Raw genomic sequence first — 127,011 nt, 5'->3', positions numbered from 1 at the left:
GTCTCTAGTGGGTTGGTGTCTCCAGGGGGGCGTGTGTCCAGTGGGTCGGTGTCTCCACTGGGTCGGTGTCTTTAGTGGGTCGGTGTCTCCAGTGGGTCAGTGTCTCCAGTGGGTCGGTGTCTCCACTGGGTTGTGTCTCCAGTGGGTCGGTGTCTCCAGTGGGTTGGCGTTGCTAGTGGGTCGGTGTCTCCAGTGGGTCACTTCCACTGGAGCTTCTGTAGAACATGTGGAACGTATCCTGGTCACATGTTGATCCATAATGTTTAAAGTTGAAGTTTCTAACTTTATTATCAGTGAGTGTCTTAACATTAACGATGAGTTCAATGACTGTTGGATAAATGATCCCAGTTTCCCAGAAGGAGCTGAGTGTTATCAGTGTTTACAACATCATCTAATACAGTCTGAGGTGGATGAGTGTTCCAGGGTTGGAGGAGGTCGCTGATGTTCTACCACAAACAGATGTGTGCTCTCATACATGATGTGAACAGTTCACACACTGAACATATGAGTGATGGGTCAGATCTGTGATGTTCATGGACACTAAGGTCAAACATTAAGGACAAATTAATCCAAGACCGCAGAAATAGTCACATTTTTAATGGGAGGAGTAGTAATTACACACAGTCGAGATAATAAATCTATAATATTTGTGTATAATGAATAGAATCATTTGTTGTGCAGTTACTCTTTAACCCCTAAACCTACAGAAGCCCAGAGGTGGAGCCTGTGGTAGACTGGAGGCACCCGGCCCACAGACACAAGAGAGTTGAAATTCGATTTGAAGATTACCCTTTTTCAAACATCGTCCTAATTAAATAATTAGACTTTGGTATAAAATCGATTAATCATGCAGCCCTAATAAAAAGTAATTCACGGGAGCAAAAAGACCAACTAAATGTAGTGACACTTTCGTCAACAAAGAAAACTAGATGAATAGGTTGGCCAGAGACGAGATCCAGTCAGAAGAAAGAGGGAGGGGGAGAGTTGAAACGACATCCATTCGATAGGAGGAAGAGGCGGGATAACTTGAGAACAAGACCCGGTTGGAAGGCGGAGGAGGCTGCACCAGTCGAGAAGAGCTCCAATCAGATCTCAACTTTATGAACGACGCAGAAGGCGCTAACATTTATTTGGATTGAACCACTGGCAGAGTGTGTGGCCAGTAAAACTGCATATGGGAACCCAAAAATGTTGCCGCTTGGGAGAAAGAGAAGAGCAGATATATGGGGACATTTGACTTTTGATATTCAGGCCAACCAGACGCATATTATGTGATTATTCTCAGTATTATTCAGTGGTATTTACTGCAGTTGTCAAGGCTTAGAATGTGTTTTCAGTTCTATTCCATTTTTCTTGATACCAAGTTCAAACCCCTGGTGACGTTATATGTGACATCCTTTGAAATATTTTTGACAGTTTGAGCCATTGAAGTAGTTTCAGGTGAGCACTATTTATAGTTCAAGTGGTTGATTATATACCAGTGACACTGCTGCTTTTACACTTTTCCATTTCATGGAGAATGCCATTTGCAGTTTGTTCTGATTAATGCACATCTTAGCCGGGGACAGTAGGACTCTGCTTCTCACTGTTTTTCTGTTGTAACTGATATGCCCTTTCATGAAACCTGTGACAAATAAAGATACATTTGTGTTTGAAAGAACATCAGTGAAATGTATGTGTACTGCACATTCAAACCTTAATGCCATTCTATAATACTTGCGTATTATACATATTATATGTTCCATTTAATCCATAAACAATCACTGGCAACCAAAAGCATCTACTGATCCAAAATGTTTAATAACTCTTGATCCACTAATCCTATCAATCCATGTAAACAATTGGTGTAAAATGCAGTTTGTCATCTTTTCATGGTCATCAGATATGACCCATTCGGACGTTCAGAGGCTCCGTAGTTACCGTGGAAACACCATCGTCATCTTCTACAACACTGATTCATTCACCAGTAAAACCCATGGAATTGGATCAGTTACAGTGGATGGCGACACTTGATTTATGTTCAGTTATATTCAGTTACTTTTTCTTCAGTTTTCTCTGTTTTGATAGAATAACCGTTGAATTTACTCATTAACAGCTAAATTAAATCATCACCTGTCTATCGTGTCAGGGTCAGGGTCTTGGTTACAGTTACAGTTGGTCCAGTCCATTCCAAATCATTGTATACAGTATGATATTTACTCTGGTGTTTGTGTGTGTGTGTGTGTGTGTGTGTGTGTGTGTGTGTGTGTGTGTGTGTGTGAGAGTGTGTGTGAGAGGACTGTCCATGAGTCTCTTCATCATTTTGACTGAAGCTCTGTCAGAGTTCTGTAGACTGAACTGGACCTGAATGGTCCCGGTCTGAGCCGTGGTCTGTTGTGCCCACATCCAGGACATGTCTGGTTGTGTGTTGTTGTTCTGGTCTGTCTCTGGTCTTATCTGGGATGTGTTGTTGTGATGTTTCCAGGCTGAAGCTCATTAGTATAAAAGCACATTCCCCTGCTTTGACCCTTGGCTACGTCTTCATCCATCTCGTGTCTGTCAGGAATTAGTCAGTACCCTCCCCACAGCAGCAGATTGATTTACCGCCCACAACGCATGTCATTAGCAGCGGCAGCAGTTATGAAAACAATCACATAAGATTTACAGGGATTTAGTAGCATCTGGATGTGGAAATGGAAAATAAACTAGAGTCACATCAACATAAGAATGGTGGTGTGAGTTGTTAATTCCTACAGGGTTAGGCTGAGGTTAGAGTTTGGGGTTAGGGTTTGGGGTTAGGGTTATGGATTAGGGTTTGGGTTAGGCTGCCTACATAGTCAACATGTGCGATGCATGCAAGCGACATGTGCAACGCATTTCCTTTCATAGTCAACACATTGAACACAAGTGAGCTGGGCGATGCGTAAAATGCAATACATCGCTCACGCAGTCGGGGGTAGCTCTGAGTCAGGTACAGTCCGGGTGTCAAACCGGGTGGGGGGGTTGGGTTGGGGGTAGGTTGAGGTTTGGGTAAGGGGTTAGGGTTCGGTTAGGTTGGGGTTTGGGTTAGGGGTTAGGGTTGGCGTCTGTTAAATTCTGATGTCACCATCTGATTTTAAAACATATTCCTTCTTTCAGTTGCGTTCTCACTGGTTGGACGTGAGTAATACCTGGTGTTACTGTCTCTGTGGAAACCTCCTGTCCCTCCTTGTCCTCTTGACAGAACTTGTTCAGCTGTTGTTGCGTAAACTCAACATTTTAGAATTAAAGAACTCATTGTTCTTCATACTGGCAGAACCGTCCAATTGTCATGACGACATGTTTTCATGTTGTAAGTGCTGAATCCATGCACCATGTCGTCATCCATGTCTCGTTTCTACATGTATGTTAAACATGTTGAAACACTCATTAAAGACAATATATGATCCATCAGTCAGACATGATAAATGTGTGATTTACAATCCTTCAGTTCAGTTCAGAGGCTGAATAACTGTTCAACAGCTCATTGAAGTCAAAGTAAATAATCAATAAATGTGAACCTGAACATAAAATTAACCATAGAAAGTATAAATATAGTAAAATAAAAAAAAGGGCAATATTTTAAAATACAAAAGTGTAAAATAAATGTTCTCATCTTTTGAGTCATAACTTTTATTCTCAGTTTTACAAGTTTAGAAAACATCCTATTGACGCAGGTTTATCTTTAATTTAAAACTAATATGATCAAAATGGTAAAAACTTTATACAGTTTGATAAAGGCTGAATATGTTGAACCATCTCAGTGATTGTCCTCTAACCCGTCGGTCAACGCTGATTCACTGTCTAATGAAAATTAAAGCCTTTCATTATCGATGGCAAATGGCCACTGACTGTAGGTCCAGTCTGAAGATTTCCTGGGTTCTGGATCGGGTCCAGCTCAGTTCTGGCTCTTGGCCACAGTCAGCAGGTCTTTGAGACAAAGAACCCACAAATAGAGTCTGAGCGGGTGGACGTCTGTCCTCCAACATGAACCTACATGGACACAGATGGACCATAGAACCTCATGACGATGGAATAATAATAATAATAATAATAATAATAATAATAATAATAATAATAATAATAATAATAATAACACATGGAAATAGGAAAGAGAAAAAGGAAAAACTAAACAAACATACGTCCAGGGGTAGTTTATATCAGGTAGGAGTAGATAACTGAAAATACAGTCCTTTAATCAAATTTAAATCAAATCAAATTTAAACAGCATCACATCATAACTAAAGTTATCTGATGACCCTTTCCAGATAGAGCTGGAATAAACCAGACTGTTAAACCAACTGACAGACACCAACAGAATCCTCCAGGAGTAAACACTTGGTGACAGTGGAAGGAAAAATTACTTACTTAATTACTTAATTAAAAATTAATTAGGTAGAAACCTGGAGTAGACCCTGACTCTGGAGGATGGACCACCGACATGAGCAGATGAGGGGTTAAAGGGGGGGATGATGTCCAGGATGATGTCCAGTATGATGTCCAGGATAATGTCCAGGATGATGTCCAGGATAATGTAGATCCAGTTATGGTTTTATTTGTTCAGTCTATTAACTCTAATCTCAACTGATACTGGATTTCACTCTGATCCAGCGTCCACAGTTGAGTGTCATTGGTTCACTTCAGAAGGATTTGATGAACATGAGAATTAGTTCTGGTTCTAATTCTATTTTTAGTTTTAGTTCTAGTTCTTTTTCTAGTTCTAGTTCTGGTTCTTGTTCTTCTTCTTCTTTTAGTTCTTAGTCTAGTTCTAGATCTTGTTCTAGTTCTAGTTCTGGTTCTGGTTCTGGTTCTAGCTCTGGTTCTAGTTCTAGTTCTGATTCTGGTTCTAGTTCTAGTTCTGATTCTGGTTCTCGCTCTGGTTCTAGTTCTGGTTCTGGTTCTAGTTCTTCTAGTTCTAGTTCTAGTTCTGTATCTCATTCTAATTCTAGTTCTAGTTCTATATCTCTTTCTAGTTCTAGTTGTGGTTCTGGTTCTAGTTCTAGTTCTAGTTCTGATTCTAGTTCTTCTGGTTTTATTTCTGCTTCTAGGTCTAGTTCTGGTTCTAGTTCTTCTGGTTTTATTTCTGTTTCTAGGTCTAGTTCTGGTTCTACTTCTTCTAGTGTTATTTATGCTTCTAGGTCTACTTCCAGTTCTAGTTCTTTACAGTGGGGTCAGGGTCAGGGTTAGATGGATGGATGTTTGGTCCAGAGTTGGATGGTTGCATTAGGTCTCGTTTGTATCATTAATGATCATCTGATTATTGTGAGTTTACTGAAGTGTTTCCACTGATTTTTCGATGAACTGAGAAGGCACAACTTCAGAGTTGAAATCCATTTTCTGTCTCCATCAAACATTCTGTTTGTGATGATGCATCTGAAGTGCTGTTGTTCTGCTCTGTCACATGTTCAGACCTCTTAGTGGACTCAGAAATTATCCCAGTCTGTAACGAAATCCATTCTCTCAAGAAGTGAATCAACACTGACCAGATATGTATGTCACAGCTAGGACAGAATCACTGCATTTCATTATCTCTGTTTCCATTCATGCGTATTAAACAGCTGGTTGAATTCATCCAATCACAGTGTGAGGCTGTAATTTAAAGGTCTGCAGAAGAAGATTAAGGAGATGCTGACTGAAGAAACGGACTTCATTTGTGTCAAAATGATTATAAATAAATGCCCTGTTTGTGAGCAGTTTGTTATTAACCACAATAAAACAGTCAGTTTTATTTCTTCTGTTTCATAGATTCACAGGAGAACTGGTTTAATTCTACTCACTAATACAAACAGAATGAGCCCATTAATGGACGGATGGGGACACACTGACCAGGACAGGGACACTCAGAGGTTTGTCTGTGGATTTCATCCTATCTGGGGTTTGTCTGTGGACATTGTCTCATTTGTGGACATTGTCCCGTCTGTGGTTCTGTCTTTTCCTCAGTATAAACTGCTCAGACTCTGGTTCCTTTAATGCGATGGACGGGGCTGAGCTCCACCACAGCAGGAATACGCTGAGCGTTGCACTTCTACTCTCAGGCAGCAGGGATTTACTGATATTATGGGGACATAAATCTGTGGACGCAGTCCCTCAGGGGACAGAATGTGTGTCCTCCTGAATTAAATCATCCAGGACCGGACTGGTTTAAGGATAGGGTTGGTTATGGTTAAGGTTTGGGTGAGGATCATGATAAGGATGTAACGTCTACTCAACCAATGAAAGCTCAGGGAGAGAGAGAGAGAGAGAGAGAGAGAGGGAGGGAGAGAGAGAGATAAACAAGGGGGGGGGGGGGGTGAGGCAGGTGGGGAGGTAGAGGGAGAGGCATGCAGTCTGGAGGAGGAGGACGACGGTGTGTGCATGTGCCTCCGGTCCTCCATCGGTCCGGCAGATCGCCTCCACACCCCCCCCTCCCCTTCCCTCCCACGCCGTTGGTACATGTCGTCTACTCAGGAGGAGGATGTTGAAGTTCCGTGTGGACAGGAGAGTCAGGTAAGGAGGAAGTAACACAGGGGAGAGGATGAAGAGGAGGATGAGGAGGGTGAGGATGAGGAAGGTGACGGGGGGTGACGGGGGGGCAGGTGTCCAGGATCCTGGAGGTCAGTGAGGACTGCATTGCAGTGCCAGTAGGAGAAGCATGAGCCCTGTGTTTGTGAGCTGCTGTAGTAACACAGCATGGGGATGGGTGCTGGTGGTGGGGTGGGGGTGGAGTTTGTGTCAATGACACAGTGTGATGTTGGTGTTGAGGCTGGAGCAGGATTTCACTGATGTTTCAGTGGGATTGGGTGGACGTGGATGATCTGAGTGTCATTCAGTGAGACTGAACTGAAACAAGAAACACTGCTGTTCGGAATGTTCTAGCTCTACATTGGTCTCATGTTTTGCTGATGTTCAGATCCAGAAAAAAGAGTCATATTGTCGAATAAGAAGTCACTCATTGCTTCTCGTTACTCTACTTTAATGTCGTAAAAAGCAGGCTTGGTCACCGGTTTTAGATGATGGACCTATGTAAATTCTAACTGTTCTGAGGGTTTGGGTTAGGGTTTATTAGTCCAACACTGGTAGGGGGTTAGGATTTATTAGGGTTGGGGTTGGGATTAGGGTTAGAGTTGCGATTGGGGTTGACGTTGGGGTTTGGATTGAGATTATGGTTTGGGTTGGGGTTAGGGTTGAGATTAGGGTTGGGTTAGGGTTGGGATTGGGGTTGGGATTGGGGTTTAGGTTGGGGTTGGGATTGGGATTAGGTTTGAGATTGGGGTTTGGGATTAGAGTTAGGGTTTATTTGCCAAACACTGACGGAGCTAAGGGTCAGGGCTGTAACACACTCATCTTCACTGCGTCTCCATGTAATCATTCATCCAGAAGATGATGATGTTATGTGGACACAAACCCATCAGATCATTAATGACAATATTTATGTGATGTAACAGACTGAATGTAGAGATGAACCCTGCCTGAGCAGAGGATAAGGAGGATGAAGGTGATTGGTCTTTGTTGTCATGATGTTCAGACAAATTCATCACATTCGGCAGTTTGTTCAGGACCCGTTGACTTCCAGACATACATTTAACTCCATGGGTGGAACTTAAAACATAAATTTTGTAGTCACTGTTCAACACCTGAAGTCATATTTTTCTTGCTTTTTTTAGACCTTCTTGGGTCCCCCCTCTTGCATGTCCTCCAGCACATACATGTGCATCAGCCAACAGCTGCCTCTATGTAGGTTTGTAGGTTATGAAGTCTCACAGGTACCAGACATATGGTTCAGGAACAACATAAATGGACAAATGAAATCTGACCTGTTTTCTGTATCCATGTGGACAGAAGGACGAACCCATGTTTTCAGATGCAAACACATTCGTCTGTCATGAAGTTGAGCTGGTGGTTTTATGACATTAGATCAGTGAATTTATGAGTTAGGAGAGGCTATGAAAGAACCAGAGGAAGCATAAGGATTCACCCATCTTCCAACATGGGTTAGGGTAAGGGTTAGGAGTAAGAAATAGGGTTTGGGTTAGGGTTAAGTTTAGAGGGTTAGGGTTAGGAATAGGGTTAGGAATTGGGTTGGAGTTAGGGTTAAGGGTTAGGGTTAGAGGATAGGGTTGGGGTTAGGGTTAGGGTTAGACAGTATAAGGATTCAACCGTCCTCCGACATGGGTGTAGGTTATAGTCAACATTCACACGACAAAGCAGGCATGGACCTGGAATGAACCATCTGTGAAACTACCAGGGTTGGAAAAGTCCCTGAAACTGTGTTTTTAGTTTCAGTGGCATTGGTTTGGCCTGGTGGTCATGTGACCATCCTGTGTCCAGTCAGAGGCCAGTGATAACAGCAGTACCCTAACGCTAACCCTAACCTAACGCGAACCCTACCCTAACCCTAACTCAAACCTAACCCTATTCCTAACCCTAACCCTAACCCGTCACTCTAATTTACCCCAACCCTAACCCTCTAACTCTAATCCTAACCCACTAACCCTCTAACCCTGACTCTAACCCATAACCCCCCTAACCCCTAACACTCTAACACTCTAACCCTAACTCTTACCCTAACTCTAACCCTAACCCCAACCCCCTAACCCTAATTAACTCTAACCCTCTAACCCTAACCCTATAATTCTAACCCTATAACCCTAACCAGGACGTTGAACCAGCCTGTGTCTAATGATAACCTGCTCGTTCCAGAGGTTGAACCTACACCAATCACGCTGCAGCAAGTGTGTGTTTGAATGTGTGTATATATAGCAGACACTGAGTCCAATACCACATATGACACACATGCACTCATGCATATACACTGTACTGAGCCCTGATTAGTCCACAGTTCAGAGGAGGGAATTGCCTGAGGATTCAGGGTGCTGTGAGGAAGACGAGTGATGATGAAGAGCTGATGCAGATACTGCAGTGCTGCTGATCTCTGATCAGCTGATTCACAGCTGAGTCTGTGAAGTACATACAGTGTCCAATCCTGGTCCTTGAGAGCTACTATCCTGCATGTTTTAGAGGTTTTCCTTTCCAACACAACTGACAGTCGTTATCAGGCTTCTGCAGAGCTTGATGATAGGCTTATCATTTGAATCAGGTGTGTTGAAAGAGGAATACATCTAAAACATGCAGGATTGTAGCTCTCAAGGATCAGGATTGGACACCCCTGCAGTACACGGTGATGCACCACATATAGTACATCCATCTGTCAAACGGAGTACACAGAGTACACAGTACACAGAGTACAGTTTAATACTCACACTGGGAACGTATGTAGAACCAAGGTCATAGATCTGCAATCATTACTCTAGTAAAAGTACACATGTCTCATACGTCTGTAAAATAGTACTGTGGTAAAAGTCTTCTTTTACTCAAGTAAACACAGAATCACTGCAAGATACTCAAAGAATAAAGGTATCGAGTATTTCTGTACGTCTAGGTGTTCCTGTTTAATACTAGGTGTTCCTGTGTAATAATAATAATAATAATGATAATAATAATAATAATAATGATAATAATAATAAGACTTGGTTCTTGTTTCTTTTATGTGATGAAAATAAATAGTTTTTTAATTGACCTTTAAAGCACTGAAACTAGAGTAACGAGCCTGTTTTGTAAGAAATAGAAAGGACACACACATAGCTTTACAATGTCCAGTTGTCAGAAAAATAACTCCAGTAAAGTGCAGTTACTTGAAAAATACTGTAATGAAATATTTGCACTTGTTGACCTCCTGTCTGTGGATCCCAGTGTCTGTGATCTGTGCAGTTCACGTCTATGTTCTGAGCCGACACAGCCCAGCGTTAGCATGAAGCAGCAGAAAACCCACAGGAAACACCAACCATGTGACCTACAGATGCTGTTGTTTGGCTTTTACTTGGACACTTGTAATCGAAGAAAAGTCTATTTTATTCCAACATGTGGGTGGAATCATTCACATTAGAACTTTATATTTAGTGTAGGGTCCCAGTGTCACACCGAGGCTTATTCCTTATTAATTTAACACTGTGAACCTATCTTTATTATTTATACACTGTGGGGGTGGAGCCTATCCCGGCCTGTAACTGAACACCTGTAACTAATCCCCTGTAACTGGACACCTGTAACTAATCCCCTGTAACTGGACACCTGTAACTAATCCTCTGTAACTGGACACCTGTAACTAATCCCCTGTAACTGGACATCTGTAACTAATCACCTGTTAAACAGTGTTGCATTTGTTCTGACTCTGGTTCATGTTTTTTGTCTCATGTCTTACAGTCAACATGACGACAGTGGACTAGCTGGACACACAACAAGACAGATCCAGCTGGACGAGCCAACGCCAATACACACCTGTCTACAGTAAGTCCAACACACTTGTCCAACATGCACCTGTCCAACACACCTGTCCAACATGCACCTGTCCAACACACCTGTCCAACATGCACCTGTCCAACACACCTGTCCAACATGCACCTGTCCAACACACCTGTCCAACATGCACTTGTCCAACTCACTTGTCCAACATGCACCTGTCCAACTCACTTGTCCAACACAAGTAAATGCATAAATCAAACCAATTAACTGTATTTAGATGGAAACAGGCTGTTTTCATTTCTCTCATTAGCTGAATATTACACACTTTTTAGTAAATCAAAAAATCAGTTGAGAATAGTTGAACTTCAGCTGTGAAGTCATGAAAGTCTTAAATTCTTTCATAACCTTATAGTACATTGATTCTGCTGTTCCAAAGTTCACTCTCCATGAAGATACGGTCTGTGTAATTTAATCAGCAGCTTTAGAGACATGATGAACGTCTAAATCCACAGTTCTACTTTCCTTCACAGCCACTGTGATCTGGAGATGAACGGGAAGGTGAACACGACCGCCGACAAGATCAACCACAAAAGTACCAACATGGTGTCGGACCTGTCGCCAGAAGGCCAGCCTTACACCAGGGTGAGCACCACTAAGCGAGCGTCACGCCACTTCAATCTTCAGATATTTACGATGACGAAAATAAGTACATGTACTTATTTAACCCCACATGTGTCAGCTGTTTTTGTTCATGTAGAATTAATTGCAGGATTTCTTCATTAAATCACAGCTGATGTAATGGTTCTTCCCAAAGGTGGACTTGTATCAGAGGCTGTTTATTAAACCTTCGTCTTGGGTTTCTTCTTTCTTCTTTTTTTACTTCTGCAGATTTCTCGGACTCCCAGAAAAGCAGCAACGTTTGGTAAACGTTCCAACTCCATGCGCAGGAATCCCAAAGCAGAGGTGACGAAACAGGGATGGCTGTACAAACAGGTGAGATCTGTGTTACCTGGCAACAGGATGTAGACCTTCATCCAACACCTGACACCCACTTCCTGTGGTCAATCCAAACATCCACATCAACCCCAACCACGGTGCACTTCAGTCACGGTTCAGACCTTTGGACTAATTATAAATACATCATAACCTCTTCATGTCCATGTCCATACTGTCCTCCTACTACCTGAGGATGAATTGTGTTTCTGTTGAATATGGAATCATTCTGAGGACAACAGAGAGAAGACGCTGTGGATAGAATGAACCTACAGGGGACTCACAATCTATGACTTGACTGAATAAGTAGATGTCAACTTAGAGCATGGGACCTCAACTCAGAGGGTAGGACATCAACTCAGAGGGTAGGACATCAACTTAGAGGGTAGGACGTCAACTCAGAGGGTAGGACGTCAACTCAGAGGGTAGGGTGTCAACTCAGAGCGTAGGATGTCAACTCAGAGGGTAAGACATCAACTCAGAGGGTAGGACGTCAACTCAGAGGGTAGGATGATGATGATGATGATGATGTTCTTTGTGTTCCTCCAGGCCAGCAGTGGAGTAAAACAATGGAACAAGAGATGGTTCGTCCTCAGCGACAGATGTCTGTTCTACTACAAAGGTTAGTTCTGTTTCTCTTCTTTTTTGATGGATCTCTTTACGATCCATCAAAATCCTCATGAGATCCTGTGGATCTACTGTAGATAAACGGCTGTGTGTCAGTAACTAGTTAATCTGGTTATTCGTGAAACAAACTGACCTTGTGTATTAATGATACATCCAACTACGTCATTCATCATTTAATAAACCAGTAAATCCAGCTGAATGGTTTCCAGATGGTGGAGGATCGTCCTGTTCCGTGTCCATGATCCGTGTCTATGATCCATGTCCATGTTCCGTGTCTATGATCCGCATCTGAAAAATGTTCAAAAACAACATAAAGACTACAGATTGAATGTTTTCTGGGTCTATACATGAAGGAGACATAATGTATAAATACCTGGAAATATTTCTCAGTGTTTCTCATATTTGTCCTAAGTCAAATGACAGACGAAGCCATTTCTATGACCTAAATCCTAAATAAACCGATCTGTGGGTTTGTAGACACATTAATACTGTCCTGGTTTTGCTCCAGTTTGTGTAATACATATGCAGAAACACATCCTCATCTGCTCAAGTATTTGATGAAAAAAACGTCAAAATAATGAGTGTGTGATGGTTTATTTCCATCCTGGGTTTAACAAATAGCACCTTCATGTTCTCTGATGGTAACTGATCAATGACTCGGATCATTATTATCAAATACAGGTCGTCATCAAAACGCCACTCGTACCAACAAATTTACTGTGAATATTTCATAGAAATGTTTATGGAGGATAATCTGACTCCAGATCTGTTGTAGGAAACGTGTCATTCTTTTTTTTCCTAAATTATTGTGCCTTTCATGAGTTTGGAGCAGTAGTTTTTAAAACTCTATGCTCGTCATAATGTGATTGGATGGAAACACGGACGGTTCCACGGACCTGTTTTAGCACACGCGGTGACAGGTCTTTTAAAGCTGTGGCACCACGTCTATGGAATGACCTGCCTCTACACCTACGGTCCATGGACTCTGTAGAGAGCTTTAAGAAACACCTCAAAACCCTCCTGTTCAAAAAGGCTTTTTAGTCTCCCACCTGACCCAGGACCACCACAGACTGATTACACTCTATGTATTCATCATAACGTACTCCATGTGTCATCCCCCCCCCCCCCCCGTCTCTCTATATCTCTATCGCTCTCTCTTTTCTCCTCCTTTACTCTCTCTCTCTCTCTTTAACCCCAACTGGTCAAGGCAGACAGCCATCCTTCAGGAGTCTGGGTCTGCTCGAGGTTTCTGCTCGTTAAAGGGAAGTTTTTCCTCGCCACTGTCACCAATCACAAGTGTTTGCTCCTGAAGGATTCTGTTGGGTCTCTGTAAACTTAATTTGATTCTGATTTGAATTGATAAAGCACTTTGTGACTCTGTCTGTGAAAAGTGCTCTATAAATAAAATTTACTTTACTTTACTTACTAGACAAACAAACAAACAAACAAACAAACACAGGTTCATTCTAGGGAATCTCAGGGCACGTCATGATATGCGATACATGGCTCACGATCATGATAATATCTCGATATGGCGATACTGCGATTATCGATTATTGCTCTTAATAACCTACGATATATCCATGTGTTTATAAGGGTGAAACAAAAACAAACAAAAATAAATACATTTCATAGTTTATATTTTGTACAAACAACAATAGTGCAATAACAATGACACTGTTTTAGGTCAACAGAACTGGAAACAGGTTTTTTTTAGGTGTCTGACAAACAGTGAGACTATTTTAAACTCATTCAGTAAACACCTTGTCATTTTGTGATTATTATGTAGAATTATACACTTTGTTTTTCCTTAAAGAACTAAACAGGTGTTTAGTATCATGGTTGGTTCGGGTTAGGGTTAGAGTTAGGCTAACAGCAGGTTCCACCAATCAAAGACCTAATCATTATCAATGCTGTAGGTCACCGTCATATCTACTGATGGTTCTCCATCCTTCAGCCATGTTCAGTATCCGTTCTGCAGATTTCCAGTGTGAGTTCACCGACTCATCAGAGAATTCCAGATTAATGGGTCACTGAGCTAACTTTGGCTGCAGCCATCTTGATGTCACCATGGCAACACTGGCCACAGTCCTGACCTACTCACCAGTGAACTCTGAAACTGAAACCTCAAGGACCTGCAGCGGAATGTGGTTTTAATAACTGAGCAATGGTTCTCAGTGGGTTCCTTCTGGTTCTCAGAGGGTTCCTTCTGTTTCTCAGTGAGTTTCTTCTCATTCTCAGTGGGTTCCTTCTGGTTCTCAGTGGGTTTCTTCTGGATCTCAGCAGGTTCCATCTGGTTCTCAATAGGTTGCTTTTGGTTCACTGTAGGTTCCTTCTGGTTCTCAGTGAGTTTCTTCTCATTTTCAGTGAGTTTCTTCTCATTCTCAGTGGGTTCCTTCTGGGTGTCAGTGAGTTTCTTCTCATTCTCAGTGTGTTCCTTCTGGTTCTCAGTGGGTTCCTTCTGGATCTCAGCGGGTTCCTTCTGGTTCTCAGTGTGTTCCTTGTGGTTCTTGGTGGGTTCCTTGTGGTTCTCAGTGGGTTTCTTGTCATTCTTAGGTTCCTTCTGGTTCTAAGTTGGTTCCCTCTGGTTCTCTGTGGGTTCCTTAGATCATTAACCTGTCCTAGTGTGAATTCTAGTTGACAGGTATGAGGGCGTTGATGTTCAAGTTATGTGGGTTTAACTGTTAAAGACATGGACGTAAACAAGAGTTTAGTGGATTTGAACAAAATGTTCTGGTTTAATGGTCTGGTTTTTGATTAGTTTAATGGTTCTGATTGTGTATGTCACTGGGCTTTGATCCAAACATCATCTGAAAGAGGACAAATGCTGCTCCATCTGTGGTAAATATGGACAAACTGGATCAAACAGAGTCAGAACAACAACAAGATGAACAGGAAACAGTTAAGGACATCATCCAATACACAGATATTATAAAACCACAAACAGACACAGAAAAGCATCAGAGTGTAGCTGTGGTTTGATAAATACTGGAGTAGATTCACATACTGATCCACAATGAAAAGGTTTGGAATTCTGGAGACCAGGTTCAAGTCTGAACCTGGTTTCTATGGTACCGAATTATGGAGTAATGAGGATCTACAGAGGGCGGGGTTTGGACATTGTAAGAACATGTTCCTATTGTAAATAAATGGAGCCTGTTTTTAACAGATTTTCTTTGGAGAAGAACCACGATGTTCTAAAATGTCCTGCTGATCATAATAGAATAAAAGTCCACTGGACATCAGTCTGATGTCATGTATGTGCAGGTCATGGGGTCAGTGACCAGTTATTATTCATGTTTATCCTCCATAAAGCCTTCAAGATCCCAGCACAGGAAAACAGAAGTAAAGTCAACGACATCCACAGGACAGAAGACCAGATGACCGGCTCTACTGGTCATCTGTCCACCGTTCACACCCATCTTTGTCCATGTCTTTATGTAGACAAGGACATAAATAATCCATTTGAAGGTAATACTGGTTACAACAGGGACCTGGGAGTGCTGTCCTTTACTTTTTCTGAGCGCTGGGTGATCTGGTCTTTATTCAGGACACGTCCAGCTGTGGTCAAACCAGTGAGGCAGCGATGGATGCAGGAATGTGTGACAGTGCACTTTAGTTTTTACCGCTGCCATTGCTATGCCAGTGACGACCGAAGGCCAAAAAATGGGCACAAGGGGAGGAGGAGACACAGGACTTTTGTTTTGTGAGCTGCTGTGACTGCTCGAAGGCACAGCCCAGGCTTTTATTAGAGTCAGTTTAGAAAAATCAGCCCAGATTTATTCACATACTTCAGCCTCGAACAGTAGACAGTCAAAGTCAAAGTCCCCTCAGCTCCCATGGACATTAGTGTCTTTAATATTGAATTTAATTTTATTATGAGGTGGCTGTGCAGAGGGATGATCAGTCAGATTCATATTCAACAGGTTCATTATTCTGCCTCTTGTCAGATTGTGTCTTAATTTCAGCTTGAAGTCACAATTATAACAAACTGCTAAAAGGATCCATAAATATTTAAGATGTGAAAATCATCAAACTCATCCAAAGCAGAGCATTAAACCAATCAGAAACCAGGCCATTAGACCAATCAGAAACCAGACCAGTTGACCAGTCAGAAACCAGAACCATGAAACCAATCAGAAACCAGAACCATGAAACCAATCAGAAACCAGACCATTAGACCAATCAGAAACCAGACCATTAGACCAATCAGAAACCACAACAATTAGACCTATCAGAAACCAGAACAATTAGACCAATCAAAAACCAGACCATTAGACCAATCAGAGACCAGAATCATTAAACCAATCAGAAACCAGACCGTTAGACAATCAGAAACCAGACCATCACACAATCAGAAACCAGAACCATTAAGCCAAACAGAAACCAGACCATTAGACCAATCAGAAACCAGACCATTAGACCAATCAGAAACCAGACCATTAAACCAATCAGAAACCAGACCATTAAACCAATCAGAAACCAGAGGATTAAACCAATGACAAATGCTTAATAGTGGAAGTCATGGACAGATGAATGGACAGTGTAAATAGTCAATGGTTTTGACCGTGTTAGAGTCTAGTTGTAAAAGGATGTAAAATTCTTCTGGACTTTGAACAGTCCCTTCAGACTGAACACACCTCCATCTCTGCACCAACATTAACATGTTATCAACGATATATTAATGACCAGTAAACACTCAGACCAACGCTAACATACATGTGTCCAGTAGATGGCGCTAGGTGGAAGGTTTGTGTGTTCTTTTTAACCCTTTAATGGACAACATGTATGTGTGAGATGAACTTGCATGTTCATGTGTTCTTCCAGGTGTTCATCCAGGTAAATACTGGAATTAATAACTAATTATGAAGCTTTACCACAAAGATGTCCCTGATTGGTCAGTTTGTGAGCATCTACATCCTGATTGGCTGTTGCCCCTCAGCTTTTGGTTTAACATCCTCATCCTCAGTTAATACACAATAAACCGCACAATTAAACATCTGGAACATTCATGCACATGAATTTCAGGTTAGTCATATGTATAGTACCTTTCACATAGATTATTATTGCATAGTTTTAACCTGATTATTTATATTTTATTACATATTTAACTCTTAATAATAATATGTTCTTCTTCTTCCTTTTCTTCTTCTTCTTATTAGACCATATTTCCATTATGATTGTATTTACCCCATACTCTCTTCTAATTATATTTTTTTATTGCGAAGATGTTGGTTTTTATTTCCTTCTGGACCTTTTATTTGTATAAATTACATTGAACTCTTTTTGTATTTTAAATGCACTATATGAATAAGCTTGCAGAAATGCATATGATAAAGGCTATATCATATATAATTTATATAATGTATAACAGATCTGGGGGAAAACAGAATTAATACATGCAGTAGTTAATATATCTATTAAATAATTCAACCATGATATTATTGAGTGTTTTCAGTGAACAGACACGTTCATACATCACTCATCACTTTCATAAATTAACTGTATATTATCTGACCTGAGATGAGTCTGTGGGCGCTGTGTGTCGGTGGGTTAAAATTAAGCCTCTCTGTGACGGTGTGTTTTCACTGTTCTTATTAATATTAATATAAGTATTATTATCATTATTATTTTTAGTAGTATTGGTACTGTTGTTATATATTTGTATTAGTAGTATTAGTAGTATTAGGTATTAGTAGTTTTGATAGTGTTAGTAATATTAATTGTATTGGTAGTGTTGTTATATAGTAGTATTTGTATTATTATTAGTATCAGGTGTTTTTAGTAGTTTTTATGGTATGAGTATTAGTAGTTTTGGTAGTATTAGTAGCGTTATTATATATTAGTATTATTAGTAGTTTTGGTAGTATTAGTTGTATTGGTAGTGTTGTTATTTAGTAGTAGTCGTAGTAGTAGTAGTATTAGGTATTTTTAGTCGTTTTTATAGTACTAGTATTAGTATCTTTTTAGTGGTATTGGTATTAGTAGTCTTGATAGTATTAGTAGCGTTATTATATATCAATATTATCAGCAGTATTAGAAGTTTTGGTAGTAGTAGTTGTATTGGTAGTGTTGTTATATAGTAGTAGTAGTAGTAGTAGTAGTAGTAGTAGTAGTAGTAGGTATTTTTAGTAGTTTTTATAGTACTAGTATTAGTATTTTTTAGTGGTATTGGTAGTATTAGTATTAGTAGTTTTGGTAGTGTTAGTAGCGTTACTATATATTAGTATTTATTAGTAGTATTAGTAGTTTTGGTAGTATTAGTTTTATTGGTAGTGTTATTATATAGTAGTAGTAGTAGTAGTAGTAGTAGTAGTATTAGGTATTTTTAGTAGTTTTTATAGTACTAGTATTAGTATTTTTTAGTGGTATTGGTAGTATTAGTATTAGTAGTTTTGGTAGTATTAGTAGTGTTATTATATATCAGTATTATTAGTAGTATTAGTAGTTTTGGTAGTAATAGTTGTATTGGTAGCGTTGTTATATAGTAGTAGTAGTAGTAGTAGTAGTAGTAGTAGTAGTAGTAGTAGTAGTAGTAGGTATTTTTTAGTAATTTTTATAGTACTAATATTAGTATTTTTGTAGTGGTATTGGTTTTATTAGTCTTAGTAGTATTGGTAGTATTAGTGTTAGTAGTTTCGGTAGTATTAGTAGCGTTATTATATATCAGTATTATTAGTAGTATTAGTTGTATTGGTAGCGTTGTTATATAGTAGTAGTAGTAGTAGTAGGTATTTTTAGTAGTTTTTATAGTACTAGTATTAGTATTTTTGTAGTGGTATTGGTTGTATTAGTCTTAGTAGTATTGGTAGTATTAGTGTTAGTAGTTTCGGTAGTATTTGTAGCGTTATTATATATCAGTATTATTAGTAGTATTAGTAGTTTTGGTAGTGTTAGTTGTATTGGTAGCGTTGTTATATAGTAGTAGTAGTAGTAGGTATTTTTAGTAGTTTTTATAGTACTAGTATTTTTGTAGTGGTATTGGTTATATTAGTATTAGTATTATTGGTAGTATTGTTATATAGGACGATGTATGTCCGTGGGTTAAATTAACCCTCTCTGTGACGTGTGTTTTATGGTTCCGGTCTAAAAATACATCGGTGTGTAAATAATGGATGCGCGCGGGGACCCGAGGCAGCGCGCGCGCCTGTCCCGGTCCGGTTCAGGTGCTTGACCCCAGGTACGGGTCTGGATCCGGACCATTATAATGGTTGTTGTTGTGGGTCACGTGGTGGGGCGGGCCCAGCAGCGCATTGTGTGACTGCGGAGGACCCTCCCCCTCCTTCGGATGCCCGTGCCCCCTCCCTCTCAGCTCCTTTGCCCCGGTTCTCTCCGGATCTCACGCCCACTCTTTAAGCTCGTGCGTCGGCGGCGGATCCACTCACTGTCCGCTGCGTCCGGGAGACAGCAGGTACGTACGGAGCCGAAGAGGCGCGGATCCCTTTTCGATCTGCTCAATATTTCATCCGTCCTTCCATTCCTCGGCTCCTATTCATAGTGTTTGCGCGTGCGCTTGTTCATTGTGCGCGAGCCATTAGCGCCGCTCATGCGCGGAGCCTAATGGAAGTCTATTCGTGGATCTGTCACGGAGGGCGCACCGACGGCCCCGTTAGACTCTGGGCTTTTATCCTGCAGGTGGACTCATCCGGTCTGCGCGCGGACCCGGGTCTTGAATGACTGTGTGCGTTTGTGTTTGTTCCAGATGAGAAGGAGGACGCGGTGTTGGGAAGTTTACCTCTGCTCAGCTTCAGGGTCGGATCAGTGGAGCCCACGGACAACGTCACCCGCAAGTTTGCGTTTAAGGTCAGTCCCGTCCGGAGCACCTGGAGACCAGGTCCAGGTCCAGGGTTAACTGGGTTTGGGTTAACTGCTGGGGTGCTGGTGTCAGTGACTGCTGATGACTTTAGTCTAATACACAATCCTTTACTGTTTTAGGAAACACATGCACACATACTGTTACTGCACTGTGCACATATCTGTCCTTAATTTGAGTATTTATGTGATGACTTTTTGCTTTTACTCTGCACATATTACCACGAATATCTGTTATTTTTACACCTCAAGGCTTTAGTTTTAAGGTGTTTCTTTGGAAATATTCCATGTTTTTATTTGGCATCATTGCACAACTTAACAAGATGATAAATATCACACAACACACCGACACAACAAGACAGAAATGATGAGAAAAAAACTGAGCAAACATGTAAAAGATATGACATGATGAGACAGACTGGACAGTGGAATAACATCATCATAATGCTCGTTTTTTCTGACATTAAAACGGATTTTCAGAGAAATCATCAAACTCTTCATGTGCTTTAAAGATTTCATTTCTGACATTTTTGGTTTGAGGACATTGGTTTCCTTATAAAGCATCGACTCAAGAGGAACAGAGTGACATATTCCAATATATGAGCTGTTTGTACTGATCAGTGAAGTTCCAGAGTGGACGACATGTTTCTGAAGATAATCTAACCCTTGAACAGTCATCCTAATGCAATGTTTGTGCTGATTGCAAAAGCTGGGTTTGTGATGTTGGAGCCTTTGTTGGTTGTAGTGTTAGTTAGCTGGATGTTTGTGGGTTGGAGCCTTTGTTGGTTGGATGGTTGTGGTTGGAGTGTTCATTGGTTGGATGGTTGTGGTTGGAGCATTCGTTGGTTGAATGGTTGTGATTGGAGCATTTGTTGGTTGGATGGTTGTGGGTTGGAGCGTTTGTTGGTTGAATGGTTGTGATTGAAGCGTTTGTTGGTTGGATGGTTGTGATTGAAGCGTTTGTTGGTTGGATGGTTGTGGTTGGAGTCTTTGTTGGTTGGATGGTTGTGGCTGAAGCGTTTGTTGGTTGGATGGTTGTGGTTGGAGTCTTTGTTGGTTGGATGGTTGTGGTTGGAGCTTTTGTTGGTTGGATAGTTGTAGTTGGAGCGTTCATTGGTTGGATGGTTGTTGTTGGAGCCTTTGTTGGTTGGATGGTTGTGGTTGGAGCGTTCATTGGTTGGATGGTTGTGGTTTGGAGCCTTTGTTGGTTGGATGGTTGTGGGTTAGAGCCTTTGTTGGTTAGATAGTTGTGGGTTGGAGCGTTCATTGGTTGGATGGTTGTGGGTTGGAGCGTTCGTTGGTTGGATGGTTGTGGTTGGAGCATTCGTTGGTTGGATGGTTGTGGTTGGAACATTCGTTGGTTGGATGGTTGTGGTTGGAGTCTTTGTTGTTTGGATGGTTGTGGTTTGGAGTGTTTGTGGGTTGGATGATTGTGGTTGGAGTGTTGGTTGGTTGGATGGTTGTGGTTGGAGCGTTCATTGGTTGGATGGTTGTGGTTGGAGTCTTTGTTGGTTGGATGGTTGTTGTTGGAGCCTTTGTAGGTTGGATGGTTGTGGTTGGAGTGTTCGTTGGTTGGATGGTTGTGGTTGGAGCTGTTGTTGGTTGGATGGTTGTGGTTGGAGCTGTTGTTGGTTGGATGGTTGTGGTTGGAGCGTTGGTTGGTTGGATGGTTGTGGTTGGATGGTTGTGGTTGGAGCATTCGTTGGTTGGATGGTTGTGGTTGGAGGGTTTGTTGGTTGGATGGTAGTGGTTTGGTGGAGGGTGTTGATTGCTTTGGTCCTGGATGATCGATAGAAGCTGATTTAACGGCTGAGTCACATGATGTTATTTATGAGGACTGAAGTTCCAGACCCTCTGGGTCTCATCAGACTGGAAACATCCTGGGTCTGAAGGGGATTTTACTCAGAAATATCACCGTGGAGATACTGGAGCTAAACACAGACTGAATTTACACAACACTACTGATACTCTTGTCGAGAGAAGCTGTTTATAAAAGCATTCATCACCATATATTTGAAGTATTTCTGCTCTGTAGTTTTGTCTGTCTGTCATTTGGTTCTATTTAAAGCAGTTTTGCATAAAAATAAATAAAGAATTTTTAGTATAACTTGAAATCTGTTAATATGGTTAAAATCTTTGCACATTATTTGGCATTGACTCCTCTCTGGTTAAATCTGTGTCAGTGTTAGAAACATTTTTTAATTTCTAAAAAAAAAAAGGGCTTTCTTCAGATGAAATGATTTTAAGACTCATTCTTCAAATACAAAGTCTCTTGTACTTATAGCAGTATTTAAGTTCATTTCCAACCCTTTTGGTTCAGTTTTATCTGTTGGATGTTGGATTTTAATGTAGATGATGTGACATGAATCACAGTGACTTAATAGAGCAGGTGTTATGTCCTCAGTTCTGACCCTGTCACATATGTATTGCAGTATTTATTCAGTGCAGTTCCCTGTGTATGGGAGGTGATGACGGTGGTGAGCAGATGAAGGCTGTGTTTCCATCCTGATGACTCTAACATTCAGGGATAAACGGCTCCAGAATTACAGAGCTGAATAAAGATGATACCAGGATCACCTCAAATAACTTAACTGACTGACAATTTGCTGAGTAAAGCTTTATGTAAGTGGGAGTTCGCCTGGTTTCTCTTGGCCTCAGCCTTGCAGTGACAGCTCCGTTATCTGCTCTCAGTGCAGTCACTGTTTGTCATTATCGTTTTTAGGACATCCAGTTCTCTGTGGGCTCTCCATGTTCACTCTAAGCTCCAGTGCAAAGTGCAAAGCATGTACTCAGTGTGTACACAAACTCAGGTGGAGGTCTTCCACAAACACCTGCAGCAGCCGATCACTGAGCAAATATACCCAGAGTACCTTTGGCCACTCACCTGGACATCAGCTGACTCTGACTGGACTCCAACAACTGGACATTCTAGTCCCACCAGGGACCCGTTCAGATCTACACTGATCACAGTTGTTGACTCACACCGAAGGCCTTGACTAAAACTAAACACCTGGACTAAAACCAAACACCTGGACTAAAACCAAACACCTGAACTAAAACCAAACACCTGGACTAAAACCAAACATCTGGACTAAAACCAAACACCTGAACTAAAACCAAACATCTGGACTAAAACCAAACACCTGAACTAAAACCAAACATCTGGACTAAAACCAAACACCAGGACTAAAACCAAACACCTGGACTAAAACCAAACACCTGGACTAAAACCAAACACCTGAACTAAAACCAAAACATCTGGACTAAAACCAAACACCTGGACTAAAACCAAACACCTGGACTAAAACAAAACACCTGGACTAAAACCAATTACTTAGACTAAAACCAAATACTTGGACCAAAACCAAATACTTGGACTAAAACCAAACAACTGGACTAAAAGCAAACACCTGGACTAAAACAAAACACCTGGACTAAAACCAATTACTTAGACTAAAACCAAACACTTGGACCAAAACCAAATACTTGGACTAAAACCAAACAACTGGACTAAAACCAAACATCTTAAAATCTGATGAAAATCTGCTTTCATTCGTATGTTTTAATGGTTGACTGAGACAAAAAGAGTTAGGAATTTATCTGTAAATGAACATCATTGACACTGATAAATTCATTAAAGGTTGTGGTTACATGGAGCCAGTTTTCCCATCATAAATCTGGTTCTTTGGTTTGTTTGTAGAAGACCACTGATTTCCATCAGTCCATCCATTAGTAAGAAGTTCTTTGTGTCAACGAGCAGCGTTCGGACTGTTGGATGTCTTAACACATTAGTGACATGAAGGTTGTTTGTTTGATGAAAACTGTTCAGACTTGACTTGTCATGTCTGTTTCTACTCACAACAATGACCACTATGTAAATAGGAGACATTTAAGTTGAGGACATAAGTCTGAAACTGTAGGTAGAGGTCCTGGTGGTCCTCAGTTGAGTTGAGGTTCAGCATGTGTCCCTGTCCTGTCCTGTCCTGGTCTGTCCTGTATCCTAGTCTGTCCTTTGTCCTGATCTGTTGTATGTCCTCTGTCCTGGTCTGTTCTGTATCCTCTGTACCCTGTCCTCTGTCGTCTGTACTGTCCACCTCCGTCCTCACGTGTCAGGTGTTTGTTTTCCAACATCATCGTGTCTGAACATCTTAAAGATGTTTGATAAGACTACGACAGGGTTGTTGGACACTGTCTCAACAGGGGGTGGATGAGTCACACATGGAGGCCTGAGGACATATTTATGTCCTTTATGACGGTGCAGCTGAATGTGTTTTCTGAAGAAGTATGGGTGGAGAAGCTGCTTTGAGTCTGGATTTGTGCGGATGTTGTCGGTCATGGCTTCGGTATGTGGTTGTACAGACAGGTTGGCTCGCTCTCAGGTCACATGACACGTATCGGCGTCTGGTTCAAGTGGACCCAGGAGAGGGAGGTCCCTCAGGAGGGGGAGGACCCTCAGGGCCTGAAGGTGGAGCTGAGTCTGAGGTCCTGTCCCAGCATGCTCCACTCAGAGTCTGGCGTCTGGAGAATCCTGTCCGACGGGTTCTGTTGACACCCAGTGTCATTTCAGAATGACCATCATCGGAGACACCACAAGAACCAACGGCTTTGAATCAACACGTGTATGATGGTGCTACATCTTATGTGTCACCACGGTCACCTGGTCGTATACGAATCTCTTTTCTGTCCAGCGTTGTCACTGTTTTGCTGATTTGTTTTGACTGGAAAATTATGATTCGTCTCAATGGAAACACTGGAATATTTCAGATGTCAGAGCAGGAATCATCTCTAAAAGCTTTAAATTGTTTAATTCAGTCAAAGTTTTCATTACCTTAGGCTTCTGTTGGTAGACATTTTGCATTTCAGATTCTATCTTTGTTTAAATGAATAAAAGACAGATGGCCTTAAAATAATTACACTATTTAATGAAACTTTTATTATGAAATTATCTTTAAATGTATGATTGAATGAATCTGAATTGACTATAAATCTGTCCTGATCTATAATCTTCATCTGCTGGACTGATAAAAGTGACATGTCAGCACACAGAATATCAGCTGACACATCAGGAACATGAACATGGATCTACTGTTCAGAACCAGGACTCACCGAGGGGAAGACCTGGTCAAACATGATCAATAACCATATTAATGATTAGTAAAGATCAGTCATAGATAGAGAACAGTTCTCAGTCCAGGTCCATGTCAACAAACTGCACGAACTGAAACACATTTTGACCTGATGTCTGCTACTGCGGATCATCTGAAACTGAGTCCCAGGGAGTTCAAGGGTTCTAATGTGGACTCGTGGACGCCTTCAAGCCTGGTCTCCCTCCAGACTCCACAGTTAAACATTACTTAATGTGTCAACAGTACAAAGAATAGAAAAACGGGGCAAAAGTATTGTATTGAAACCAGATGGCAGAGGGTGAGGACATCCTGTTGGGTTTAGGGTTTGGACGTCCTGTTGGGTTTAGGGTTTGGACGTCCTGTTGGGTTTAGGGTTTGGACGTCCTGTTGGGTTTAGGGTTTGGACGTCCTGTTGGGTTTAGGGTTTGGACGTCCTGTTGGGTTTAGGGTTAGGACGTCCTGTTGGGTTTAGGGTTTGGATGTCCTGTTGGGTTTAGGGTTTGGATGTCCTGTTGGGTTTAGGGTTTGGACATCCTGTTGGTTAGCGGGGTTGGAGGGATAGGCTTACTCAAGTTATTCTTGTCCAGGATGTGGAGGGTTAGGGTTGGAGGGTTAGGATTAGGTTTGATTTAGGGTTGGAGGGTTAGAGTTAGGGTTAGGATTAGGGTTAGGTTAGATTTAGGGTTAGCGGGTTAGAGGGTTAGGGTCAGGGTTAGGGTCAGGGTTAGTCAGGTTGCTCTTGTCCAGGATGTGGAGGCCTCCGTGTGTACTCGGTGTTGTGTGTCTTGTGTTGTTTGTGTGCAGATCAGGTGGAGAGTTGTTGAAACCTGTTGTACCTGCAGCTTCACTGAGTCTGTAAAGGCTGGAGGCGTGGCCTCACCACAACACAATGTGTAAGAGGAGAAACGTCCAAGTGAACATTCAGTTATGTCTGTAAACCATACAGAAACATCCATGTTCATGGTTCATTTTACAGCCTGAGGGCACACATTCAGGTTATATAAGGACGACACCGGCTTCATACGATCACAATATGAAGTCGTATTAAACACGGTGACATTACAGACCGTTGGCAGAGTTTTTAATGTCCTCAAACCACAGCTTTAACACCAAACACACTGTCCTCATTACAGCAGGTAAATGATTAAACAGCTCCTTAGGTTGTGTTTGTGAGTCACAGTTATAGTGTTACAGCTGGGTGTGTTGTATCGTGTGTGTGTGTGTGTGTGTGTGTGTGTGTGTGTCAGTGCCTCGCCCTCAGCCTATCCCTCCCTGAACTCAGTGGTTCAACATAACTCTGAGTCGACCTCCTCCAGGGTTGAACTGGCGGAGGAACGCCCACCACAGTCCACCACTTCCTGTCACGTGACCAAACAGCACAAGCATTCAGTAATCCAGTACCGGGTCTGGGACCTGGTCCTAGTCCAGCACCTGGGCCTCTAGATGGTCCAAAACCTGGTCCACTTTTAGGTGCAGTAGATTAGACCCCACCCCACAGGCTGAGCGTTCTGATTGGATAATATTCTGTGGTGAAAGTCAAACCCTGGTCTCCGTCCAGGTTTTAAAACATGGTCTGAACATGTTGGTTTCAGATTGACACTCTTCTCACACAGGTCTCATCAGCTGCAGAGGAACCTGAATGTTCTTATGTGGTTCCGTGTGTAGAATGGCTACGACCCACAATAGAACATTCGAGGAACCTTCAGCCGCTTTCATGCATCCTGGTTGTACTTGTTGAAACTGAAGTCATTGAGGGTTATGTGTAGCTGTTCTTACTGGTTTATATCTGTGATCACGGCGCCGTGGGGTGAAATAAATATGATCAGGATACAACGCTTTACCACAAGCCTTCCTTAAGTCTAAAACAACAGAGTTTATCAGAAATGAAAGTCTGAACATGTGAATCCTGTGGATGGAGACAGTGTTTGGATGGTGATTAGATACTAATACTGCTAATAAATCAATAATGATCAATTATTTGGACCATACGTCAATATGTTTAGTTCATGTCTGTATTCTAGTCCAACCCTAGGTGTTTGTGATGGACATGTCATGTTTTTCTTGGTGTTTTGAGTCTGTTTTTTTTTTTTTTTTTGTCTTCCCTGTTTTTTTTTTTTTTTTTTGTCTTTTTTTTGTCTTCCCTGTTTTTTTGTTGTTTGTTTTGTTTTGTTTTTTTGTCTTCCCTGTTTGTTTTTTGTCTTTTTTTGGTCTTCCCTGTTTTTTTGTTTGTTTTGTTTTGTTTTCCCTGTTTTATTTTGTTTTTGTGTCTTTGTTTTGGACGTTCCGTGGCGTTGACTGTGGACAGTGTGTGGACAGCGTATGGACAGTGGTGAACAAGGACGTCCTCTGCATTTCAATAGGTCCAGCTGATCCTGAATGGAAGCATTGACTTGTGTCCCGGAGCCTGGACGTGGACGGTGGACTAACACAGTCTTTCTCTGTCCTTCACACACTCACTGTACACACTTAGAAAGCACAGTTTATTCTGAGATGACAGCAACTGTGGTTTCTTTGGTAACGTGTATACATGGTGTGTGACATCAGCAGCTTCATGTTCCTATAAAACCAGGTCACGATGGGTCAGATTCACAAGTCTGAAACAATGGATTAAAGATCTGAAGAAACAGTGGATGATGATCTGTCACTGACACGACACAGATGCAGAAATAGAACCACTATATTTAGAACTTCTATTTAGAACTCTGGAGGACTGTTAAAGAACTGAGCCTTACCGACCTTAATCAATAAACACCTGAATGGGACTCAGAGTTTGAACTGAATGTGTAAAGTGTGTGGTAGTGTTAATGTGTGTGTGTGTGTGTGTGTGTGTAAAGTGTGTGTGTGTAAAGTGTGTGTTAGGGTGTAATGTGTGTGTTAGTGTTAAGGTGTAAAGTGTGTTAGTGCTAGGGTGTAAAGTGTGTGTGTTAGTGTTAATGTGTGTGTTAGTGTTCAGGTGTGAAGTGTGTGTGTATTAGTGTGTAAAGTGTGTGTTCTGCTGATGCGTCCACTCACATCCTGGTGTTGTGTTCGAGGCCTGTTGTCGTATAAAGGACACTGATGTAAACCAATCCCACATCCCCTGGGGTGATGGAACCATGACAGTGTATCACACAAACATACATGGACACACACACGCTCACACACACAAACACATATGGACACACACAAACACATGGACACACACAAACACATAGACACACACACACGGACACACAGACACACATAGACACACACATGGACACACACAAACACACACATGGACACACATGGAAACGCACACTCAAGCACACGTGGACATGGAGCCGTTTGGTGTTTCCACTCCTCCTGTCAGAATCACAGCATATGAACATGAACCAGCGCCGTCTCCTTCGTCTGCATCTGTGAGTGTCAACACCTGAATAAAGGAACAAAAGAAGGACAATGAATGAAGGAGCCACACACTCATCCCTTAGCCCCGCCTCTGTTGCTAGGTTACTGCTGCTGTTACTATACAGCCCTTTCAGCCAATGGCATCACATTAGCTGGCTGGAGGTGTGGCCTCGCTTTGCTCCACCGTGGAAGGAAGTGGCTCTGACTTATCAATGACATCACTTCCTGCTAATGTCTTAAAGCAGTATGCCCCCCGCCCCCCCCATCATCATCATTATCATCATCATCATCATCATCATCATCATCAGGTGAACACAGCAGATACAATGACTTCAAGTAGGTCTGAAAGAACAGACGATACGACCAGAAACAGCAACATGACATCCGGTCCAGCTGTGAAACCAGGACTGGGACCAGACCAGGACTGGGTCCAGGACCATGACCAGGTCCAGATTAATTCTTTCCTGAACTGGATGTTGGTTGTGCATCAGTGAAACAGCCATGGCTTTAATGTGGTTTATGGGTCTGATGTGGATTCAGACTGTCAGTATGAAATCCATTCAGTTCATATATGATTCAAACAGATAATCACATTAAACTGGTATTAAAGTCCTTTAGTTTACATATGATTAAATCAGATAATCACATTAAACTGCTGTTAAAGTCATTCAGTTTACATATGATTAAAACATAGATAATAACATTAAACTGTTGTTAAAGTCATTAAGATCATATATGATTAAAACAGATATATTCACATCAGACTGGTGCTGAAGTCATTCAGGTGATGTGAATGAGCTGAACATGTTTCATCTTCAGGTTCAGACTCAGTGAGTCTGTTTGACCTCTTTGTCTGTGCTGCCCTCTGGTGGAGAACCAGGAGGAGAACTTTTTAGATAACAGGCCAACATGACCTTTTCACATCCTCTTCCTAAATATTTACCCAAGAAAATGGATCTTTTTTCAGGTTAGGGTTTTCCAGACATCATAATGTCTCAGTTTTGTCTTAATGTGACATTGGACTGAAGTTGATGTTCATTATTTTCCGTTAATTGTTTGATTTGACCTTAGAATGGTTTAACAATCTGCAGGGTATATTAGGGGTTCTGTTGTTTGAACTTTGATATTTTTCTGGACTTTGTCACTTGTACAGACTCATTCCTTCTATTTTTACCACAGTATCTGTTTTTACACCAGTACTTGAACTTCTACTGCAGTAAAGGGTGGACTTTTACCCCCTGTGGGTTTTCATCAACTTTTAACATCTGTCAGTAAAAGTTACAAAGCATATGATGGTATGTCATGTTTTTAAAGAAACCATTCACAGTAAAGAGTCCACTCAGAGTCTAATGTGGTGACCTTTGACCTTTACTGTCCACCCCACCCCACCCCCTACCCCCCCGGTCTACCCTGTGAGGTCCTCCAGCCCTGCAGTCACCTAGACCACAGCAGGTACAGAACTGATGTTTATACTGCAGCTGCATCATCTTATGTGGACTCATGCATGAGCTGATTTGGACTGGAGCATGTGGGTGTCTGACATGTTGTGTTGCGTTGTGTTGTGTTGCATTGTGTTGTGTTGTGTTCTGTTGTGTTGTGTTGTGTGATGTCGGGCTGGACTGCATGCCAGTCGTGCTGAAGCATGGATCATGTCATGTTGTTATGTCCAGATATGTTCTCAGTCAATGTGTGAGCATGAAACATTCAGTATCTTCACATGCATCATATTTCACAGTAAAGTCAATTTTGTGCTTCTTCAGTGCATGGAACAAGAAACAGCTGAGGCCTGATGGTGATGGTGATGCTGATGCTGATGTTGATGATGCTGATGGTGTTGACGTGGTATCTGTGTCTCCTGTGCTGTAGGTCTGGTGGGCAGAGGACCAGGACCAGGACCACCTGGGTGGTGACGGGGAGCTGAAGGCTGCTGTTGTGTTTTGCCTGCAGGCGGAACACGCCGGAACCAGGACCTACTACTTCAGCACCGACAGCCATGAGGAGCAGGACCAGTGGATCCGAGCCATGAGTGACGCCGCCCAGGTCATCGTCAACACAGAACAAAGGTGACATTCAGACCTGAACCGGTGCCGTCGGCCGTCTGGGACCGACGTCACCATTGAAACCGCCCCATGGTGAATCGGGGACAATAGAAGCAAAATGAACCTTTTAGACTGAACCATGTGTCATATTTAGAGAACATGTGTCAGTTCATTCCTTAGTTCTGATTAGTTCATGAGCAGAATGTTTAGGGTTAAATATGTGGGGTTTGTCTTTGAATTGATTCTTATTACGCCGTTGACTTTATTTCCTGGTGATGACACTGGTTTAATGGTGGATTCAAGGGAAGAGACATGTGTTGTTGTCTAATTATCATTATTATTTGAACATGTGGGGATGGAAACCCCAGCTCCACCTGCTCCAGCTGCTCCAGCTGCCCCGTGTTTATATCATATTTACATCTTTTCACAGACTGAGTTCAGAAACCAACGGCGCCACATCGGATCTGAACCAGGCCATGGTTACCACGGCACCGGACCCACCAACACAAACACACCCTGACGTTGGTGGTGACCTGCCCGCCCCACCCAAGTTCAATGGGGTGGACACGCCCACGCCCTCCATGCCACGCTCCGCCCAAGACGACATGAATAAGAGCGGGAGGCGAGGAGATGGTGGAGGTGAAGGTGGGGGCGAAGACGAAGGGGGGGGGCCCAGTTCTGGAAGCACAGTTCACTCAAATCACCACCCCAACGGCTGGGACCACTACGGCCCCGCCCACACCATACCCCGAAATGGTAAAGTCCCTCTATCCAGGACTCAGAGCGGACGTTACACCCCTCAGGGGCATCCGGAGGGAGGGGTCGGCCCCCCGTCCGACCCCAGGGAGCAGCTGGAGAATGTGGTTCTGAGGAGGGGCTTCGTACCCAGGACGGCCCCTGAGAGGGTGGCCCAGAGGAAGAGCTCCATGGCCCAGCTGCAGCAGTGGGTCAACCAGCGCCGGGGGATGGCGTCCCAGGAAGACCTGAACAGGTAGGTCAGACCCAGTCTACCAGACCCAGTCCACCACACCCGGGGGGTGGGGGGGTTTGGAGTCCTAAAGTCCAGACTGACTGTTGCGTCTCCATGGTTACCTGTCTTCCAGCCCATCTCGCTACTACTCGGTGAACAGGGGGGTCTCTGCTGACTACTACAGTTACCCCGGCGGCCCCCAGTACGTGGATGAGTACCCTCTGTACCCCCCGGGGGTCCGACCCGACAGCATATGCTCCGTTTCTGCTGTGGGAGGATACGACCGCCGCTGGACCGTCGAAGAGAAGCGCCGCTCACTGAGGGACGGCCCCCCCCATCTGTTCGGACCCCCCATGCCCAGGGATTCGTGGGGGCCCCAGTACTACGGGGGGATGGAGACATCCATGAGGCGTCTGTCCATCCAGCCTCGCTCCAGGTCCGTCCCCAGGTCGCCGTCTTCGTCGTCCGGGGGCCCCTACTCACCACTACCCCCCAACTACGTATCGCCAGCACGGTCGCCGTCGGCGCGCTTCGACCGTTATGGCGCCAGGATCCGGGACGACGTGATCTACGCCGACCCGTCTGTCTACGGCCTGAGACGGTCTCTCAGCTCCCCAAAGGTGAGTAACTGAGCATGTGCAGATCCAGGTCAACCAATCAGAGCAGACGTCTGTTGAAAATGACGGCGGTGACGATTATGTTCAATTAGGCAAAATATGGGAATAAAAGTATGTGATATGTATGTGAAAATCACTAAACTTTCAGATGAACATTTATAGATTCATGTTGGTTTAATCAGCCTGAGTTTAAGTCTGAAACTAAGACTCAATTCATTATTCAACCTTTAGCTGTGTCTGAAGTTATAAACTGAGAACAATTTCACAATTTATTGCTTTACATGTCAAATTAAAGTGTCATAATGTGATATAAGATGTGTCCTGTTTATTAGTGTTTGTTAATCCAGTAAATTTCAATTAGTTCAAGGGTTAATGTCCTGTAACAATGCGTCTCCAGCTGGTTTTGTGTGACACATGTTGTGTTTTCATGTTGTTTCCATATTCATCCAACTCCACTCTAACAACCTGACCTCATTCTTACCTCCATTCTTGCCTTGCTTCCCTCTTTCTTTCCCTCTGTTTTTCCTTCCTTCCTTCCTTCCTTCCTTCCTTCCTTCCTTCCGTCCCTCCTTCCTTTCTTCCCTCCCTCCCTCCCTCCCTCCCTCCCTCCCTCCTTCCTTCCTTCCTTCCTTCCTTCCTTCTTTCCTTCCTTCCCTCCTTCCTTCCTTCCTTCCTTCCTTCAGTATGACTACCCTGGCGATAGGAGGTCCCTAAGCCAAGGACTGTACCACTACAACTACCCCGTCTCCCCCTCCATCCACAGTAAAATGGTATGTGCTGCAGTGACACCAGTTTCTTCCAGTACTTTGACTGGTAGACGTCCATCTGTCCACTGTCCGTCTGTCCTCTCTGACCTCCACTTCCTTCTGTTTGTGTCCTAAACGTGTCGACTATGGGCTGAAGTGCATGGAGGATGGATGTAGATGCTAAAGAAACAGCAGAACACAAATGTTAAAGTCCAAACTAAAGCCACAGTAGAAGGTGAACAGCTGAGACCATCTGTCCATGTGTCCATCTGTACATCTGGCCCTCTGTCCATCTATAACCCATTAATCCTCCATCTTTAACAGACTGACATGGAGGAGAAATAGAGGCTTCAGAGGTTCACTGTGTCACTTACTGCCATCTAGTGGTGAAGATGCAGGCTGATCTCAGGATCAGCTGATTAAGGCTCATATTGGTATCATCATATCAGACATCTGTCCACAGATTAGTTTATATTAACAGTTTGTTTGAATCTGTAGAGAATGTAATGAAGGGCTGAAGGAAAACAGGAACTATTTTACATCTATAAGCAGGATTTCTAAATAAAGAAACAGAAAGTAACTTCTGTATCAAGATTTTACAGTAGATGTAATTAGATTAGATTAGATTAGATTAGATTAGATTAGATTAGATTAGATCGAACTTTATTGAACTTTATTACTTTTTAGTGTAACCCTAAAATCAGAGGTTATTTGTTTCTTTTGCCCATTTGGGTGTTTTTAAGAGGATTTAACTGTAACTGGTCCAGAGTCAGTTAATCCACCTCCACTCCATGAACCTATTCCCTCTGGACATAAAAACTTAATCTGACTTAATGAACTGTTAACCCCATATGAACTGGAAATGTTTACACATGTTTTTCATGTGCAATATAGGATTAAAATGTGAACTTTTATTAAAATCACAAATTTAAAACCATCCAAAGGTCAGTGAGATGTTCGAGTGTCCATCCAAACACCAGCAAAAGTGATTTTATTGTTTTACAACCTGGAAGTAAATGTTCATACACAGTCAGAACCAAATCTGTTCTCCATGGTGACAGCATCTGAGGCTCCTGGGTAATGTAGTATTTAGGATTCTGAGAGATAGATCCATTTATTAAAGCATTCTGGGTCTTTAAATGTGCTTTTTCTTTCCAGTAAATCAATCCTTTGTGTTAGTTTAATTAATTTAATTCAGGATTCTGTTCTTTGTTTTTGTTAATTCCGTGGTCTTGGAATGAATTCTAATCAGATGTTAAAATTATTTTAGTGAGAACAGTTCATCACAAGACTCAAATGAACTTAAAGCTGCAAGCAGCATTGGTCGACAGCTCGGCTCCACTCACATCTCTCCATTCCAGCTCCAGCCCCCACCCTTTCATGTCCCTCCTCCTTTCATCCCTCCAGAACACCAGCCCCCCTCTGCTGAAACCACCATCACCTTTAATGAGGCTTTTATTTTGAAAAACCCTACTCTGTGTGTGCGTGTGTGTGTGTGTGTGTGTGTGTGTGTGTGTGTGTGTGTCTGAGAGAGAATCAGTTTGAATTAATTGAAACTGTACAAAAAGCTGAGCGTTTGATTGTAAAATGAAGAAAAGTTTTGTATACTTGCTTCTCAGCATTATATATAAGGCTTTTATTTTGAAAATCCCTACTGTGTGTGTGTGTGTGTGTGTGTGTGTGTGTGTCTGTCTGTCTGAGAGAGAGAATCAGTTTAACTTACTTTACACTATATAAACAGTTAGACATGCCATCAAAGGGAATAGCTATTGAAATCCATGATTTCATGTTTTCTTTATAGGTCTTTCATTGAAATCAATCGTAATTGGTCTGTGAATGTTACCTTCACTGTAATGATATCTCTTACTGCCATGGATTAGTGTACTAGCAAGGACTTCACTCTACCGGTGATGTATCATAGATAGTGCCTTAACTTTGCCAAGGTCTAAGGAGGATTAATAGGTATTAAAAATATAGCTAGACAACAGGTAAGGCATTGTTCAGCCTACAACTGTCACTCATGGTGTAAATTACTGAAAATAAAATTAAAAAGTCAATAAACATCATCCTACACACAATTAACCCTGAGACACAATAACTCAGCTGAACCCCCGCAAATAAAACAGAACATAACCAAGCAAAATGTTACATAAAACCCAAGCCTCTTCAGTCTAAGTTGGAGTGAGAGGATTTCAGCCAATCAGCTATCAGCATTCTGTTCCTGTCTGTGTCTGTGAGTTTGTAACATGGCTCCTTATGGTGCAGACGTGTGTCTGTGTTAAATTCAGTGAGAAACCACCTCTCAAACAAACTGCTATTAATCCATAACCGTACATCCTATTTCAACAATTCTTGCACATGAGGCTTGTGGAGAGTCTTGTGAATGTATTAATATATAATATGTGGACCAGTGATTGTGTGAACGTGGAGTTAGTCAAACATGTTAGTGAGGGAAATTTAACATGGGAGTGAATGAGGGAAAAATCGGCACTTTGTGTACTTCAACATCTGTCGACCAGAAAAGAAACGTTTTAAGATTAAAATGTTAATAGAGTTTGAAAGAAATGACTTTTTCCTACGTTTTGCTGTATAAATTGTTGCTGAAACCCCAGAAATGGGAGAGTTATGAAGAGTTGTTTCTAGATTTTCTAACATAAAACCAAAGCGTCTTCATTACAGTGAGAACATTGCAGCCAATCAGCTGTCAGCACTCTGTTCCCCACTGCCCAGTGGAGCAATACAGAGGTCCATTGAGAAAACCATGATTTTTAACATAATTTGGCTACGGTTTGCACAGTTTTGGTGACAAAGCACACCAACTAACCTGTTTTTGATGAGAAATTTGCGGTCTTTTGATCAGCATGATTTTTTAAAATGTGGGATAAAGTGTTTGGGCTGTGGAGTCCCCTGTTGGCACTGTCCAGACTGTCTTCTTCATTCACTGGTGTTAGAAGACAAAGAAGGAGGGACATAGGCTTGGCAACTTTCAGGGCTTATAACAAAAAAACTAAGACACTTATGACGAAGTTGAAAATAGCTTTTTTTTGACAAGGGTTCACTCAAACTTTTGGTGATATTTAGAAGCCAGTATGACAACCGCCCTCAGACTAGATGTTTTTTGAAGAATCAGAGTTTTTGGGCACCCACTTTGCTTTGAAAGGCAAATTGCTAAGGTCCTGTTGGAGTTAACTCAGAGGTGTCAGTATATGATTTCTAGGGCTCAATGAGACAAAATTCAGCCTTCATTTCATGTGTCTACAACATTCCTCCTGGCTGCTAGGGCTGTTTTCGTGTACCTGAGTGGTGCTAGAGAGCACATTTTGGTACCTAAGGGATTCATTTTTATATTTTATCAAATTTTTCACCAGACGTGACATGCATGCCAAATTTGGTGAGTTTTTGAGCGTGTTTAGGGGGTCAAATTCCAGTTGAAAGTGGAGGCGGAAAAATATAAAAACTCCCTCATAAAAAGTCCCTCATAATAATGGACACAGAATTAAGTGCATGTTTCTGTTGTTCTCATGTTCCGTTACTGAGCAGATGTCGGGTTTGTGTTAGCTTTGATGTGCAGATAAAGTGTCTGAATGTCTTCTGTCTGTCTTCTGTCTGTCCTCTGTGTCTGTCTTCTGTCCGTCCTCTGTGTCTGTCCTCTGTCTCTGCTGTTGCTTGCCTCAGGAGGACATTTTAGATCTTCAACTCCAGCGCAATCTGGACTACCTAGACCAGCAGGTAGGAGGACACATGTCCATAGACAGCATTATGTCCATTACGTGTCCAAACGTCCCATATTCCAGACTCCAGTAGATGAACACGTCCATGTAGTCAAAGTAGAGACACAGATTCCCCGTTTGGACTGTAGTCCTCTGTAGGACATTTGTAGACAACTAAAACTCATATTAATGTTATTATCAACATTATTAACAATAATAATTAACAATAATTAACATGAAGACAAATAAAGGGTTAAAACTTCAGGCTGAAAATAAGGAACAGTCGTCTGTTTTAGCTTTTACAACATTTATTCATTCATTCATGTGTGGGAGGAAATGCACGTCTTCATCTGAAGAAAAGAACTGTAGCTTTAACTGAACTCATTTAATTTATACCAAATGAAGAAGGTTCATTCTGTCTTGAGTTTTTTGTGAGTTTTCATCTTTTTTTTTCCTTTGAACTTTAACCTTATCTATGTGTGACCTGATGCTTTGACTGACATCTCCTTCTGTTGTTTTTTAATTTTTATCTATTATTGTTTACTGGACAAATCCATCAGACAGATAATCACTACTTGTCTTTAAATACGCTCACATTAAAGTATTGAGCGTGTTTTTAAAGTTTTAGTAAAGTTCCAAAGTTTGTGTTCAGTAAATGGAATAAAAGTGGTACTGATGTTGACCTGTTTCCGCCTCCGTCTATGGATGTCCATGGATGTTTTGTGGTTGGTTCAATTCTTGTATTCTGGGTTCTGGTTCTTGTTCTGGGTCTGTAACATGAGCTGAATCCTCAGGTGTTCAAGGGAAGTCACCTGATCGGCACCGTGACCCGAATGATGGAGCGCTCCTCCTCAGCAGCCAAACTCTGTGTCCAAGTAAGGACGCCGTGGGCCCCGGGAGGTGGGCGTGGCCTGGCAGCGCCCACCCTGACTGGCGCTGCTGTGGGCCCGGGGAGGCGGGCGTGGCCGGTGTGTCAGTGTGTCTGGCGCGATTTGTCCTCATCTGCATGTCCATGTGTTGGTGTAGACACACGTTGGTCCAGCCTGTGTTTGTGTAGAAACATGGAGGGGAAAACCCAAATGTGTTGATGCATGTTTACATCATGTCCCTCGAACCCATGGAAATGAAACATCAAACATACAAAATTCAGCCTCAAACAGTGATCAATGTTTACATTCATTTAAAGTGGAAAAATAAAAACTCACATGAAAAAAATTAATTAGTTGCAGAATTTTCTGTAATTAATCAAATAATTTATCAATAGATTGATTGCATTTAATCACATTTTTCTAGTTGAGACTGAAGCTTGTAACGGATATTTAATTTATCAAAATCATGAAGTTACAAATGTATGTTTCAATTCAAAGACTGTTTTAATAACTTTCTTTGACACATTTACATATTTTTACATTTAATTAATTACATTCATTACATTTTAATGTATATGCATTTTATGACCTCATTGAGATGAAACACAGTATATTCACAAAATATGATTTATAGCTGAAAAAACACATGGTAGTATGTAGAATTGCACAAACGGCCCATAATGCACCACTCTGACTCCGCCTCTGAGGACCAGATGAGACGGTAGATTAACATCATCCAGGTCATGGTTCAGCCCAGACCCGATGACACGTTGGATTTATGTCCAGAACATGTGGGTTTATACAGTCTGCATGCAGGACCGGGACCGGGACCAGGACTCAGACCACATCCTCCCTGAACCCGGGTTCTGGTTTGTTTTGGCCGCAGAATGTGTGCAATCATTTTCCCATTGATCTCATGTTACACACTGCAGATTCATCAGCTGTATGTGTATGTGGCTGTGACGCTGTTATTGGTTCCAGACGCCGCTGTTAAGACTCATCATGAATGCCATAGGCCGCTGTCACGGTCACAGAGGTCGTCTGTAGGTCGTGTCCAGGGGTCAGAGTTCACACCAGTGTCATTAAATACAGCCTTAATTATTTATCACTGCTAACTGACTGTGATTTATTTCATGTGTTTTTTGATTCTGACACATGAAACTCAGTGTCTTCAGTTTGACGTGACGGTGTGAACACGTCCACTCATGTCCGTGGTCTGTGTCTTTCATCTGTCTCATGTGGTCCACTCATGTTTGTGGTCTGTGTCTTTCATCCATCTCCTGTGGTCCACTACAAACACATCAACACTCTCAAATCAGTCACCTTTTTCAACACACACTGCCCATGTTGGCAGAGGGTCTGAAATCTGAACGACTTCCATCCAGAAACAGAGTCAATGTTGGTTTTTACTCTTTGATGGATGGTAACCATGGAAACCATGTGGACTAGGGCAGCAAGTAACGATCATTTTAATAATTTATTAAGCTGTCGATTATTTTAATAACTAATGGATTCATCAGATAAACACAAAAGGCTCAATTCTCAAATATCGGTATTTAACCAAAGCAATATAGGCTGCAGACAAGTCACTACTGATTACATCCCCACAATGGCTTCAGGTATAGTTAGTGAGCACTAGCCCGCTACCTAGACTTGTTATGGCTAGAGACTAGCAAGATATAGTCTTCAACCAGCTCTGGTAGGTAACTTTAGTCTGGTGGCTTGATAAACGGAGATGAATGAAAACATTATGATCGGGGTGCAGTTTGTTGGGGGAAGGGTCAATCCCCCGTCTGGTATTTACATCCCTACTTCTGCTGAATGAATTTCATCCTCAGGGGCAACCCCATCAATGATTAAAAGCCAAGTGAAATAACAGACAGGTTGTGACTGAGTTTTCTTATACCTATAGCCTACTTTGCTGGCACTGACTTTCACCTAAACTGAACTGTTGGCAGTGTTAGAATTTGTGAACATCCCCATGCACATAAATACATTGTATAATAATGGCTGCTTTTGCTGCACTAAACCCCTCCAAGTGCATGGTGTTTCAGGATGACAAACTTGTCACCATTCAAAAAACTCTTGCTGCTGAGGTATCAGACATCCCTTTGCTTCTGAAAGAGTTTTGAGAATATAAATGCCACGTAGTCCAAGGAGACAATCTCCACAAAGTGTTTTCTTCTGTCTCCATGCTCCTTGTGTCAACAACAGAGTGCAAACGTGGATTTAGTGCCATGAATCACATCCTCACTGATGAGCGCTACAGAATGAACGTGTCCACACTGAACAGCCTTCTCTTTGTCGCTGTTAATGGGTCAGATGTGTGTTTGTTACCTGCTCAGAAGTTCCCTTCTTTTATGTGGATAAACGAAGGGCAAAACACTGCACATGACACGCCAACAGGAAAGCTGAAAAGGCCAAATGAAGTCCGACATCAGAGCAAACTGTTAATTTAGTTTAATTAACTGAATTATTTTGACATGATGTAAAATCTTAATCGATTAGGTTTTACGTTAAGTTTTACAGTCTGAGTTGCCCGTTGTCCATAAATCCTCTACCATGTTCACATGATCGGCCCTTATTCATGGTCCTGAAACTTAATTACGCCATCTCCCATATCACAGGTGTGGCGGTCACAGAAAATTAAATGTTTCATGTATTTTTAGTTTGCATTAAAGATGACTGTTCAACTGTTCGACATGTAATTGGGCCTACCGTTAACTTAAAAAAGAATGAGGCCTGTTGACTGCTTGTTTTTTCATGATAAAAGAAAACAAACCCCATCCCCCTCTAGTTTTTTGACAAATCGCACCCTGGTTATAATTATGACAATAGTATCTAACTAGCTAGTGGGCTAAAGTAATCACGACACGTAGGCTATCTTTAGCTAAGTTTATGTTCCCAGTGGCCAAGGCAGCCCTGTTTGCCCAAAATGTAGTGTGCCATGGGATTTTGGCCATTTTTTTCTCCATATTCAAGTTTTGTTACATTAACAGCACACTACATTTCGGGCAAACGGGGCTACTAACATAATGTAAACCTAGCTTTAAAAATGTGGCCTGGCATCCAAATCCTCAGCCGTGCTGCTCTATGTTTCCCTCTGTTACACTACACAGCGTGCGGGCATGCTTCAATACTAACGTGCTCAAGACCCAACGAATCGACTGCCAAATTCGTTGCCAACTTTTTTAAGAATCGATTTGGATTAATTTAAATGATTCATTGTTGCAGCACTAATGTGGACACTTTGTGTTTCCACAGGTGCCTCCGTTCCATGACGTCTACAGCAGAGAGTTACACCCGACGCTGAAGCTCAACGAGATTGAAACCAGCGTAAGAATCTGTCTGTCCACACCAGTCTGTCTGTCCACACCTGTCTGTCTGTCCACACCTGTCTGTCTGTTTACACCTGTCTGTCCACACCTGTCTGTCTGTCCACTTCAGTCTCACTAATGTTGACAGTAATATTGTACATAATCACAGATGATGTCACTGAAATGTTCATGGTCCTATTCTCAAATGGTTTGTCTTCTCTGTCCTCTGTCTGTCCTCCATCTGTCCTCCTGATCCTGAACAGAAACTCCTGGGTCGTCTCTGTGAGCAGAACCGAATCCTGAAGGACCATGAGGCTGTCGTTCACAGGCTGAGAATGGACAAGGTAGGACAAGGACATTCCTGATGATGTCCCATTGGTTCTGGATTTAGACTCATGTCGTTAGTGTTGATTTACCTTCATGTCATTGAAAAGGTTGTCTTATATCTGTGATAGGGCTGCACGATTTTGGCAAAAAAAAAAATCCCGATTTTTTCCTCTAAAAACTCGATTTTCGATTTTGATTTCGATTTTTGGGTAAAACTACAAAAGACAACAGAAGTCAGCATGTCGTTTTCGTGAGCAGCCCACAATGCAAGGCGCTGCTCTGACCTCAAATCTGTGATGGTATCACGTGATGAACCCCCAGAAGTTTATTTTTTCTTAATTAAATCTTTATTGAATGAAATAGAGTATACAAACAATGTATGCAACAAGAAAATAACATAAGTTTGCCAGGGGGAATACACTATAATACAATGTCCAAATCAGAGCAAATACTTATGTTTTTTATAGCCTTTTTGTTTCCAGATTTATCTAACAGCTTTAAATAAAGTTCAACATCTTTCAAAAATAAATAATATTTGTTTTTGTGTTACAGAACTTACATTTGTGAATGAAAAATTTAGCAAGGAAGAGGACTAAATTAATTATTTAATATATATATATATATATATATATACATATATATATATATATATATATATATATATATATATATGTATGTGTGTGTATGTTGTTGTTTTTTTTTTAAATTTTATTTATTTATTTATTTTTTTCCTGGGTATCTGGGCCCACAGAAGTGATACCAATGTAAGTCAGTGACAGGCATCAGTCGTGCGTGCGTGGACCAGGTTAATATGAGTGATCCACATGTGGTTCTATTTAAACTGAGGGATCCGTGCGTGGAATAGACTGACCCAGGACACGCTGGAGGGATTCTATCCTGGAGCGGGTGGATGTGTGTGGGCACAGGGCTGTGTGGGCTCCTCTGCTGAGGCTGATGACCCCGAGACCCGGATCGGAAGAAGACAGTACGGTACGGATCCGGGACAACGGAAGATGAGTGATCCGCATGCAGTTCTATTTCAGTTGCGGGATCCGTGCGTGAAGCCACGGCTTACATTGGTATAAGTACTGCGGGCTCATGAACACATTTAAAGTCCGGCCATTGCACGGAGTTCTGTGACAGACCGCTGTCACTGATAGGAGGAGGAGCCTACGGGAGCCCGCAAGCGCACGGCCCGCAGGCACGAGAGAGATGAAATCGATTTTACGATTTCCCTTTTTTAAAAATCGTCCTAATTAAAAAATCCGATTTCGATTTAAAATCGATTAATCGTGCAGCCCTAATCTGTGATATTTAATAAGTCGTTAGTTTACCCTAACACTGTCACAAATCCCAGCATTGGTTGGACAGTGTCCTCACTGTAGGGGAACATTTATGAGATTAAACATTTATGAGATTTATCAGCTGTTTCACAGATTCATCATTACAACAAATGATGACATTTAAGCAGTTTGATCCTGATGTAAAGTTAACTGTATGAGATCAGCCTACGTCATGAAATTGGCATAAAATGTAATGTGAATGTGTTCTCATCTGTAGTCTTGAGTACAAACCTGCTTCATTTTCTGACCGTTTACCTGAAGCCATGTGGACTCAGAATGAAAGGTCATTTTAACCACCCTCCTTCGTTCCTGCTGTACCCAGGACAGCCTAGAGGAGGCGCTGGTGGCCACACATCAGGAGATGGAGCTGTACCTTAACCAGCCTCTGGCCATGGAAAAGCTGCAGTTCAAGAAGGAGACCCTGCAGAACCAACTCATCAACATTAGAGGGGAGCTGTCACAGGCCTCCAGTGTAAGAGCACATTTACAAAAACAGTACTGAGCATGAATGGAACCAGAACAGAACACATGTCTAGGTCAAGGCAGATGGCCATCCTTCAGGAGTCTGGGTCTGCTCGAGGTTTCTGCCTGTTAAAGGGAAGTTTTTCCTCCCCACTGTCACCAGTCACAAGTGTTTGCTCCTGGAGGATTCTGTTGGGTTTCTGTAAATTGGCTTAGAGTCTGGTTTTGACCAACTCTATATGTAAAGTGTCATGAGATAACTTTTGTTATGATTTGGTGCTATATAAATAAAATTTGATGTGGTTTGATTTTGATAATTTGACGTCTCAAGCATCTGAACTCGATCACTGTGTTCACATGTGAAACTACTTTCCCTCAGGCTTTAACCACGACTCGAATGGAGTTTGAGGCATTGGAGGATGAGGCCAACGCCATCCATGGAGACCTCTGGGAGCAGCTCAATGCAGGAGGACAGGTACCGGCATCACATATGTGGATGGACCTGGTCCTCAGGGGACACCATGACAGGGCTCTACTACCTGATCTACTAGCTGATTCATTTATTTTTACAGCTGTCATGACCTGATTTTACATGATGAAATTGCCATAAAGATCATACACTGAACATGCACAGCACAGCAGCTTTTTACCAGATGATCCACAAAACCAACAGTAAAAGACATGATAACCTACATCAGTTGGAATCAACATTGATCCTTTAACTCACCCATTAACCAGCAGTAATGGACATTAACTAGTCAATGGTGAAACTGGATGCATTTACATTCACACAGAACCAGTTAATCCAACACTACTGCAGTAGTTCACTTCCATCCAGTTGGTGCTGTATGGTGTGTTAATACACTAAAGACAAATTCAACCCTGTTTGCTTCATCTAAAGCAGTGATGTTCAGACACAGGGTCACGCAGGGTCAAAGGTCAGCCTATATGTAGGAGGCCATGGCATTTCTGGATAATCTATAAACGAAAGCTGTTTTCCTTACATGTGCTGCTCTGATTTTCTGCAGAGTGAACTGGTTCGAAGGCACATCCAGAAGGAGTTCTGGAGAGTCCAGGACGTGTTGGAGGGACTCCATAAAAACAACTCATCTCGAGGCACCGACACAGCCAAGCACCGAGGTACCAGAAGCCTGCAGGTGGAGCCGGTCACATGACGCACCACCGTCCTGCCTGTTCTAACCCTTCTATGTCTATGTCTTCCAGTGGCCAGTGGCGCTTCAGGCTCTTTTAGCACCAATAGTCCAGCCAGTCCCCTAAGCTCAGTCAGCCTCACCAGTCCACTCAGCCCCTTCTCCCCAGTGCCCGGCTCCCAGGCCTCCCCTACTAAGCAGGGTCCTGAGGTAAGCACCGCTAACACCCCACCCACCCCAAAACCCAGCATCAGCCCCAGCGCAGACTCCAGAACCATCCCTGAAATGTGTAGAAAATCTAGCCCTAAACCACGTCCCAGGTCGTGTGTAGTTCCTCAATCTAAAACCGAGCCCAAGCTTCGATCTAGACCTAGAAGTTACAGGGAGCCCGACACCATCCTGCATGTAGACCACATGACCCAGGAGGACTCCGGTCCTACCACCTCAGTAGACAACTGTAGGGAGTACTTGGGTAGATTAGACCCTGTGATAGAGGAAACAGACCCAAGTACCAACTACAGGACAGACCCAAACCTAGAACATCACAGAACTCCACATAAAACCTCTTCAGCCACTTTTAGCCAGTCCACATACACCAGCCAGCACACGGTCCAACCCCAGTCCCACCTTCAGAACTGGGTAACCTCAAGTGTGTGCAGCCACGAGGTAAAGGTTGGTCTCAGAAAAGACGTTTATCCAGACTCCCATCCACCCAGCACATCAGCGATTCCCCACCACTGTATCAGAGCCCTGCTCAGCAGACGCTTATCTATGCCCGAATCCAAGATCCTGCTTCTTCAGGACCATCAGACCAACATGGTATCATTACACTATGGTCCAGATAGTTCCCCCTCCCCAGCCCTCTGTGTTCAGAGTCACAGTTCTGAGGTTCATCACCATCGGCGGCTAGCTTCGCCCCCATCACATCGCACCAGAGCCGCCATCAGACCTCTAACTTACCCCAACAATAGAGAGGAACTGGACCTAGACCCAGTCCTGTGTTCCTTTAACCACACTAGAACAGTCAGGGGGGGCTTAAATAAGGTGTTCATGCAGACCCATCTTTAAAACAGGGCTTTAAAGGTTCAGGCTGTGACATTTGGTGGCATCTACTGGTGAAGATAGAGACAGCGTTTGTTTTTGTTCATCTTTGGGGTTTTTTAGTTTATGGATTTTTAACTCTGGTCCACACCTTATCACTAGATGTCAAAAGAGGAAGAACCTAATTCTGAGCTGCTATAGAAACATGTTGGACATGCTCTGAGGTAACGGTGCCTCCACACCTGCAGATAGATCCTCCTAAATCTGATACCCTGGACCTTTAAAGCTCTACCACACTTTACCTGTTATCCACAAACATCAAACCGGTGAGCTTTGTAAACCTTAAGCTCATTAAACCACCAAACATGCATATCCAGTTCTCTGGGTTCTACCTGAGTTTTCCAAAGGCAGACATAGTTATCTATCTATCTCTCTAATATCAGGGGTGTCCAATCCTGGTCCTCAAGAGCTACTGTCTCGCATGTTTTAGATGTATCCCTCTTCCAACACACCTGATTCAAATAATAAGCCTATCATCAAGCTCTGCAGAAGCCTGATAATGATCATCAGGTGTGCTGGAAACATCTAAAACATGCAGGATACTAGATCGAGGACCAGGATTGGACACCCCTGCTCTACATATGTATAGGTATAAGTGGACAGGCTCTGTGATGGGAGGTGGATCCTAATGGTGTTGGAGTGGAATGTTGGGTCTAATGATGAAAGAACTCCTTTGGTCTTAATGCCACAGATACAGGCCGGCTCCTTAACGTCCTCCTGGGAGTTTAGCATGTTTTACGTTCCTGCCTGATCTACATGTGTGGAAATGCCACCTCCTGTCACCAGCTGGATTCTGGGATCTAAATGTCACATATTGAACCATGTAGCGAGTTTGGAAAATTGACTAATGTCAAGTGCAGAGTAATTTTGCCTTTGTGTTTTTTCTAGATACATTTTATTTCAACAGTCATGACAGGAAATGGTCTTCTACACATGTGTAGACCAGGTGAGGTGTCTGGTCCAGATGGTTTGGTGCCAGTGGCATCCAGACCCATTCTGCAGACGTTCTCATGCTTGCACTGTTGCTGTGCATTTGCGTGGCTTGTTTTCAGTCCTGATGCTCCTCACTTTCTTCCTCCTGCTGCTCTACCCTCTTATGTTTCCTATGTTTCCTTTCCTTCCTTCCTCCCTCCCTCCTCCCTTACTGTGACTTAGGAGAGCGTTCCCCCCAGGCCCCCCCTCCCTAAGTCCTACTATCCCTTGGAGCCCTCCCCCACCTTCCCTCCCTCCGTGCCCCCCCCCTCCCTTTGACAGCACCGCCTGGCTGCGCAGCTTGGCCTTCGGTGACGGTTACATTGACGGTGAAGATTCTCTCCTCAGACAGGTATTTAGGTGTTTGTGTCCACCATCGTTCTTAACTCTTGAGCTACTACTGCCCCCTCATGTTCATTTCTGTTTCCACTTTTCCATATGTGCCTCCATATCAGTATCTGACCTTCCACATCCCTTGTACCTGACGCTGCTGCTCCTGCTATTATCGACCCTCTGCCAATAAAAGTCTGTACTTGGACCTTAGTTCGGTGGTGGGAGTGTGGTCTGGAGAAGCACTCAGTGTCCAATCAGGGGATGTGGAGTTGTGTCAGTCTGGAAGGTTGTTGTCTTTGCAGTCTGAGTCTGTCCATAACAGGAAGTGGTACAGTGGGCGTCGACCTCCTGGAAACAAGTGACGCTGAACCTGGGAACGGCACTGAGTTAATCAACAGCACAAATTAGCATGAGTCTGAAATCCAGGATCTGCTTCTACAGCTGATCTAACAATGGCCAGATGTACGAACCCAGACACAGAGACTGACTAACACCTAACTAGGGGGTGTGGTTACACCTGTCAGTTGTAATCTGAGATTTATATAGCAGTGTAGACCAATGAGAGGCAGTAGAAGGACAAGGTTTCTATGGTAGAACTGGGGGTGTCAGTTGATAAATTATCTCTGTATAAGAGTCTGTAAAGGGACATCTGGAAATGATTCTGGACTTATTAGATACTCTCCTCTCCAAACAAACACTGAAATAATCGCATCTTTCTAAGGCTAACTTTGTGTTGACAGTATTTTTACACCAAAAGTGTGTGATGTGCTGCAGATGTAAATCTGATCCTTGTTCTCAAATCATCCAAATTCTGTTAATATGGAGAGTCAAAGTAAAGCTGATGTAACAATCAGAGCATGTTGAGAGTTCAGGTCCAGGTTCAGACATTCACTGTGTCTACAAACCTTCTCCAACCACCAGGTACAAGGTGCTGCCAGTGTTTCATACATAATGCCATGAGTTCATGCCAGATGTGTTCATACATTTTAGGCTGATGTTCAACAAGAAATAAGATGAGCTGTTTGTTTTGCAGACTGTGAGCGATGTGCAGGACCAGGTCCAGGACAGACAGTCCGCCATGAATAAAGGTAAAACCGAAGCTCATGTGATGGTTTTCATGTGACGGCTGCTGCTACTGATCCTTTGTCAATGGATCACAGTCCAGTAATTAACTGTTGGGTGGTGGGATTACACTAGTGTCATTAACTCAACTGACTTTTAACCCATAATCCTGTTCAGGATTAGAGGATTATAATGGCCTTTGAAGGCTGGCTCTATTCATAATCAGACTGACATCCATCTGACAACACATGCAAACAACATTAACTCTGGGAACCCACTCCCTTTACTTATGTTTTTAATGCTAATCTGCGTATCCCCAGTTGGCATCGTTCCCCCCAGGACGAAGTCACCCACTGACGAATCCGGTGGCAGCGTGGCTGGAGTTTCCCGCCATCGAGCACAGAATGGGATATCTCGGGTATGTCAATCTAAAACCTGCCATTAAACCAAGAAAAAAAAACATACCTTCAATGAACGTGTCATCATGACTTATCAGAGGGTCAGACAGTGTTTTATCAGGTCGTTTTTATGTAGTTATTTATCCATTGACTTGAATCTGTAACAGTGTAAAAATGAAGTCCTTCAGTACTCAAGTTGTAAAAAAAAAAAAAAAATCAAGGGGAATGGTTGATTTGATTATATTTGGACAGATAATTTGTGCTAATGACAGCAAAGAGGGTGGGAGACTCAACTAACATTATCTATTTTGCTGAGCAGCCTGGTCTCCTATTTAGACCTCCCACTCAGAGAAAAGTCTTTTTACACGCAGCAGTTTATAAAAAGCAAGATAATGAGAAGCTTAGGCCCAGTTAGCCACTCACAACGCAAAATGCGAGACAAAAGACCAATGAGCTTTCCTTCTCATAGTGAGCAGCTAGAGCTATAGAATACTGTTATTAAAGGGCTCTGTATGCCGCCTGTCAATCAGTTTTACCTGAATACACCCGAACAGGAAAACTGAGATTTTCCAAAATTTCCACTTTGGCCAGAGTTTTCAGAAACCTTCATTTTCAGTGGGTGTGGCCATCGTTGTCGTGTAAACGATGGGTGCAAATGCAGAGAAAAATCTTTTTACCAGATAACCGGCTACATGTACACAGCCACCTAAATGCCAAGCCTAATTTAACGTTACATCAATGCTAATGAAGTTGTTGGCTAGCTAATGTTAGTTAACAAGACAGAAAATGTAAGCTCTAAATGTAAATGTTAGCTGTCTTGTTATATCATGAGATTCTCCCTTTGGCTTTGACTGTCATAGGCTAATAAAAGTAATGACTGAGATTCCTGACCCTTGACTTACCTGGAACATTATTCTTTGTCCTCCTGGTCGCTTGGCCATGGTGCTGAAACTGCACCTGCACACGCTGGTATGATGCTTACTGACACTGATCAAAGAATAATAATAATAAAATAAGAAATCCTGTTGTGTCATTGCATGTGTGCGTGTCCTCTCACCCTCAGTGTTTTAATTATTATGCACAAAACTCCTTAAATGTAGAAATAGCGGTAAAACCACATTCACTGATAAAATGACATAAGGGATGAAAGGGGGTATGACAGTTTTAGAAGGGGGATGATTTAGACCACAGGTGTCAAACATGTGGCCCGGGGGCCAAATCCGGCCTGCCAAAGGGTCCAGTCTGGCCCTTGGGATGAATTTATGAAATGCAAAAATTACACTAAGATGTTAACAATCATTTTAGTTCAGGTTCCACATTCAGACCAATTCAATCTCCAGTGGGTCAGACCAGTAAAGTTCTATCATAATAACCTATAAATACCCACAACTCCAAATTTTTCTCTTTGTAAATGTAAATGTTTTCATGTATTTACACTAAAACAAAGTGTAATTTTGCAGAAATATCTGAATAACCTGAACAAATATGAACAACCTGAAATGTCTGAAGAGAAGTAAGTGCAATTTTAACAATATTCTGCCTGATACTAAAGATTTTGTGTATTTGTAGATCCACTGTGATCTGTATTTTATAATGTACATGCGTAAATGACAAACTGAGGCAGAATATTGTTAAAATCACACATTTTTTTTCAGTTTGTTCATATTATTCACATTTTTTGACAGGATAGTTTGTAGATGCAAACATTTTCATCATGTAATTTTACTTTTTTCACTCTGAAACAGAGAAAAGTTTGGAGTTGACATTATTTGCATATTATTATATTATAATTTTACTGGTGTGGCCCCTGGACTAAAATGAGTTTGACACCCCTGATTTAGACCATTTATATTTCAGGAGGGATGGGATTCCCCCTCAACTCAAGCATTGGTCATAGGACAGAACAGCAGAGACCAGCCCGTCCACCTGACTGGTTCATCTGACAGATTGAGGACCATGATTGGTTAATACAGCAGTTAATTACCTGTTTAATAAAAACAAACTGACCAAATGATGATTTGGATACAAATGTACCTGATCACATGTTTCTAAAAAGTCCAAAATCACGTGTAAAACATGTACTGAACATTGACTCTGTGGTTTGATGAGCTATACCACAACCAGCCCCCAGGGGGAGACAGATGTTTTGGCTTCACATGCCCAGTGTTATCTTTGGGATTTCAGGTATGTATGTGAAGATGTCAAAGTCAATGAATCATGTTGAGGTCCTGCCAAAATGTCTGCTGTTGTTGGATGTGAACAGATGTTATTTTGCAATAATAGTAATTATTATTAATATTACTGAAACACTTACCAGATCATTTCAATGTAATGACTGTGTGGGAGTAAACCACACTTCAAACTCTTATAGAATCTGCTCTAGTAAAATGCACGCATTTCACTCCTATATTCTTTTATTTGTTAGTAACACAGTCTTAATACTGATGTCATAAAACTGCAACAGGTATTTTTAGTCCTAAGAAAACTGCTCAGAAAAAGGATGTAACAGTATGTTCAGTGTCTTGATAAATAAATTGTCATAAATTTGCCAGTTTGTGTTCAGGTCAGTGTCTTCGTATCAAAGGCAGAGATCCAGACGACCTGATCTGAGTTCAGTTTGTGTTGTCATTCCTCTGCTGTAGGAGCGTCCAAAGAGCGCTGTGTTTCCTGCCGAGGTGAAGTCGAAGATGAGCATCGAGGAGCAAAACGACCGAATCCGACGCAACCAGAGCAGCTCTGTCAGAGAAAAGAGGCGGAGCCTAAACCTGTCAGGGGGCCAGTCTCCGGCCAACTACAAAGTGGTAAGAGCATGTGATGACACTTGAAAGACAAGGATTTACAACATGACATTGGAGCAGAAGAAGGTTTTAGAATCCAGGTCCAGATTCACACTATAATTCACAAAAAAGTTTTATTTAGTCTCAACTACAAACTAAGTTCAGGAGACGTGTTGCATAACTTTGACATTATTTAACATCATCTAATATGGTACAGATAATGATGAAGATCATGACGACGAGGATGATCTTTCAAGTGGTCAGTTCTTTTCCCTTTAGCTGAATTTTTGAGTAGAGGATTGTGGGAACTCTGAGGACCCATGGATCCAGGATCAGTCCTGGATGTGGTCCTCTAACGATCGTCATCATCATCATCATTCAGTTTATGTCACATCCTGTCATAGTTTAATGGAATCTGAGTAGAGAATAAGCATCACCCTGTATCCGTTTCAGTGCTTATTTTCCTGCTCTGTGTTTATAAATTTTATCTTTTATATATTATATTTTATTATTATAAACATTATATTTATAGTTTGTGTAATATTTATAATTATAAATTCTAATTATCTCTCATCTATAATGAAGAAAATTTCAAGGTTTGATGATCAGACGTACTGATGAGGACCACAGTGTCCTCCTCCTCCATGTTCTATCGTTGTCCTGAACTTCACCTTCTGATCTTTCACATGAACTCAGTGATTGAGTCTCAGTGTTTGGTGTATTTTTGTGTGTTTTTTGTGTAGGTGCGTCGGCGACTCACAGCTCATGAGATTGACATTAAAGACTTGGAGGCAGCGGTTCGAGGCCAAGGCCTGGAGTCTCCTCGTGAAGAAATCGCTCGCCTCCGCCGGCTTCAGGTAGAACCAGAACACTACGATGTGGACATCAGCAGAGAGGTGAGACCTGTTCATCTACGCCTTTAAGATCCATGTGGGTCCAACCGACCTTCCATACAATGATCCAAAACCAGAATAGGAACCAGAACAGGCCTAGCTCCTCAATGTTCACATGAACATGTTAGATTAGATGACAGATCAGTTTACAGCTTCAGTGGTGTTCATGTGTATGACGTTTGTAGATGTGGACCCATGTTTCATTAATGTTGTGTCTGTTTTAGCTGATGGCTCCTGACAAGGTTCTGATCCCAGAGCGTTACCTGGATGAGGAGGATAAGTGTCCTCTGAGTCCAGAAGAACAGAAGGAGAAGCAGAAGAAACTGGAGCGCATCAAGACCCTCATCGCCAAATCAAAGTAGGTGTTTTTGGCCCATCACAGGGTCATTCATGTTCTGTTTTTTTTACTTAGAGGCCGCATCCACATTCTTCAGCCTCGAGTCAAATGTTCAAATGGGTCAAATGATTGCTGACCCCCCTCCCCACACACACACACACACACACACACACACATACACACACACACACACAGATACACACACCCCAGGATAATGTGGGCTTTGGTTTAACCTCCTAAGACCCAGCTATGGGTTTTCTGTCCACGTTTGGGGACAAGAGTTTCACAGCTTTATACAAAAAAAAAAAAAAAAAAAAAAAAACTGTCCACCCCAAAGGACATTCCATAAATTTTTTTTAAAAATGCACCTGAAAAAACTTTTGCATCATGATGTTTCCAGTATAGGCAATTATTTAATTAAAAAAAGCCAAAATGTGTACTTTCCTGGGTCTCAGGAGGTTAAACGACCTTTGCAGCCAAGTCTAGATTTATGAGTTTAGGAAGAGCACCTGAATGCACCAGGGCCTTCTGAGGTGCACCTGAATGCACCAGTAATATTAAACTTGTCACTGTTCTGACTCGTCTCCAGTTTGGTCTGAGCTGCAGCACTGTTTGGTAACTGATCCATATGTAACCCTAACCCTAACCGATGATTTGGTGAAAACTAGATATAGTATTTTTGAGTTGTTTTTCATAGCTACCTAAGGAAATGTACAGATTAGGGTTGGAGTTAACCCTTATGAAATGTGTTTGGTACTCACTCATATGAAGGACATCAGTGTCGTCACAGACACTGGACCGTTTAACGACAGTGTGTACGATGGTGGACTTTTCTCTAGGCTGACATTGTGATTGGATGATTGTGTAGATCTAAAGTCCTCCTTCTTCATGTCAGTCTACAGAACGTGGTCCCGGTCCTGGATGGCCCGGTGGAGGGAGGGGCTCCCGTCACCTCCCAGCAGCAGCTGCAAGAGCAGGAGAAGCGGATCGAGATCTCCTGCGCCCTCGCAGCCGAGGCGTCGCGGCGTAGTCGTTTACTGTCTGGTGAGGATTTCCTCCGAAAGACTGCACCTCATGTGCCTCCATCACTGACTGACCCCAACCCTCACTGTTAACATACACCAACCCCACATTTACCCCACATTTACCCCACATTTACCCAACATTAACCCAACATTAACCCAACGTCAACCCAACGTTAACCCCAGCATTAACTCGACATTAACCCCAAATTAACCTAACATTACCCCCAGCATTAACCCCACATTAACACTAACCCTGCACCTCATGTACCTCCATCACCGACTGACCCCAACCCTCACTGTTAACGTACACCAACCCCACATTAACCACACATTAACCCCAGCGTTAATTCGTCATTTACCTGACATTAACCTGAACCTAACCTGAACATTTCTGCACATATCTTCAGGTCTAATGTTATCGTTAGATATAAAATGGTTAAACTAATTCTGACATATTTCCTCTTGGATCAGGCTTTAGTTTGGTTCCTAGTTCATAATGTTACTGAAAACCAGAACATTTGTGAGTCAGTGAAAGGATGGTAAGACAGGTGCACTTATATTTCAGACTACATCCAGTGTGTCTTACCTCTACATGAACAGATGTGAGTGGATGTTCCAGAATAAATCATATGAAATGGTCACTTTTGCCACTGAGGGGTTTGAACTAACCTTAACCCTAACCCTTAGAGTCAGGGTCAGAGTTAAGGTTAAGATTAGGGTTAGGGTTAGGGTAAGGGTCAAGGTTAGACCAGAGAAAAGGACTTCCATAGTCCTCATCTCAGGTTTCAGGACGTTGTTCCCTTCATACTCAACAGTCATGAACCACTTCAGTTGTGACTCAGATCAGTTACCCATACTCTACATTTCATTTTTCAACATTTGACATGTGATTCTCTGTTTATTTTACAGTTGTATTTACTTACAGCAAAGAAAACTCTTTAGTTTGTGTTGAGTGATTCCTGACTCCATTTTCTCTCACATTTAAAGCAGGACTGGGTAATATGACAATCAGCAGTTTTGATAATTATCAGAGTAAATGTCTAATCATTATTATTTGATACTTAAAGGCTGGTTTGTGATGTTTATCTGTGTTTTAACTCAGGCTTCATGGTCTAAAGGAAGACCAGTCACAATGATCAGAATCATAAAATGTTATTTATTCAATTCATCGACAACTATCTTGATGTCTAGTAAATGTCTTTTAGGAGGAAATTTAACACTCTCTTATTTTATCTTCTTAAATGTGAGTATTTTCTGGCTCTGTGGTCCTCTGGGACAGTAAACTGGACAGTTGGACATTTCACAGACCAGACAACTAACCTAGAAAACACCTGACACATCAACGGGATGAGCACTGCTGTAGCCAAAGGTCCAGGACCTCAGCTTCACTAAGAATCCAGTGCTTTACTGAAGTTGTAATACCACTGACAGCCAATAGATTCCGCTCCATAAAAACACCCATAGACTTACATTGAAGTTCTGTCATTGTGTTTTCATTGGTTTTCTGGAGTCGGACTGTCACAGCTTTTGTTCATAGATCCAAATGCATTTAAAACATAAATAACGGGGTTCGGGTTACTTTAGGCTAACACTAACCGTTTTACTGTCAGGAGGATAGCGTTAGCATGACCCGTTGCAGATGACTCCACCCCTCGGATCACCACGCCTTTTGTCCAAATATGCTAATATTTAACAAAAATAGGATAAAACAGCATAACATTGAATTATTTTTGCACAGTTGAAGTAAATAATACTTATGTTCTGATGGCCCAGCCCTGGTTCTACTTCCTCATGTGTCACTAACCTGATGTAAGGTTTAGTTTTGGTGACAACAGACGTATGTTGGTGTTGTGGTCAGATAAGCTCCTCCTCCTCCTCACTGTTCTTCTCCTTTCGATTGGCTCACTCCTTGTCTTGCTTTTCCATCTTCCCTTTCTCCACTCCTCCTGTCTCCCTCCATCACATTCCAGCTCAGTGCGCCCCCAGCCCCCCCACCTCCCCGACCAGCCTGGCCCCTCCCCCTTCCTCTGCTGACTTCCCCAACTCCGCCCACATCATGAAGGTGTGAGTCTGACAGGTGAGTCACCGTCTTTGTCTCCCCGCCTGTTGGCTCGACCTCAGGATGCCACTTAACCTCATTAGGAGATAAGATCCTGTCATTACAGGCCCGTCCAATCACAGACCAGACATTCAACACAATGACACCCTATACACGCTATATGTACACCCTATACACTCAATACACTCTATATATACACCCTATATGTACACCCTATACACTCAAAACACTCTATATATACACCCCATACACTCTATATCTACACCCTATACACCATACGCACCCTATGCACGCAGTACATTCTATATATACACTTATACACCCCATACACACTATACACTCTATATATACACCCTATACCCCATACACTCTATATTTACACCCTGTAAAGCATACACACCCTTTTGCACTCAGTACACTCTATATATACACTCTATACACTCTATATGTACACCCTATACACCATACACCATATATATATATATATATATATATATATATATGTACACCCTGTACATTCAATACACTTATATTTACACCCCATTCATACTATTCACTCTATATATATACGCTCTATACACTCTATAAATATAACCCATACACACTTTACACACTATACATTCTATTTATACACCGTTTACACTCAAAACACTCTATATATACACCCCATACACACTTTACACTCTATATGTACACCATACACACATTCTGCACTATATATATACCCTGTGTACTCAGTTTAACCAGTACATCCATAGATGAACTGGTGACACTTGCAGAGTCACACGTTAGTAGATGAAACAGACTGTGGTAAAAGTAGAAGAAATGGTTGAACTTATCAACTTTACATTATTTTCTTCTTACTTTGTCTTATGCTGCTTTTGTATCTCTTGTGGTATGTTTTTTTCTTGCTTGTTGTGTGATTTTCACCGATGGATTCACCAAGGGATCAACTTTTCTATGAGTTATTGTTTCCTCCATTTGGATTCAATTTTTTCTGATGCAGAATAATTATACATACTGTACATACATAAAAACTGGATGCATGAGCCTTAAGTAAAGATATCTGTTACAATGTAAAGAGTGAGCATTGGTGTGTAAAGTCAGTGGTTAAGGAGCTGATACCTGCAGGAGTCGTTCCAGTTACTTCCAATCTGAAACCCTAACTCTGAAAACATCCTGTTTCAGGCACATCTGTCAGAAGTAATGCAAGACAACATGATGAAACTGACAATGTGGAATGACTGATTCTTGTCTCTTTGTGCTTCTTTTGTAGCTCAAGCTCTGGCTGCCGTCAAGTTTGACGGAGCATCTTTTTGAGGATTTACAAATTGGGCGTGGCTCCAGACAGATGACGTTTATTTCCTATGGCACTTGAACTGACTGAAGCCTGCAGAGCTGTCAAAGGAGGTTCTGTGGAGGTAAGAGGTCATTTACAACTGAAGACAAACCTACAACCATCCTTCCAGATTCACCAGGCCGGCAGCACCAAGGACCGATCCCGGGACTGTCCAGTGACACCTGCCCAATGGCACCAAGGACCGACCAACATCACCGACCCCGGGACTGTCCAATGACACCGGCCCAACGGCACCAAGGACCGACCCACATCTACCAGCTTCAAGTTGTGAAATTCTATAAGTTTAGCTCAGGATAAATTCTACAAAGTAGACATTACTGATGAACTACACAAACATCGAAAGCCAATGAACTGAGGTTTGATGTTGATCTGATCACAAGGAACAAACACACAAGGTCAACACAGAAGAAGAGGAAAAGCTGCAGAGATTCAATGACCGTCACTGATGCTGAACTAGTCCAGATGCTGATCTAAACTGGCAGACCACCACCTCCTGACGTCCATGTGAGCCGTGGACGTGGGGCGGCAGCTGCCTTTGTCCACATTAACGCATACACTTACACTACAGACAAGAATGAAGCCTCAACCGTTTGTAAAAGGCAGAGGGTTCTCCTGGTTTCACTGTGATGCCTCGTCCTCCGTTCCATTACCTCGTTTCACTTTCACTCATATGCAAACATCACCGGCTCATATTCAGAGCATCATCACCTGTAGTTGTGGTGGCTCTACTGCTGTGTTCACACCAAAAACCGCTAAGACCAGTCTTCACCTGGTGTAATGTGAATATGACGGATCAGGTGGTTCTGTAGTGTTTCAGCCAATAGAACCTGCCCTGGTTCTTAGTGAAGTCCAAATGTTCCATCAGATGATCAGAACCTGTCGGGTCAGGCTGTGGGACCAGACCTGATGGGTTTTTGTTCAGTAGATCAGAGTCCACATGGCCCAGGTGATGGTAAAGGTCAGGGACATTTGTAAAATGTTCTGAGATACGGAGTCGTTTGTGTTTTGTCCTGTTTACGTCGCAGTTAGACATTAGACCACGATCCCTGTGTTTGGACAAAGAAGTCAGTACGTTCAGAAAGATGCTGTGAAATGAAATTAACCACAGCTGCAAAATGAGTCTGATTAAATCCAGGATTCGTTCTGGTCTCATTAGTTTTATTGGATCTTATGTGTGTTCTGATCCATCTGAAGAAGAATCTTTATTTGTCAGTGGGGTTCACAATGAAATGGACCTTCTGCATTTAACCCATCACTAGAACACGCAGGGGGTGCCTTGCTTGGGGGCACATCAGCCAACAGCTCCACCAGTCTGGGGAATCGAACCGGCAACCCTTTGGTCACAAGCCAACTCTCCAGCCGTCTTGGGCTTTGATTTACAGATGTGATGGATTGGACTTTTTACTGTTTATTGAACACATTTATTTAGATGCATCCACAGTGTATCACTGTAAGAAGATCTGTCCATCCTGCGTTTATATCTTAATATCTGACAAAAGGTTCGACAGAATGATGTAAAATGGTCCAAACATTCACTCAGACTCATAGATGAACTGAACTGACTTTTTGGGCCATAGGTTGTTGTGGCCCACCTTGACCATGGTTGTTGATGAAAGGTTCGTTTCATAGGCAGATGATGATTCCAAGGTCACAGATGGACCTGACGGACACAAATGGACCTGATGGACACAGACGGACCTGATGGATCTAGTGGTTCTTGTTTCCTGACAGACAGCTCAACTGTCATTACACTAACACGACCATGAACTGACTATTACATGTTTCTCTGGTGACGTTCAGAGTTTCTAGATGGTGTTGCGATATGTCACCACCCAGTGTCACCACAGACTCACTCATGTGCATGTCATGGGGCCACATGTTGGTGTCTTTTTGCATCTTTGCATTGATGATGATGATGATGAGTTTGATGGTTTTTGGTGTGAACACAGTCGACATGGTATCGATCTGACAGAAACTACCATGAGCCTCCAGCTGATACCGGCCTGCTGAGGTCGGGTCCATTGTCTATATGTGTGTCCAGTCTGCATGAAGTGGTTTTACAGGAAGTGACAGAGCTTGTCCCAGTGTTAATGAGTCTGTATTAAATACTGACATTAGCTGATACAAAGAAGAACGTTAGCATCTGAAGTTAATGTGTTTGTGACTGAGAGCAGGTCTGAGGGACTCTGCAGTCTGGGTCTGGTTCTAGTCTTCTACATGTAGCTCCATCAGGACCCCAGAGAAGGAGCCAGGTCCAGGATGTTGGATATATGTACATAAACAGATGCTGTATGTGGAAAGTGAACGTATGTGAAGTGACCTTACCAGTGTGATTCTGATGCAGTCAGTTATTAGAGGAACTATTTACTAGAAGAGATGGACATGTTACATATCCCTTGGTTTCATCTCCAATGCAGTGCCATACATCTGAAATCTGTCTTTTATATGTTGTGATGAATGGACATTTACATATGATTTAAAGAAGCTTAAATTAGGAAGAAATGCACTGATTACTATTATTATTCCTCTTTGGATTTTAATTCTTATAAATCTGCACAGACATTATCACATTTATGAATGAATCTAGAGTTACAAAAAGCTACATTGAAACTGGACTGAATTTCTGTGAATTTCATATATTTATAGAGGGTTTACAGTGACATCACTTTCCCACTGGAAAACACCCTGGAAGTCAGAACTGAGTTGAAACACAAGCAGTGACGTGGACGAAGATCAGAACCAGAGATCTACCTGAGCTACGACAGGAGCTAATTATCACATGACATAATTATCATATGAGAGTTAATTATCACTGACTGATCACCAGTGTTGGGGATGTTACTTTTAAAGAGTAACTTTTGCTCATTACAAGTTACTTCTTTAAAAAGTAATCTGTTACTTTACTTAGTTGCCCTCTATGGAAAGTAACTTTTTACATTACTTGTTACTTTTACATTACTTTTATGTTGCTGGACTTTGGGCAGAACCACATATCTTTTCCTAAATATGTAGGGCTACATAGAGTTCTACTATGGAGGACATAACAGGTATTTCTTTTGTGCTCTTTGTTTTAAAAAATGCCACAAACAGAGCATTTGACAAGACAACATTGGACTATTCTAGGCTTCAACACCACCACTAAGCCCTGTCAAACAAAATGAAATAACAATGCCTCCATACATCTTATGGGCATATAGGTGAACACAAAATACATAAGGGCTTGTCCAACTCTTGTTTAGTTACCTGATGAAACGAGGTGAAATGAGAGCTTTTGACTATAGCACAGGCGCAGGTGTTTCATTACCGGATGACTACCGGATGTTTACATAGAAAAGAATGCATTTGCGCATCCCCGATGGTTGTCCCTAAGTCAAGTAACGTTGTGTGCAATTGAAAAAGTAACTACGTTTCGATACCAAATTTTCAGTAGTGACGCGTTACACTGCTTTTTGTCTGAAAAAAGTAGTTACGTTATTGCAACGCATTACTTCGTAACTCGTTACACACAATACTGCTGATCACCAAGGAAACACATGTAGCAAAACGTCAAATCATGTAAGTCTTAGTTGAACATTTTCTACAAATGGTTTGAACAATAGATGAAACACATACAGCCACTTATTTTAACTACAACTAAAACAATACTAATAGCAATTTTAGCATCAATATCAAGTTAATGGTTCAAACTATATGTCATTAAAACTGTCATGAGCTGAATTTGTAAATGACTGGAAACATTTTAATCAGTGGTTAAAGTACACTCACAGTCAATGAAAATTTTGAGACCATATTTTTTTTACATAATTTTTATTTTGAAACCCTCAACTGGAATTTTTTCATATGAATCATTTGTTTAGGATGTTGGCATACAGAAACAGAAATCTAAAATTTCAAGAATAATTTCAAAACAAAAAACTTAACTAAAGAAAATGGCACCTGCCAAACACAAAGTCACAACAGTAGCGGTCCTGGTCAGGAGTTGTCACTCTCTGTTGCCCTGGATGCGGTCTATCGTCAGCAGAGCCTGTCGTGTTGTGGCGTTCAACCAGGTTTCTGATTGTGGGTTGGGAACAGCCCATACATAGGCCTGGCTATATCACTGTAGCGCAAACCGGCCTCCACCATACCCAGTGCCCAGAATCGTCGTTCGCGTGATAGACGTGGCATGATGCTGTTCACTGGACTGACAATGGTGGCCTTTTTTGGGCCTTTATATAGGCCTTCAAAACCAATTCTCAAATTGTGCAGATACCCACTGAATATTGCTCAGTGTGTATTTGGTCCACTTTTGCAGAGACCAACCCATGTGCAATGAACCGTGACAACATGACAATTCATCATTATCTCAACTACCTGAGCACTAAGTCGTTAATAAATCCACAATGAATAATTACAACCCCCCTACAAGTAGAAATATGCATACATTTCAACCTCAACATTTCTATTGACTGTCAGTATAGAATGAATGAATGTGAGCTAAACACTGTCAGACACATTAGCTACTAAATGTGTTTGGCGTTAGCCATTAGCTGTTTGTGTAACCACAGCTAGTACAAACTACAGAACATTTTAAGGTAATATTTAAATGAAGTTTGGGGTGGAACAAACACATGGAGATCATCTACAACCAACCCAACCAAAGGTATTTGGCTGTTAGCTGTTAGCCGTTAGCCTACACTAACAGCTGCACTAGGCTGTATTTTTGTGTTGAACTGACAGGATTCCAGCTGCGTAACACACCATGCAGGTGTTTGTCCAGTCGCTCAGACACTGGTTTCACACATTTCGTCTTTCTGTTTAACTGAAGCTGGTGCTGATTTGTTTTTCTGCTTCTCACTGACTTCATGGTGATTTCTGGTGATGTTTATTCATGTTTATTCCCTCTATAATATTCTTAAACTACAGTAATTAAAACATTTTCCTTAAAGGTCATGTTTTACAGTAAAACTGATCCAAATTCACAAATCAGTGTCGCCCCCTATTGTGCATTAACCTTCACCGTCGTGTCGGTTTCACCTTTTCACGTAAGTGTTCAAGTGTTTGTACAAGTGGATTTACAGAACATAGACTCAAATACACAACTGTGTGTGTGACAGAAAATAAAGCAAATGGATTTTTATGAAGACAGCAGTTAAAGGCTCTCACTAAGCAAAAACAAAACAAGGATTTAAGAGAATACTTCTATTTTTTCTTCGTTTCAGATTTTTTAGAAAGGGACTGAGTTCAACAGAGGCGGCACATATTTTTTTAGATGCATGAATATTCAATGACAATTGACAGGTTCAATTTTTACACTCAAATTGCACCATGTTTTGCATTTTTCACAAACAAAACTCTTTATTTTATTGCTCTTGAGGATTGTTTGAAGGAGCAGAACATAGATATTTTTGGATTAATTGGAATCTGACATGTTGAGAAACGACAGCCAAAACAGGATGTTCATATTTAATACTAGATGTAGCATTTGTGGCTAATGAGAATAGAGTATATACATTATATACATTGGTAAGTGTATATAATATTTTTGATTTCAGTTACAGTATATCCTACTATCACATGTAATCATCGCTACTGGGAAAAAATAGACAAACTGCTTGAACTATGCAAATGATAAAAAAGAGATGACTAATGCGCTTGCTTTCAGAAAACCTGCAATAAAGTGAATGTATCCAAATAATCCTGTGTTTCTCTAGATGCTTCTGGATTCATCGCAGTATTTTGTAAAACATGTCTGGCTGTTTGGAATGATGAAATATTTACTGCTGATACTTTATTCCACTTGTTGATGAATTTCACTGCCAAAAATACTGAGATTTCCTGTCAGCTTGTTACCGATAGTCTTTGTTATATCCAAGTGTTTGTCGCCATCAATAAAGTGCAAAAACTAACCCAGAGTCGCTTCTTTCACATACACAGTTAAAGGGATTTGGACAGTCGGGTTTTGACATAAAACTGTGATGTTCTGCAAAGTGGTTAAAAGTCAGACAAAACAACCAACACAAGCAGACTCAAGACAGTTTACATGAGTTTAATCCAATGTCAAAATAACAGGACTGTGGTCCAGGACTCAACATGTCAACGCCGCTGAGGGTGGGAGTGGGGTGCTCTCCACAGCAGAGGCCCCACACACACACACACACACACACACACACACACACACTCCCCAGTACTGTAGGTCTCACTGCACTTCATATTGGAGTTTGTTTTGGATCTTGGCTGTGATTTTCACTTAAAACCTTAAAAACTTTCTCAGTTCTATTTATCTTCAGGTTTTCTTTACCTCTTCAAAGGTTCAGGGTTTAACCTGAAATCAACACTGGAATAAATGTAGAAGAAACACTGACTTACAAATGTTTTTAATTCAAGGAAAGAGAAAAGACATGAAGGAAGAATTCAACTCAAAATAAAAGAAAATTGAATAAATGGAAAAAGAAACACGTGGTGCTACGCACAACAAACCCTGTCCCTCCTACGTATTGTAGCTTATTTTGGCATTGATGCAGCTGATGTCATCATGTCTATGCATGTGCTGATGTCAGCATAGACACAGACAAATTTCGGGCATTATAAGTATGTGACCCATGGGGAACCACGGGTTTTAGATGTGGTAGTTTTTATGCTAGGGAGCAGACGTTTGGGAAAAAATGTGAGTCTATATTTTCTAAGTAGTGACATAAAAATTGTTTGGTAAACCATTCTTTAAAATGTAAACAACAATCAATACACAGTATGAATACCCAGGGGCACCTGCAGAGTGTGTGTGTGTGTGTGTCACTCACTCAGTATGCACAGGCCATATGGCTGGAAGCACTAATATTAATACCAATATGCTCTGAGACCTTCCAGTATTATGATATAAAAACGGGGATTAATTTTTTTTTTTTTTTTTTTTTTTTTAATTCATTGAAAAAATGTAATTTTGACCTATTTTTCCCAAAATGTCACAACATCTATTCTGGCTTACTGGCAATCTATAAGCCCAATGTGGTATGAATTCAACCAGTAATTTTGCTGCTGGAGTTAACAAACAAACAAACCAAACCAAACCAAACCAAAACAATACCCCTTGCCTCCCCTTTGGAGGGGCAGGGTAACAAAGAACAATGGGGAGGAGGAAGAAAGACAGAAACTGACGTGTTTCAGTGTCGTCTGTACGTGACCCTATAGAATCAGGGGTCAGAGTTCACCTGGTTAATGTTCAGCTCCAACACTGATGACATCAGCGCACAAAGGTCACAACCACACAACAGACCAAAGGAAGCAGCGACGGCATCAGCTTCAGCTTCAGCTTCAGCATGGCGGCCATCACAGAGTTCCAGAGTAAGTCTGTGCTGTCAGATTGTTCTGAAAACCTTCCATTTTCCAGTGTTTTATTGGATGGACCTGGACATGAGTCCATGTAACTAGTGGTAACTGGTAGTAGTGTAATTAGTAGTATTTCATAGTACTACTAATGTCCTACAGTATATTAACTGCAGGACATTAGTAGTACTTCATAGTACTATTCTACTCCCTGTGGAGGGAAATTCTTTCAGTCATTGAACATTAACTCTCTGTGTGTGACAGTAGTATTAGTATCGGCTGAAGGTTCACATCATTAAAAGCCTCGGATTATTAACCCTAATGCACCGTCATGCATTAAATCAGGTGGTTTTCAGTCTAAACCTGAACCTGACCGGACAGTGTGAACCAGTTCACTACAGAGTCCCTGAAGGTCCAAACCTTGGATTAGACCTGGACCAGGTGGTTTACTCTGAACCAGGTCAAGGTCTAGGTCTTTAATCCTCCTGTGGGCCATTAGTTGATAACGTCTGTGACCTTTGACCTCTGACCTACTGCCCGTTTGCTCTGTTGTTCTGCTGGAGGAGTTTGAGGACGTTTGTGAAATCCCAGTTTGAGTCTAAAGGGAGGAGTGTTTTCCTTCCACTGAAGAAGGTGTGGCTCTGATCCATGTGTGTGTTTGTTTCCAGAGGTGGGCATCGGCCTGATGGGCTTCGGCCTGTTTTTCCTGGTCTTCGGGGTGCTGTTCTACTTTGACTCGGTCCTTCTGGCCTTTGGGAATGTGAGCAATGAAACATTCACGTCCAACTGGATCATAGGACGCTGAAGGACAAAGCAGCTGTTTTAGCTTCAGCTGTGAAGTCCATGTCCCTGAGTCTTCTGATTGTCCTGTGGGACGCCAGAGACCATCCGTCCAGATGTGGGTCCATTCGACCCTTTACAGAATCATCAGACTCTGATCTTTCATCTGACCTGGGTTTGTTGTAGATCCTGTTTCTGTCTGGACTGGCGTTCATCATCGGCTTCAGGAGGACGGCCCACTTCTTCTTCCAGAGACATAAGTTTCGTGGTTCGTTGTTCTTCCTGGGGGGCGTGGCGCTGGTGCTGTGTCGATGGCCCATTATCGGGATGTTAGTGGAAAGTTACGGATTTGTGCTTTTATTCAGGTGAGTGAATTAAAACAGTTTCTGTGTCTTCGTTCAACCTTAGGGTTGGAAGAAACACAGGGGTTAGGAACAAACACAGGAGTTAGGGTTAGGGCACTGGTTTCCAACCTTTTTTGGCTTGTGACCCCATTTTAACATCACAAATTTCTGGTGACCCCAGAACGGAGACATTTTTTTGCTAAAATTAATTTGTTTTTGATCATGTAATAGTTTGCTATACTATGTTGCAAATAAATGTTAATTTTAGATGACATTTAGTCTATATAATGTATATTATTATGGACGAAGGCAGAAAAGCCAGGTGTAGATTACTGCACAAAGTGAGAATTTTATTTTCCTTAGTCAGGATATATACAATCAGTCCAGCTTGTATTTACAAGGCTGACAATTAATACTGAACAAACAATAACTCAAACTATGAATTATGAAAGAGCTGCAGCATCTGAAACCGACCACAATGAACATTTGAAAGATAAACAGTACCACAGTGGTTCAGTTTCAGCTTCAGAGTTTGTCATGTCTTTTATGTATTGGGATTGTCTCTGTCAACTCAACATATATTTTTTATTAGTAAGTTTTTCTTAATTTTTATCAATTACTAGAAATTTCAGGTGACCCCATTTGAATTCCAGGCGACCCAACGTGGGGTCCCAACCCCAAGGTTGAAAAACACTGGGTTAGGGACAAACACAGGGGTTAGTGTTAGGAAAAAGACTGCGTATTTAAAGTGTGAAAAGTGAGTGTAGTTCAATCTGAGCTGAATTTTCATGTGGTACATGTTCATTTAATCTACTTTATTCTGTTATTCTACTTTATTCACACATCAGTGAATGTTTTAACTTCACATCAGCATCGTGCCCTGATGGACTGACATCTACAGTCAGCTGCTTTAGATTTAGTTCAGTTTGTTATTGTTTTGGTTCTATCTGTTTTATCCTCTAACCCTAACCCTGTTCTTAACCTTAACCCCGGGGGCGCCTCTAGCAATTGTGGGCCCCATGAAAGGTTAATGTTGTGGGTCCTTCATAAAACAAAAGTATCTGTAAATTTGTTGGGGGGGGTCCATAAGTGCCATAACTGGCGTGAAACTGGAAGTGAAACTTAACTTTGGACACCCGCCTCCCGGGTTCTATGCCTCTCTTTTACTCCGGAGAGTAAACAAAATGTTCACAACTTCTGACCTATATCCACTGGGCCCCCTGGGAATGCTGGGCCCCATTAATTTGTCAGGTTTACCCCCCCTTTATGGCGCCCCAACCTGACCCTAACCCTGTTCCTAACCCCGTTCCTAACCCTAACCCTATGGTGTTTCTTGTGCTGGTCTGTGCAGGTCCTTCTTCCCCATGGCTCTGGGATTCCTTCTGTCCGTGGTCAACATCCCATTCCTCAGTTCTGTAAGTTTGTTCTTCTGTCATTCGGTTCATTCATGGAAACAGACTTTGCTATAAATTCCTACATGGATTTGACCGCTCGTCTCCTTCAGTTTTCCTCCAACAGTTCATCCATGGTCTGAGTAGAAGACAGTGGACGTTGTCCTGAAGGAGACCACCCATCCTCTGGACTTTTAATTTATTATTACGTTGTACTGTATGTTTTGGAATATGAGGTTGTAATAATTAAAGGAGATTAAAAGCACTGTTTGTTTCCCTTTTCACTGACCTAAACCAGCTGCCGTTGCTTTTGAGTTTTGTTTTGGTTTTTTTTACTTCTTTTTAATTAGTTTTCATATGTGTAGTCATACAGTACTTCGCAACAAATTGTCTTATGACAGAAAATATATTAACATATGTATCAGTCTTAGTGGGGTTAGTAGTCCATGGTTGTTTCAGATCCAAGGTATTCAGTAAAGATCACCTTCAGTCAGTGAGCTAATACATGGTAATACTTTGACATACTTTCATGTTCTCACAGAGACAACTAAACATCAGTATGTACATATATATATATATATATATGTGTATATATATATATATATATATATATATATATATATATATATATATATATATATATATATATATATATATATACACACACACAGGGTGGGGAAGCAAAATTTACAATGAACATTTAGTTGTTTTTTCTCAGCAGGCACTACGTCAATTGTTTTGAAACCAAACATATATTGATGTCATAATCATACCTAACATTATTATCCATACCTTTTCAGAAACTTTTGCCCATATGAGTAATCAGGAAAGCAAACGTCAAAGAGTGTGTGATTTGCTGAATGCACTCATCACACCAAAGGAGATTTCAAAAATAGTTGGAGTGTCCATAAAGACTGTTTATAATGTAAAGAAGAGAATGACTATGAGCAAAACTATTACGAGAAAGTCTGGAAGATATTATTAAAGAAGAATGGGAGAAGTTGTCACCCGAATATCTGAGGAACACTTGGGCAAGTTTCAGGAAGCGTGTGAAGGCAGTTATTGAGAAAGAAGGAGGACACATAGAATAAAAACATTTTCTATTATGTAAATTTTCTTGTGGCAAATAAATTCTCATGACTGTCAATAAAGTAATTGGTCATACACTGTCTTTCAATCCCTGCCTCAAAATATTGTAAATTTTGCTTCCCCACCCTGTACATATATATATATATATATATATATATATATATATATATATATATATATATATATATATATATGTGACAAAAAACAAAACAACAGTTATATCAAGTGGAAATGCAACATAGTGGGGGTTCAGTTATTCATAAATGCTTCTGTTTTCAGTGTAATACTGCAGTAGTGTAGTCCATATTATACGCATCCTGAATTCCATCCCTCCATTGGACAACTGTGGGGGGCTGTGGCTTTAACCAGTAGGTTGTTCTTACTTTATTTGCGATTAGCAAGAGTATTCTAAGCAGTTTTGTTTGGCTTTTTTCCTGAAAGTTTTCAGGTACTGTGCCCAATATGAAATCCTAGTGTATGACCCGTGGGGAACCACTGGTTCTAGATGTAGTTTTTATGCTGGGAAGACTTTTGGGAAAAGATGTTAGTCTATATTTTATAAGTAGTGGTGGCATGTGGGAGGGAAAGGGAGGGAAGGAGAGGGGGAAAGGAATGAGGAGAAGGATACGGGGCGGAACTGGCAACAGGAGCGTAGGGTGGTGGAAGGGAGGTCCTGGATGGGTGTTGAGGTAGTTGGTCCAGGTGTGTGAATATGGGTGTTTTCACACTGGGTATCTGGATCTGTGCCATACCTAGATACACTCACACCTTTCTCGCAGATGTTGCATTCACAAGTACATACCGCGGCCCGTGCCCGAGTGCGAGTGGGTGTTACAGGGCCGAAACAGTAGGTGGCAGTGGGGAGGGAATTCTGTTGCTATCTAACAAACACAGAACTCAGAAGAAGACAAAACTTTACGTCATTAACCTGTTCTGTTCATTTGTCTAGAATGCAAGACAGGCAATACTGTTCTATCCGTTAGCCTGTTTGAGGCAAGGTGAAGAAGAGCCCCCTTTGTTGACCCTGATACATCACTGAGTGGTTCAGTCAGTAAGGAGAGCCTATGCTGCGTGGATCCGAGGCTTTTTCAGGAGACAACAGGAGCACCGTCAATGATCTCTTGGTGATTAAGCCACTTCCATTGTTGGAGTGGTGACTAGGTCACGTCCATTCTCGGGTACGGATTACTTTTACACTGCAATGTACCATACTGGAGTCCACGCTGTCCATACCCAGGACTGCCGTCTCAGCTGGACTCAGGTACGGTATTCGCGCATGGAACGTTTGCAATCACATTGATGAAATTAAGTGAACTTTGGGGTCCAACATACTTGGAGACAGACTCAGGTACACAGTGTGAAAATGCCCTATGCCTTTGATGTTTGGGGGGTATAACTGGGAGAGGGGGGCCAGCCTGTATGGAGGTGGATGGTGAAATGTGTTGACTGGGTCCCGGTTGCAGGTAGGTCTCTGTGGGGTTGGGTTCAGTCGAATGTGACTGAATAGTGAGGGGGGTTTTGGCTATGTGTGGTTGTGTGGCGAAGGGGGTGTGGTTGGTCTGTGTTGTCCTAGTGGGAGTAGTGTCTGTGTGTGTGGTCTGTGAGTGTGTCTGTGTGGGTGGGGGGAGTGTTAAGGCTGGTTTATGCTTACCGCGTCAGTGAGCTCCGCGCGGTCAATTGACGTCATTTTCACACCCACGCCCCTTCGCGCAGCTCATCTCAAATGGAAACTTTCGGCTTCGCGCACCTCAGAAAATTTGTAAGAGACGTGCGGACAACATGGCCGACATTCAGGAGCTCCTGGTGGTAGAAGTACAGAAGTACAGGCAGGAAATTGCAGCTACAGTCGGCAAAGAGGAGGAATGGATAAAAAAACCCTGGAAATACATTCAGGACAGATATATGAAGGCAAAAAAAGACCGCCAAAGGGTGAAGTGGAGACCCAGGGGGGAGCCCAAACGTCCCACAGATTCTGAGAGAGTTGAGCTGGCTCTGGAATTTTATTAAACACAGGGAAACAGACACAAATTTCCCTCCAGAGGAGGTAAGTTTATTGATAATTTTCTTCTTCTCTAGTTTTTTACTGTGATAGACATGCGTTTGTGGCACACTGCCCCCTGCAGTTTGGGAATAGACACCACGCGGAGCCACCCAGAGTATAAAAGCATCACGCGTACTCTCGTGCTGACTCCCCGTGTCTATTTTCCGCACGTCACGTTCGTGCGGCAAGCATAAACCAGCCTTTATGATGCTGTTGATGTCTGGTGGTGAGGGCAGAAGTGAGTCATATTTTGTAAGTATATTTCTTTAATAGTGCCTTTTGAGCAGTAAGCATGGAAGCAATTATGTGCTCGAAAGAAAGACATAGAATATTGACGTGAGATGATAATAGCGTAAGGAAGTTCTCATTGTATGATATAGCGTTAAGTACGTGGGTCACGTGGGTGTTAATGGCGTTTAGATTATTGTTTAAGTTAGTTCAACAGAAGCCAATAATGGTAGCCTACCATTTAACTGACTAAATCTATATTAACAATTCCTGTAAGCAATTACATGTGCACGAAGGATAGACGTAGAACATTGAAGTGAGATGATAACGCAAATAATGGTGTTTCTATAGTAGGAGCTTTATTTAATAGAAGTTATAAGCCTGTATAAATATGTTACCTGTAGTGGGAGCTTTATTTGATGGAAGTTATAAGCCTGTCGAAATGAGCTTCCTCTACCCATATTCAGATGAATAAGTAAATAATGGTGTTTTTCTACAGTCGAAGCATTATTTCATTTTCAAATAGGCGTGTCGAAATGTAAGGTAGCATTGATGGGGTAGCGTCAATTGATAGACGTTGCTGTCGATATAAGCTACTGGTAGCTTACTTCGACGGAGCAGCTCAACTCGACAGAACACCGGGTGTCGGGTTAGGGATGTGTATGCCTGGGTGAGGGGGCTGGTTGTGGGTGTCCAAGAAGGGTCAAGGGTCTGTAGAGCTTGTTGTAGTGTGTGGGGTGATAATCTAGTGCCAAATCTTTTCCTCGACCAGCCACTGGAAATTTGAAAGGCTTGGGGATCGAAAGATTGAGTTTGTTTGAAGTGTGTGTGTGTGTGGGGGGGGGGGGTAGCTCTTGTAGCTGGTGTGTATAGTGTTGTGCTACAATGCTCATGTTGGTGCCCATCCAAGTGTGTGTGTTCTGTTGTATTTGTGATGTGGTGGCTGGAGTGGGTACAGCTGGTTTAATGAACCGTGTTTGTTTTTGTGCCTTGTGGTTCAAACCAGGGGGTTAGAGTGTCTGTCTGAATTGCTTGTGTTATGATGTTATGGTGATGAGTGAGTTGGATGAGCTTGAAGTACAGTTTGGCCTGTTGTTGAGTGTTTGTGTCTGATATCTGTACTGGGGTGTGGCTAAGTGTTGTGGGGAGGGGTGAGTGGTTAGCTGTGTGTGTGTGTGTGTGTAGGTGTGTGTGCCTCAGTGCATGTGAGGGAGGGTGTGTCCTAGTGTGTGTGTGTGTGTGTGTGTATATATGTGTGTGTGCCTCAGTGCATGTGAGGGAGGGTATGTCCTAGTGTGTGTGTGTGTGTGTGGGGGTGGGGGGGTGGGCAATGTTCACTGCATGTATGTGTTTGCCTATGTGTGTATGGGTTGGTATATGTGTTCCTCCTCCGTGTGTGTGTGTATGTGTGTGTTTGAGGGAAGGGGTGGTGGGGGTGGGCAATGGTGTGTGTGTATCGCTAGTGTATGTGGCTGTCTAATCAGAGTGATGTATGGAGAAGGGTGGTGGGGGTTAGGTGGGGTGGGGGCAGATGACCAGTGAAGATGAGTATGGCTGCTGCCCTAGGACTGTATACCAGCTGCTGAAATGGAGATGAAATAAGAATGGTTAAAACTGGAAAAGAACATCCCATACCTTTGGGACTGAGGCCCAGTCCACATGTTGGGCTCCCAAAGCCTGCTGCAGATATCTGGCATCTGTGTGGGTTGGTGCTGTTTGCGCTCCTTGGCGTGCCAGTTGCAGAAGCTCCTGCAGCCCTTTCCCACAAGTGATTTGCTGAAGATTAAGCTGTTGAGCAAAATGGCCACTGTCCGTCTCCTGATTGCACATGAAGGGTAGAGGAAAAAAAAGCACAAACAGCAGCCTTGGCAGCTGGTTAGTATGGCATTGTATGTCCTGGGCAGCAAGCCCACACAGTAAAGTTCTGGTCCCTGGCAATGAAAATGCCTTCTTCCAGTAAAATAGTTAAAAACACTGTATTTATTAAAGAAAAAGAGGTAAATGTGCCTTAAAATTTGGGTAAAAAAACAATAAAAAAGCAATAAAAAACTATAAAATGTTGTACTCAGGCTCTGGTGACTCCTAACGTCTCGGGTATAAACCCTTCATTAGAGGAGTGGTTGATCGAATCTGATTACATCAACCACTTTTACATGAAAACTCACAGGAACTTTTTTTTTTTTTCCTCAGATTTATTTCTCTGGTAAAACAATTCCTGTTCATCTGTGTCGTTTGTGTTGGCACTGTACCAAAGTTGTCAAATTTATTCAGATCGGACTTGGTCGCTTTCTGCTTCATTTCTTATGATGGTTTTCTGTAAATCTGTTGTTGTTTCTGTCCAGATTTACTATCCAAAGTTGATTCAGACTTACACAGTTTATTACAATAGCCTTGGACCAGACCAATAACGGACGAAACTTCTCTTCTTTTCCTCCATTTAACAAATGATCCAAACACAAACCTGTGATGATCCAGTCTTGGTTTTGTCACCCACTCATCTTCACCTGAACCTCATCTGCCATTATGAACCATATATTTATCCTCTGTTCACCTCTGCCTCTGCCAGACTGTAGAACCCCCTCAGGAGGACAACCCCAGCCCTTAACCTGCACCATCATCTACTTGAGCTTCAGCAACGAACATCCCCTGGTGTTCTGATCCAAGGTTCCCTGTTAGTACTGATGGTGTGATGAGATCTGTGACCCTTCACAAAAGCCTGATTAGACAAAGACGTGCTGAACAGCTCATACATCACTGAAGTAACATTGCTGGTAGGGTTAGGGTTAGAGTTCGGGGTGGGGTTAGAGTTAGGCGTTAAGGTTAGAGTTAGGGTTAGGGGTTAGGCTTAGAGTTGGGGTCGGGGGTTAGAGTTAAGGTTAAGGTTAGGGGTTAGAGTTCGGGTTTGGGTTAGGCTTAGAGTTAGGGGTTAGGGTTAGAGTTAGGGTTGGGGGTTGGGGTTAGGGTTAAGGGTATATCAATTAAGTATTATGACACATTGATGACACACCCCAAGATGGCTGCCAGTGCAGTCAAATGTTTGTTGGCTCTATAGTGACTCTTGTATTTTACCTGTATTTTAGCTGTCTTAAATGTCTTTTATGTCTTTTATACATAAAACTGGACTAAGTATAGCAATAGCATTAGAAAAACTCTTCTGTAGGAGCAAGTTACTATTCTGACTTCCAGTTAAACTATAACACTACCTCCTCTACCTGGACTGCTGAACTGCCAGCTGGCTGCCTCTGAACATAATCTACTCAAGGAAAGGAATATCAGTGCTGTCTACAGAAGAAACTCCGTTTCTCACTGCTGCTATCCGGTTCCCTCACGCTTCTGCCACCAAGGATCAATCTGAAGCAACTGACTGCTGTCCCAGGCCTTGTAAGTTAGCCTCCTACCAGCTATCCACCTTCCAACTGGATTCCAGTCAAGGCCTGTGTGCATCAGGAGCCTGCTGCTAGCTGTCTAGTCACCCAAGCTGGATTTGCCTAGGCTGATCTCTACCCTTACAGTGCACCATAATTTACTGGTGAGAATCTTTTGTCCTGGTTGTGGATAACCTTTGGGTCCATATCCAAGCTGGTGCTACTGCTGAGCTGCTATATTCACAATAACTTCAGTAAAGAAGTCAACCAAAAATTCATCACACCTGTGGCAGTGAAGCATAATACACACAATGCTTCTGTTGTGCTATTTATTCTGGTTTGTGTGCTTCTTTGGACCTGTGGGATTGAGCTGGAAAAGGGGATATTTTCACCATGTTTCCCCAAAATTCCAGCAATATTCTACAACCAGAGACTCTTTGGATTGTCATGGAGAACTATACCCTATGCTTCAACAAAGACTCCATCTCCAATCACTGAAGTCCTCACTTGGCAGATGCACTGGAAGAGTTACAGGTCAATATTCCTCCTTCAGAGGCACAAACGTCATGAACTGCAAATGTTCACTGAATCTAAAATGTGTTATTTTTCTGCTTCTTCTGTTATCTGGAAATGTTCAACCAAACCCTGGTCCCATGCACATTTTAACACCTGAAAATGTTAAATGCAGATCAGGTCTTGGTTTTATTCACTTCAATGTGAGAAGTTTGCTGCCTAAACTTGACTCTACAAAGTTATGGGTTCTTACAACTGACCCTGATGTACTGGTATTATCTGAAACACAGCTGAAAAAATCTGTAACTGATAATTTAATTACCATTAATGGCTACAACATTTTTAGATCTGACAGAGCCAGTAAAGGTGGTGGAGTAGCAGTTTATGTAAAATCAAAATTTTGTAGCTCTCTATCATTATCAATATCTAGAGCCAAACAATTTGAATTACTTGCTGTTAAAGTGAATCTAACTAAATCTCTTCACTTCACCATAGTGGGCTGTTATAGACCACCATCAGCCAAACCAGAAGCACTTGCTTCACTCTCAGATGTCTTACATAAACTCTATGACACTGAGCTCATAGTAATGGGTGATTTAAATTGGAATTGGCTATCAGCAGCGTCAGACAGTATTAAGGAACTGTGCGATACCTTGAATCTTTCACAAATTATTATGCCCCCACCAGATTAAATCAAAAGGATGCGAGTAAATCTACATTACTGGATCTTACATTGACAAACATGCCTCATAAGTATACTTCCACTGCAGTCTTTTGCAATGATGTTAGTGATCATTGTGCCATTGCTGTAGTCAGAGATGCAAAACTTCCTAAACTTAAACCACGTCATGTTCTCAAAAGACATTTCAAAAATTTTGATTTGCAGTCATTCACTCATGATTTATACAACAGCGATATTGACCGAGTAAATTTAATCCACGATGTTGAGTGTGCTTGGCAATATTTTCAAAACTCATTTTTGTTAATTTGCAATAAGCATGCCCCTTTGAAAAAATTTAGGATTGCAGGGAGGAATAATCCCTGGATCTCCGCAAACCTGTTAAATATGATTAGAGAAAGAAATGTAGCTTGGGCCAAAGCCCAATATTACAAATTCTACAGCAGACTGGGAAAAATTCAGAGCTCAGAAATAAATGCACTCTTCTGACAAGAAAAACAAAATCAGAATATTATCTTAAATCTATTTCAGGAAACTTTAATAACCCAACAAAGTTCTGGAAACAGATCAAGTCTTTATCTAAGCCTAACACTAAGTTAAACCTACCAGAAAGTATCATTGTTAACTCAAGAGTGATACAGGACAAGGGTGAGATTACTAATTGCTTTAATGAACATTTCATCTCTGCTCGTTCTGTCACTGATGCCACCCATGCTGAGCCTGAGGCTACCGTTTCAAATGATGTGGTACATTCATTTTGTTCTGTAACATCTCGAAGTGAATTTACCCTTCAACCTATCACCACCGTTGAAATCAGGAAAGCTCTAAAAGCCATCGACTCTAAAAAGCCCCCTGGACCTGACAACCTAGACCCATATCTCCTAAAGATAGCAGCTGACTTCAATGCAGAGCCTATTGCTCACATTTTTAATCTAAGCATCCAAACTAATACAATTCCCAAAATATGGAAAGCTGCTTATGTGCTGCCTCTGCTAAAAAGTGGGGAGCCAGCAGATCTAAACAATTATAGACCAATTTCCAAACTTTCTCCACTTGCTAAAATTCTGGAATCCCAAGTCAATTCTCAACTAAAGCAATTCCTTATGGACAATAACCTTCTGTGTGAATCCCAATCAGGCTTCAGAGCTGGTCATAGTACAATAACAGCCACTGTATCTGTAACCAATGATATAATTAATGCCTTGGATAGAAAACAACGTTGTGCAGCATTATTTGTGGACCTGTCCAAGGCATTTGACTCAGTAGACCATCAGTCATTAGGCAGACTCAGGGGTATTGGGATGGGTGACTCTGCTGTTGAGTGGTTCAGGAGTTATCTTTCAGATAGAACTCAGTGTGTTTGTGTTGGTGGCTTCAAATCCGACTTTTTGGAGATTACTAAGGGAGTCCCCAAGGTTCCATTTTGGCACCTGCTCTGTTTACAATTTTTATTAACAATGTGGGAAGTAACTTGGGAAATGTTAAATACCATCTTTACGTGGACGACACAGTAATTTACTCTATTGCACCCTTTGTTGTTCAGGCTCTTGATGAGCTTCAGACTGCCTTTAATCAGCTCCAGGTTTCCTTCTGCCATCTGAAGTTGGCCTTAAATGCCAAGAAGACAAAGTTTATGACTTTTACAAAAGCTCATTCTCATAACTTAGAGCATAACAGCATTAAGACCCTGTTAGGAGAAACCATTGAAAAAGTGCCACACCACAAATACCTGGGTATCTGGATTGATGATAAACTGTCTTTTACACCCCATGTGGAACATCTGTTAAAAAAGCTTAAAGCTCTGCTTGGCTTTTCATACCGTCATAAATGCTGTTTTAAGACTGATGTTAGAAAAAAGCTTGTACAAACCGTATTTCTAAGTGTGTTGGATTATGGGGACGTCATTTACAGGCATGCAGCTGCAACAACTCTCCACTGTCTGGACATAGTCTATCACAGTGCTTTACCTTTCATTACAAATGCTGCATTCAGGACCCATCACTGTGAACTGTATGCTCTAGTCTCATGGCCTTCGCTAAGGCTCAGGAGGCAGCGGCATCGGCTTGTATTTATCTACAAGACTGTATTGGGCAAACTACCCCCATATCTTTGTCGCCTCCTGTCTCCATTTTCCAGTGGATACAACTCCCGCTCATCACATCGGCTCCTCCTTAGAGTCCCCAGAGTTCACTCTGAACTTGGTAAAACAGCTTTTTCCTACGATGGACCTTGCTCATGGAACCATTTCCAAAACTCACTTCAGCTTCAGCATTTCATTACCTTGAGTGAATTCAAATCTCTTCTATCAAACTGTTTAACATAAGTGTGTAACTGCTATTCTTAAACTTTTTTTTAGCTTTGATGTTTCTAGTCATTTTATGTTGTCTTAATTGTATGTAGTTTCATACTCTGTTACTTCATTTGCATTGTACTGATGTGCCTCTTGGTCAGGTCTCCCTCGAAAAAGAGATTTCATCTCAAGGGACTTCCTGGTTAAATAAGGTTAAATAAAATAAATAAATAAATATTAACAGTGTGTGGCTGTGTTTGTGGATGAACAGTTATAATTGGGCAATAGGGTGGGGGTAGGGGGGGTTGGGGGCTATATATATATATATTTTTTTTTTTTTTCAGGAATAAAACACATTTTGACAGTGGTGGGGCTGAGGTCATTCCTTCCTTTTGATACAACTTCCCCAGCCTTAGGAAACCCTTAATGAGGCAGTGACGTGGTCTCAGAAAACCAGCCTCCTTTGTATTTAGTCACATGATGCTCTGAAAAATCATACAGGCCTGGAGACAGCGTTTACACCTGCTTCATGAGTTCTCACCCATTTCCTGGAATCCTCTGCACCCCCCTGTTGACTAGTTTTCTTCACCTGCCCCCTCTCCTTCCAAGCCTGCCCCCCCACTCCCCCCCCATGATACTAATAGTCTTTCATTTCTCAGACGCAAAACAAGTGTAAAGTTCCGCCTTCTTTGAATTCATGTTGCAGGTTAATTTTGTGATTGACAGGTACAAATATTATAGGCTGGTGATATTAAGATGGTTTATTAAATGTATTTATCTTTAGAAATCATCTGTTGATTTGGACTGAGTGGAGTTAAACCTGCCACCTGTAGTTTCTCACAATATTCAATGAATATTTATAAGGAAACATGTTCATCAATCATATGTTTTAATATAATATATGATACATACAAGTTTCATGAAATTGAATCATAAAGAAAGAACACATTGATTATAAGAACAAATAAACACAATGTCAAACATGAACAACCAGATTCAGTAGGTTTTAGTTTTGTCCTATTTTTCTGCATCTGATTGAAAAACAATCCTGATGTTGATGACTTCCACTTATATCAGATGATGTATTCATAATCATTCATTTGGTGAAAGCATGAACAAGAAACCTGCCTGAAATAAACCTGTGACAATGGGAAAACACAGATCTAAGCTGACATGGACTGTATTTGATCACAGCAACAGAAGTCCATCATAATCATCTGGTTGACAGAACCAACAGCCACAGCCTTAACACAACTGTTGTTTTATTCACTTTAACATATTTTGTGTCATTTCTCTGTGTTTATGAATCCTGTTAAAGTGTAATACCACTGACGACCATTAGATGCTGTTTCAAAAAGCACTGGCTCCCATAGACTTACAGTGGATTTAACCCATTCATGACATTTCTCCTTGAACCATCACCTTACCATGGCAGAGGAGTTTGGGAGCCCTGATGACCCTAGGATCTATGTTGGTGGAGGCATTTTGCCCCTGGTAGGGTCTCCCATTGCAGATTGATCGTAGGGGAAGGGCCAGATAAAGAATGGTTCAGAAGACCCTTCATGTCAAGGAACAATGAGGGAATGTGTACCCAGCCCAGAGGGTTTCCAGGGCTCTGTTCTGGAGCCAGGCCTGGGGTTGGGGCCCATGGGTGAGTACCTGGTGGCCAGGCCCAGCCCAAACCAGAGACACGGGCCAATCATCCTGTAGGCCCACTACCTGCAGGGGAAGCAAAAGGGTCCAGTGCTTTGTGCATTGGACAGCAGACCAAAGCAGGGGCCTTGGTGATTTAATCCTTGGTTATGGAAACTGGCTTTTGGGACATGGAATGTTACCTCTGGTGGGGAAGGAGCAGGAGTTTGTGGGAGAGGTTGAGCATTACTGGCTAGATAGAGTTGGTCTCACCTCGATACATATCATTGGCTCTGGAACCCAACTCCTTGAAAGGGGTTGGTCTCTCTCTTTTGTGGGAGTTGCCCCAAGGAAGAGGCGGAAGGCAGGGGTGGGCTATTTGATATCCCCCAGACTCTCTGACTGAGTTTACCCCAGTGGACAAAAGGGTTGTTTCCCTGTGCCTTCAGGTTGAGGAATGGCATCTGACTGGTTATGCACCAAACAACACTTCAGATTACCTGCCCTTTTTGGAACCATTGGAACAGGCGCTGGAAAGTGCCCTGAAAGGGGACTCCATTGTCCTGCTGGAGGATTTCAACACTCACGTGGGCAACAACAGCTGGACCTGGAGGGGCATGGTGGGGAGGAACAGCCTGCCCGATCTGAACCCAAGTGGTGTTCAGTTATTGGACTTCTGTGCGAGTTGCAGTTTGGCCATAACTAACACCATATTCAAACATACATATGTCCATCAGTGGACTTGGCACCAGGACATCCTAGGTCACCAGCCAGTGATCAACTTTGTAGTCATATCATCAGACCTGCAGCCGTATGTTCTGGACACTTGGGTGTAGAGGGGTGCAGAACTGTAAACCGACCACTACCTGGTTGTGAGTTGGATCAGGTGGCAGGAGAAGATGCCACACAGGCCCGGTAGATCCAAACGGGTAGTTCCGGTCTGCTGGGAACACCTGGCGGTGGAGCCCCAGGGATTGAGAAGATCTGCCTTGGGTATCTCAGGGTACTGGATGCTGTAGGACTGTCTCAGCTGACTCGCCTCTGCAACATTGCATGGACATCAGGGGCGGTACCTTTAGAGTGGCAAATTGGGGTGGTGGTCCCCATCTTTAAGAAGGGGGACCTGAGGGTGTGTTCCAACTATAGGAGATCACACTCCTCAGCCTCCCCAGGAAGGTCTACACTTTTTACCCTTGCTAGGGTGCAGGAGGGGGTATGGGAGTTTGCCCATCCAGTCCACATGTGTTTTGTGGATTTAGAGAAGGCTTACGGCTGTGTCCCCAGGGGTATCCTGTTAGGGGGTGCTCCAGGAGTACAGGGTGGATTGTACCTTATTAGCGGCCATTCAGTCCCTGTACCAAAGGAGTGTGGTCCGCGTAGCCAGCAGTAAGTGAGACTTGTTCCTGGAGAGGGTTGGACTCCACCAGGGATGCCGTTTGTCACCGGTTCTGTTCTTAACTTTTATGGATAGAATGTCTAGACACAGCCAGGTGGTGGAGGGGGTCGAGTTTGATGGCAGAAGGATCTCATCTCTGCTTTTTGCTCACAATGTGGTCCTCTTAGCTTTGTTGAGCAGTGACCTCCAGCTCTCATTGGGGCAGTTCGCAGCCGAGTGTGAAGCAGCTAGGATGAAGATCAGCACCTCCAAGTCTGAGGCCATGGCCTCAGACAGAAAAGGGTGCAGTGCCCACTCCGGATCGGGGAACAAGTTCTGCTTCAGGTGGAGGAGTTTAAGTATCTCAAGATCTTGTTCACAAGTGAGGGTAGGATGGAGCAGGAGACTGACAGGTGCAGTGATGCGGATGCTAAACCGGTCTATTGTAGTAAAGAGGGAGCTAAGCCAAAAGGCGAAGCTTTTGATTTACCGGGGCGATCTATGTTCCAACCCTCACCTATGGTCATAAGCTCTGGGTAATGACCAAAAGAACAAGGTTGCGAGTACAGTCCGCAGGGTGGCCAGGATCAGCCTCCCATAGCTCTGCCTTCATGTCACCTCTGGCTCCTAAAGCAATGGTGGCTCTGCCTAAGAAGCAGGCGGAGCCTGTGGTCATAGTGGATGGTCCACAGATATTCAGGACAGGGAACAACAAAAGTTACGTTTTCACTTTACATTCATGGGTTTATTATGTGCGAAAACCCTTAGTTTTTTACGCTTTTATTTTTACTCTGATTTGTCTTTGACAGCAATGGAAACAGGACCACTCCGCCCCCTTTAATGGCATAACATATAATGACAGAACATCATCCCTCTGCTGTGGTTCTGTTTGTGGTTTTTTTTGTGGTTCTTTTTGTGGTTCTGCTTTGGTTCTGCTGTGTTCTGTTTGTGGTTTTGTTTGTGGTTCTGCAGTGGTTCTGCTTTGGTTCTGCTGTGTTCTGTTTGTGGTTCTGTTTGTGGTTCTGCTGTGGTTCTGCTTTGGTTCTGCTGTGTTCTGTTTGTGGTTCTGTTTGTGGTTCTGCTGTGGTTCTGCTTTGGTTCTGCCATGGTTCTTTTTGTGGTTCTGCTGTGGTTCTGTTTGTGGTTCGGCTGTGGTTCTGCTTTGGTTCTGCCATGGTTGTTTTTGTGGTTCTGCTGTGGTTCTGTTTGTGGTTCGGCTGGGGTTCTGTTACTTGTGTCGATGGGTCTTGGGCTGGATGATAACATGGGTGTAGGTGATGTCCTCATCTTCATCCCTCTCAGCCTCGTCCTGAACTTGTCTTGCACTTGGAACCGGACCTCGTTCTGGAACTTTCACCATCACATACTCGTTCTTGTCTTTGTTGATGTTCAGTGGAACAGGAAGCTCCTCGAACTACACAAAACAAAGGAAAATCCCACAGCCCAGTCAGTTTTAGATCCAAATAAACTTCATATTAAATATTTGATACTGAAGATAAAACAGTCTAATCAGAAGTAAATGACCTTTTCTATGGTTTTAATTTGAGTCTTTGAAGTTAATATCATCATGATTCTATAGTCATGAGAACACAGACCGACAATAATCAGTCATTCTGCATTTGATACAAATAAACTGATCCTCTTGAATCTGCTTCTAAAACTTCATGCTATTGTTTCTGATGGAAATGAAGGATGAGCAGGTTCCACTGGTTCCACTAGTAAAACCTCCACTAACCTCATCATCGGAGCTGCTTGAAGATTCCTCGGTGTTTCCTGTAGAAATAAGAGAAGACTTGTTACATTGGGCCAACTGCCCGTCGACTCAACTCGGCTCAACTCGACTTGACATAGGTGTTTCCACTGTGAGAGCAGGGAACCATCAGATACTGATAGCCCCGCCTTCATTGAGGCTGAAGTGATGCTAGGTGTGGATTGGTCAGTTCAGAAGTGTCACCGTACATTACCAGAACCAGAGTAAACAACTGTGTTCCTCTGATCATTATATTATAACATGAAAAGCTATTTATTATTATTATTATTATTATTATTATTATTATTATTATTATTATTATTATTATCACTGCTACTTTCCAACTTGTTTCTGCAGGTACTTTCCAGTGTGCAATGGTGTTTTTTTTTTCTGTTTTTTTAGTTATAGTTATGTTATTGTATTGCTTATTTTCTTGTGGGGTTTCTCGTGTGTATGCTCAGTGTTGTGCCGCTTTTTGGAACCTCAATTTCCTGAGGGCTCTGCCCAAGGGATCAATAAAGTTCTATCTAATCTAATCTAATCACTCCACCTGAAGTTCCACTGTTACCATGACAACCCACCGTCCTGACAACCAGAGCTCTGGTGGAAATGCTGTTTGTCAAACTGAGTTAAACTGACACAGAAAGAACTTCATCTGATCATCAACCCTTCAGTTCAGTCACCACATGATTCCACATTTAAAGGGTTAAAGGATAAAGGGTTTGTCATGTCGGCTTTTGAACTTTGTCTGTCTTTTCTGTTTTGTTTGTCATTTCCTGTTTTATTTTGTTAAGTTTCCCTCATGTGTCTTGTCTGTTGTCTTTACTTCCTCTCCCTGATCGTGTTCACCTTTTCCCTGATTACCTGACTCCTCCCTGATTATCTCCACCTGTGTCCAATTGTCTTCCTACCCTCCTGTGTATTTAAACCCTCAGTCTTCCTCTGTTTAGTTGCCAGTTTGTGCTCTACAACTTGTTTGTGTTCACTTACCAGCGTTTTTTGGATCCTGTTCGTTTGTCTGCCGTGTTTGACCTGTTTTCGTCCTTCGACCACCGATTCAGCCTGTTCCTATCCTGCCTGCTCGTTTTCGACCTGGTTCGCGTACCCGACTCTGTCTCTGCCTGCTCCCTTTAAATAGCTCAGCCTCCACCGATCACCTGTTCTTCGACCTCCGCCTGGATTACTACCGTGAGTCAGCCTGTCTCCCATGTACCGTTGCTTGTATGACTGTCTTTCCGTGTATGACCTGGCTTGTTTATTGACCACCCTCTGCCTGTCCCTAGTGGGGATTCCATTGGGGTTTTCCCGGCTCGGCCAAGTCGGTCGCCTGTCGTTTCCACCCGCAGCCCAGATGTTTATCCCCGGAACCAGAGGCTCCACAGAAATTATATGTTCTCTGTGTTGTACCATTTTCCCTGTGAAAGTGTTTAATAAAAACACTAAACCTTATTGGTTACTTGTGGTCTTGCTTTTGGGTTCAGCCTTTGTACTTAGCCTTTTACAGGGTTTAAGGATAAAAGGGTTTAAGGTTTAAATATTTTAAGGATTTATGGGTTTGAGGGTTAAATGGTTTAACCCATTGAACCCTTAAACCATTTAACAGTATTAAGGGTTAAAGGTTTATGGGTTAACCCTTTGACCCTTAAATCTCAGACCCTTGGCGGTGTCCGTCATACCTCCGGCGGTGGGCGAGGCTATGGCACTACGCTGCTGGCTGTAGTACTGGGCGATGGCATTGGCGTACATGTTGGCGTGGGCGTCAACGGCTGACAGCGGCGCTCGTCTGGCAAACAGCGTTCGATACCACTGACGGAGGTTCCGAGCTACAACAGACCCAACAGAAGGACAAAGTCAGGTTGGACGTACAAATGAAAGGTTACTAGTAGACTCTAGTAGATCATCAAATAGATCCATTATTTTAGGCTGATTTATGGATAAACTTTGTATCCATTTTAAATCCAAACTGTAATTCACTGTATTTTTTATAAATGTGATGATTTTGTCCCAAACTGATGAGTTTGAATGTGGATTTGACATTTATGGACATGGACACCAGAGTCACGTCCTCATATTTCATAGATTTGTCCATATTTTTGTATTTTTATTTCTTATATTGTCCTTGAAGGTTGGTTTCAGTGTCAGTACTTACCCTTACAGTGGTTGATACCAATGGCGAAGCTGAGCATGAGCAGGATGATGATGGTCACGATGACCACAATGACCAAGTTAGTGTTGATGCTTAAATAAATGAAGACACTGTTAACGAAGCCTGAAACACTTTCACCAATTAGACTAATGAGTGTTAATGAAACAATGGCTTTGAAACATTGACCTGCATCACCTTGGTGGACGGGACGGAGCAGGTCCGATGGGTTTGGGTGGAGGTGGACGCTCTGGTGGAACATGAGGGTTATTCATTAAAAAACTCATCAGAAGAACATGTGAACATCTGGAGAACATCAGTGTGTGAAGAACCATTCACATCAGACCAGAAGAAACATTAGAAAAACTCCATGGAACTGATGTCATTTATATAGAAGGGTGCCCACCTTATAGTCAGAAGACTTTTTAAATTAGTTTAAATTTAGTTGACCAACCTAACCCTAACCCTGTTCTGACTAATGGGCCTTCTAACAATATATCGCCTCCTATATAATAGAATATGATCACCACAAGGATGAAGAAGATTTGATAAAGCAGATACACAAATCCTAAACCTCCTGAACCTCTTACACCTGCATTTCCTAAACCTCCTAAACCCGAACCTCCTGAACCTGAACCCCCTGAACTTCCAGAAACCTCCTTTACCTCCTGAACCTCCTAAACCTCCTGGACCTCCTGAAACTCCTAAACCTCCTGAAACTAAACCTCCTGGACCTCCGTAAATCTCCTGAAACTCCTGAACCTCCAGAAACCTCTAACTCCTGAACCTCCTAAACCTGGACCTCCTAAACTTCCTGAAACTCCTAAACCTCCTGGACCTCCTGAAACTCCTAAACTCATGGACCTCTTGAAACTCCTAAACTTCTTGAAACTCCTAAACCTCATGAACCTCCAGCACCTCCTGGGCTTTACAAACTGGACATTTAAATCAATAAAACTGGTCCATACCTTTGACATAGATGATCAGTCGGTAGGTAACGTATCCACCCTGGCACAGATAAACTGTTCCATTGTCTGCAGGAGTCACACAAAACCTAAACTCCACCGTCTGTGGTTTGTCCTCCACCTTTACATCCACACATTGGCCCGCCATCTTCTTACAGATAGTTGCTTTGCCGCGAGTGTTTGGATGGGGGCGATACCTCCTGTCCCACCAGTAACCTCCAAATTCATAGTCCCAGTTGTAGGGCTTACGACATATCATGTGGAGGACAGTGTAGGAATAGACCTCCTTCTCCTGGACCCTGTCATAGGAGAAATCCACCACAGTGGGATGAGCAATCATCACCGAGTGTCGATAGACGTTTGAGTATTCTGAGCTTCTCAAAGACTTCATCACACATTGAAAAGACCTAATCTTTGTGCACGTTATGTGGTCAATGGTCAGAACTAGAGCAGATTGGAAATGATCATCTGTACTCTTGACTGTTTTGGGACAATCTGCATTGTCACATCTCCAGGACTTTGAGAAGTCGAACTTCCACTTCTGGGGATATGGACATGTGATCTCAAATGGCTGGCCTCCTTTGGGCCTGGCCTGAACCTCATGGATCTTCAGTGGTGTGGGACTGTCTATTACCGTTAAGTTTACCACATAGTCCAGGGTCTGGTTCTGATCTGGAAAGTCCAGGGTGCATTTGTACAATCCTGCGGCATCATGTGTCAGGCGTCGATTCTCCAGGATGAATGAGTTCTCGGTGCTGTGGACTTTAAAGTCCCCTCTGATTTCATTTGAACGCATGATGGTGTTTTCACAAACTGCTGACGTGTCCGAGCGACACCACTTTGGTTCTGAAGCAGCAACGAGGTCCACTCCAGAACCACAGGTTAAATTAGTGGCATTTCCCAAAGTCCCAATCACAACAGTTGGGTCTCGATCTGATGAGAAGAAAAAAAAGAATAAAGGTGAACAAAAAACAGTCACTGCAAATGGTGATGATAAGGGTCCTTTATTTAACTCGATGGTTTAATTAATAATCTAAAAGAAGGACAGAAAAAACAAACATTTCGTTTATGTGTTAGTGACTTGTCTTCTCTTTGGTCTGATCTGTAAATAGAACTCTTCTGCTCATACTGTGGTTTATGGACAGGGTTCAATTTAACACTGAATAGTTACATAATTCTCTTAACATTTGAGTACTTTGCTCTAAACAGCTGTGTTCTATTTTATTACCTCCGCCAGGAGGAAATAAAATAGAACACAGCTGTGATCACAGGTGTGATCACTTTGCTTTGTGTGCATGTGTGCGTGCGTGTTTGTTTGTTTGTTAACAAGATAACTCAAAAAGTTATGGACGGATTTTCATGAAATTTTCAGGAAATGCTGATACTGGCACAAGGAAGAAATGATTAAATTTTGGTGGTGATGGGGGGGGGGGCAGATCTGTCTTGGCGGAGGTCTGCGCTCTCAGAGTGCTTTTCTTGTATCTCTATACGTACAGTTGTGTACGACTCCATTGGTATCAGTAGAATAGAACTGGTACCAGATGAACACAACCAGTACCATAAGGTTGTACTGTGTGTGTGTGTGTGTGTGTGTGTGTGTGTGTGTGTGTGTATATATATATATATATATATATATATATATATATATATACATATAATGCAAAAGTCTTAAGCCAACATTCGGGGTATTGGTTTTGTAAAGTTATGATGACCACACACACACACACACACACACACACACACACATATTTCTCAGTTTCTGTATTAAGATCCAATCTGGGTACATGTGAAGTATGTACAGCAGTAAAAACAGAAGTTTCAGTGTAAAAACAGCTTCTATAAATCAAAGTGGCAGAATTTAGTGTGACTTCCATCTGTTCTTATTATGGCTTTAACCCTTTTGTTCTGACATTATGAGATTAATTTCATCAATTGTATTATGTTTTATACCAGGTTTCATTCAACATACTGTATATCAGATGTTTCAAATGTTGCTTGTTATCATGTGGTCAGGGGCCACAATAAATAGTGACTTTAGCCTTTAGAACACATTTAGTTCTGTTTTTTTTGTGTGTGTCTTTTGATGCTGTGCACATATTCCTGTATTTCCTTGTTGTATCGAAAGAAAAGAGATGGAGAAATAATCATGTATGCTCATTTGAACCCTGAAAAAACAACAAAGCTGAATGTGGTGTAAGACTTATGCACAGTAGGGCATTACTGACTTAAGATTTTTTCAGTTCGACTTATTTGTCAACAAAGTTGAAGTCGAGTCAACTAGTTGTATTATGACATCATCACATTGACAGCGGAGGAACAACACAGACATCGCTGTCCAAAAATGAGCAACTTATTCTAAAATTCACTGGAACATTAACAATGTACAGTGAAGTGCAGAATAAAAAACTTACAAGACACAAGCATCAACAGTCCTTCTCAGACATTTTAACCAAACTAAATACAGGGTAACACCTTGAATTTTCTGTTAAATTTAAGTGAATAACATAAAGTGGGAAAAGGTTAGGACAGCAGCAGCCAAGACACACAGCATGTTAGAGAAAAGAGAGCATTGTCGTCGTGAAATAAATGAACAGAATATCCAAACACACTGGCTGTCTAAATTATTATTCAGTATTGGTGGCGCTTACATGGTTCACAGCACATTACTTAGACCGTAGTTTTTCTAGATCACAGTCAGTTTAGTAATCCTACTCTGAGTCGTCTTCTTCCTTCAGTCTTGGCCTTGCGCTAGTTATGCGCAGGTCGTTTTTTTTTTTTTTCTTTCCAACCCATTTTTTATGGAATTATTTGACACAATCCCACAAATAAAGTGACATTTTTTGGACCAACCCGATCTGGGTCAGCTGATCGGCGCATCACTACCTTGCACTCCATGTTTTCATGTATAAAGATGAGAGTATCGACATGCACTGAATAAAGGCTTGTGCGCTGTCGGGTGATGGAAGGCAGAGAGAGAATAGTGGCCCTAATCCTCTTCTGAAAGTTTAGTATCCAGGCCTCGGCATAAACATTAAACTCCATACATAACCATTTCAGTCTCACCTTACAACTGAAAGTGACTGAAAGATTGGAGAATTAATTCATAAAACATATTCATTCATTCATTCATTTTCTGAACCCGCTTTATCCTCACTAGGGTCACGGGGGTCGCTTGGAGCCTATCCCAGCTACATAGGGGCGAAGGCGGGGTACACCCTGGACAAGTCGCCAGTTCATCGCAGGGCTGAACATATTACAGATGACAAAGATGGCTAATGCAGAAGCGTTTACTAAGTGTTTGACTGAGCTACCAACAGCCTCTATAGTCAAAGCCATTGTTCCAATGCATATGTATAAAGAACAGAAGCATTCTGGTTATGGTATAGCATATGGTTAAGGGGCTACAGATTACTGTGTCAAAATGGCATTACAAATTTTATTGTTAAAAAAAAGGCAAGTCACAAATGTTCCATAACTTATTTATAGAACACTGAATGCAAACTTTATAACAACAAATATGTTAAATTCTCATAAAACAATATAATATGTAAAAATAATGCAGCGCTTCCACTTTTAAGGTTATCCTTGCCGCCACACCATACATTTCATTCAAAAAATTAATCACTGTCGCAATAGACTTATTATACACATGTATAATATATAAGAGACCAGGACAAACAGCCTGCCCCATCAAATGAAAGTTTGCAAAGCCTCAGGAGGTAGGATAAAGGTAAATGAGCATTCAGTTTCACTCCCGCAGTTCCTGCCACATGTATCCATTGTGAGGCACTCACCACACCACCCTTTAACCACTGTTAAGGTGGCAGATCAAAACACATTGTAAAAGCTTTCAACCCTTAAAATGGACAAGAATATTTCACTAAGTACTGCAAGTTATTTTTTATGTGTTTGTAAATGATTAGTATGTAATTAGTACGCAATTCAACGGTAAACCTACAACAAAAAATGCTAATCTTATAAGTAATGTAGAGTATATGAAATGCTTTTTATGTTGTGACTGCACTACTGGTTATGGAGCTACAGAAATGGACATCAAATATACACATTTTCTTTCAAGTCTTGTAAAAAGTGGTTAAGGTGTCTAAAAGTATGTTCAAATATCTTTACTTTTTGGAAGTTTCATTAAAAAAAGATTAAAAGTTAATAATAATAATTTAAAAAAAACAAACAAACAATGTTTTTTTGGTTATGGAGCTACAGCCCCAAAATTGGAACCATGAAATTATAAGTCTTGAAAATCTGCCATTTCTACAAACAATGTGTGAAAATCTGTTTAGGACAGTAATAATATGAATGAATACAAGTAAGAAATATAATAAAAACATGTTACTTTGGATTTTTTGACAAAGTAATAGTAATGTGAAAATGTGGTAAAAAGTCAGTGCCGAGAGGTGTCAACAAATCTGAAAGTTATTTCTGTTCTATCAGTTGTAAGCTTTTTTCTACTGAATCAATTGAAAATTGGAAAACAGTTTTAAAAAATAGAGATTCTAAGCTAAAAAATGAGTCCATGCAGTATATCCTAAGAATAACTTACATTTTTCTCACACTTTTTCACTTTCCCTTGACCTGACCCTAATACCAGGCTTGGATGCTCTGAATGGGCTATACAGTATTTAACCAGTTCAGCTTGCTGTATAATGGAGTAATATATTGTATATCATTTATTAATGGAAAAAAAATATTAATAATGTAACAACACATAATTTAGATGCAGTAGAAGCCAACTAATTCTTTAATTGCATGCTTTTGTAGCACGTGAGCAGCAAAGCCAAGTTGAAAATGATGATGACACTGATGTTAGCGAGGAGCGTGCATGAGGTGAGTTTATGAAACTTTTCTTGTTTTAACTAACTTTTGACTTTGAGCTGTGGTAGCTACTTGTTATGGACAGCACATAAACAGTGAATTTAACTGACATAAGTGTCTTACTGATGACCCCAGTGCGTGACAAAGGTGTCCACACATTAGTGCATATTTATAACATGAAAAGCGGCTAACCCATAAGTATTATCCCCGGTCTGTGGGCTGGTTAGATATGAAACTCCAGGGCTGAAAAACGGTCCCAGCATACCCTCCCCCTGTGTGTTTACCTTTGATTACATTAATCCTGTACGTCCTCGTAGCTCTGTTGGTATTGTTTATGGGAGAGCAGGTATACAGTCCTGAGGTGGATGGCTGGAGTTCAGTAAAGGTCAGATATGATTCTGAAGTGTTTGTATTTCTTTCTAGTGGGGTAGTGATGGGTCGGAGGTTTTTGCAGTCTGCGCAGCCCTGATAAGGGTAGGGGCAACTGCATCGCATCAGCTCCTCGTCCCATTTACAATGAACCGTGGCTGAAGTTCCAACAGCTGCATTGATGGTCATCTCTGACCCCAGGACACCTGAAAAAACACATAATACTACGAATATTACTGCGATCCCAGGACACCTGAAAAACACACAATACTACTAATAATACTACGATCCCAGGGCACCTGAAAAACACACAATACTACTAATAATACTACGATCCCAGGGCACCTGAAAAACACACAATACTACTAATAATACTACGATCCCAGGGCACCTGAAAAACACACAATACTACTAATAATACTACGATCCCAGGACACCTGAAAAAACACATAATACTACTAATAATACTGTGATCCCAGGACACCTGAAAAAACACATAATACTACGAATATTACTGCGATCCCAGGACACCTGAAAAACACACAATACTACTAATAATACTACGATCCCAGGGCACCTGAAAAACACACAATACTACTAATAATACTGTGATCCCAGGACACCTGAAAAAACACTTAATACTACTAATAATACTACGATCCCAGGACACCTGAAAAAACACATAATACTACTAATAATACTGTGATCCCAGGACACCTGAAAAAACACATAATACTACGAATATTACTGCGATCCCAGGACACCTGAAAAACACACAATACTACTAATAATACTACGATCCCAGGGCACCTGAAAAACACACAATACTACTAATAATACTGTGATCCCAGGACACCTGAAAAAACACATAATACTACGAATATTACTGCGATCCCAGGACACCTGAAAAACACACAATACTACTAATAATACTGTGATCCAGGACACCTGAAAAAACACTTAATACTACTAATAATACTACGATCCCAGGGCACCTGAAAAACACACAATACTACTAATAATACTGTGATCCCAGGACACCTGAAAAAAACACTTAATACTACTAATAATACTACGATCCCAGGACACCTGAAAAAACACATAATACTACGAATATTACTGCGATCCCAGGACACATGAAAAACACACAATACTACTAATAATATTACGATCCCGGGGCACCTGAAAAACACACAATACTACTAATAATACTGTGATCCCAGGACACCTGAAAAAACACATAATACTACAAATATTACTGCGATCCCAGGACACCTGAAAAACACACAATACTACTAATAATACTACGATCCCAGGGCACCTGAAAAACACACAATACTACTAATAATACTACGATCCCAGGACGCCTGAAAAAACACATAATACTACGAATATTACTGCGATCCCAGGACACCTGAAAAAACACACAATACTACTAATAATACTGTGATCCCAGGACACCTGAAAAAAACACATAATACTGCTAATAATACTACAATCCCAGGACACCTGAAAAAACACACAATACTACTAATAATACGATGATCCCAGGACACCTGAAAAAACACACAGTACTACTAATAATTCTGCGATCCCAGGACAACTGTTAGATGCTTAGACACTGTTTAACCCATCAGTGGCCGGGTTAGACAGTAGTAGTAGTAGTAGTAGTACTTTTACACTGTACGTTGGTTTTGTCTCTGTGTTTGGTCTTTGGTTTTGTCTCTTTGGTCTTTGTGTTTTTTTCATAGATAGTAAATCCTCTGTTGTACTCTGTCCAACCTCCATCTAAATAAACCACAGGCCAGAATATTTTCCTTCCTGTTCCTTTTCTATGACATTTCATCCATTTAAATCAGTCCTGACATACATGATATAAATAAAAATAATTCACCTGAGATGACATAAAACTACATTTGTGTTCAAATGTAGGTTTGAGTTGATTTTCTGGAGGGTGTTCATTTATTGATTCCATCTGTGATCTGAACAACTGGTTCATTACACTTTATTTTACTGACAGCCTTAAACCGGTATTGTTCCCTAGTATTTTTTTTTTTTTTCAACTGTAAACCACATTTTTAATGAGCATTTTTAGCTTTTTTTTTTCTAAATTGGGATTTAACTTTTTATAAACTGTTTCCATCACAGTTTCAACAAAATATCCATAAAGTCAACAATAGAAAATGTGAATTCCAATTGGTTTTATGTTTCCATGGAGTCCTGTTGTGTGAATATTATTGTCAGTGCTGAACAGCTGATGAGCAAATAAAACCCATGACTTATTAAATGTTTTATTAATTAATCTGTGTCCTGTAACTTTTCAATGTAGTGAGGCATTTTCTCATTTAACAAGGATTAAACTGTCATAGCATTCAGTTGGTTTTTGCTGATTTGTGTTCAAAGTGTTTTCAGTGTTTGCATCAACGTCACTAAACTGACAGTTCAGGTTAAAGATCAGACCCCTCCCCAGTGACTACAGGTGTAGGGGGCACCCCAGGCCACTGTCCTGGGCCCCTCTATTCATCATCTCCCTCCTCCCCCCTCTGTAATATCAAATATGACGCAGACTTCCACTGCTTTATGGATGACACACAGCTCTACCTCATACCTGTCTGACCTCCTCTGTACCTGTGTGACCTTCTCTTAAGAGCCACATGTGGGACAAGGAGTGTGTTTGTGTGGGACAATGTGGGACACGTAACCGTATTGCTGAAACAAAGTCCAGATTTCTAAACACTGTCCATCTCATTGTCTAGCTTACAAATATGAATAACAACAACTTGATTTGGTTGCACACAGTATGCATATTTTTGCACTTGGCATTTATTTTTTGCTTTTTTTTGCACAGGTTTCAACAACTTTTTTTGCTTGTAAAAACAAAAGAAAAATCTACTTGTAAAAACTCAAGAAGGAAACCGCAAGTTTCAAACATTGTAATTTAATACTTTAGAGAATCAGCTTTTTTGTTTATTTGACTGCATGTTCTCAACCCTCAAAGGTAAACTAATCTTTATGCAATAAACCAAAAAGGCAAAACTGACAATATTTTAACAGCTGTTTCCACTTCCACTCAACCTAAAATTACTTGGACCAAAAACTTTTGTGCATCCATTCACTTAACAATTTTGCATTCTAACACAGTAATAAAAATAGAATAAGATAAACTAAATATCCTGTGGAATTTTTTAACAAAAGCATATTTTGTCACCTCAAGTCTCTCAGTTCAAACTCCAGACTTAAAAATAGGAAAAACAGAATATGGATCAAATCTAACCAAACATCAGATGCATGCAGTGTGTCGCATCAAGTCATACTCGCCTCCATGTGCGATGGAGAAATAAGTTTGACATAGTTCGCAGAATACCCTCTGTGAATCATCCCCCACCGCTTTCACCCATGTCTTTTCTGAAGCTGCATCTTCTTTTTTTTGCGAGGCTTTTGCCTTTGTTTTTTGTGTCAGTGTGCGGAAGTCAGGAGAACTCTGGTGACAAGTTGATGGACTCCTAACCCTACGTATATGTTGGTTGATTGTCAGTGGACGCAGCCAAAGGTGATAGCGCTGTCTCAGCTATAAAATGCAAGTCGTGTTTGGAGAAAGGTGACTGTGCTGCACTTTGGAGAGCCAGAGCCAATCAAATGTGGGACATTGTCTCAATTTGTGGGATGTGGGAAAAAATGCTCATAATGCTGTGCAGTCCCGCACAAAGTAGGACAACTGGTCACCCTGGGGGTCTCCAGTCACTCTGGAACGCTCTGCCACCCTCCATCTGCAATAGTGACTCTCTCTCCAAGTCCAGACTCTAGACTCACCTGGCCCAGTTTGCCTTCCCAACATAATAACTCCCGTACAGCTTACCCTGTACGGGGGTGTTTCAAGAATACTCGCAACTTTTGTCAACCAGAGGGCCAAAATTTTTACCATGGTGAAATTGCTCAAAACTCGGCTGATCCCTAAGAGAGGAACCTAAGGAAGAAAAAACTGAAAACCGTTTTCAAATACTATGCTTTATTATGAAATAACTGCAATTAGAAAACCATGACAACACTATGGTTATGTACGGGACACACACAACAAAAATAAGGTGAATGATAATAAAAATGTAATTCTCATCAAGAAAATGGGCTCCAGTTGACAGGTTTGCCAAGCATAAGTGAGCTGAGGTACTTTAAATCAATCTGAATGGATTTTAGTGTCCAATTTTGAACCTGGTGCATTCTTAATGTCCAATAGGATTTTCAGGATACAGTTCCATTGTCCTCATTTCCCCAAATCACCAGGTAATGTCACCAAACAGCTCCTTTACAATGAGTAGACATGTAACACTGTAAAACTAAGGGCATGAATCACTGGTCTTCCATCAAGGCTGAGAATGTTCAAAAATTCAGAGAGTACAGTAGGGGTTATGTACGAGACATGGAGGTTACGTACGAGACACTTGTTTGTTTTGCCTCCATGACCATCATTTTGAACTTGTTACTTCCTGAAATGGGTAAAATATGATTAAACCATGCTTTGTAAATGTCATTTGCTATTGCATGTTGGAAAGGGGGTTGTATCATTTGTATGAAACACAAAAACATGACAAAGTGTCAACAATAACTAAAGAACAAACTTTCAATACCTGAAATGTAGCTTAACCATAGTAACTGAAGTGTTTATGAGGCCTAAAACTGATGTGGACTGAAGACTAATTTAAGTCTGATAAAAGGTGAAGTAAAATACTTCATTGACCATTGTCTGTTGTGCTGTCCCGTACATAACCCTTCCTGTTAGAGTTAGGGTTAGGGTTAACCTAACCCTGTGCATTTGAGGTTGAATGAGGCCACCATTAGAACATGAGCACATGTTCTAGTCAGAGAAAAAAAGAAGTGAAAAAAAAGTTTTTATGCATGATGCGAAATTCCCAGCAAAAAAAAATCCACTTTTCAGGTACCATGGATATGAAGCTTAAAACATCACTTACATTCCACATATCCTGGGTAAATTGGGTCTACACTAATGAGATGGGTCATGAGATGGCCATCAAGGCCATCAGTTCAAATCAGCAAATCAGAATGTCAAGATTAGCTTAAATATATTAAGGTGTCCCGTACATAACTCACACTGGCAAAAAGTTATGTACGGGACACTCTTTTTAAAGATGGATAAGGATCATTGAATTGTTCTTTGTGCTATGATTTCTTCTTGTGAAGGTTAAAGCAGTTTACTGAACACATTCTTCCAGTGAAATATAGTTGCTCTAGTTTTCAAAAGACATGAAAATTTGAAGCATGGTTATGTGGACATGGCCAGTTTAGGTATGTTTCTTGCACTGTCAGATTTGGAGATGTGCAGAAAAGGTATTTCCAGCATGGGCTTCCTAAATTCCTTCTTTACAGTAATATTTTGGTCAATTTTCATCAGTAGTATCAGTATTTGGCATAAACTATGAAGTCAATATCAAACCCTGCTTGGATGGAAAAGGCATGTTCCACACTGAAGTGGTTATGTTCGTGCAATGTTTCAACACTTACTTCGGGCCTATTTCTAAGATGACAAGTTTCACATGTGGTTGTTTACCTTCCTCTGTGGTAAAGGACTGTAACTGACGTATTTCTTGGCCTCGCCTCTCTGTTTTTATTTCAAGATATCACTTTGAAATTAAGTGAAAATTTTGGTTATGTACGGGACAGGTGAGAACGTCCTCAACAGAGGCACACCAATCACAAACAAGTTGGTTACTTGATGGCTGAACTAGTTATTCTCGATAACAGATGAGTATTGAATGAAATTGACATAAAAACCCATAAAAGCCTCTATTTCTTATCATCTGAGGGACAAAAGATTTAGAGGGTCAAAAAACCTGAGCAGCGGTTACGAAACAGGTTTTTGAAAAACTGCTGTCATGATGTTAAGATCCATAAAATGTAGACCTAAATTGTTCTATCACTGAGGCAATATCATAGAGTATTCAAAATCATTCAATATGTAAGCAGTTGTTTGGCTTTTTAAACAGGGCAAAGGGTTGAAAATTGTGATTACCCTTTGGTTGACACAAAACTGGCAAAAATGGGTTATGTACGGAACACAAATAGAGTTGAAGAGGGAAATGTAGGGATTACTGACCGAATTTTCAGGCGTGCACATTGTAGAAAATGTCCAACACACCAGGTAAACAGTTCAGAACATGTCTATTACTGTACATTTCTGAGGTTCACCATGGTTACAAGGAGTTTTTTCCAAAATTGCAAGTATTCTGAAACACCCCTACTACGTTTCTTGCACTTGTTTTTTCCTTTGTATTTGTCCCTGAGTTTCCTGAAAGGCGCTTACAAATAAAATTTATTATTATTACTATTAATATTACTAAATAACTTCAGTCTTTCCTGTATTTCTATTACAGTAGCATTTTCTAAATATGATGTAATCTTGTTGAAACTGTGATGCATCACATTATTTGGTATTTTCACCATCACTTTTTTTTTTTTTGTCATTTTTTTTGTGTGTGTGTCATTTAGATAAACATCTTTTCTTTTTTTTTTTTTTTGACTAAATAAAGTTTTTTTTGGACAGACCTGGTATTTGATTCTACATCTTCGCTGACCCGATGTCGCAGTATTTTCTGTTTGTACTAGTTTCCATCAGTGGTGGCCATTCAGAGATGGATCCATCAGATGAATAAACCTTTGAGTTTTGAGGATAAATCAGGTAAATGGACTCACCGTGGACCGTGAGGATCAGGACCAGACTCAGCTCAACAATGACCCGGGTCATTTTGGTCAAATCCAGGCTCATTTAGGATCAGTTTCTGTAGGTGGTCCGAGGTCTTTCTGAACCCAGTCCTCATACGGTGGAGTATTTCCAGACTCTGAAGGGCTTGCCTGTCGAACAGGAAGTCGACTAAACCCTGTTACACAAGTTGAGGTTCACCACAGAGGATGGAAGAGGAAATCAGCAGCTCCTCCACAGATAAGGCCTTATCGACGTTTTACTCAGAATGACACGTCGGTTCACAGCAAAACATGAAAAATGTGGCTGTTGATTCCAAAAACTGTGCACGATGCCTGCGCTCGTCTGACGGTTCACCTGTAAATCTATTATTGATCATGTGATTGATTCCACATATAATTTCAGGGTTTCAGCACATGTGAAATTACCATTCTACACAGGAATCAAACACCTGAAGCTACAGGTTTTGATGCAGGAAGTCGTGGTTGGTTCTTAATCCTGTAATTACTTGAGGTTCTACTTCCTTCTGGACCAGTAAAAAGCATTAAAACAGGGATGAGATGTTCAGGAAAGTCATTAAATCCTGAGGAAACACTGATGTTCATCTGAGGTTCTGTCATCCTTTGTAATAATGAGATCAAAGTAAAGAAATGAGGAACAATGAAACAACTGTCAAATATATTCAGTGGAAAATGCAAGAATATGAACAGATGACGCCGATGTTTGATAGTTTCGGTCAAAAATGTCATCTTTATGATCTTATATCTTCTTATTGTGACTCCGCCTCCTTCACTGGTGTTTCCAGATGTGATTGACAGCTGTAACTGCCAATCACACCAGAGCAGTGTCTGAACATCCAGCCTGTTCTCCTCAGCTTCTCGTACCAGGTCTGATAGACAAATTCCACTGTTTTCTCCTCATTTTCATCTCCTGAAGTTTTACTCCCTCTCAGTTACTTTAACCTGAAGGTACAGAAACAAATTCTTTATCTATATTACAGAAGCCAAGTGACCTCTGTGTGTGTGTGTGTGTGTGTGTGTGTGTGTGTATGCTTTATAACTGATAAACTGGACAGATCTAGCCTTTGCCTTTTGAAGTACTTATGTATTTTGGGTCAAGGATAAGACAGGGGAAAACGCTTATTGATACAACCAATACTTCTTGAGTTATTAGTTTTTAAAATTACAGTGGTCGAACAGGTCAGTCCATTCCCAGCCACAACTGGGGTGGGCTGGATCTGGATAACGGAAACACCTGGACATGACAGGAGAACCAGTCCGGCTGTGATCACTAAAAAGGTTGGTCTGGTCCTTACTGTGGCCCAGTCCCACTCTACCGGTTCCCAGTCAGACCCGGCCCATTAACATCCCCTCCAGATCCCCCCTCCCACCCTCTCACCATACCACAGTGCAAGACCGTTTTGCACAGACTCCAATCAGACAGACCAGAGTTCAGTGGATCTGGACACAGGACGGCTGTGAGTCACAATAAACCGTCATGTTCAGTCCTGTGTAAAAGTCCATGTCGATGTCAATACAAAATAAAATGAGGGTCATTCTATTTCTTTCTAATCTGTGTGTTACACCAGTAAGCTTAGCTCAGCTCCCTACATTTGATCAACTACTGTTTGTAGAACCTGTGGATTCCCATGGGCCAACGCGCTAGTTACTTATTATGACGTTTCCTCCAGTAGAAGACCATCTTCACTGCAGTAAAAGCCATAACGTCCTGGGTCTAAGTCAACCTTTACCCTGGATTTAATGTATGTTATGTGTAAATGCTCTCAACTTCACCCATATTTGACTCATTCCTTTGACCGTGCTGATTCTATAATATGTGTAAATCCTCTGTATTTTACATGACCACTGATCCCTCCTTTTTTCCTGTCAGTAACAGAGTTTCAGGGAGTTTTTCTTTACTTGAACTGAGGTTTTAAGGTCAGATGGTGATTTTGCTACAACCTGTAAACCCTTACAGGTGACGAAATAAAAATTAATCATGAATTAAACCATTCTAGGCTGAAAGTAATGAGCATGTAAATCAGTTAATATCAGCAGCAGAAAATCACACAAAAATAACATATTTTACTCTATTTTTATAGATCAGATACTGTTTGAATTCTACAAATGAAATGGAGGCGACTAGGGTCATTTTCCGTATCGTAGACCGAAGAGTTGAGGTTGTATGAAGACACGTCCTGGCGTTTGTGGACTTTCCGTGAGAGGGGGCGCCATGGGAGCCCACCATTCTTTTCTGGGAAACCGTCCGTCAGTTGAACCAACGTTATCAGCCGCCAAGGTTCTTGGAGCAGTGAGGCCGGCGGGGGCACTGAAAAATGACTCCACCCCTCAGGGCATCCAGTATGGCCTCATCTGAAACATAAGCATAATTAATTGCGCGCAGCCTGGACTTGGGCTGGAGCCATGATAATACTTGATTACACAACTAGAATCAAAAACATCCAGATGAAACCCACATTAACATCATCAACAGACATTTTCACGAAAATGTTATTAGTTTTAAACATATTGTGAAATAATTGTTAACAGAAAGAACTGACAGAATGAACGAGTTCATTTGAAGTTTAAGTCAATAGAAGTCCTTTGTCATTGGATGTTTTCTTAAACCTTCATTTGAGGTTTCAGACATGTTCGAATGGCACATGAGCTGTCATCTTCTTCGGTGGGGTTTGTCAGACGTTACAGTCAGTGTTCTGTCAGTTTCTTTCTACAACCTCTGAAACAGCAGGTCCAGTCCATCATTAAGTAAAACCCCGTTATGAGGATTGGACTCGTTATGAAACTAGGAGTGGATTCAGAACAACCTGATTAACATCTGTTTCACATCAAGAATGAAGGATTTTAATGACCCATTAAAACAACCTTCAATACAAAGTCCTTAAAAACAAATGGACCGATTATTTGTTCAGTTTTGATGTTCCCTCTGCTGACAGTAGAATACCGAATAGACAGAACCTGCTCTGATCTGAACCACTCATTGGTCTCCACAGACTTGTGTTAGATGCTTACATCCATCTGATCTGAGTTCAGTTCACCCAATAAGCTTTCAGCCCAGGTTTTCGCTTCCATCAATAATTCCTCTCTGTAATGTGTGAACAAACTGAAGCCGTTGTCGGACCAACATCCTTCCTTTTTGACTGTTGCATCATCCTGTGCGTCGATTGGTTTGAAGATCATATCGACGCTTGTGTCGACCCTGATGGGACCCGTTTCCTATCCACAGCTTTGAGCTCCTTTCTTTTCTATGACTTCATGAAGCTTATTGGGTCATATATAGGTCCTTACCCACATGTGCAGAGTCTCTTTTCCCAGTTGTGTCTCTTTATTTTTTTGTGTTCCACAGTCCTGGTGGTTGGTCCACACACTTGAAACCTGTAGCTCTGGTGTGGATCAACTGAAAAATCCAAAACTCTGAAATACTTTCCAGTCCAATCACCACAGATTCTGTCAGTTAAATACTGGATATTGTACTTTTTACTGAGGTTGTACTGTGAGTGCTGGTACCCTGTATATGTGTTTGTACTGTGTAAAGTCGTACATGCATGTGTGGAGGTGGACGGGGGTGGTACCTGTTCTGTAGCGACTGAAGGCGTATACCTCTGCCGTCGCTGCCGCCATTAGCAGCGCCGCTAGGAGTTGCATCATCATGACAGGCCACGAAGCTGCTGAAGTTCCTGCAAACAAACAGAGACAAGATCGAAGTCAGTGTTAAACAGAACGCTCTGAACTTAGAGAAGTCACAAGAAAAACTGAATAAAACACTTTCATAATGTATTGAACCTGGTCTGCATCTGTAGAGAAACCAACACAAAACAGAAAACCAACACAAAACTGAAACCAACCTACAGCACACACTTAACCCGGTACACATCCATCCATCCATCCATCCATTAGAGGGTCACTGGACTTTCCCACCAGTGGGTTAACAACTGCAGTTGATGTCATTAAATGAAACAGCCTTTGTCATAGTGTTCTTGGATCTTTATTTTTATTTATTTGTTATTAGGATCCCCATTAGCTGATGCAGGACATCAACTACTCTTCCTGGGGTCCTCCCATTCCAAACAGACATACAGTATCCATTTACAAGCATAAAACAACTGTGATTCACCCTTATATTTCCTCCTTAAGAACACTCAACAGTCAAACAAACCAACATTAAACAATAATAACAACACTGCAAGATCAGTATTTAGCAAGATCAATTAAAAAACAGATAAAACAAATAAATAAACTTAATTTTAATTGTGTGTGTGTGTGTGTGTGTGTGTGTGTGTGTGTGTGCATGCATTTGCTAATATCATATGTTATGTCTACATGTCTTTTGTTTACAGTCTTGTTTACAGGCGTTATTGATGTTGCTTCAGTTGTCTTTTAAATTTCGCTTTTGTTTGTTCTTTGGTGATCTGTTCTGGAAGGATCTGCCGGATCTGCCTTCTTCTCTGGATCTCCTTCAAGGTTTAATGAAGTCCTCCAAGGCCCATGTTGCACCTGGGCACTTAGGCCTTTCCTGGTGGATTCAAACATACATGTACCTGTAGAATTAAACTAATAGACTGTTGATGTAAAAGTACTCTGACTTCATTGTTTCTTCATCAAACTGTGTCTGCTGCTGTCGACTGAGTGATAGACGATGGAAAAGGCTTATTGTAAAAGTTTAAAAACACGTGTAAATGTAAGAGCAGCAGATAGCTGACTGAGATTAGACCAACCACAGATTTCAGATGAGAAGAGGAAATGGCAGAAAGGGCAAGGTTTACCCTCATGCATTTAATCTAAACATGTCACAGTTAGGGCCATCGGAACAGCGTTATGGGCCCTGGGCAAAGCAGTGAACTGGGGCCCCTATGACAACTACTCACAGACATTAGTATTGGATGGAAGCCAGTGGTCTTCAGGATGTCATTTTCCATGAACATAATGAAAGCCAGTTCAAACCATGATGCCCCATTGGGCTACGAAGATGATGTTATATAAGTTTCAGTCTTGACAAGAACATTCTCCTGTACAGTTGGTCACGATCATGCACATGAACACTCTGAGTGTAATTTGATATTCAGGAACATAGATTTCAAATCGTCAGAAATTATTTTTCTCTACAAATCTACTACAAAATAAAAAAAAAAATCTGTAAAATGATTACAAAATTTCAGTCCAAAACAATAAAATCTATATGAAATTATTGAGAAATTTGAGTACAAAATAAAACAAATCTATATAAAAATAATAAAAAATTTAATTACAAAATAAAATTAAAAAAAAATACTACAATAATTGAAAAATCAGAAAAGGACTGAAATGATCAATTTGTGAAGTAACTATAGGCCTTTGATTGGTATGTATCATATACGATACAAGGGTCATTGAAGGTTAACATACACAGATTATCCTCCTATCAGGCCCATGCATTTGTCACTGGACAAAGGCGTGACATGAAGAAGATGGAGTCAGCACCAGGAGACCAATCACAAACCTGTACAGGTCTGCATCAGCTTCATGCATCTCACAAGAAGAACCAGTCAAGTATTGGAGGAGTTTAAATCCGGACTAAAAACAACACGGCAGGAAGAAAAGACTCAACAGACCATCAGAGTGAATGTGTGACTAAATATCTGACCAATACCCCCTCATCACAACAACAACAACAATAAGACATGAGTTCATCCACCCACTATGACAACAGTTTATTCTGATAAATGAATGGATTCACCGTCTGAAAGGAAATAAACTCATATGAAAACAGAGATCAGAGCCACTGTCCACAGTCATAGTCAGGTCTATGGATGGGTTACAGAATTTGGTACTGTTTATTGGTACCGACAGAATTTTGTCCGTACCTACCGAGTATTGATTCATGTAAGTCAAACAGTACCACATGTGTCCTTGAACACATCCTTGCATAAGCGTGTCGGGGAGAGAGAGGAGGAGTGTCTGCCTGAGGCGACGACGGCATTAGACAGTCCAAACCCAGAATGACACCACGGTCCTATGAAAGTTTTATGTGGATCAGAACCTGCTGTGGTACCGGGTTATCCACTTTACATTTGACACTGTGCAGTAACTTCAGAGGAAAATACCACTGATTTCATGTTTATTGTGTTGTGTAGAGAAAGGGAAAAACAAACCTGAACACAATCATTTGATCTGGTTTTCATTTTTCAATCTTTTTTTTTTTTTTTTGGTTAATAACACATGAACTCATCCAGGACTATTGGGTACATTGGTTATTAAACATTACAGTACAATGATGTCTAATTCTCCGACTGTCACATGGATTGGACTTAGTCTCTGCATCTGTTCATTATTGATTACAGATAATTCCACCAGAACATTTTGACCCGGAGGTTTTTTTTTTTTTTTTTTTTTTTATAAATACTAAGATACTTAACCCCAGTTTACAGTGACATGTTTCCATGTTTTCAGGATGTCTGAGTTTAACCTAACGCTGGTCTAACATCCAGCAGAGATCAATCAGTCCCAATACTCTGATCAATAATTCATCACCGCTGCCATTTGTCTTTGATCGCATCTGGAATGTGTAGCTCTATGTTTAGGGCAGTTGCTGCTGCTGCTGCTGCTGTTGTTGTCCTTGTCGTGGCCAATCAGGAGACAGTGTTCTAATTAGGATCTAACCTTTATGTCAGATTGTCTCTAAAACTCACAGCTGGTGGTGACGTATAACAGAGGATGTCACTGTAGGACCAGGATGTGAAAGAAAATCCATCAGTTTCATCATGAACTGGTTGAATTCAGCGACAGATTTATGAAAAAAAAAAAAAGAAACTTTGTGATGTCACCTATTGATTAATGGACTGAAGCTTGAATCCTCAACTTGACCATTGCCAAGTGTTCAAATTAGGGTCAGAGATTGAGGCCCAATCCCATTTCACCCCTTGGCCCTCCCCATTGGCCCTTGCAACTGGCACTACCTCTTGAAATGGAGTTGCAGGGGGTTGGGGTTGAAACATTCCCCTCTGAGACAACTCTTTGAGACCTGTTCCGTCATCAGCATCATCGATGCCGCTATAAACAGAAACAACAACTTTGTTTGTGACAGAATTCCCCATGCTGTCGGCAGCTGTAACTGTCTCTGTTGCATGGACTTTGGGCATCTTTTTTGCGACTATCAACCACAAACCACCTAAATGTGGTCTCTAATTGAAACAGCATTAAATGGTCGGTCAAATGATTAAGTTGTTAACGAAGAAAATAGGTACATTTGTGTGTTTCTTTCATCACACTGCTGCACTTTTTGCTGTGTTAACCTCCATCTTGCTGATGATTTGAACAGAATTATGGGAGATTTCTCATATCCCTCTGCTTGTAGTGTGGTCCTGAAAAATCTCTGTTTGGACGGCCAAACTGCTCTCCCCCTTAGCCCTTCCCCTGCGACTCATCAAGAATCGAGACACCCATACCCCTTCACGTGAACCTCCAAAATGGAGGGGTGGGGCCAAGGCGTGAATTGGGATTGGGTCTGAAAGTTGATTGAAGAAGCTATAAATCGGGTACAGTGCCAACAGTTTCCTAGAGACCACTCATGGCACTGCAGAAAATAAAAAAATCCCCTGTGGCTGAAAAGGCATGAAGTGTCATCACTATATTCCATAAAGATAAATAAAGATAAAAGAGGTGAGTTGAATCATTGACATCTACAACCACAACAAAGTCTTAATCTGACTGTTATGACATTAAAGGACTTTAATGTTTCTAATAATCTCCACAAAGTAAACCAAAAATCAGTTCATCAGTGATGTCACTCTACCCTCTGATCCCATTGGTCTAAATGGGAGGGTGGGGGTGTGGCCAGTGAGTTGAGCACTAGGCCCATGGACAATGATCAGAGTCCAGGTCTAATATCACATCCATCACCAAGCTAATGCTACCTGTTGTAACCAATGACAACCACCCATGGACCCGAGCAGGAAACAACCCCGGGCTGGAGTTTTATATGATGCCTTTGCTCAGGACAGATAAAGTCTGTTTTTTACACTAATCTACATCATCTGCTGACATTTCATTCTTCTGATGTATATCACTTTACTCTTTCAGAGAAAACCGACATTTTCTTTAATAAGGTACTGCTGGTGCTTTTATTGACTGATAATAAAGGAAGTCTGAAGTCTCTTTACTCTTTCAGAGAATCTCTATATTATGTCACCACATGAGCCTGAATTTACACTGAAACACAGTTCAAACATTCATTTTTCCTCACCAGCACATCCTTCATCATCCTCAACCTGGAAATGCATTGAATGAATATGAACACATACAGTCTCACTCGTTTCCACACCATGTGATCTGTGATCATATATGAATACGCTAAGACACTTTAATTACTTGTCACACCTGATATTACATACAGTTTCCCCTGGTCCTTTAGGTATATAATCTGGTTTTTATTTGTACCAGGCTGTCTGTGCAGGTTCTCATTTGCCCAGATCATTGTTCTTCTTGGTAGTTCCTCTCAGTTCAACTGGACTGGTTTAGAAGATGATGTAGATTAGTGTAAAAAACACACTTTATCTGTCCTGACCAAATGCATCATATGAAACTCCAACTGGGGGTTTCTGTACCAAGCTGTGAACATGAAGGACAGACTCTCTGGAGTCTCAACAGGCCACTGAAGGAACTGCAGGGTTTGACACTTATTTTTCAGTTGTCACTTAATTTTTTTTTAAACCCTATGTTATTTACAGTTTCTTGTAGGTCTGATCATTAGTGTATGTGAGTGTCTACACACTGACTTCACACAACTACACTCAACATGACTAACATGCATATGTCCAGTGACCACGGCCTCATATCATCCAATAAACACATGAAAACACAGAGTGTATGATCTGAAGAGCTGCAGTTCCTACCTGTCTGTTGAAGGCTGACGCTGCTGAACGACCCGAGTCCACATCAGGACTAAAGGTCTGTTTTAAAGGCCGAGTCCTGCGTCATCACCCAGGCCTGTAGGTGGTCGATGTGGTCCCGCCCCCACCGCCACCCCCTCCAGTGCAACAACCACGGATGACTGACATTCCACAGTCCTGATTCATATGAATGTTCTGACAGAGACTGGACATGATGTCCAGAGGAAATGAGACCAGGTTTGTGATGAAGACAATAGTCTGCAGGTCATGACCATCAGATGGAGGCAGTGAAGTGGGCTGTGACAGGACGCTCAGAAAAATACCATCTGATCTGATCTATTTATGTCCACAACCTCCACTTTGGGAAACTAGAAGCACTCAGAGAGCCCCCCCGATCACCACCAAAATGTAATCATTTGTTCCTTGTGCCAGTATCAACATTTCCTGAAATTTTCATCCAAATCTGTTCATAACTTTTTGAGTTATCTTGCACACAGACAGACAGACAGACAAACCAACGCCGGCAAAAACATAACCTCCTTGGCGGAGGTAATAAATCGAATGTGAGAGTCAGTATGAAGCTGTTTGTGTTTGTGTGGAACAATTGTCCACATTCACTGTTTTCAGATCAGTTTTAGACTCAGTTAAAGGTTCAGTGTCTGATATTCAACAACACATTTCAGATTAAACAAAACACAAAAAATGTCAGAGCAAAGAGGCTTAAAAACAAACATTACATCAATCTAGCACACACGTGTGTGTGTGTGTGTGTGTGTGTATATACTATATATACATATATATACATATATATATATATATATATATATATACACACACAATATACATAATATATATATAATAATATATTATATATATATATATATATTATGTACATACACATATATATACACACAAATATACATAATATGTACATATATATATATATATATATATATATATATATATATATATATATATATATATATATATACATACAGGGTGGGGAAGCAAAATTTACAATGAACATTTAGTTGTTTTTTCTCAGCAGGCACTGCATCAATTGTTTTGAAACCAAACATATATTGATGTCATAATCATACCTAACACTATTATCCATACCTTTTCAGAAACTTTTGCCCATATGAGTAAAAGCAAACGTCAAAGAGTGTGTGATTTGCTGAATGCACTCGTCACACCAAAGGAGATTTCAAAAATAGTTGGAGTGTCCATAAAGACTGTTTATAATGTAAAGAAGAGAATGACTATGAGCAAAACTATTACGAGAAAGTCTGGAAGATACTATTAAAGAAGAATGGGAGAAGTTGTCACCCGAATATTTGAGGAACACTTGCGCAAGTTTCAGGAAGCGTGTGAAGGCAGTTATTGAGAAAGAAGGACACATAGAATAAAACATTTTCTATTATGTAAATTTTCTTGTGGCAAATAAATTCTCATGACTTTCAATAAACTAATTGGTCATACACTGTCTTTCAATCCCTGCCTCAAAATATATATATATATATATATAATATATATATATATTATTATATATATATATATATATATGTATCAGTGGCGGCTGCTCATCTTTCAGAGAAGGGAAGCTCATTGTCAGTTTACATCAAAAAAATTGTCATTATTTAAACATAAATTCGTCCCTCCGTTCCTTTTTAAGAAAATAGTCAGTGACCTTATCGTACCACGTAAACAAGAAAACGTAGAAATTATGTTAAATTGAAACAAGGAAGTACAATGAGTGTGTTTTATTTACAGTGCAAGAAATGAACAAGTGATTTTGTAGTAGTTTCTCTCTCGATTTCACAAGCAGAATGCGCAACAGTATTAAACTGAACTCTGTCAGGTGAGGGAATATATCTCAAAATAGCTGTCAATCACACAGGATTCAGCCTTTCGACTGATCCTCCAATCAGCATGTGGAATCCCAGCGTCCAGCCCAGCCAAGGTCCGCCCACAGCTCCATTCACCCCAGAGACGCCGAGCGTCTGGGGGCGGGACATCATCGTGGCATTTATCCAATTACCGCCCAGTTTTGAGGCAATGAAAAAAAAACTGTTCCACTCAGTCCCACTGAAGTGCATGGATGCCGAGCATCTACGGGCAAATGCACTGAGCAGAGACCGTATGAGAAAACAGCGCAACAGGAATGTATGAGAAGTGAACAACATCAATTCCGTTAATTTGTGATAAAGCTGATTCTGAACGAACTCGTCTGTGAGATGAACGTGTTCTAACACATTTGTAGTCAATGAAATGTCAACACAACCGTACATATTTGACCATTTAATTTTTGTAATTTTAGGGGAAGCTGAGCCTCCCTTGCAGTCTATGAGAAATCACCTCTGATATATATATACACATATGCACACACACACACATATATACAGTATCTATGTATGTGTGTGTGTGTGCATCCACAGGCTCTGGGATGTTACAGTAGTCGCTTTTCCATTGACCCTCAAATTGCGCAAATACAACTTGCACATAAAAATTTGTGTAATGGAAAACAACAATTTTGCAAAAACTCTTGTTTTTTTGAAAAAAGAAAGAAAAGAAAAAGTTTTTGCGCTGGCAATAAGTGTTTTTTGGGCATAGTGAAATTGGCATATCATGCAAAACTGCAAGAGAAGAACTTTTTCCTCAACTAGAGTTACGTGACTAAAAAAACGTATGTTGCCGGCTGTTACAATAAGCAAAGAAGAAGAGTTTTAATAAGAAACATGGAGTGGTGTGTGTGGACACACCAGGAAACCGAATCATTTTTTGATGGGTAATATGGGTTAATATAATAATATTTAATATATTGGTAACTCAACATGATATTTATGTTTGTCACCATGTTTAAGGAATGACTTCTCGTGTCATCTTGTGATAAAAATAAACAAATTATCACATTTGTAATGTAATGAAAAAACTGACATTACACATTTCTGTTTTTTCGACATTTAGTAAATATCTGTAAAGTTCTGCACAGATGTCCAATGGAAAAGTCACTACTGACTCCTAAAAATCACCTCCAATGCATGGTGTTCCGTCATCTGTTTCTAACACTGACTCTGTTGTTTTCTGAATACTGTACCTTCATGTCCATCATACTGAGTATGGTGTTCCTCAAGGGTCCATTCTTGGACCAGTGTCATTCTCTTTAACTAAACTCTCATTGGCTGAGTTTCCTACAGGCACATGGTTTTGATGCTGGTTTTATGCTGATGACATATTGTATTTCTTATCTGAGCCTTCTGTTTACTCATTCTTGTCTTTTTTCCAGACTTTTTTTTTTTTTAAGTCATTCAGTTGTCCACCTCATTTTGTTTGGACTTCCAAACCTTCCAGTTTGATCCAAATCAAATATTCAGGTATGAAACATCCTACAGAGGTTGTTCCTCTGGATCATGAGTTTGTTCCAAAAACACTGTAAAACACTTGTGGGATAGTTTGGACTTTTGGACCAGTTATAGGAAGTTGTGCAAGGCTGCTGTTACAAAGAAAACCCAAAAAAAGTTATCAATAAAGTAATTAATAACCAATAAACTACATTGGATACAGCCACATTCTACAAGCAGAATCAATACTTGAATGGATTGAACTGATTTGTGTAATTGTATATAAGTTACAGATGTTCCTTCAGTTCCTTGAGTCATTCCTTGATAAATGTCCATTTCCATAAAATAAACAGAATAACCAGGTGTATTTCAACAACTGTTTATTTATGTTTATTGAGATACTTTTCATATGCATCCACATCTTTGTCTCCATTACATTTAACAACTTATCTCACAAACAGTTCAAGGGGATTTCTAGAATTTGACAAAAACATTCACATGGATTCAGGGATGAACTGAAAAAACTGCGTCAAAGGTCACTGCGACCTCCTGAAACCTGTCCTTAGCCTCAGACTCCGACAGTGGAAGTATCTGATTGAACCAGTGAACGAGCATGTACATTCAGTTTTACTGCGAAAAGCAAAAGATGAACCTTTGACCCATGTAATGAATGAAACATCACAGGAAACACCCACAGACCTGACTTTACATGAATCCATCCATCCATCCATCTGTTCATCCATTCATTCAACTGTTCATCCATTCATTAATTTGTTCATCCATCCATTCATACGTTCATTCATTCATTTGTTCATTCATTCATTCTCTCATCCATCTGTTCATCCATCCATTTATCCATTCAGCCGTTCATCCATTCATCTATTCATCCATCCATTCACTCTCCCATCCATCCCTCCATTCATCTGTTCATTCATCCGTTGATCCATCCATTCATCTGTTCATCTGCTCATCCATCCATCCATCCATTCATTCATTCATTCATTCATTCATCCGTTCATTGAATCACTGGTTTTGGGGCTCCATCATCTTCCATGTTCTTCTTGGTTTTCTGTTCTGGTCTTTTTTGAGATGCACATGATGTCAACAACGTCACAAACATGAACTTGGGTCAGTTCACGTACTTTGTGAAACACTGAAAACAAATCCTCTCCCTGCTGGATTTGGACAAAGGCCTGGGTTTATTGGAGACCTGGTTTTAACTGAGTCCAGGTTTTAGTTGGGGAATCTTCAAACATTTAGAAAACAAATAGAATGTTCTCACACAGAGAAACACAAAAGAACATAGTTATGAAGATAGAATGACACAGGTCTGTCCTAAACAATCTTATTAAGGCTTTAATTATGGCTAAAACATTTATTTCAATAAAAATAAATATATTTATAGAAAAAATAAATATTCTGATATAAACGGTAAATGGACTAGAGTTGTCAGAGTGGACAACGCTGCTGTCGGGCTCAGAAAAAGCAGGTTCTCTGTGGAGATTAACGGGACGTCCTCAAAACTGCAGAACCTCAGAACCTGGGGCCACATTGGACGGTCTGGATTAAAGACAGTAAAAATACTTGACTTTATAACCATGGATAACAGCGGCTGAACCTGTTCTAGCACAGTGTTTTATCCACTGGTCTTCACTGAACTCCACCTTGTTACTGTGACCTTCGACCAGCACATGTTCTAACTCTGGTTCCTATAAATGTTCTTCTTTAAAGTTCCTGGCATTTTTACAGAACATCCTTTTCCTGTTTGACTTCTGGAAACAACCCCAAGAATAAACAGAACTTAGTGATTTTATTTTTTTTCTGAGCCAGTGTAAGTGAGTGAAATATGGCTTCCTGATCCAGCTTAGTCTCCTGAACCTTCCCTGGTCTATGTTCATATGTTGGCTCTTGTGAATGAATGAAGATAAAATAAAGACCACTAAATCCATGATGAATATTCAACAGTATTAAACACTCACCTCCACGAGTGAAAACTAAGGCAAACAGGGTTTGTGACCTGAACCTGAATCAGCTGCAAGAAAAACAGGAGCAGTCAGTGGATTTAGTGGTGACACATACTAGGGTTAGTTAGGGTTAGTTAGCCCTGTTTGTTAGGGTTAGTTAACCCTATGGGTTAGGGGTAGTTAGTTAGTCCTATTGGTTTGGGTTAATAAATCCTTTTCATTTGGGTTAGTTAGTGCTGTGGATTAGGGTTACAGTTAGGGTTATTTGACCTACGATGCTGGTTTAGTAGGGTTTGGGTTTAGGGCTTGGGTTCAGGTAATTCTATCTGCTATGGCGGTTTTAGTAGGGCTAGGGTTTGGGTTCAGGTTATTCTACCTGTGGTGGTGGTTTGGTAGTCCTCTTCCACAGTGAACTCTGCTCGACAGTCCCAGTCCACTGGACCTTTACTGTCCCTCATAAGGTTCATGTACATCTGGAACACACCTTGGACCTTCTTCAGGGCGTCTTTTGGAGAACTCTCTACAGCCTTTGAAAACCTCACAGGACTGTCCTGCAACAGAAGGAACAGAACAGGAAGAAGCTGAAGACCTACCTGCTTTGAATCAACAACGATCAAATGCAACCACTGGTAGGAAACAGGTGTGGGGGTGAAAAAGAGAATCGACCAAAACAAGAAAAGGTGACTGGGGTTGGGGTTAGGGTTAGAGGGTTAAGGCTCCCACAGAGTTGGGCATACTGTGCGCGGACTGTGAGGGGCATGAACTCTGCGTGCACTGTCTGTGGACGTTTGAGGTTTCATAGTTGAGCATACCAATCAGTCACCTCCTGCTCTCTCCTCCCCTCCAGCGATGCCGGCGTCCAGGGCGCTCACGTCGAGGCGCGCACCCACTCCACTCCACTTCTCGCAAGTTGCTACCCGCCAGCGGGGCTTTTGTTAGCCTTTTGTTAGCTTTCCTCTTTTTGTTTGGCCAGGAGGATCTGGACGTCCTGTTTTCGCTTTTCTTTCGTTACGGCTTATTTTGTGGTTTGATTTTTTTGATAGGGTAGCGGTGCGCTGGCAGCTTCTGCGACCCTGTATAGGGTTGGCACCATCCTTATGTTTATTTTGCCGGTCCACTCTGGTCTTTTCTTTTGTTACTTTGGGCATGGGGTTTAAAAGGGGTTTTGATTCTGCTCAATTAAAATCAGCTTGTTTTCAACAAAAGAAGTGAATCGACAAAGAACGAAACGAAAACAAAGCAAATATAACAAAAGAAATTCTTTTGAATTATACCCTTTGCCTCTGGTGTCCTGTGTAACTATGTTTCACCTTCGGGTTGTAACATGAATCTGCAGGTTTTTCTGGAGTTTTTAATCCATCTTAAACCAGGTCTGTTATGAACCACAGTGTTTCTCCTGTATCTGAAGGTGTTAACACAGTGAAAAATAAGAGTAGGTCCAACCTCCTCATTTGGGGGCGGGGTTGTTGGCATCACAGTGTAAAGTTCAGCCATTGACAACAATGGAGTTCAGAGGTGTGTGAAGTAATGACCTTTAGAGTTGCGGTCCTCTACTGGCGGCATGCGGCCCACATCTGGCTGGTACATCATTAATACCACATTCTGGAGTGTAGATGTTTGTACAATACTGATCCTTACCTCCACCTCCTCATCGATTTCTGCAACACATCCTTGAGTGTAGAGATGGTAGATGAGCTTCTGCAGGGCACTGACGTATCTCCTGTTGTCTGAACTCCTGACATAATGGAAATGTTTGCTGAGGAGCTCCAGGGCTTGTGGGAGCGCTGCTTTGACATAACATACTGTACTCTGTAAAACACCAACAACATTCAGAGGAAAAGCAGGGAACGTCATTTCATCACAGATAAACTCATGCAGTGTTCCTAAAATATCTACATTTACGTTGGATTTAGTGCAGAAAAATAGCCCAGGTAAGTGTTTACACTGTATATTATTATACTAAATATTACTGTATTAGAATGACCAAACTCTGATCCCCAAACCAACCACTGTATAAACCTACAGATGTATAAACGTACCCCCTACTGTATTTGGCTTATTATTCCTGTCATGTATGTTATTCCTGTTCCACTTCTCTGCCCCTCCCCATTCGGTCATTCTCCAGTCTTAGCCACACCCACTGCCTTCCAGCCACACCCCCTCAGAACTCAGAATCCGACTCAATTCCATTTGTTTTGTCGTTGAATCCCATGCTGTGAAGACGGATTGGTGAATAAAATGAACTTTAAAGGTTTTCATCTGAGTTATTTTATTAGAAACAAGATGCTAGACATAAGTTCATGCACTTCATGCTTCTTTCAGACACATCCTTCTTTGTTCCAGTTGTTTGGTTTAATTATTGACTGGTTCAAATAAATCCATTTAACATTACTCTATTTATAAGTTCTCTTTGACCCCATTCAGTGTTTAAAGGTCTTTAAATCAATGACTCTTGGGTCATATTCAATGACCTTTACTCTTTTACGTGGTCAACATACAGTCAATGCACTTTTACTGTTTCCCTGGTTTGACTCAAACCTTGAATTGGTTTCATCAGATACAGATTGGCTCTTAGCACCTGGACAAAGGTGGACACTTTCTGTTTGAATTCCGTTTTTGGTTGAATGTCATTAATTGTGTTTTTACTGTTTAACAGAGGCTGGTTTTAATATTTGATCTGTATTTATCTCTTTAATGGATAAATCACTTATCATGACAGATCAGATCCTGTCCACTCCAGCTGTTTTCAGACCGACAGAACCGTTCCGGTGCCGGTTCCCACACCTAATCTTGAACCAGCTGACGTGTTCACACCAAAGGTATCAAAGCGTTCGGGAGCTGAAAATTTGGTTCCTGATGGGCACAAATTAAAACTTGTTTTTTCTAAGCGAGCCATGACGACATGAGGTTCCATCTGTGGATTGGGTGTCACTGCCTTCTTCCCCACAGATGCTGGAGCATGGCCTAGTGCAGATAAATAATGATCTGTATTCAGAGTACAAATGCTCGCAGGTAGTCGATGATGCCATCCATAGCACTGTTGTATTTTCTCTGCCGTGAACACATTCACTTTTGAATGGCCGTTTTTTGTTGTTTTTTTTTTTGGGGGGGGGGGGGGGGCAACGCCCACTGTTGTTGATGTCATGGACTTTCATAATGATATGAACGTGGGCCGTTCATGGACAAGCACTTCAGTTCCCAGTGTAGTGGGGCAGGCTGGCCAGTCTGAAAACAGCTTCTGACGTCTTGCAGGTTTATCCATTGACTTTTCAGTCACTGATCAGTTTTTAAGCAGTGACCAGACACTTCTGGGATTGTCTGAATTTATTTGACTTGAACACAGAATCAGGTCATCAGCGAATGTCAGTAGATCGTATCACACGGTGGGCATTCTCCTCATGCACAGCAAATTATTTGGTTTTCACCAAGTTTAAAAAATGTAGATTAGAAGTGTTAGATAATTTATCTTATTTAATTTAATTCTTATTTTAAGTGTTTGTGCATCTGTAGAAATGCTTATTTCTAAATTTAACAAGTGGTGTCAGGCACACAAACCCCGCCCCTCACACGTTTGTAGCTTATTTTGGCATTGATCCAGCTGATGTCATCATGTCTGTGTGTGGTGATGTCAGCATTCAACTGCCTCTATATATGTGCCAAGTTTGTAGTAAATTGAAATAAAATTGATGTTTTAGACACGTGAAATTTCCCCATTAGTAGTGAATGGGTGGAAAAAAAATGTAAAAAAATTCATAAAAAATTTGAACTTTTCCTAAAAGTAATCACATCTATTCTGGGTCACTGGCAATTTAGAAACCCCATTTAGTATGAATTCAACTAATAGTTTTGCTGCTAGAGTGTTAAAAAACAAACAAACTAAAACACTACCTCTTGCCTGCCTTCAGGGGGTGGGTAGCAATCTTAATTAAGAAATGTTGTCAAGTTATTTGCTCATGGACAGATGTTTCACTTGTTTGAGTACCTTTTTCCTCAGATTTAGTGTTTTTATCTCGTTTTTAGACACCCTTTTTGCAGTATGGTTCTAATGTTGAATCTACATGTTGTCACAGTAGACCAGAGTCCATTCAGCCAACCCGCACAGATGGAAACTTTCACATCTATGAAAGCGTGACTTCAGACACTAAGACAAAGATTGGAGGAACTTCTCACCAGGTTCAGGTGTTCAGTGAATGGATACTGGATGAAACAGCTGTGGTCCAACTGGTTGTCGATCTGTGGAGGAAACACCCGTGAGTTAATCTTCAGTTCAGATGTTGCTTCATCATCCATCCTGACTTCCCCTCTGGAATTTACATGTGTCCCTGAATGCATCACCCTCTCTATCGACTCAGTCACAGTTGAATTCACTGCTGCTGAAGGCGACAGTGTTTTTTTTTGGGTTTTTTTGATTGATCTGGATGGACGTTAACGCCAGGTTGGAACAGTTGGATCAGCCTTCATGATTTATTGGAGGGGTTTGTGTTAAAGGGCTCATATTTTGCTAAACCCACTTTTATTAGTCTTTGGTTCATTTATTTGTGTATTTGGACCCTAACAGTTCATAACGTTTGAATTTGAACCCTCCAGGTGCTGCAAAGCTATCTTTATATTCATTTTGGCAAAAATAGAGTGGATTTCTACAACTTGTTTTAATTCCTGCTTATTTTGTTGCATCTATAACAAGTTACATCACGACATTTGCACATATAAGGTCAAGACTTTTGACAAACATTTCCCCGAGTATGACGTAATTGTTTGTCAGCAGCAGCGGTTGTAGTCCATACTGAAAATATGTCCAAACTATGAGCCGATTACCTAAAATTTTCAATTGTTGGTTGAATGGGACAGAACAGCACAGCCAACAACCTGGAGGGGGTGGGGCATGAAGTGACTCATTTGCATTTAAAGGGCCAGCGCTCAAAACGACCTTTCTGGTGTCATTACTCAGAAATAGGGTTGAAAATGGACCTGTGGAGTTGAATTAATGAGAATTCAGACCCAAGCATAGCATTTACAGTTTACGTAGACCACAGGGAAAAGTTTTAAAATGCACAATTCCATTTAAAAAAAGCAAAATACCAGTCCTTTAATATTCACTGAACTGAATCACACAGGTCTGGTCTGAATGTGAATGGTAATATCTGGAGAAAATCACACTACTATGCAAGACAAATATGATCAGTCCAACTCCAGCTGTTAAATGAAGTGAAATGTGAATGTGAACCAGATGTGGACTGTGGTTCTTCTACTGCTGCAGTGGTCACAGTCCTGACATTATTGTAATTTATAATTGGACAGATCAGGACACGTTCAGTTGGACAAAATCTGAAACTGCAGCCCAACATTCACCTTCACTTTTAGAGGGTTCATGAAAAACATAAGAGACAACATATCAGCTGTCATCTACATGTGGTCTGTGGCCCATTTCAAGGCCATCGACACTGTTTCAGATGTGCAGGTTTAAGGACATTCACATCTGCACATATTTCCACTATTATTAAGTCTGGTGTAGGCAAACGCGTCATATTAATGGTGTTGAATGAAAAAACCTGCGGAATATTAAGTTGTCAGAGTTAGTTTAAAAAAAGAACAGATTCACTTTGTTCTCCTTAAGATCACTTTAACATTAATAATTTCTGAATCAGCACGGAAATCTAATATGAAATTAAATGAAAATAAGATGAACAAAATCAGACAAATTAATCAAAACTGGATGAAAACCACCAGGAGAAAAAATTTAAGCCGACATTTGGTTTCAATGTCTTTAAAGTCCTCTGAGATTATTACAACACTGCTCAAATGAGATGCATTTGGAGAACAAAACAAATTACAAACATTGGGTTAATTCTGGGAAGTTCGCTGTCAGACCAGACAAGGAAAGAAAATTATCATAATTATACAAAAGAAATAAAAATACCTTGAAAATATAGAATGAGAGAAGTGGAAGGTAACAGTGAAGGCAGGATCACATGACTCTATAGATACATTGTGAGGAACAAAGAAAAAGGAATTAAAGAGTTTTATTTCTTATCCTAGTCTGTACTGAGATAATGTCAGCCCCCTAAATAACAGAGTAACAGAATAACAGAGTAGTAGAGTAACAGAGTTATAGAGTAACAGAATAATAGAGTAACAGTAACAGAATAACAGAATAAAGATCCTGGGAATAACAGAAAAGCAGATTAACATAATAACAGAGTAATAGAGTAATAGATAACAGAGTAACAGATAACAGAATAACTGAGTAATAGAGTAACAGAATAACAGAGTAATAGAATAACAGAGTAACAGAGTTTAGAGTAACAGAATAACTGAGTAATAGAGTAACAGAATAACAGAGTAACAGATTAACAGAATAAACAGAGTTATAGAGTAACAGAATAGAGTAACAGTAACAGAATAACAGAATAAGATCCTGGGAATAACAGAAAAGCAGATTAACATAATAACAGAGTAATAGAGTAACAGACTATCAGAGTAACAGAATAACAGAATTATAGAGTAACAGAATAACTGAGTAATAGAGTAACAGAATAACAGAGTAATAGTATAACAGAGTTATAGAGTAACAGAATAACTGAGTAATAGAGTAACATAACAGAGTAATAGTATAACAGAGTTATAGAGTAACAGAATAACTGAGTAATAGAGTAACAGAATAACAGAGTAACAGATTAACAGAATAACAGTTACAGAGTAACAGTAACAGAATAACAGAATAAAAATCCTGGGAATAAAAGAAAACCAGAGTAACAGAATAACAGAGTAACAGAATAACAGAGTAATAGAGTAACAGAATAACTGAGTAATAGAGTAACAGAATAACAGAGTAACAGTAGCAGAATAACAGAATAAAGATCCTGGGAATAACAGAAAAGCAGAGTAACAGAATAACAGAGTAATAAAGTAACAGACTAACAGAGTAATAGAATAACAGAGTGACAGAGTAATAGAGTAATAGAGTAACAGATTAATAGAGTAATAGAATAACAGATAAACAGAATAACAGAGTAACAGAAAATAGAGTAAAAGAATAACAGAGTAACAGAATAACAGAGTTATAGAGTAACAGAATAACTGAGTAATAGAGTAACAGAATAACAGAGTAATAGAATATCAGAGTCAGAGTAATAGAGTAACAGAATAACAGATTAACAGAATAACAGAGTTATAGAGTAACAGTAACAGAATAACAGAATAAAAATCCTGGGAATAAAAGAAAAGCAGAGTAACAGAATAACAGAGTGACAGAGTAATAAAATAACAGAGTAACAGAATAACTGAGTAATAGAGAAGCAGAGTAACAGAATAACAGAGTAACAGAATACAGAATAAAGATCCTGGGAATAACAGAAAAGCAGAGTAACAGAATAACAGAGTAATAAAGTAACAGACTAACAGAGTAATAGAATAACAGAGTAATAGAGTAAAAGAATAACAGATTAATAGAGTAATAGAATAACAGTAACAGAATGACAGAGTAATAGAGTAACAATAACAGAAAAATAGAGTAAGAGAATAACAGAGTAAGAGAATAACAGAGTAATACAGTACAGAATAACAGAGTAAGTAAGTAAGTAAGTAAGTAATTTTATTTATAGAGCACTTTTCACAGACAGGGTCACAAAGTGCTTTATCAAATCAAATGAAGTTTACAGAAACCCAACAGAATCCTCCAGGAGCAAACACTTGTGATTGGTGCCAGTGGCGAGGAAAAGCTTCCCTTTAACAGCAGAAACCTGGAGCAGACCCAGACTCCCGAAGGATGGCCGTCTGCCTTAACCAGTTGGGGTTAAAGAGCGAGAATAAAGGAGGAGAAAAGAGAGAGCGATAGAGATATAGAGAGACTGGGGAGAGGGGAAGAGGGGGGAGGTAGGGGGAGACACATGGAGTACATGGGACACTGTAAAGTAGCAACTTTACATCGCGAAAAACGAATAAAACAGTGCAAGTAGAATACAATTAGAATACCCGTAAAACCCAATAAAATACCATTAAGACAGTTTAAAATATGATGAATACATAAAGTGTAATCAGTTTGTGGTAACAGAATAACAGAGTAATAGAATAACAGAATACAGAGTAACAGAATAACAGAGTTACAGGGCTTTGACTTCACTATAAATAAATTACACGAGCAGGTTCCATCACAGACAGATTCATCACATCTATCCATCTCACAGTTGTGTCTATTAAATATATGAACAAAAGTAAGAATGCTTTTGTAACAGAACAAATCAACAAAACAGGCAGTGTTTTATGAGGCTTCTCATAAAACCCCCCCAAAAAAAACACTGAATGCAAAAGGTTTCATCATCACACGACTGTTCATATTTGTTAAGTTAGGATAAAATATGAGGATACATGTGACACTAAACGATGATCCAACTCTACACAGAGCCAGACTCCCATCACCACTGACAGGTTCTGACGCCTGTTTCCATCATTTTTGCAAAGCGACACCACTGCAGCATCTGGATTTATGGACGTTAACCTGAAACCAGCTGACAGACGCTGGATTAGGTTTAGAGCCATAAAGAGTCACAGGCCAAAGGTCAGACGTCTCCAGATGTACCTTCTACCAAGAGGCTTCGACACGAACACTGAATGAATGAAATACGATTACATGGACGATAATATTCCACTGTTATTCGGACAATAACCTGAGTGTTAACATTCATTTAGATATTCACAATTAGGCCTTTCTCTGAACAGTCCTGTGATATTATTCTGTTTTTAAGAGGGTTCTTTAGGCGTGTTCTAAAGGTCCACTGTAAAGAAAAAGATCCTCTGGTAGAGATGGATAAAGACCACATCACTGGTCAAAACTACAAACCCACTCACTGTTTAACATCATACTGACACCAACACATGTTCCCAGGAGGTGTTTGATAGAACCACAAATGAGTTCCCACCATGGAACGCTCACCACCCGAACAGAGCACTGCTAAACGGACAATGAATCCATGTAAAAACCAATATGAGTTTACACTGAATATTGACTTTTTAGGAAGTAGAAAAAAACAGAACATGAATGTGCCTGTAAACATAGTGAGTCATAACCTCCAGACAAAGTATCCACTCCTGACTCCTCATTGGTTCTGTCAGTGTGGTTGGTTCTCATTGGTTCTGTCAGTGTGGTTGGTTCTGTCAGTGTGGTTGGTTCTCATTGGTTCTATCATTGTGGTTGGTTCTCATTGGCTCTGTCAGTGTGGTTGGTTCTGTCAGTGTGGTTGGTTCTCATTGGTTCTATCATTGTGGTTGGTTCTCATTGGCTCTGTCAGTGTGGTTGGTTCTCATTGGTTCTATCATTGTGGTTGGTTCTCATTGGCTCTGTCATGTGGTTGGTTCTCATTGGTTCTATCATTGTGGTTGGTTCTCCATCAGTGTGGCTGATTCTTATTGGTTAGTCTTACCAGGCGACCGAGGCTCTGTAGATGATCCTGCATTACCGAGTGTCGACATGGACCGGGGACACCTCCCGACGCCAGGGACAGGACCACTAACAAGCAGATGCTGAGCCTAGGACAGGAAGCAGAGTTTTAGAAGGTCGTCAACAACCACACCTTCAATATCAGACTGAGTCACAACGGACGTTCAACTCCCCTGTGGGGGGTAAACCACAATGTTATCAACAGTCATTCTATCTTAAACTAGGTGCACAGAGGTTGAGAGAGAGAGAGAGAGAGAACAGTATGTAGATTCTCTGTATGTCCTGTGCATCTAGTGATCAACAAAATAAAACTCTTTGAATGTTGGTGAGAGACATAGTGATGATCGTTATTCTCACAGGACTAGTTCTGCCTTTGACCTCTGAGATGACACATTATGTTACTACACATCAGTCATGTATGTCATTTTTTTGTGCAAATTCCCTTCCATGTTTAGTCTTGAGATATTTAGTCCCTTATGAATTGAAATGTGTTTGGGAGTCGTCGGTGCCTGTTTCCTGGTGGTGAATGAAGGAGGCTGAAGTTTCAGGTGTTGATGGTAATTTATGAGGTTCATCTCTGATCATTCACCAAAATGTCCCTCAGAGAACATTCAGGGCAGTCTAAGAGTGAAGAGCATTGGATTGTAACCAGATGTACAGGTATCAGTAGATGAGGACCAAACCAGAGACTTTATGTCAGCTCTGTGTTTTACTCAGATTTACTGTCTGAATGGCCCTCAAGAAACAAGCACATGGAGGTGAATTGTCTTTTTTCACCAGAGTCGGCTGGTTCTGGAGCTCCAGAACATGTTTAGGACTTCAGGAAGCTTCTTCTTGTTCTGGAAGTCTCTGAATCTGGGAGAGTTCATAGTGGGACCTCTGACCCAACGTTCAACTTTACTGCCACTAAATGTTTCTGAAGTGAGTAAAGAACAAGTAGTCTTAAGTAGGCTTAGAAAGTAAGTAGGCTTACTGTCAAATAAGATCCACTCAGCCAGACCAAGGCTTTAGAGCTTCAGTCAGATCAGAGCTTAGATGACCTCTAGTTCATAAACACCCAATGCATCTAGTAACCCACAAAATAGGACTGGAGTCCTATTCCATTATCTGTAGCTGCAGTATTCAGGCGACCGGGCCTATAATATCTACATTATTACTGTCTCTTGAATAAAAACAAGGTGGAATTAACAGAACTTTGCAAGAACATCAGAACGACCACATCACAAGTTAACGATAATAACATCATCACCAACTAATGGACAAATACTGAACAACAGGAACATACCACTGACTTTAACAGTGTCTAGTTTTATGGTCTTGGGTTTTGTCTCTTGCATCACCTGTTTATAAACTCTGCCAGTCTTATGTGAATTATTTTTTATAATTAAAATATCATTGTTTTATATTTGTTTTGTTTTTTTAATTGTATTGATATGCCAAATGGTGAACCAGCAGCTCTAAAAAAATAATATGGATTGGATTTTATATAGCGCTTTTCTAGACACCCAAAGCGCTTCACATTATTGATCCATTATTCATTCACTCTCACATTCACACTCTGGTGGTGGTAAACTACATCTGTAGCCACAGTTGCCCTGGGGCAGACTGACAATTCACGCCTACCGACCGCCACCAAATTCATACGCATTCATACACCATTGTGAGTGGCACTGGAGGCAAGGAGGGTGAAGTGTCTTGCCCACGGACAGAACGGACTGACTAGGATAGAGCGGATTCGAACCATCAACCCGCTGTACCACCTGAGCCATGGCTGTCCCATAGACTGTACCTAAAGTGGACAGATGTGACCAACACCAAATGGTATTTCAGATGTTGTTTTTTGCCTTTGGAGCCAGAAGTGACCATATTGGGATAAAGGGGTGGAGCATTACAAAACAGTTCCCCAGAGTTCTGTCCTTGGTCCAGTTTTATTCACCGTTTACATGAATCAGAACATAACTGCCATTTAACACAGATGACATCGTCCTGTTCATATTTTGATGTTGCTCCTCTAACACGTCATTTAACCCACTGCAAAAACAAAAGGTTGTGAACTGTTCTTCTGCTCTCAACGGAGGAAATATTGACCACAGTAACTATAAAATGTCTTGCATTGATTGTTGAAGTGGTCTTCGTGCCATATTGGACTATAGAAATGTATCACTGGTACTGTTATGGTTTACACTTTACCCTTTATATCAGAAAACTAGTTTACATGTTCTCATGGTGAGGAGAAATTGTTGGTTTTTATTTTATTACCCCACCTCCGGTATTGTTTTTGGTTCAGTTCATTTCTTTGTTTCTTTGTTTGTTAACACTTTAGCAGCAAAACTATTGGTTGAATTCGTATCAAATTTGGTTTATAGATTGCCAGGGACCCAGAATAGATGTCATTACATTTGGGAAAAGTAGGTCAAAGTTCACATTTTTTATTTTATTTTTTTTACTTTTTTTTCCTCCATTTACTTATAATGGGTGAAATTTCAAATGTCTTTTAAAAACCTCAATTTTGCTTCAAATGACTTCAAATTTGGGACAAATATAGAGGCAATTCATATGCTAACATCAGCACACAAACAGACATAACGACACTGATGCCAAAATAAGCTACAATATGTGTAAGGGGTGGGGTTTGTTGTGTCTGGCACCACTTGTTTATTAATCTAAATAGGCTTTGAGCTGTCAGAAACATGACCTCAGTATTTTTTAGTTCAGTTCAGTATACGTGTAGACTCTATGGGAACCAGGGCTTTATGGAGCAGCCTCTAGTGGCCATCAATAGTATTACACTACATACTAAAGCAGTGGGTTCAGCTTAAAGGCTGTTTTATGCTTATCGCTTCAGCGTGCTCCATGCAGCTTCACGTGGCCAATTGACATCATTTTCACACCCACGCCCTTCACGCGGCTCATCTTAGGCAGAAACTTTCCCGCTTCGCGCACCTCAGAAAATTTATAAGAGATGCGCAAACAACATGGCCGATATTCAGGAGCTCCCGGTGGTAGAAGTACAGAAGTACAGGCACTTCTATGATTCGTCACACCGGGACCATCGCGACAGCTGTGTGGTGAACAATTCATGGAGGGAAATTGCAGCTACAGTCGGCAAAGAGGAAGAATGGGCAAAAAAAACCTGGAAAAACATTCGGGACAGATATGTGAAGGCAAAAAAGACCGCCAAAGGGAGAAATGGAGACCCAGGGGGGAGCCCAAACGTCCCACGGACTCTGAGAGAGTTGAGCTGGCTCTGGAATTTTATTAAACAAAGGGAAACAGACACAATTGGCAATTTTCTTCTTCTGGTTTTTTACTGTGATAGACGTGCGTTTGTGGCACACTGCCTCCTGCAGTTTGGGAATAGATGCCGTGCAGAGCTGCCCAGAGTATAAAAGCACCACACGTACTCTTGTGCCGACTCCCCGCATCTATTTTCCGCACGTCACATTCACGTAGCAAGCATAAACCAGCCTTAACTCAGACCCTCACACTATCAGTGAATTAAGTTGTTTTGTTATGTTTTTTTGTCATCATTATTTGACATTTTGATTCATTACCATGAACATAACCAACCTGGAACAGGTTAAGTTAAGATCATTTAACACTAAACCAACCTGTTACACAGAAACTGTTGCAATAGGATCATCTTCATGCATGTTTTCAGATGTGTAGCGTGATAGCCATGCTTGTTCTGATTCTGTCAGGAAACGACTGCTTCCTGTGTGGCTTCTGTTTTTAGCTCACTTTTTCCTGAACCCTCAGAGGGGGTTTCATCCAGTGACTAAAAATAACATCAAACTGAACAAACACATAACAAGCTCTGGGGTTAATGATGAGTGAGTTTGATGTAATGTCAAACATGTCAAAGTACAGATGATCCTCTGTTAATGTGCATGTTCTGCTCAGAGGTTTAGATGAATGGTTTCATCCTTTAAACTGGTCCCATTGAGGTACTAGACATGATGCTCCAGGAAGTGTGAGAGCAGAGACGTCAACCAGCCGTGAAAGAAACAGTCGAACTGAAAAATGGACCTTAATTAAACTCCAGTGTCCATCAGTCATGGACATTCTATCTCCCAGGATGTCACATCTCAGGAACCCATAATACATCTTGGTTGGTGTCAGAGTTTGACCTGTGGGACGTCAAAACACGACTAAACAATGCGGCAGTTAGGGTTTGGGTTAGACTTAAAAACAGCTGAGTTAAGAGATGACAAATGGATGATAATCAAATAAACAGGACATGAACCCTGGACTTGTTTAAGTCCATGAGCTGTCCAAAAACAGAAGAATCGGGAACCTGGGAAAAAAAACGTAAACACCGATGAAACACATGGTTTGGTAAATTAGTATCTACTGATTTTTTTACTGTTTTTAATACCAATGAAGCAATGATTGTATTTATGTGTGAAACCAGTTATTCCTCCATCATATAAATCATCAGTTCAACACTGAACACAGGATCAAACAGGAAACACTGGACCTGAACTGAACAACTGATCAACAGAAAACATACAGCTGTGCAGTTAAAAAGATTAAAGGTAGTAGTGACACCAAACCTCAGCCCAGTTCTGTGGCCCAGACAGACCAGTTCAGATGTTCTGATGGATCCAATCAGAGTGAACTTTACTGAGGGTCAAGTGAAGCGGAATGTTTCAGCCAATCTCAAAGAGAAACGTGGAAAGGTGAAGCTCTGACAACTTGGAGCCGTCTGACCTAAACCAGCCTGTATGTACAAACCAACATGATGGAGGTGGTTTATAGGTCGACTGTTCTCGTCAGTGTTGACTAAATAAACCGATCTGTGTTTTCTGTTCGAGTTTAGGGTTAGGGTTATGTTAACTGATCTGAAGCCCATCTGAAGCTGATACGAAGCCCATCTGAAGCCCATTTGAAGCTGATCTGAAGTCCATATGGGAAGAACATATGGACTTCCTGTGTGCTAAACGTGCTCAAAGACTCCATTTTCTCCATAGAATCAGACTGTTTGGTGTTAGCTCTCAGATCATACTTTACACAATGCAGTGCTTGGAACCTTGATCAGATTGGGATGGCAGCTTGGTTGGGTTCACTCACCGGTCAGTCCAGGTCTAGGATTGAGAAACCGGTAAAAACTGCAGAGAAACTAATAGGAAACAAAGACTACCAGTCCCTCCAATCAATATATGAACAGGAAGCTGTTCATCAGGCTCACAGGATCATTAAAGATCCATCCCATATCCTTTATGCAGAATATGAGTTATTACTTCGATTAATGGACCCTGAGCCCTTTTCTTTTATTCAACTTGCCTAAGGACTGGCTTTTAAACTACCCATGTTCTTATTATTAATGTTTCTACTCTTGATTTTATTTTTTTATTAATTTCTATCATGTATTTGATCTTATAACTACTTGATTTTTTTTTATCACTGCCACTGAAAATGAAGGAATATTTTTAAGGAATGGAATTACTCTCATCTTTTAAGTTAATTTGTTAAATTAATTGTATTTATTCTATTTATTTTTACCCGGTCCAATACATAGATTAGGTCGAATACATAATTGTGATTATACTGACTCCAAAATATTATCACTGAATGTGTTTTGTTACTGTATGTGTCTGAATGGGAATGCAGCTGTGTAGTCCTGTTGTCCAAAACAAATGTCCCCAGTGGGACATAAGATTGAATCCTGATCCTGATCCTGATCTGAAGCCCATCTGTGGACTGAACTCAGACTCACTGTGAAATGTTTTCCAGGTTTAAAACCCTCTGATCAGACATTTTATCCACGTCATATGTTGTACCCAGAGCCAAAGGTGTCAACAGCCTTTTTCAGTTCTGTGGAAGAATGTCTGGAGTAAAATCAGAGGAGGTGTCAGTGTCCAAGGGTTAAGAGGTTTGGACCCTGGCCTTTATGAAGATGTCTCACCAGTCCATATTCAACGTCAACCGCAGAGACAGAAAATAATTCACTCGTTAGCTTTGGTCTGTTTTTGCTAAAAATCAAAACCAAAGCCAGAAAAAAAATCATTTTCCCTGGAAACAACTTCCTGAAGTATTGCACCACTGGTAACCACAGAGGCTTCTTCTGAGATCAACAACAGTCAGAGTTTAATGAGACCACAGCATTGTTATTACTGTTGTACAGGAGTTTAGTGTCTGACTGTTGTAACTGTGGTTTAAAGTCCTACCACACAAAACCGTCTGATATGCTGTTGGTTCAATTCTATTTCACACACATTTAACCACCAAACTGTCAATAGTCATGATAACATGCATAGATGTGTTTTTGTTTTTTTTTTGTTTTTTTTTTGGTGTTTCTTTTATCTGAAGTATAATGAGTCATTTTATGGTGGACATAAGAAAAGCACCAGCAGATGAAACATGGAGTTGATGTGCAGCTCAAATCCCACAGGAGGCTCTGAGTTTATTTTCTTCTTTACTCTGAAGCTCCATAAAGATTCTAAAGACACAGTAACCTCTGAACACGGCTCTGGTCCACTGTTGTATCTGGAACTTGTCAAATGGGGCTTTTCTCAGTTCCTACTGAGTCTGTTTTGGTGGGTTTTCTGTGGTCTGACCCACTGCAGACCAGGCTTCAGCTCCTATTTCTTCATGTGTTTCTTCTTATTTTAGTTGTTTTTGACCAAACCTGGACCATGGTGTTCAAAGTTCAAGCTACTTTAGTATCTCCTAGGGGAACAATTATTGTACATCCAGAATTACACACTGAAAACCACACTGAAAAAGATGCAAAACCCCAAATGACACACTATTCACTGTTCACGGTTCAGGACCCTGATAGTAGCAGGAATAAGAGTTCTAATGTTTATTACCTCCGCCAAGGTTATTTTGCCAGTGTTGGTTTGTCTGTCTGTTTGTCTGTCTGTTTGTCTGTCTGTCTGTCTGTCTGTCTGTCTGTCTGTCTGTCTGTGTGCAAGATAACTCAAAAAGTTATGGACGGATTTGGATGCTAATTTCAGGAAATGTTGATACTGGCATAGGGAACAAATGATTGGTCAAGGCAGACGGCCATCCTCCAGGTCTGGGTCTGCTCGAGGTTTCTGCCTGTTAAAGGGAAGTTTTTCCTCGCCACTGTCACCAGTCACAAGTGTTTGCTCCTGGAGGATTCTGTTGGGTTTCTGTAAATTGACTTAGAGTCTGGTTTTGACCAACTCTATATATAAAATGTCAAGAGATAACTTTTTTTGTGATCTGGCGCTATATAAATAAAATTTGATTGATTGAGTGATTTAATTGGTTTTCCCCTGTAAGTCGCTTTGGAAAAAGCGTCTGCCAAATGTGTAAACATAAACACATGATTAAATTTTGGTGGTGATCGGGGGGGGGGGGCCACTGATCTGCCTTGGTGGAGGTCTGCGCTCTCTGAGTCCTTCTAGTTGGTCCTGTTATATGGTTAAAACGTATCTAGACAACACCCGTAGAAAACACCTGAAGAAAACACCCATAGAAAACACCCATAGACAACACCTCTAGAAAACACCCCTAGGAAACACCTGTAGAAAGCACCTGTAGAAAACACCCGTA

The 127,011-nt window shown here is 41.2% G+C and overlaps 5 protein-coding genes and 1 long non-coding RNA gene across 6 annotated transcripts in view; 3 read left to right on the top strand and 3 right to left on the bottom strand.

Annotated features, from left to right (window-relative positions):
• The first annotated feature begins 6,381 nt into the window (after positions 1-6,381).
• On the top strand, positions 6,382-57,654 carry plekha6 (pleckstrin homology domain containing, family A member 6). The gene is given in 28 exon segments (XM_030133678.1): positions 6,382-6,483; positions 10,237-10,320; positions 10,806-10,917; positions 11,164-11,268; positions 11,818-11,890; positions 19,598-19,698; positions 30,069-30,265; positions 30,672-31,232; positions 31,345-31,831; positions 32,512-32,598; positions 36,250-36,303; positions 37,079-37,159; positions 40,418-40,489; positions 40,734-40,814; positions 42,463-42,612; positions 42,982-43,077; positions 43,631-43,742; positions 43,827-43,963; positions 46,010-46,087; positions 46,089-46,178; positions 47,193-47,247; positions 47,542-47,639; positions 50,262-50,420; positions 51,140-51,292; positions 51,514-51,647; positions 52,522-52,670; positions 54,622-54,728; positions 55,987-57,654. Coding segments are annotated over 27 exon segments (3,636 nt in total). The 5' UTR covers positions 6,382-6,451; the 3' UTR covers positions 54,720-54,728; positions 55,987-57,654.
• A 5,711-nt stretch (positions 57,655-63,365) lies between these two features.
• Positions 63,366-66,113, top strand: golt1a (golgi transport 1A). The gene is made up of 5 exons (XM_030133679.1): positions 63,366-63,390; positions 64,041-64,132; positions 64,339-64,517; positions 65,848-65,911; positions 66,001-66,113. Exons 1-5 carry the CDS (start codon positions 63,366-63,368, stop codon positions 66,028-66,030), a joined length of 390 nt encoding a protein of 129 aa, XP_029989539.1. The 3' UTR covers positions 66,031-66,113.
• A 10,854-nt stretch (positions 66,114-76,967) lies between these two features.
• Positions 76,968-96,017, bottom strand: LOC115418928 (uncharacterized). Its single transcript, XM_030133482.1, has 8 exons — positions 95,859-96,017; positions 89,072-89,362; positions 83,961-84,890; positions 83,191-83,242; positions 82,999-83,087; positions 82,526-82,672; positions 80,835-80,872; positions 76,968-80,513 (listed from the first exon to the last, which is right to left on the bottom strand). The coding sequence occupies exons 1-8, from the start codon at positions 95,929-95,931 to the stop codon at positions 80,328-80,330; spliced, it is 1,806 nt and encodes a 601-aa protein (XP_029989342.1). The 5' UTR covers positions 95,932-96,017; the 3' UTR covers positions 76,968-80,327.
• Positions 85,748-106,009, top strand: LOC115418929 (uncharacterized). The gene is made up of 4 exons (XR_003935373.1): positions 85,748-86,026; positions 93,801-93,808; positions 96,029-96,031; positions 105,999-106,009. It is a non-coding gene; the product is annotated as an uncharacterized LOC115418929 (long non-coding RNA).
• A 3,507-nt stretch (positions 106,010-109,516) lies between these two features.
• On the bottom strand, positions 109,517-120,353 carry LOC115419517 (macrophage colony-stimulating factor 1-like). Its single transcript, XM_030134332.1, has 7 exons — positions 120,262-120,353; positions 119,468-119,573; positions 114,222-114,284; positions 111,690-111,860; positions 110,428-110,602; positions 110,067-110,119; positions 109,517-109,647 (listed from the first exon to the last, which is right to left on the bottom strand). The coding sequence occupies exons 1-6, from the start codon at positions 120,351-120,353 to the stop codon at positions 110,082-110,084; spliced, it is 645 nt and encodes a 214-aa protein (XP_029990192.1). The 3' UTR covers positions 109,517-109,647; positions 110,067-110,081.
• A 1,972-nt stretch (positions 120,354-122,325) lies between these two features.
• LOC115419515 (uncharacterized) overlaps positions 122,326-127,011 on the bottom strand; it is an 11,432-nt gene continuing 6,746 nt past the window's right edge. Inside the window, exon 7 of the mRNA XM_030134331.1 lies at positions 122,326-122,427. Coding sequence (XP_029990191.1) covers positions 122,326-122,427 — 102 coding nt within the window. The remainder of the gene's footprint in view (positions 122,428-127,011) is intronic.

The sequence above is a fragment of the Sphaeramia orbicularis genome, chromosome 5, assembly GCF_902148855.1.
Source record: "Sphaeramia orbicularis chromosome 5, fSphaOr1.1, whole genome shotgun sequence".
NCBI lineage: Eukaryota > Metazoa > Chordata > Actinopteri > Kurtiformes > Apogonidae > Sphaeramia > Sphaeramia orbicularis.
The sequence above is the reverse complement of the archived record's forward strand: the minus strand, read 5'-3'. Positions and strand labels throughout refer to the sequence as shown.

Excerpts from the sequence above, each read along its gene's own strand:
- golt1a (XM_030133679.1), top strand. The coding sequence starts at position 63,366 with ATGGCGGCCATCACAGAGTTCCAGA. Across the intron at positions 63,391-64,040 it reads GGCCATCACAGAGTTCCAGA|AGGTGGGCATCGGCCTGATG; the intron begins GTAAGTCTGTGC and ends GTTTGTTTCCAG. Across the intron at positions 65,912-66,000 it reads ACATCCCATTCCTCAGTTCT|TTTTCCTCCAACAGTTCATC; the intron begins GTAAGTTTGTTC and ends CGTCTCCTTCAG.
- LOC115418928 (XM_030133482.1), bottom strand. The coding sequence starts at position 95,931 with ATGAGCCTGGATTTGACCAAAATGACCCGGGTCATTGTTGAGCTGAGT. Across the intron at positions 84,891-89,071 it reads CAGGATTAATGTAATCAAAG|ATCGAGACCCAACTGTTGTG; the intron begins GTAAACACACAG and ends TCTTCTCATCAG. Across the intron at positions 82,673-82,998 it reads TGGTATCAACCACTGTAAGG|CTCGGAACCTCCGTCAGTGG; the intron begins GTAAGTACTGAC and ends GGTCTGTTGTAG.
- LOC115419517 (XM_030134332.1), bottom strand. The coding sequence starts at position 120,353 with ATGAACTCTCCCAGATTCAGAGACTTCCAGAACAAGAAGAAGCTTCCT. Across the intron at positions 119,574-120,261 it reads TCCAGAACCAGCCGACTCTG|GCTCAGCATCTGCTTGTTAG; the intron begins GTGAAAAAAGAC and ends TTCCTGTCCTAG. Across the intron at positions 110,603-111,689 it reads AAATCGATGAGGAGGTGGAG|GACAGTCCTGTGAGGTTTTC; the intron begins GTAAGGATCAGT and ends CTTCTGTTGCAG.